At 41.6% G+C, this 142,700-nt stretch overlaps 6 protein-coding genes across 7 annotated transcripts; 4 read left to right on the forward strand and 2 right to left on the reverse strand.

The window, feature by feature from the left end:
* The first annotated feature begins 201 nt into the window (after positions 1–201).
* Positions 202–4,763, forward strand: metap1d (methionyl aminopeptidase type 1D, mitochondrial). Its single transcript, XM_022755203.1, has 10 exons — positions 202–246; positions 894–1,054; positions 1,988–2,137; positions 2,213–2,361; positions 2,687–2,729; positions 2,910–3,073; positions 3,198–3,295; positions 3,820–3,867; positions 3,950–4,028; positions 4,372–4,763. Exons 1-10 carry the CDS (start codon positions 207–209, stop codon positions 4,454–4,456), a joined length of 1,017 nt encoding a protein of 338 aa, XP_022610924.1. The 5' UTR covers positions 202–206; the 3' UTR covers positions 4,457–4,763.
* A 10,790-nt stretch (positions 4,764–15,553) lies between these two features.
* On the forward strand, positions 15,554–30,318 carry LOC111228974 (integrin alpha-6-like). Of its 2 annotated transcripts, XM_022755106.1 has the most exons (26): positions 15,554–15,786; positions 21,520–21,647; positions 21,784–21,863; positions 22,446–22,707; positions 22,795–22,926; positions 23,048–23,261; positions 23,362–23,555; positions 23,672–23,769; positions 24,047–24,174; positions 24,255–24,344; positions 24,455–24,516; positions 24,736–24,905; positions 24,999–25,139; positions 25,250–25,365; positions 25,516–25,672; positions 25,863–25,946; positions 26,050–26,129; positions 26,268–26,345; positions 26,442–26,544; positions 26,718–26,888; positions 27,093–27,191; positions 27,303–27,413; positions 28,076–28,171; positions 28,369–28,494; positions 28,746–28,829; positions 29,446–29,534. In XM_022755106.1, exons 1-25 carry the CDS (start codon positions 15,611–15,613, stop codon positions 28,812–28,814), a joined length of 3,165 nt encoding a protein of 1,054 aa, XP_022610827.1. In that variant the 5' UTR covers positions 15,554–15,610; the 3' UTR covers positions 28,815–28,829; positions 29,446–29,534. The 2 variants fall into 2 exon arrangements, with proteins under 2 accessions (XP_022610827.1, XP_022610826.1); XM_022755105.1 differs by lacking the exon at positions 28,746–28,829 and having other exon boundaries at positions 29,446–30,318.
* A 159-nt stretch (positions 30,319–30,477) lies between these two features.
* On the reverse strand, positions 30,478–40,454 carry LOC111228920 (neurabin-2-like). Its single transcript, XM_022755031.1, has 20 exons — positions 39,888–40,454; positions 38,715–39,683; positions 37,862–37,994; positions 37,338–37,458; positions 37,109–37,213; positions 36,446–36,536; positions 36,170–36,346; positions 35,837–35,890; positions 35,198–35,298; positions 34,866–34,994; positions 34,631–34,727; positions 34,475–34,544; positions 34,166–34,296; positions 33,852–34,081; positions 33,615–33,680; positions 33,008–33,119; positions 32,912–32,965; positions 32,531–32,629; positions 32,166–32,354; positions 30,478–31,073 (listed from the first exon to the last, which is right to left on the reverse strand). The coding sequence occupies exons 1-20, from the start codon at positions 40,452–40,454 to the stop codon at positions 30,825–30,827; spliced, it is 3,744 nt and encodes a 1,247-aa protein (XP_022610752.1). The 3' UTR covers positions 30,478–30,824.
* A 6,282-nt stretch (positions 40,455–46,736) lies between these two features.
* On the forward strand, positions 46,737–70,920 carry LOC111228847 (rap guanine nucleotide exchange factor 4-like). The gene is made up of 30 exons (XM_022754937.1): positions 46,737–46,835; positions 50,927–51,069; positions 52,607–52,695; positions 53,736–53,882; positions 58,162–58,234; positions 58,579–58,634; positions 59,602–59,708; positions 59,868–59,989; positions 60,506–60,689; positions 61,042–61,126; positions 61,981–62,041; positions 62,707–62,783; positions 63,301–63,447; positions 63,837–63,931; positions 64,118–64,203; positions 64,743–64,821; positions 65,672–65,822; positions 65,915–66,003; positions 66,116–66,143; positions 66,229–66,304; positions 66,967–67,113; positions 67,313–67,410; positions 67,728–67,853; positions 68,141–68,319; positions 68,483–68,573; positions 68,702–68,752; positions 69,076–69,163; positions 69,285–69,349; positions 69,484–69,538; positions 69,652–70,920. The coding sequence occupies exons 1-30, from the start codon at positions 46,768–46,770 to the stop codon at positions 69,777–69,779; spliced, it is 2,991 nt and encodes a 996-aa protein (XP_022610658.1). The 5' UTR covers positions 46,737–46,767; the 3' UTR covers positions 69,780–70,920.
* A 1,097-nt stretch (positions 70,921–72,017) lies between these two features.
* Positions 72,018–83,010, forward strand: LOC111228953 (mitogen-activated protein kinase kinase kinase 20-like). The gene is made up of 11 exons (XM_022755076.1): positions 72,018–72,365; positions 74,389–74,476; positions 75,818–75,919; positions 76,699–76,764; positions 76,919–76,947; positions 77,087–77,224; positions 77,422–77,508; positions 79,098–79,172; positions 79,297–79,403; positions 81,173–81,353; positions 81,474–83,010. The coding sequence occupies exons 1-11, from the start codon at positions 72,207–72,209 to the stop codon at positions 82,431–82,433; spliced, it is 1,992 nt and encodes a 663-aa protein (XP_022610797.1). The 5' UTR covers positions 72,018–72,206; the 3' UTR covers positions 82,434–83,010.
* Positions 83,011–83,162: 152 nt separating this feature from the next.
* On the reverse strand, positions 83,163–119,478 carry LOC111228921 (dynein heavy chain 11, axonemal-like). The gene is made up of 91 exons (XM_022755032.1): positions 119,179–119,478; positions 118,480–118,623; positions 118,052–118,242; positions 116,873–117,068; positions 116,490–116,589; positions 115,941–116,152; positions 115,621–115,854; positions 115,200–115,367; positions 114,547–114,663; positions 114,148–114,285; positions 113,790–113,914; positions 113,318–113,513; positions 112,373–112,477; positions 112,038–112,229; positions 111,537–111,737; positions 111,100–111,435; positions 110,876–110,953; positions 110,737–110,792; positions 110,460–110,580; positions 110,152–110,321; positions 109,797–110,019; positions 109,595–109,711; positions 109,276–109,362; positions 108,982–109,140; positions 108,766–108,849; positions 108,497–108,655; positions 108,102–108,224; positions 107,528–107,650; positions 107,028–107,252; positions 106,681–106,899; positions 106,295–106,462; positions 105,912–106,037; positions 105,717–105,824; positions 105,489–105,620; positions 105,253–105,413; positions 104,642–104,798; positions 104,396–104,541; positions 104,166–104,282; positions 103,943–104,081; positions 103,135–103,227; positions 102,789–102,983; positions 102,366–102,443; positions 100,834–100,966; positions 100,348–100,475; positions 100,080–100,228; positions 99,828–99,978; positions 99,514–99,645; positions 99,225–99,398; positions 98,928–99,132; positions 98,217–98,382; positions 97,696–97,798; positions 97,231–97,368; positions 96,964–97,065; positions 96,576–96,737; positions 96,233–96,316; positions 95,726–95,835; positions 95,390–95,552; positions 95,096–95,219; positions 94,405–94,547; positions 94,116–94,277; positions 93,835–93,894; positions 93,567–93,740; positions 93,334–93,480; positions 93,034–93,147; positions 92,654–92,797; positions 91,757–91,939; positions 91,289–91,390; positions 90,816–90,950; positions 90,427–90,600; positions 90,125–90,257; positions 89,892–89,994; positions 89,494–89,616; positions 89,173–89,377; positions 88,869–89,033; positions 88,524–88,664; positions 88,061–88,231; positions 87,867–87,989; positions 87,575–87,768; positions 87,190–87,338; positions 86,782–86,909; positions 86,385–86,522; positions 86,188–86,277; positions 85,917–86,108; positions 85,619–85,738; positions 85,244–85,303; positions 84,808–84,990; positions 84,391–84,573; positions 84,146–84,261; positions 83,781–83,893; positions 83,510–83,650; positions 83,163–83,410 (listed from the first exon to the last, which is right to left on the reverse strand). The coding sequence occupies exons 1-91, from the start codon at positions 119,476–119,478 to the stop codon at positions 83,163–83,165; spliced, it is 13,500 nt and encodes a 4,499-aa protein (XP_022610753.1).
* Positions 119,479–142,700: the final 23,222 nt, after the last annotated feature.

Raw genomic sequence — 142,700 nt, forward strand, 5'->3', positions numbered from 1 at the left:
AGAACATAAAACAACATAAAAGGAACATAAGAGTAAAAAAAACGTATCAAAATAAATCGATATCAAGACGACACGACTGAGGGAAAATAAAAAGATTGACTAAAAAATGAAATAAAAACTACAGGTTTACATTTTTTCAATTTGTGTGGTCGCTATGTGTCATGCGTCACGTGACTCCCGCACCACGTGACCACTAATAACAATCCATGGCGGCGCACAGTGCTGCAGGACTTGCGACGAGACAAGGTAGGCACTGAGCTAATACTGTTTCTATACCCAAGCAGCCGGGTCGTATTAGCAGCTGCTCGGACCACCCGAGTCCCTGTATAAAGTGACTAACATGACAGTAGTTTGAAAGTAATGGGTGAGGTTTTTTGTCAACTGATATCAGCATGCTAGGTGCAGCTACCTTACACTGAGAGGTGTCTCTATACATGAGGGGGGCAAAATGCTAGAACCTCAATACTGCAACCCTACTCTTAGCTTTATATTGTGTTGATGGTGGTTATATTTGCTAATTGTTCAGTTTATGCCAGATACACAATTTGTTTTATCAAAGAGGCCTGTTTGGTCTTCACTTTGCAAGACATTGAAAACACTGTTTAGTGTGTAAACGGTCACAGTGTGACTGACAGTTGGCCCTGTTACCCAAACTGTGCTCTTCTTGGTGGCAGCTTGTGCTTGAATGTATGTCCAAGCTGTCTTAAAAATCAGTGATCTTTGATGTAGCTCACAGAATACATCATATTTAAAAAAAAATACACATTGTTGTCAATCATTGTTGCACTGTTGACCAAGAAGAAAGAGCTGCCTCTGTACTGTTTATTCTTAGCAGAAATGCTTTGTAATAGAGAGCGCTCTCCGCTTCATTGTGTTGTTTTCCTTTTCTCCAGGACTGGGTGGTTTCCTGCAGAGAGTGTGTTGTCTAAGAAGTGGTGGTCTCCCAACAGCCCTACTGTGTCAGCAACATCGCTGCTTCTTCTGGAGGAAGTGGAAAAGTTCTCACAATGTAGTTCGTCCAGCTACAGTTAGGCCTGCCTATGCAGTACCCAAGGTACAGGACATAATGTTCCCATAATCCCACAGTCCTAAGAAGCATTCTGATTGGATAGGTCAGAATATAACAATTATATTCAAAAGTGACCTCGAGCTGGAAGTTTTACCTTACTTTTGTAATTGTTGAAACTGTATGTCTTTAACTGTGGAGAATTATAGTAATAGAGTCCTGCAAAAAATGATGCCTAGATTACTCAATGCAACAAAGGTGTAGCTGGAACCAAACCAATGGTGTTGTAGTTATATTATATAAAATATATATTATATATATTATATATATTATGAAACCTTTAAACTCTTTTGAAGCGGTACATGCTGATGTCTGTGTGAGAGTTGTCAGGCTGTAAAAATGAGATGCAGAAGGTGTGGAGGGTGCAATAGAATACAGTTAAGATCTGAAATATGCTTACATATGCATTCAGGCTGGATAAGCATTTTCAGTGAACTTCAGAATTATTAGTACTTTCCAGTAAACTGAAAATGAACACTGTGGTAAATTACGATGGCATTACAAACCGTCATTGGAAGAGATACGTATATTGATTTCTGTCACAGGTCCTCATCAAGTTAAATCTCCCCCATTATACCCATTATAATAATGCTTTTGTTGAAGGAAAACTTTCAAGCATTGTTGAGTGACTTCATTCTTCCAATTTTGACTGTTGCACTCAGTTGAGGGCTACACACTTAAAATTTCAGTCAGTATTAACCATAATATTGTATCAAATGGGCAAAAGATAAGGTAGAAAATAAACTGGCATGACCAGAGTCATTTGAATTGGTTGAAACTCCTTTCAGTGTTTGAATTTCATCCTTTTCTAATGTAGTTTTGGTGTCTATTGTTGAATAATTCAATAGTTTTGTATGGAACTGTGAAAATAATACGACCCAACCCTCACATCCCGTCCTTCCTGTACCTCCCTGACTGTAGCACATTGTGCGACCTGACTATGTAGCCACTGGACTGGTCCCAGAGTGGCCAGACTACATAGAGATCAAAAACCAAGAGCAGATCGAAGGCCTAGCCCGAGCATGTCAGTTAGCCAGACATGTACTTCTACTAGCTTCACACAGTCTGAAGGTAAGCACCTAATCACTACAAATATTGTTTGTGTTTCTGTGTCATGGAATAACAGTTATGACCTGTGACTTCCAGGTTGGTATGACAACAGATGAAATAGACTTCATTGTGCACCAGGAGACAATCAAACACAACGCCTACCCATCCCCTCTCAGATACGGGGGTTTCCCCAAGTCGGTCTGTACATCTGTCAACAACGTGGTCTGTCATGGCATACCTGACAGGTAAAAACATTCACTCTCAACATTTGGATGCTTTTTTCTCTTTACATTTATTTCTTTCCAAAATTAGATTCCAGCGCCAATGAGAAAGTAAACACAGCCACTGAGAAAATGATTTATTACATATGTTGAACGCATTCTACCCATATTTTAATGAATTTTGGTTTGTCAGATTTTTAGATGTTGGACTTTATATAGAAAGGTTGGTTGGTTGGTTGAGAAGTTGAGGTATTATGTTGATGTGCAGTATTGACTGTATTATAACGCAACAGTTGCAAGGGGTTCACTGTATTCATCATTCATCTTTTTATATGGCTGTTTCCTGCAGTCGGCAACTTCAAGATGGAGATATCATCAACATTGATGTAACTGTAAGTTGATGCCTTAGCAAAACACACACACACACACACACACACACACACACACACACACACACACACACACACACACACACACACACACACACACACACACACACACACAAATCCACCAACATACGACCAGTCAGAGCAACACTGGTCCCGTCACTGACATGTCCCTATTCCTGATAGGTGTATTTGGATGGTTACCATGGTGATACCTCAGAAACCTTCCTGATTGGCCAGGTGGATGAGGCTGGGCGGCGATTGGTGGAGACCGCCAGGCATTGCCGAGATGAGGCCATTGCTGCCTGCAAGCCGGGTGCACAGCTCGGTGTTATAGGAAATACTATTAGGTACACACACACAAAATATACACAGAATGAAAAGACACATAAAATATACAGTGTATGTACCATATAATCACATTAATTCATTTCTTTTTGACTACTATTGATAACTTTTTTGTACTGCTGGCAGTGAAATAGCCTGTGCCAGTGGCTTCCAAGTATGTCCTTATTTCATCGGACATGGAATAGGCTCCCACTTTCACTGCCATCCTGAGATCTGGCACCATGGTAAGTATTTTTCATTCTTTTCATTCTAAATCTCTAATGTTTTTCGTTGAGGTTTGCTCAAGTGTTCCAAGTCTGATTCACCAAACCCTCCTCTCCTCATAAACTTGCCTTTTGCCATCTGCTCATGGTCTATTTTAACTAATCACACACAAATCATTATATTTTTCTTGTCCATATTGAAAAAAATCATTAAAATATTTACAGTGTATGTTGAAAAAAGAGAGTGAGCCCATCCACTAATGGCAATTTAAAAAAAAGATAATTGGCATCAAGAGTATCTGGAGTCCAGATAGAGCTACTTTGAATTAAAAACATGCACCATAAATTAATGAACCATACCTTGCTAAAGAGATCTCAGAAGAGCTAGGATCAAGAAGTGTTGATTTACATACAAAGTCAGGACAAGGATATCAAGAACTGAAATGGGAAACTAAGGAGAAATATAGAAACAATAAAATTAATAGCTGAAATAAATTACTCATGTTGCCAAATGGTCTTTTTCATTCCATTATCTTCTTTTTCAGCTAATGACAATGACATGACCATGGATGAAGGGATGGCTTTCACAATAGGCGAGTTACATTTTATCATTTTTATGTGCATGTAAAGATGGCACTGTGTATGAGTGTGGAGCTGATGTTGTGTGTTTTGTAGAGCCCATACTGATGTGGGGGTCTCCAGAGTTCAGAATCCTGAAGGACAAGTGGACTGCGGTGTCTGCAGATGATAAAAGGTAGGTGGGGGACAAACAAAAATTTCTTGGCTGTGTGTTTGTAGCTGTCATGTAGCAAATCACTTTTAAATACTTTCCCAGCTGGTATGATTAGGGCATGTAAAAGCTATGGAAGCCTATAAAATGTGAATTAGTGAGCTTTAGACATACTGTTTGGCCTATTTTTTAAACTCTGCAAAGAGCCAGGCAAGTTGATTCCAGTCTTTATGCTAAGCTAAGCTAATTGCTGTGTACCTCCAGTTCCCTACCGGCACAAGAGACCACCAGCATTTCCCCAAATGTTGAACTTTTCCCTTAAAATCTTAAATGTGCATTGCATGTTTTCTAATTGACATTCATGCAGGTCGGCTCAGTTTGAACACACGGTGGTCATCACATCTGACGGGGTGGATATTCTCACCAAATTGCCAGAAGAGAGCAATCTGTGACCTGAAGGAAACTGCTGACCGCTACACCAGCTGTTAGAAATCTGTTTCTAACAGTTGATGTAAACTACCTTTTCTTACAAGACATTTTTACACCTCCCTGATCTTTTGTTAGCCCATTAGCACCTTACTGCTTTAACCTTTTTTAAAGACAGCACTTAAATGTGACCTGTGACAAGCAAGGGACAATTGTACTGTAATAGTTAAATGGGAGTCACATCAGAAGTCATGACTGCGGACCTATCCACCTAAGACTAATCACCAAGCAAACACTGTAAAACTTTTCAGATTTTCAAATAAAATGACATTTTACGACTCAATTAAACTGTCCTTAATTTTTTTTTATCATTATTTTACTCTTTTATTTGAATTAAATTTTTGCCTTAACTATCAAATTTAAAAATATTCAGTCTAAATTATGTTTGAATTATTTCAACATGTGTAATAGTTGCCTAACTTAAGAATGTAATCCTCTCTTCACCCCTCAAATTCCCAAAAACATTACATGGTGTTAGCTGCCGCCCTGAATACACACTCAGTGGGAGTTATGTTCATGTGGTCTTAAGACATTTTGGATATTTGGAACTCTGCCTCTTGGTTAAGTGGCAGACTGTAAAGTCAAGTATAGCCAGTAGATGGCAGCACATGCTTAATGAAATCGAACGTTGAGCATGTTGTAGTCAGCAAAGGCTTCACATCCTGCTATTCATTCACTCTGACGGGAAGCAGCCTACAATTTGTTTGTGGTGCATAACCATGAGAGAGCAAACAACTCTACGTCTCAGCATGTTTAAGTCTGTCTCTTGATGTCAAAGTCTGCACTCTTTCATTAATCTAAACCAGGTGCTGATGATTAATGGCCCGGGAGACTGGACAGCGTGACGTCTCACTATGAGAGATCGGTTCAATGTACACTTTAACAACAAACATGTTGAAGGTAAGACAGGTAGAGGCCAACAGTGCTGCTGAGTGCTGTAAATTCCAGGCATAACATATTTTTGTTGTTTTAACACTTTTCTCTCTACTGTCTATATCTTTTGTCTGCGGGTGGATTTAATAAAGAAAACTTATAAGAGCACATGACATCATTGAAAATCACACAGGGCTTTTAACCATTCTTCTCACATTTCTTACTATGAGTTAAGTGCAAATTACAGGTTTGTTGGGTTTCATAGAGGTTGGGTTGCAATCTGCAGTATGTGAGTGATTAAACGCTTCTCCTACTGACTTTATCAAATTCCAAAACAGTCTGTCATGCAAAAATACTGTGTGGATAAGTTTGATGTTATAATATTGATACTTTTCAATGTGGCTGTATCTGTATCTGAAGAGGGTATGCTGAAGTGAAGATGCTTCAGAGAAAAAAAACATAGGAGGAGAAATTGGATTTCAGCCTGCTGGAGGGTGTGTCTTCACTTCCTGCCAATGTACTCTGAGGGTGTGCATGTGTCGAAGCCTGTATGTTTGTCTGTGTGTGTCTGTGCTCTTGCCAGTGCCAGTTTGTGGGTGGGTCAGGATGGAGTAGACAAATAAAGGTGGGTCAGCTAATCTGGAGTCTGATCATGACCAGCCAGGAAATGATTCACATTTTTTAATTTTATTTGACGCAAGACAAATAATGATGAAGATTAAATAAATATACATTTATTCAGCTTTTATTAAACTTGAGGGACAAAATCTGAATTTAAAATGGTAAAGAGAGACATTGAACTGAAGTGCCCTTTCTTTATTGTAGCTTAGGTTAGTTATTGAAGCAACACAGCCCTTGCGAATCGATGTTAGTGCAGGATGGTGTGTGTATGTGTGTGTGTGTGGGTGAAGGAGTGTGAGCTTCCTGTGAATCAGGACAAATGTTGTGTAAACATATCTTAATGGCCTCCCACCAGCATATGATTCATTAACTTCATTTACATGCCATAAAATAAGAAAAAAAATATTCGGAGGTTTGCCAGCAGGAAGGAGAGAAAGTGACACACACAAGGCAGATATTAGGGGGAGTAGTGGTGGGTAAGAGGGTAGGATTTAGGGAGGAGCAGGGAGTGGCGGGGTGAGGTGTTGGATTGTGGTCATGAATTCTCTCTCTTGCCTCTCATTCTTTTCCTGCATGTTGGGACTCATTCCTGCTCTCTCTCCTGCCGCTCTGCAGTTCTCCTGTGACTCCTCGCCTCTTTATGTTAAGGATCCTCTATGGAATTCAGTCAGCGCAGTATCTTAAAATCTATTCCAGGGAAATCTGATGAAAAGCCAGGCCATGAGCCATGGGAGAACGTATTAGGTGTTTTGTGGTTCAAATAGTGCCATCATGTGGCCATTTATAAAGAACTCAGATTTTTTGCCCACCAAGGTTTTTCTGACAGTAATTTTTTTCCCTACAATGTTCATGTATTCTTCACCAGATTCACATTTGAATGAGCCCAAGAAGTGTTTTATTCAAATTTAGTGCAGCCTACTCTGTTGGATAATTGGTTGCTAAATTCTTGTACACATACATGCCTTAGTTTATACAAACTGCCAAAATTTGAATGAAATCTGACTCCATTTCAAGGATTATCATCAAAAATATCTTGTCTCTGTCAAAAACTGTCTTGCCTTCTGAAACTGAAACATTTTAACTACTACAAGTACGCAACATGCAATACTCATTTTTCCTGAATAATTTCATATAATAGTAGCCTAAATAATTTCAAAATGTCAATTCTTAATACACAATAAAATGTGCCAGAAATTGTGTTAGCATTCCTATGGAAGTCCAGTATTGATGTTAATTGATATTTTAACCTATCACTAGGCCCTGCAATGTATCGGTATGCAGTATCACAGTGTCCGGACATATTGCAACAACATAGATAGACAGATGGATGGATAGATACTTTATTTATCCCTTAGGGGAAATTCAGGATCTATCATCTATCGTCCATGTTCTAGTCCTGACCTAACGCAGCGTTAACTCTTCTTTCACCAAGCAATGACCAGATTGATACCAGCTTGCTAACAATGTGTTAAACTAACAAGATTGTAGCTGTCACTGGCAGCATGATGCTAAACCTATGACCATTCAGCCTAATGACAACTAGCATGCTAGGTAGTTAGATGCTAGGTTAACAGCTAAATAGCTGTTAGATGAATGGTTAGACTATATTATCATAAGATACTATGTACAGTATATCAAAACCTACTTTCACATTTTCCTTTCCTTATTATAGCTCTTATAACAACATGATTCGTTTAAATGGTTATAATGTAAGTCATGAGAAGTTCATCCTTGTACAGAGCCAAATATTTCCCAGCTTTATTCAGGCATTCTCCAAAATCAACCACCATCAGCCAATCTTGTCTATCATTGAGCATTTAAATGCACACGAGCTGCTCAACAATTTCTAAACATTTTCTACTTTTAAAGTCATCTAACATTGACCCAAGTATGGACCCAGTTTTGGACTGCTTTCAATTTAGTCTTCTAATTTTATCACCCAAACTACAGACATTACCCTCACACACACTTCTGTGGAATATTAAAGTTGAGGATACAGTCACATCATGTTCATTTCTGCATTATAAAGTCCTCATACGGCCCACCCATATGTGTGTGTGTGTGTGTGTGTGTGTTTTAACATAATTGCTGTCCACCATGTTAAGGTGGTCTAACTACTGGATAAATAGATTAATATGTTTCTCCCACAATCTTGCATTCCAGGTGAGCGTACCTACATCACTGCATGTGTGTGAGAGTGAACCAGTGATATATCGCACTTACCTGGGAACTTTACTGAGGAGCACCACAGGAATTCTTGGTTTCCTTGGTGACCCGTGGGACTGTGGCCTTAACAAAGTGATGTCTCATTTTCGGACTTGTGGAGGCAGATCTGTCTCACACACTCATGCCAAGATGGCATGTACTGAATCTGACTGAGTAACCCTCTCTGTGAAAACACCTGAGGGCCAAACAAAAACAGCTGAGATTGGTACTTGGAACTGAACATTCACTGTAGCGGGACATGTAGCTACAGGCTGTGGGGGTTTCTTCATCATGATACCATAGGAAAGTGGAAATAAAGAAAACAGCAGAGAGGTTGCTTTAAAAACGACTGCACTCTACATCATGTGAAACGGGAAGGGGTCACCAATTTCAGTTCATTTCTGACACGGGCATGAATGGCTGTACCAGATTTCCTGCCAACCTATCCAATGGTTGTCATGATATTCTGCACACAACCACAGGTGTGAACTTCACGTTGGCCCTGGAGGAAGAATCATGGGATCATCAAAGTCAGATTAAATCCCAGGGAACCATGAATGTGTGTAATTTAAAGTGTCCCAATCCATCGAAGAGTTGCTGAAATATTTCAGAAAACTCATCAGGATTTATCTTCTGGGCACCATGAGTGTCTGTACAAATTCTTATGGCAATATATTAAGTAGTTGTTGAGATATTTTGGTCTGAATCAGAGCAGTGGACTGACTGACTGACTGACCAAGCCAGGCTGCCAGCATGACTAAAATAAATTTGATCTTGTGCTGTATGAGAATATGATTGGACCCAGTGAGAGAAAATATGACAGATAATATGATACCAAAAATCACCTGGAACAGGTGACACTGATTACTGAAATCAATCCTTAATGAATCTATGAGGCTAAGCACTTTGATATGAGGGATGTTTTGGAGTCAAATTAGGCCACATAGAGTAGATGTTTGTCACAAGTTACAGTTAATCGGCAAGAATGCATGTGTGTGTGTGCTGGAGGAGGACTGTTGTAAACTTGAGTCACCAGACTGGTGCAGGGAGGGTTCCCTCCTGATTGACACTTAGAAGGTGGAAAACTTTCTCTGTTGACCTCCTAACTCCCTAACTGCAAGGAATGCCTTTTTAAACAGTGGAACTATTTTGGAGGAGTGATCTTTCAGATCACAGATAAGAATCCAAAGCTATCCACACATCCCTTGATTCCTGGGTGTATCTCTTTGGCTTCTGTGTTTCTCTTTGTTACTTCAACACCCTTCCTGTGCTTAAACAACCAACGTGGACTGACAAAGTAAGAGAAGGGGTGCGTTTTGTATGTGTGTATGTATGTGTGTGTATGTGTGTGTGTGTGTGTGCAAAGATGGTATGCATCGCCTGAGGCAGCTCTAAAAGGTCTCTGATAAATGGTGTCTTCTTCTGTCGTCTTCTCAGATTCAAACTCTCTCTCTCTCTCTCTCTCGCACACACACACACACACACACACACACACTCACTCACATAAACACACACTGGAGCTCACAGCACTGCACAATGCCCTCTGCGTGGAACCTGAGAAAAACCGGTTATACAAAAGCAATACCCTTTTAGCTGTGTGTATGGCCTGTGTGTGTGTGTGTGTGTGTGTGCAGGTCTCACTGAGAGGTGTGGAGAAATTTGGCTACAATCAGATAAGCTTGAAAAGAGAACAAGTGCTTTGGTTCTTTATTCCTGTGAAAAATTCCCCTATACTCATTTTCTTTGATCTATTTCAAAAGAGCCCACACAATGCCATAATACTGATATCATTGTTGATATTCAATGCACTACGATAAGATATATGTGATGTTTATATTAGTGTCCTGTGTTAATGAGTGTGTGTGTGTGTGTGCATTTACAGAATAGTGCAGTGGACAAAAACAGAGGGAAGGAAGTTCTCTCTGTGGAGCCAAAAGAAATGGTGGAACAGTGGAGGAATTTCTAAAACAATCCTCACAAGTTCAAAGGTCCCCGTCAGAATCCTCAAAATGGCATTAAAACAGAGCAACTCAGTGTGTGTGTGTGTGTGTGTGTGTGTGTGTGTGTGTGTGTGTGTGTGGATTCTGGATTTTTTTAAAATTAGATTCACTCTATTACTTCAAGAAATAACATTTTTTGTTGCTTTTGACTAAATATAGTTGAAGATTTTAATGATTAAGACAAATGCTGTACGACATGTGTAAAGCCCAAAACGTTCTAACAAGAGTAACAATAAGATTTTAAACAAAGAACAACGGAGGCTGATGGAAATGCAATTAGTTTTTTCAGGTATTTAATAACATATACAGTACTGAACACAGTACTAGGAATGTTTAGGGATCACTAAAGTCATAACAATTCATCTTGAGGGGAACAAAATCATTACCAATCATAGCAATTTATCCAATAGTTGTTGAGATTCCTACAGCCACACTGCTAGCATTGCTAAAATGGAAAAAAAAAATCAGTCAGAAATGAAGACGTAACAAAAAAAATAATATTCTGAGATTAAAAAAAAATGCATTAAAACAGGAACAAGCATTTTAGTCTCATAATCATTGATGGTTTGCAATCAGGTTGTTTCAGAACCTCCTTGTTTTGTCTTCCAGCTGCTACAGCTTCACATGTGGGAGCTACACAGTACAGTAACAGTCTTTTACTGTTCGCCACTGAGACATTTTACTGGAGCAATTTGGACTTAACGATCTTTCTCAAAGAATGGGGGAGAGTGATATTTACTACCCAGCCCATATTTTCTCAGCCAGTTGAGGGATTGTTCTGTCAACTTTTGCTATTATTGCCTGGTCAACTTTCACCAGATATATTTCACAGCTTTACTGCTGTCAGAGAGAGGATGATGTTGTTTGAAGCGGGAGTTGTGATGCAACTTCAGTGTTGCAGATACAAAGGGCTTAAGAAATAAAAATTCAAAAGACAATTTATCATTGAAGTGCACTGAGAGAAAAATAATAAAACAATTCAGTACATGTGACATTACTGGAATCAGACACCTTATCTAATCAGGGAGAGACAGTGACTCAAATGTTGTTATATAAGCTGAGATAAGCGTCTGTTAACAACCTGAATCTGTCAGGAAAAAACTGAACAGAATGAGAGTTGGTGTTAGCGTCTTTTTGAAGCACACCTGGACTCACTAACACTGGGTCCCCTCTTACAACTACTGCCATCTCATATTACATCCTCTGGCCAGGGATGGGATACACACACGCACACACACACACACACACACACACACACCAAACACCCCGCTCACTCAGGAGCTAAATTAACAAAAGGCAATTATCCCAAGGGTGTTACAGCCCCGCTGGACAAGAGAAGACATCAATTACTTCTTATTGACTGTAATCAATACACTCATCAAGATGGGTAGATGATCTGTTACAGCCTGCATTGTGTGTGAGTGTGTCTCCTTATGTTTTAACCATGAGAGTATAAGTTGCACTAAGACATAGGATCAATACTGTGAATATGAGACACCCATAGAGGAATGTAAATTAGACGTTTGTCCCCACAATGTCACTTGATTGCTAACTGATAGCTCCCTGCTTTCTTGTTTTTTTTTTTGTTTTTTTTTTACAGTTCATGACACACACAGCATCCTCCCCACCCTAACGCAGTATATATGGATATCTTGTAAAGTGAAGCTCCTCTGGAATGAAAGCATTAAAATCATGATTTTCCTGAGTATTACACTTTCACATGTTAAGAATGCATTAAAATGCATTAGACCAGGGCTTCTCTTTGTTTGATTTGTATTATCTCAACATCATTGTCATGTAGATCCCAGTTGTTTGACCTATATTTTGTCAACAACACATTGGTTTCGAATATGAGAAATATGATATTTTTCTGTCAACTCTTATCCTCAACACTTCCTTGACATTTTGGGAACGTTTGTTTCCTTTCTTCCTGACAGGTAGATGAGAAGAATGAGACCACTCTCATGTCCGCAGGGTACATGCTACAGCAAGTAGCCAGTGAACTTAGCTCTCAGACATTATACCAGTTATAAATTTTCTCACTTAAATCTAGGCAAGAAAGCGAAAACTATTCCTTTAATATATGCTACTGTACAACAAATATATTGAAACCCATAAGGCCTTGTAAAGAGCTCAGTCAGCAGCGCTCATTAATCTTCCTTCTGCACTGTGGTCAAAGTGATTCTAGGTTTTCAGCTGACCACTGGTTCATCGGTTTCTCTGATCTGCGTCACAATCAACCATAAACTCTAAGATGAACTGCTGTCAACACATTTACAGGTTTACATAAGCAGCAGTGCTGAGGGAGAGTGCAGTGCAGCTGTGAAACACCTTGGGTGTGGAGTTCAATACGATTGTGAAACTGATGCATGTGTGTGTGTGTGTGCGTGTGTGTATGAGTATCCCAAGGCTACGTGTTTCTACAGTGTCATAAACACACACCCTCACCACTCAGCTCGCTGTGCCACACCCTCAGGTGAGTGTGCGTTCCCCTCGGAGCTGTACCTTTAAGAACAAACACGGGGCTGTGGCTCGGGCGAGTCCAGGCGCTGCATTTTCGACATGCGTGTGTGTCAGAGAAAATAGCTTTTCACTGTTAGTCCTCTGATTTAGCACCGCAGGGAAGGGTTTTGCTCCTCTGGTGTCGTAACACAATATAGACGGATAGTTATAACTCAATTCTTAATTTTGTGTGGAGATAATTCAAATAATATACAGTGTGTGCATGAATAGATAATATTTTATCAGAAAAACTGATTAAAATCACTGAGCAGAGACTGTGATAATATGAATGAATGTGACATTTTAGATCATGATTCAGATTTAATCAGCAATGATTCACTGATAAAATGATCAGCCTATTCAGAAGATATGTACTGTATCTAACTGATCATTTATGACTGGGTCATTTGACAGTCTGTTCTCAAGTATCTAATCAGTATGTACCATATTTGTATTTATTCAGAGCCAGAAACTACTTGTTTACATTTCTTTAATTTGCAGTTAGTCCCTGATTCGTTCCTTAGTAACTATGCAGAATTTTGTGGTTAAGTGTCACCCTAAAATCATGACTGAACGTCAATACATTGACACTCAGCTGTAGCTGCAGTGGCCTCTCAATCTGTTTATGTGTGGACAAGATATGTGACCTTTATTTCCCTGGTGGATAGTAGAGGAGAAGAAGAAAAGGGGTGGGGGGGGGGTAATGATGTTGACAGGCTGTGGTGTCTGAGGTTAGATGAGTGGGACAAATAGTGTGAACACAATCACAGAATTAATTTTGGCTGTGATCAAAAGCAACAGTAGCCATGGAGAGATGGAAGTGAGTTGGTGAGACTGAGAAGTTAAACACCAGAGACAGAAGGAGAGCTGTGGAGGACGTAGCTTCACTGTGGTTTGTTGGTTTGTCAGCAGGGTTACACAAAAAGTACGGAACCCATTTGCACCGAACTTAATGGATGGATGGCACATTGGCCAGGGAAGAACCCATTAAATTTTGGGGCAGATCTGGATCATTTACTATGAATTTGAATTTTTCCTCTTAAATTTGGTGTATGTGGTTTGACATTGGCCTTGGCAGAAATTCTAGTGTTGGTACTGTGTCAATATCTTACTACACACACACACTTTATGCATGGAAGTTTACAGTGACAGAAATCCACAATCCAAGGGCATGCTAAGGTAACACACCTCATCTTACTTTACACACCGCTGTTCTTATCAGAACGATAGAGCTGATTCCTGTTTGTGACCTTTTGCAGACAGAGTAGTAAATCACTGGCGCTCCTTCTGCAGGCTGCAGCTCTCACCTAGAACTGGAACATTAGCCCAAACTAGACGGGACAAAAAAATACACAGATGCAAAAAGATAGTGAACAGGCGGATGGTCACATGATTTAGGGATGCCTCTACTTTCAAGAAAGTGATTTTTATAAGCTAGTGTAATATTATCAAAACATCTGCCCAGCATGTGACTGACCAGGACAAAAAAGAGGTTTTTGAATGTCTGATTGAGGTAGGCCTTTGTGGTCTTTAAATACATATCAAATGTACCTTATTTTTCCCACTTTTCCCATTTAATTAAAAAAACTTATACTTCACTGCTCTTTTTTGTGCATTCCTAAGTAACAAGTAATGTGGAATCACAGAGGTGATCCATGCTGGAGCTATTTCCAAAGCCTGTTCATGAAGACTTAAGTAGATAACAGACCTGTATAGGCACCACATTCTTCCCCTGCCCTTTTCCCTTTCTGCACTCCCCTCTTCCACCATTATTTGTGCCTTTTATACTGTATGTGGGCAGTTTCTTTCTCCCTCTCCCTTTCTGTCTGCCCTCTTTCTCTGTGTGCAGACAAAGCCTGCGTTGTCTGCTGAAATGCTGTGTTGCGAGGACAAGCTTTGGGTCAGTGTCTCATGGAATGCCTTGAAAACCATCTAGTGAGGGAGTTTGTTAATGTGCGGGACTGTGCCCAGTCCGATCTCTGGGCTCCTTCTGGCTCCATGACTCATCCAATGAGTCATTACAGAAGAGACAGGCCCTGCGGTGATAGCATGTAATGATCTGCGCAAGAATGCCTGAGGGATTGTAATTCTAAATTCTGACTAATTTCTAGCTTTGGATTTCTGGGCAATGGTTTGTACAGGCCAGCTACTGTACTGCAAACACAACAGTTGCTGTATCTTTCTATTTCTTCTTTTCCTTTAGTTCAGTCTCTAAGTGTCTTTATTCTCTCTTTCCATCCATCTCTCCCACTCTAGGTCATTGTGTTGCTGTTGTTGTCTGGACCAAACAGAGAGACTAACTACTGTCACTAAATGTTTCTCTCTCCCCTCTCTGCCAGCCTATTGTCTCATCTTCTCCTTGTTAACTGCAAGGATATTTCATGTCACAACACACAAGGAAACACAATTTATTATAAGAGCAAGAAACAAGTGTGCGGATTGCACTCTTATGTCACTTAGTCAATATTTCCCCTCTCATGGGCCTTAGGTTATGTTTTGTTTACTCTTGTTTCCAATTGAGTTTAACTGCAGCCTTTATTATAGTGTTCTACTTAGAGATCCTCTGCCAAAAGCTGCCAGTGTAGCCTCATGTACTAGTTTGGATTGCTGCAGCCTGAGGCATCATTGTTAGATTACATCTGCTGCAAAATAACAACAGACTAACAAGGTATTCATCGTTTCTTACTGAAATGTACTTGACAACATCAGCTAGATTTCCAGGCACTTTTGAGGTGTGGTGGGATAGTGTGTGTGTGTGTGTGTGTGTGTGTGTGCCAGGAGAGGCCTGTGGGAGGGGCAGCTGTAAGCAGAGTGGACAACATCCAACCCTCAAGCAGCCAGGCAGTTGCACTCTGCACCTCCTTCAGTGAGGACTCACCTTTCGGCAGTTTAAGGGAGTTTTACCTTTGATAGTTTGTTATGGAGGGCAGGATCACCTGTGGACTGTGGCTGCTCGTTCTCCTCTCGGGATGTGGGCGACTGTCGGCTTTCAACCTGGACACCGAGAATGTCCAGCAGAAGAGCGGGGATCCAGGCAGCCTGTTCGGCTTCTCTCTCGCTATGCACCGGCAGCTTGAGCCGGAGGATAAGAAAATGTAAGACCCAGAGTTTTGTTTTGAAGGGGGGCATGTTGGAGGCCATTTCTTCTGCCGTTACTTCTGTGTCGTCCGAGCCGTGGAGAAACGCTTTTAATGTCTTTAAAATAACTTCTGTAACCATGTAATTAAAATGTCACAGCGGTGCAGACGACTGAAGTTCATTTTTGGTTGTTAGAGAGGATAAATCCTCTTTGAACCCAGTTATGAGAACCGGTGAAGAAACCGTAGAAATACCACAAGAGTGCTAAATGCTATGTGAGCTCAGGTATGTCGCAGGTAGTTTCAAAGCAGTAACTTATTTTCACCAAATCTCAGCAACCCATTTAATTCAACCCCACAAAAGAATGTACTGTACCTTTGATACACCTGCTGCGAGTTTAACCCAAGGCCTACCCCTTGTTAATCTTTATTAAGTATTTCCTTCCAGGTTACTTATTTGTGAATTTTTACCGGACCACCATAGAAGCTTTTTGGTACACGGACACGAACAGGTGCGCGCGCACATGTTTCTCTTTTATTTTTTTGCGGATTTGGGTCTTAAGTGAGACCGAGCCTTGGCGTTTATGGCCAAAACATCTCCTTGAATCATTGTTGGCGTTTTTATGGGCATTGATTCAGAGGGTCTTGTCGGTCTGCATTAAGGCTAAATGCCATCAAGTGGTTTGAAATGCTTAAATATAAACTGAGCTGAGATCAGGGGATATTTTAAATTCTTAAATCTGGGAAGCAGTCTGACTTTGTAATAATGAACCAGCCAGAAATACGTGTTCGCCTATCGCTCAAATTGTTGTGTAACTCCATAATCACTGGTGTAGGAAGTAGCCTTTATCAGAATGTGCATCACCTTTTATGAACTCATCATATGTTTTGTATGTAAAATCAAAATAAAATGAAGTAAAATAAGTAAGAAATAGAGCTGTCAAATAAAAACAGGAGTAAAAAGCAAGATATTTCTCTCTGAACTATAGTGGAGTAGACGTATTGTGAATTGGAGTACTCAGGTGTACAAAAACCCCAGATGGTACAGTAGTCGAGTAAATGTACTTGGCTATACTCCACCACTGTCCATAAGATAGCACAAAATGCTACCTTGTAGATAATGTAATTTAAAGTATTTTACAGTACCAACAGGACAAACAGGTCCTGGTAATGATAAGTTGAGTTATGTTACTATTAAATGCCCTTTTATACAAAAACAATCAATACACAGACTTTTCTGTCTGGTAATTAGTCAAACAGATGAAACTGTACCCAAGTAGTTGTATTTGTCCAACTAAAGCCTAAAGGTCACCACGGTTTGTTTACTCTCTGTGAGATATTCTGGACTATGAAGGCTCAGAGCCACTAAGCATCCCCCTTCTTTAACCTTCTCCACAGAGGTTAATCACTGTTCTTAAACTTATGTACACATTTCTTCTGCAGCTGCTACACACACACACACACACACACACACACACACACACACACACACACAGTAGCAGTTTGTGTCCTAGTTTTAGGCTGTGTCCAAATGAAAGACACATGGTGATCAGCACGAGACCAAAGCTGCCACAAAGTCGTTCTGCTTCAGGTTGTAAAGTTAAATACATGAAAACACAGCACTGTTGAGTTCTGTGAACTGGAGAACAACAGATAGACTGTTGGTAATGTAGACTTAATCTGCAATTTAGTTTTTTTTTTTATAATTGATTAATTGTTTAAGTAAGTTTTAAGCAAAAATGCCAAACATTTGACTGTTCCAGCTTTTTAAATGTGAGGTTATGCTGGTTTTCTGTGTTTTATATGATTATGAGTTAACTGAATACCTCTGATCGGTCAAACAAAACAAGTCATTTTAATATGTTAACTTTGGCGCTGGGGGAATTGTGATGGGCATTTTTCACTAGTTTATGACATTTTATTGACCAAACTATTAACATATTAATCGATAATAAAACAAAATGTCTACTCTAACTCTCGCTGTTGTGAGATGTGATCTCAGACGGGATTTCAGTGGGTGTTTTTAAGATGATGCAGAGCTGTTTGCCCTCATCTGCTATCAAAATACAAAAATATTCCACATAGCTGAATAGTTTTTCAAACAAGTCTTTTTCAACAGAATCTTAAACAGATAAGATAAACTTCATCAGGAGCATGTGCGTGTTACATCATAATACAAGCTTGAATTTGTGTGTGCTTGTTTGAGCAGGAAGCCATGTTTGTTTGGCAAGTGATGGTGCTCATACTGCTGTTACAGAGGTGGAATGTGCTCTCACTGTGGACTGTGTATGCACATGCACTGATGTGATGCCTGTGGATGCGTGTGTGCGTGTGCGTGTGCGTGTGTGTGTGTGTGTGTGTGTATGTGTATGAGATGTTGTGTGTTGTAATGGTGCTGATGCATGCTGTGGCTGAGCACTGAGGCGTTGCCTTGTTGTCAGTCATTTGGAAGATTGTCAGAGACCTCACTGTGCCGCTTGATACATTCCTAACCTGAGGCAAAAAAAAGAGCGATAGATAGCTTGATAAATAGATAAATAGATACATTAGATTCCTTGTGCTGCTGGTGTTTTTCTTTTATTCCGAGAGTTCACGTATGTACATCGCAACAACGTGTGCTGAACAAAGTGTTAGCGTGTGTGTGCTTGTGCCCCCCCCCCATGTGTGTGTCCTAGCTGCTGGGTGTGCACTGTGAGTCACAATCCTTTGCCAGACATGCATTCCAACTTTTATTCAGACTTATGTCTTCTGCTGTTTTTCATGCCCTACAGGGATGAGTGCTGCATGTACCTGCAGGAGAGGGCAGGAGCTGATGGAATCATGTATATGCATGTGTCTATTTAGGTGTGTGTGTGTATGTGTATATGCGTGTGTATCTATGTGTTTAGCATTCCACGGTCAGTTATAATTGCTAGATGGAGCTGTCTGTATCAAAAAATCAAGAGGGAAAGTGCTAAATGCATAAGGAGAGTTTAGGGAAGTTCAAGAACTTGGATGGAGTGTGAGAAATGTGGGGGAGAAAATAAATTCATGTGTGTGTTCGTGTGTTTCTGGCTCTGAAGAAATGTAGCAAGAACAGTAAAGGATATCGACATGTTGTGAGAAAGAGTAAAGCAAGACAAGCTGACATGTTAAATACTAATGCCAAAAAAATGATAGAAGAGATAGGACTGCGAAGTTCAATACTGAAGTCAGCTTTGTGTGTATGTGTATATGGTTTGTGTATATGAGAGCCAGGCTCAGTCTCAGGTTAGTCAAGGTTATCCAACATCAAAGAGAGAGAGAGAGAGAAAGGAACTGCAGAAAAGAAAGAAGTGATGACTGAAAGAATGCTGAGAGGAGCATAAATCAGTTTTACATCTGGGTACCAAACATAAGCTGTTTTTCAACCAGCAGGCTCAAGCCTGGCAGACGGATGCAGAGAGAAGTTGGATAACACGTGACATGAACCTCTGGATCTGCAACCCATTTGGAGTTGAAGTTGATCGGGTGCCACTGGCTGTTGCTAAGCAACGGGCTGTGCCCTAACCGTCAGCCAGTTTTCTGCTAAAAAAACAACACACCTCTCTCGACGGGATACCTCTCTAATGGTCACTCTGCACGCCTGTGTGTCCAAGTGTCACTGCCAGTGTGTGTGTGTCTGGTTTTACGAGTCATTGCACACATGCCCCAAACATACACACACGCTCTCTCTCTGTTTGTCTTAGTGCTTCCTGTAGACTAAGCCTGTGTGTTTGGGGCTTCCTCTGCTGGTGGTGAATGATTAGATAAACGGCTGGGTCACTTGTCAATGGAGCAGCAGGTCACCCTTATCACAGTGATAGTCCATGACACATTATGTCAGCATTTCAGTTTATGGTGCCAAAAAGGAATCATGGGCGACAATAAAGACCACATGTGTCCTTTAGGATGTCTTAAGTCTTTTTGTGATTTGGATCATATGTTAGCAACTAGTGTAATTTTCTGCTGTTTATTACATATTCAATTCATCACTAACATAATCTTGATATAATGTGTTACTTTAGTATTACATCAATTTCGCTGTTTTTGAACTATTGTTGTATTTTCCTGAACGCACTGAACAAGACATTGTTCACTGCCACTGAATGAGTTTCCTAACGTGAATATGTAGGAGGAGGAACTATAGTATCCATTCATTCTTCTGTTAAACAGAGACCCCAAGACACAGTGACCCCTTTTCCCAGAGTCCATATGTCTCGGCAGAGCTCTTTCCGTCGATTCTCCGGACTTCCTCTGTCTTATAGAACAAGAGTGGAGATGTGCCCATCTGGGACTCACTGTTAGTCACAAATCCTTTCTTTGAAGAGCTGACTCATTCAAATCAGACTCATCTTTGATAGACAAGCACAGGCCCTAACAATTTCTCTTAGTGTGAAAACATGTTTTCGGTTTGGTGTGGCTGTGCGCGTAGAGGTGGAGAATTTACTCAAGACTATGTGGTATGAAGTGCTAAGAGGCATTCGCTCCCCTTGTTGTTTTAAAAAAAGACTGGATTGGAAACTAAATGGCTGGGATGAATTATAGTGTTCTGGTTTTTGAAGCAACACCAAACCGATCCAGTGGTTAAAATAGGATAAACAGTGTACACTTGTACATCAAGTAGAAACAGTGTGTCTCTATTGTGATGACTTCTCTAACTGCAGTTTATTGTAGTGAAGTTAAATCACATTTTCTTAAAGTTTCGTGCAAAACTCACATAAATTCATCTCCTAACGGCAGCATTAAGAGTCTCATATTTTTACATCAGATAAATAGATTTATTGCTCCTTTGCTAATCCCCATCATGCCTGCTGAAATCAATATTCATAATGATTTACGCTGTCTCAAAAAGTTAGCTTTATAGTTTGAAATCTCCCATGTGCAATCAGTGTTTGCGGTGCTGACTGTGGAGGTCTACCCCGAGAACATGCTGATCACATTAGGGCTTGGGCTCTTCACTCTGACTATATGTCTTTGTAAATTCCCTCCCAGATGGTGTGCGCATCTGAGAATGCTTTGTGTCTCAGCTAAAAATGGCTTCGCTTAATGTCATCTGGTGCAGACTAGTGTGCTGTGCAACATTAACTCTGAAGGTCAGGGGACAAACGAAGCAAATCAGAGAGAGAGAGATCCGGGAGCATACGTGGACCGAGTGTGTATTGAGAGAGTGTACGTGCCCAACTCTCCACTGTAAACCTCCACAAAGCATCAGTTTAAAGGGGGACATCCTTGACTTGTTTGATTTACTCTGTAGGAAACCCTGGGAGCTGGATGCCCATCGTCAAGGCTTGGGTGTGTCATTTGCCCTTGTCCTCGGTCCACAAAGGCGGCCTCTGTGTGTGTGTGTGTGTGTGTGTGTGTGTGTGTGTGTGTGTGTGTGTGTGTGTGTGTGTGTGTGTGTGTGTGTGTGTGTGTGGAGAGAGAGAGAGATAGAAAGCCTGGTTCAATCAACCCCAGCAGGCGTTTGAAAGGGGTCTTTGACTCGATCGGACCGTGAGGACATGGAACATCAGTTTGTTGGCGGATGTGTGTGTGTGTGTGTGAGATTGTGTGAATATGGCTGCCGTGTGACACAGTAGACTGGAATGTGTTATAACTTAATGTTCAAGTGGAAGAAATGCCAGAGCGCTTCTCGTTTTGAGTCCCAGATGACAGAGGAGTGTCACTGCTCAAACCTCTTTCACAGTGTGCATTTGATTGAGCTGCATATGAGTATTTGGCTTTAAGGATTCATGTGTGTGTCTGTTGCAGGTTGCTGGTTGGTGCCCCAAGAGCGAAAGCCTTACAAGGTCAAAAAGCTAAAGTGACAGGAGGACTCTACAACTGTGACATGAGCTCCAGCTCACCTGGCTGCAGCAGAGTTGACTTTGATAATGAAGGTGAGATATCTGCCATTAGCGCCTGTGCGTTTCCCTGAGATAGTTTTAGTTACTTTGGACACATTTCTTCCCAAAGATCTGAGCCTCAGTATCCTCTTTATCTCTATTTCTGTCCCTGCCTTCTGTCTCTGTGTAGAGGATTTAAAGAAAGAAAGCAAGGAGAACCAATGGATGGGAGTGATAGTCAACAGTCAGGGGCCAGGAGGCAAGATTGTGGTAAGACTGTTTGTCTTTGTGTCTGAGCACGAACAGCTTCAGCAGCATTTTACATTCAATGGAAGGGTGCAGCCATTAAAAAATTGTCTTGGATTTTAACAAGTCAGTTTTTTGTATGATTTATATGACAACAGAAATAGATTATTAGAACAGCAGCTAATGACTGTTTTGATTGTCGAGTCATCTGTTAAGCCTTTAAAATGTATGAATACACACATCACAATTTTAAAACCACTTTGAAACTACTGGACATTGACTAGGATTAAATAATACATTCCTGTTGGTTTAAAAGTGTCTGTGTGCAAAACTTCATATCAAAAGTGCAAAGTCCAAAGATATTGAAATTATAATGATGTAAAATAGAGAAAAGTGGAAAACTGTCACGTCTGAAGTTTTTCAGTTTGATAAAGGTGACATGTTTCTGTGTCTGTTTATGCTTATACTAGATGTTTATTCTTGTGAGTAGGTGTCTCTAGAAAAAGAGATCTCAGTGACATTATCTGTTCAAATAAAGGACAAAAAAAAACTGGTTAAAACATCTAAACGACTAATGGTCACTCATCACACTGTTTTCCCTGGTAGACCTGTGCCCATCGCTACCAGCGACGGAGCAATGTGAACACACCCATCGAGTCCCGTGACATTATCGGTCGCTGCTACGTGCTGAGTCAGAACTTGGTCATCGATCCCATCTCCAGCGAAGATGGCGGCGGCTGGCACTTCTGTGACGGCCTGCCCAGAGGCCACGAGATGTTCGGCTCCTGCCAGCAGGGCCTCTCTGCCACGTTCGACAAGGACTACCACTACCTCATCTTTGGGGCTCCTGGAGCATACAACTGGAAAGGTAGTCTAGTGTGTCTGTGTGCGTGTTTTATTACAAGCCAAATCTATTCCATCTTTCCTCGTCTTAATCGCTGCTCCTCTCTTTAAGGCGTGGTACGCTTAGAGCAAAAGAACGACACCCTCTTAGAGCTGGGCATCTATGACGACGGTCCTTTTGAGGCGGGAGATGAGAGAGAGAGGAACCCCGACCTGGTCCCTGCCCCTGCCAACAGCTACCTGGGTAAAATGCTCAGTCTTCACCTTGAATCCATTTGTTGATTTACGCAAAAGAAGCGTATTCAAATGCCTGTACCTCGCCATCCTGACTTTTAAGCAAGCATTCCTCAATCTCTTTCTCTCAGGCTTCTCTCTGGACTCGGGGAAGAGTTTGACTAAGAAGAACCAGCTGACGGTGGTGGCGGGAGCTCCTAGAGCGAACCACAGCGGGGCGGTGGTGCTGCTGAAGAGAGGCCCGGAGTCAAGCAACATCTTGCTGGAGGAGTACACCCTGGAAGGGGAGGGGCTGGCCTCGTCTTTCGGCTACGATCTGGCTGTGCTGGATCTCAATGGGGACGGGTGGGTGACGAAGGGTGATACATACTGACCTGTAACTTCTGCTTTGAAAAATGCTATTGTTACCTTATACTCACAAACCTGCGATGCTGCTGTTCGTTAGTTGGCAGGACATAGTGGTGGGAGCACCTCAGTACTTTGAGAAGGACGGAGAAATTGGTGGAGCCGTCTACGTCTACGTCAACAAGGCAGGAAACTGGAACAAAGTCAAACCAATCAGAATAGACGGAACTGAGGACTCCATGTTTGGCCTGGCTGTGGAAAACCTGGGAGACCTCAATTTGGATGGTTACCATGGTGAGGCTGCAGTGTTTGTACATATACTTATGTATCCTACTGTCGCCCCTCTGTGAATGAAATGTGTGTGCCTGTAAAACCACACTGTAAGTCACTGTTGTCCTTCTCTGTGACAGATTTTGCAGTGGGAGCTCCTTATGACAATGACGGTGCAGGGAAGGTTTACATCTACAGTGGATCAGCCACAGGACTCCACTCCACAAAACCTGCACAGGTATCTAATAAACTGGTTGAATAGCTGTCTTCACTTTTTCGACTATAACTCTGCTCCAGCATTTTGTTTTGTGAGGTAGGACGGCTGCCAGGCTGAGGAAAATACTTTGGTTTTAATATGTCTTGCTCTGATTATTGTTTGCATCCAAGAAAATAAAATCCTGTCAATAGCAAAAATAAATAAATAATCGGTTTCACCTTCATGCTCAAACCCTAAAAGTAAAAATGTAGGTTTATACTGTTGTGTCTAGCTTACAAATGTGTTTCTCTTGCTCTAGGTGCTGTCCGGCCAGACTTTAGGAGTGAATATGTTTGGCTACTCTTTGGCAGGCAACATGGACCTGGATGAGAACTCCTACCCAGACCTGGCCGTTGGATCGCTCTCCGACTCAGTCTTTGTCTACAAGTGAGTAAACTGCTGCATTAGTCAGATCACGTGTCTCTGATCATGTTTACTGAGATGCTCACTGAGTTTGATTCTCCCAGAACCCATCCTGTTGTTAACATCAAGAAAGAAATCACGTTCAGCCCGAAGGAGATCGACCTTACAAATAAGAACTGTGACAACACCTTCTGGTAAGTTTTGGCTGTGGTGTGGAAATATAGATTATTTTATTTATGGATATGTAGAACAAACTGTGCCAGTACTGTATCTGACTGTGGGTAAAACTGCACCGTGTCTCCAGCTTGAATATTGAGGCGTGCTTCACCTACACTGCCAACCCCAAGAGCTACTCTCCCAGACTGAGTAAGCTGACCCACACTTTTCTTTATTAAAACTATATTTAATCTTTATCATGTTTTCTCTTGTCATCATCAGAAAATACAGATTCAAAGTGAAGAAATAGAACTTTAATTGTTATGATACACAGTAATAAGGAGGTTAAAGTCTTGCACAATATTCTCTGTTTTCATCCGTCATTGTTTATACTTCTCCCTCTTGCGTCATTTCTTCTGTCCCATCTAGCGGTGGCGTACACCATCGAGGCGGATGCTGACCACAGGAAGAACGGTCTTATTCCCAGGGCGACCATCCGCAGCCCCTCCGGCTCTGAAAACAGCTTTGAATCCAAAGGAACCGTCACCATAAACACCAAAGGAGCGAAACAATGTGTTACACGTCAGCTTGTCATTAAGGTAGTGACCGTCTCTCTGGAAAATTTCTCCCTTCTCTTGATCAAAGTGCATCGTGGGTGGTTTGTAATGCGGCGTCATGTTGTCGGTCTACAGGAAAATATTCGAGACAAGCTGCATGGGATCCCTATCGATGTGTCCGTGGAGATCCAGGACGCCAAACGTAAACGCAGGCAGAGCTCAGCTCAACTGCCGCCTATCCTGGACACCAACGAGCCAGCGACGACTCGATCAGAGGTGTGTGTGCACGACACTCAGCGTATGCACTTATCGAAGGATACATGTTATTGACATGTAGTAGATGTTCCCATGATGTTCTCTGTGTGACCTTTCATTTGTGTTTGTAGGTGGATTTCCTGAAGGAGGGTTGTGGCAGCGACAATGTGTGCCGGAGCAACTTGCAAGTGAAGTACCGCTACGGCTACAGGAAAGCTGACAAAGAGACATTCATTCCATTAGGACTGTAAGAGGACACACACACACACACACACACACACACACACACACACACACACACACACATACACACACACACACACACACACACACACAAATCCTTTCATTTTCATTATATCTAATTTTTATAAATGTTCATAAATGTTTATCTATGAAGGGAGGATGGTGTGCCGGTGATCACGCTCAGCGAGCACAAGGACATCACCTTGGAGGTCACAGTAACCAATATCAATGGAGATGATGCACATGAAGCCTCTCTGATCGCCTCCTTCCCGCACTCCCTCACCTACTCTGCATACCGTGTTGCACCCAATGTGAGTCTCTTTTTCTCTGACGCTCCCCTCCTCTCTTTCTCTCTCTCAAACACACAGACACACACACACACACACACACACACACACACACACACACACACACACACACACACACACACANCACACACACACACACACACACACACACACACAGCAATTTGTGGTTCTGACTGGGACTTGTTGATTTCAGGAGCGGCAGGTAACCTGTGAAGCCAACAAAGACGGTTCTCAGGCTGATTGTGAGCTGGGAAACCCTTTCAAACGTGACTCAGTGGTGAGAGAAAATCACCTTTTGCTCCTGTTTAGCTCCGCTGCACACAAGCCTCTTTGTTAATACCTTTTTGAAATTGTGTATATCTGTGTGTTTGTGCATACAGACGACCTTCTACATTATTTTGGGTACAGCACACATCTCTCTCAACATTACTGAACTGGAGATTGATCTTCAGCTAAATACGTAAGTATAACTAAGCTTGTAATCCTGCAGCACAAACGGCTAAATAAGAAAGGTCACAGAGGTTGCGTGATACAAAGATAGATTTTTAAATGATGGTTGGTTCGATGGTTAACTTGTGTGTGACCTCTGATCCGGCAGGACAAGCAACCAGGATAAAATAGCTCCTGTCAAAGCAAAGGCAAAGGTGGCCATTGTGTTGCAGCTGTCTGTATCAGGGTAAGAAACACACACACACACACACACACACACACACACACACACACACACACACACACACACACACACAAACTAACTATGTTTCTGTCTGTACAGACAAGTCCAGCCATCTCAGGCCTACTTTTCAGGAGAGGTCAAAAGTGACACAGCCATGAAGAGTGAAAGTGAGGCTGGCACTGCCATCATTCACCAGTTCAGAGTGAGTACAGGAAATCCACTAGATCAGAAGTCTCCTTAGCACTCTTACAATTTATCTCTCTAATTCACAGATTTTTTTTTAAAATGTATCTAACATTCTGTATTTACTTGTGCTTTAGTTAGATAATTAATACTGTATCAGCTGAGGTGGGACACTCTTCCTGTCTCTGTTAGATAATCAACCTGGGAAAGCGCTTGACAGGCTTGGGCAATGCCACCCTCAACATCCATTGGCCAAAGGAGACAAACCAGGGCAAGTGGCTGCTCTACCTAATGAAGATCAGCTCCACAGGAGTGGAGCAGATAGCGTGCACTCCTGCAAAAGAGATCAACCAGCTTGGCCTGGTCAGTGAAGGCATCACATTAATGTGTGGTGGTCACACTACACACATGTGTACTTTTTTACTTGATGTTATTTTGAAATAGCAGCAGAGGCATGTGGTGGAAGAAGTAGACAATTTAAATTTTTTATATTTATATTGATTTAGACAAATAAAGAAGTTGAAGTAAATTTAATAGTTGAATGTACTTTTTCTTCTCTGCTTTAAGGAACCGAGTAAAACCAGGACAAGAAGAGCAGCAACAAACACCCAGGGAAATGATAAGGGCACCATTTCCTATTATAGTGACAAGAAAAAAGCATCTCTGGTAACACCACAGATCCTATTCTATTGTATTGTGTTATGTTGTATTTTATGTGCATTTGCAACCAGTATTACAGGACTCCAGTAGTAACTTTACTCCTTTCTTTGTTGACAGTCCTGTGACAGTGGGGCAAACTGTGTGATCATAAGGTGCCCCCTGCAGGGTCTGGACAGTAATGCAGTCATCACTGTCCACTCTCGCCTCTTTAACAGCACCTTCATCGAGGTAACAAAGTGCTTTTACTCAACTACTACTTCAGGATTTGAGATGGGTAGAAACTCTCTGGTATTGGCTGTAAAAATCAGGTTCACTGTCCTGACAAGAAAATGCTTTTTCACAAATGCTTTTTGATTAATAATATAAATTTTATATTTCAAATTAAAATTAGAATTATTCAAATGGGGTTTGATCTAAATTTTCTGACTATTTCTTTTTCCTATTGATTATTTTCAAAGTCTCAGTCTTGATGTTAAAGAAATTACATAATATAAATTGAAATTTTAACTTATTATTTATTAATATCTAATGTGCATGTAAATAATTTAAATTAAATATAATCAGTTCATAATAGAGCAGTACTACATTTGCACCAGACACCCTCCATATAAAATCAGCCATCATTGCCGTATATGATCATTAACATGTTCAGTTTAAAACAGTTTATAAATGAGGGTGCAGGCCTGTAGAGTTTTATGTATGAGCTTAACTCTGCTTTAGGTTAAATTAACAATTATTTAATTAAAATCACTCTCTTATCTTTGTAGGCTCTAGTTTATTTTTTTAATTAAAGGGACAAGTATCATTGCAGCAAATTAATGTGTTTTATTTTAGTGTTTTCTTTCTTTCTCACCATCTAAACTTGACATTCTCTTATTTTCTTTCTACAGGATTATTCCAAGGTACATTATGTGGAGATATCAGTGAAGGCCTCTCTACAGATTGATAGCGCAAGGAACACAGTGCTGGAAAAGGCTGAGTCACAGGTAATTAAACGCAACAGAAAGACACATGTGACTGTATCGCACCAACAACTGGAGATGATTATTTACTGGCCTTTCATGCTGATTCTCGTTGTAGTGCATGGGCACCAACACCTCAGCGGGTGTATGGTGAATAAAAGCGTAGTTGAGAGTCTGATCCTCTTAACCCTGATGTTCTGCCGCTGTGTTGTATTCCCCAGGTGAAACTGACGGTGTTCCCAGAGCGTCGTGCTGCTCAGCATGCAGGAGTCCCATGGTGGATCATCGTGCTGTCCATCCTGTTCGGGCTGCTGTTGTTGGCCCTCTTGGCTTTCCTTCTCTGGAAGGTAGGACTGAAGGACACAGGGCCAGGATGCACCCACTGCCCCAGCTACTGAAACACACACACACAGACACACACACACACACACACACACACACACACTGCACAGCTACATTCACATGATTTCAATTGAAAAAGCCTTTCATAAGATTTGAATTTTGGACACCTAATCTAGCCTGTATAGCATTTACAAAACAATTGAAGGAACACATTACAGCGATTACACACATTTTCTAACGATTTGCCTTTCCTCAGTGTGGAGTCTTTGGACAAAAGAATAAAGAGGACTCACCAGAAAAAGAGACACTGACGTCAAATGCATAAAAAAAGAGAGAGAGGGTAAAATTACCCGGCCTGCCATGAATGAGTGAAACTTCTTCTCTTGCTCCTTTTTGCTAAAAAAGCACTGCTTTCTGGTGTTATGCAGGAAGTGGGCAATTCTCACACTGTGACAGGAACGCTATTATCAAGACTTATTTCTGCAAGGAATTTTCAACTAAAAGATTTTCACACATGATTATATGTGTGGGTCATTACAGTTTACCTGCATGGCAAGGGGAGGTGGTGGCTGACGAGCAATGACTGCGTTATTGAATGTTCTGAGGAACTACACTGTGCGGGGGAGGGGGGGGGGGGGCGGCTCTGCATCTTTTTGATTCTCTCCTCCTCTATTTCAAGTTTCTTTTGTTGCTCTTGCACATGCAGTCACTTGGTCTGAAGGTTTCTGTCCCTCTCATTTTAAAAACTGGGGCAATAGAACATGTTCCCTTTCTTTAACAGGAGCGCAGATGGCTTTCTGCACCTCTTCATAGATTCACTGCATCTTGGCTCTTGCCTGTGAAAACAGACTGATGACAATAAAAGTCTCATCCACTCCCTTTGCTTTCTCCTACTTTCTTTAAATAGCCTTTTCTCAAACAGAATATTGACTTTATTTTCCCTGTCTTCTCTGCAGTGTGGCTTTTTCAAGCGTGCCAAATATGAAGACAAGGTTCCCAGTTACAATGCAGTTCGGATCAAACGGGAGGAGAGAGCGATAAACCCTGGAAATGGTAAATGGGAAAACCTGGAAAAGAAGCCGTGGATGACAACCTGGCATGACAACGAACATTATTCTTAACAGCCAATGAAATCTGACTCCACACAGATTCCTGTTGCTTACTGTTGAACTCCTAATTTCACAGATTTTTTTTTTTTTTTTTACTGCCCTGTCTTTGCACAGCCTGGACTGTAAATATCAAGGAACAAAGAAAATCTTTTGTAAACTTTTGTAGGATGAAATACTTGATTGAAACATTCTGATTCAGGGGCTGATTTGATCTTGGATGGTCTGTATGAATCACTGGAAGGAGAGTTGCAGTGTGGGAGATGGTCCTGCACAACTACTGTTTGTCTGAGCTTGTTTTGTACATTGACTGTGTTCACAGTGTTGACCGTGGGGAGGGAGGGTGGAAGTACGGGAGAGTTTCTAGATTTTTGTACATTTTTTTGAATGTTTTGCCGAATTGTTTGTATTTATTCTTCGTGAGGAGTACTGTGTTACGTGGTGTACAGGCCAAAGACTCATGCAATGCATCAACTAAAATGCATTTATTTTCCCCAGTTTACAAGTGCATTTTTCTAAAATATCATCTCCAGTGCAAATGCGTTAACTGGTGAACAATCGGCTTGTATTTCACACTCGAGGTGCCTCAGATTGTACATTAAAAGGAGGAACTGCAACTTATCCACATTTGAGAAATGCTTGGTTTGTAAACTTATTGTTGAGCTTCTGCAGAATTCACCTTCAATTCCCTGGCTCTAAAATAGGAACAAAGTGAGAGCGAACAAAGAGTTTTTTTGAATAAAGTTTTTTGTCATATCCATGTGTTCTGTGTCTTATTATTCAAGGCCAAGTTGAATGAGAGTTTAAGAGAACAGCAGGAAGTTTAAAGCATTATTTATTAATAGATAAAAAAGCATTTACAGCAAATACCTGAACGCGTAAAATCAGCACATTGTCAAATAATTTAGGAGGATAATTTAAAGTTCATGAAAGAAAAAAAAATGGAAAAAAAGGAAAACAGTCTCACACACTTGACATATACATAGACACATAATTGCTGTGAGTGTGAACTTTGGTGCTGGAGTCCTAGTCTGAAGATCTTTCAGTTAAAACCAACCAGTGATCTGTATACTAAATGATAATTATTAACGTGAAGAAGAGAGGATGTGTGCGACAGATCTATTTCTATTAGCTAAATAGAAATAGGTTCAAGTGTATTTGTGTGTGTATCAGACTGCAAACACATCCTCATGCTGGTGGTGCATCCGACGTCACCTTTGTCTTTCCCTTCATAAGAGTGACTCAGTTCTTACGGTTTTGCCGCTGCGTCTGACGTCTCTTACAGACTTCTCCTCCGTCGTCATCCTCGCTCTCTCTCTTCCTTCACCGTCTCTGTCCAAAACTGCATTCTTCTCTTTCTCCTTTTCTTCTTTCAGCCTGGTCTCTCCTTTCCTCTGTTCTTTCTCCTCTCTTTTCTTCATCTCCTTCAGTTTCTTCTTCAGGACAGAGCGGTCACTTTGACTGCACACACCCAGAGCCTGATGTTAAACAAAAGAAACACGTGTCGACAGATGTTTACAGGTTCAGGTTAATGATCCTTCAACGAGATCAGATTTTAATTTTTTAAATTTCACTGCAATTGATTAAATATAGCTACATCTGGCAGTGAAAGTGGTTTAAGCCCAATACAGAGGCAGTCTCACTGAGGTAGATACTTCCAGTTGCACACACTATTATCACATATGACGGTATTGCCATATACTGTAGTGTATGTTGACTGATAAGATATGTCTTAAGTTAGAAAGTGTGGACATTATATATTTTGTCCACCAGAGAGCACTGACCAGTGTGTTTTTTTAAACTGAAAAGTTGGCAACAATTCTGTTTTTTTGGGTTTAAGGGTTCCCAATGTTTGCTTATGTTACATTTTTAAGTCAAAAACTTCATCCGACATATCCTTATCAGACTTTTTAAACTCCTAAATACTGATATTCAAAAATACATTATCGGTAGGTATCGGTCTACATCTCATACCAATTGGTATTTCCAAACATTTTGAGCTTCAGTTCAGATTTGAATTAAACATAAAACTGAACAGATAAGAAAAAAGATTAGTGGAAAGAAACAGAATACACATACAAAAAGGGGCAACATATGGCAACATGTGATAAATAAAAAGTTGTATAAACAAGACAAATATAAATATGTATATTCACATGTACACACACACACACACACACACAGCAACGAAAAATGAAATGTAAGAATAAAGAAATGTAGGAGTTTATCCGCCTGGGATGGCAGGATTCATGAAAAATGGTATCCTCCTAAAACTGGCAGGTGACCCCTAGGAGTAGTTATTTCAAGAGTTTAAAAAATGTTAATATAAAACAAAGTGTAATCACATGGACTATTTGATATTCGTTAAATTAGAAAAAGTAAAACATGAAAACAACAGAGGTTCAGCCCAGTGCCTTTAACAGCTAATTAGTTATGGTCTTGAAGTTATAATATTTGAAATGTGTAAAATTTTCCTTTATAATTAATTTAATGTAACGCAATATATATATATAAAAAAAAAAATACAGAATCAGCACATCTGTGACTCCAACAAGATCATAACTGCTCACCTTGAGTTTCTCACTGTCCATGTTGAGCAGCTGTGTCCCATCCACTCCTCTGGCAGCGAACTCTGACGTGTATTGATCCATGTTCAAGGCGACTAACCACAGACAGACCTGCTGGTTGTTCCACTCCAAGACGGGTCGACTTTTCCACTGATTGTTGTTATTGGTGGGAACTGGGTCATCGTCCAACGTCTGACAGGACACCAGACATGGTGCCAGGAGGAGACAAGGAGAGAGAGAAATCAGAGGAAGCTGTAATTAAATTAGAGAGTAGCTCGGGAGAAAAGAAAAAAAAACGTAAGGCAAAGAGTGCTCCGTGGGGAAAGAAGCAAGGGAAAAGGAAATTAGGAGGGAAAGGATAGACTCACCTCGGTGGAGGAAAAGGTGAAAGTGTGAGAGTGTCCAGAGAGGGAGTGATCAGAGGCGTGACACACCATGCTGGAGCTGCCCACGGGAGAGCCAGCACTCTGGAACCAAGACAAAACAAACCTGGGCTCCCTACACACTCCACATCTGCTGCATGCTCACTCATGCATGTGTGTTTATTTTAAAAAGGATTTTTGTTTATATGTAGAGAAGAATCTCAATTAGAAGGTGGGTGGGTTGGGGGTGGGGGGGTGGGGGTGGGGTGGGTCATGCAGAGAAGCCTGAGAGTCTAATTTGTATACTTGTTACTTCAACTGCACGTTGCTTAGTCACCATGGAGCCATGTGCACATATTGTCTGCATACATGTCCAGCTTTTCTTACCTGATCTCTTCTGCCCGTGGTGGTCAGGTATGGCAAACTGCTGCTGGACACAGACCGAAGCCTCTCCCTGCCTCTCCCCCCCCCTTCCTCTCCTTTCTCCTTCCCTTTCTCTCCAAACCAGGGAAAGGGCAAGCAAGACGGCATGGAGGTGACTGAACCTGATGGAGAAACGCCAGTGTTCTCATCCACCAGGTCACCGCATGACCCCCTGGTAGAAAACAATGACTGTATTTTAATCAACACACAAATAAACCCAAGTGAAGTCAAACGCTTACATATGCTCAACACTCAACTTTTATTTTGTATTTTTTTGGGCTTTCAGGCTGAGTGGAGGGAAGTAGAGCATTCATATCATGGATGAAGCAGAAATACTTACTGCACTGTCGAGGTATATTCAGAAAATCTATTTCCGTCTGCCTTCACTGTACCGCCAAATAAACTTGTTTGTGATATTTCTGCTTTTTTTAAATTTCTGGCATTTTTGTGCATAAATTAAAATGTGCATAGAAACAGGTGACAAGGCGCTTGAATACCATCAGGAGCGGCAGTGTGCAACAGAAATAGATACAATAGTTTGGATCATCAGTTTTATTTATCTATCAAGTGACAAGTCAGGGAATTCAACATTAATAGCTTGTTTTTGTACAAGGTATACAACCATTTTGCTTAGTTTAGTTTTTGTGCATATGTGATGTTATCACACCTGTTGCTCGTGGACCTTCTGCTGTGTTTTTCACTTCTCCTTTTGCTGAGAGACTTGCGAAGGCCACTGAAAAAGAAAGTCAGGAAAAAGCAAGATGGCTGGTCAGTGTCCTTATTAAACCAGCCACTGTGGCAAAAAACCAGGGCTTTGCTATGGCTGAAAGGGAAGCTTTGAAACTGGGGAATACTTTATATTATAATCCCAAATTTTTAGGCATAAGAGACAGAGACGCTGCACCTGAAGTCTGGAAATTTCCTTTTGGATTTTCTGGAAGCTGAGGATTTGCATGGCGAAGGAGTGACAGTGTCAGTGATGTAGATGGGAGGGGTGAAGACGGAGCTGGTGGGAGGATGAGGACTGAGGGCTGAGAAGGAGGAGGTGCTGGACATGTCGCTTCTACTGCTCCTTTGTGCCAGTGTGGGAGCGGACAGTGGTTGGCTCTCGTGTGGTGTATGGACTTCAACTTCCTAAAAGCAACATGTGAGGACACGTGTAAGTTTAAGTTCCACCGTTTGAAACACAAAATTTCATCTTTCAGCTCCGTCTCTCACCTGTTTTCTAAAGCTCTCTCGGAGTTTGTCTCGAGATGGTGGATGGCGCTTGGATTTCTGGGCCAGCTGAGCTCTGGCTATATGAGCACTGGAGTCTAGACGTCCTGTATCAGGGACTGGAATAATCCAGTCTGGAAATAAGACAAACAATTTATTTTGCTTGGTAAAGACACACATTAACTTCAAGGTTTGAAAAAAAAAAAAAAAAAAAAAAAAAAGAAAAAAGAAAATATTACACAATTTTTTCCTTCACTGGAATGACATTCAACAAACAAACAAAACAGTACACTCAGTAACACAGCTACATACCTATGACTGAAGAGTCCACAGAGTGGTTCTTTCTTTCAGCTACAGGCTCTTTTCTCTCTAGCTGTGCTATCTGTGACAAATGATGTGAAACAATGACTACAGAGAAATGGCAGGCTAAGTAAAGTAAATCCACACAGGACTGAAGTCTCCTCTCACCTGGATTTGCAGCCTTTCAACAGTGTCTCTATGTTGCTTATCTCTCTCCTCCATTTCTCTCCTCAAATCCGCCTCCCTGTGCTCCCTCTCCTCATCCCTGAAACACATTTAAAACCTTTCATTCCAAACCTATAGGGGCAAAGACTGTCAAATTTATTCTTACTACACTTCTAGTAATTGAGGAGTAGTATAATTTTGTCAGAGAAATAACAGAATTGGCAGTCTTCATAAATACCTGCTCTGGTATTCTCTGACCAGTCTCTTGGCTTTGCTGTATTTGATCTCTAAGCTTTCCGATTGGCTCTGGGCATCAGCCAGTCGCTGGCTCACAACCCTGCACAGTGTCTGGGCCTCTTGCCAATACCTGATAAATAGAGGGAGGGTCTGTTAACACATTTTCAAAATTCACTCTCTTCATAATGTTCCTCAGCATGATTATCCTTCTGCCGGCTTTAAGCTCCCACCTGCTCTTTAATGGACTTTTAAATTTGGAATCTATCACATCAACCATTGCGGAATACACTACAGAAAAATGGAGATGAAACATAAGAGTCTGTAGCATCGTACTTCTCTAGTTTGTCAGCTTTCTCGTCTCCATCCTCTGCTCTCTGCTCCAGCTCAGCCCTCTGGTTCCCCCAACACACCCGCTGCTCCTTCCATGCCTTTAACTGGAAAACACAGCAAAAGATTATGTTTTTATGTATGCATGTCTACAACTCATGTCATATGCACAGGGGCAAGACAAGGGGTTCCAAAAAACCCCCCCAAAAAACAAAAACTTTTGTTATGTCACACACACACACACACACACACACCAAGAACTTTTCTTACAGTAAAGGAATCAGTTTACTTCTCCAATCCTCTTACTTCAAGCGTGTTGATACAACAAATGGAGTATTCACTGATCTAATGCAGTTGGATAGAAGAAAGGCAGATTTTTCAACTGAAAGGCTTTTTGCCAACCCAGTTATGTCACAGTCGTGATTACTTCAAGGCAAAGGCAGAAAAAGCAGGGCTGACGTGGAGAAGTGTTGGAACACAGCCCGTGTCCTAATAACTCCACACCGAGCCATCTCATACACAGTTAAATGGGTCACACTGTTCCAAATATGGATGCAAAAGGTAGCGTATTAAAGTGAGTACAGTTATTGGTTTGTGTGTGTGTGTGTGTGAGAGAGAGATCTCAATCTCAGCAGAGTGACCTACCTTTTCTCTAGCGTGGTGAAGTTGGGTCGTTCTGTTTCGTAGTTTTGACTGGAGCTATGGAGAATAAGGGCGGAAAGGAAATAGACATGGATCAGTTTAGTGTATTAAAATTCATGTGAAACAAGATGCACTTTTACTAGTTTTACATCATAAACAAGGGATAATTCCGACTACTACGTATTGATTTTCCAATATAAAACTAAGATGATATGAATGTAAATATAATTGCTTCGTCTTTGAGTCTAAAAACCTCTCAGTATCAAAAAAGTTTTTTTTATGCATTGTTTTAATGGATGTTAATTAATCAATTAATTCATGCTGAATGTAAAGTACCTGCTGGTATTTGAGGCAAAGCTGGTAGCTGTCCAGACTGGAAAGAACAGACACATCCTCCTCTTCATCTTCTTCTTCTTCGTCGTCGTCCTCCTCTTCTTCTTCTTCTTCAGCCACTGAACCCTTCTCTGACATGCTGCCATCATCATCATCCTCATCTCTGCTGGCTCTTTCTCTCTTCATATATAAACACAAACACACAGTAAACAGCGCAGCAAAACCATATGGTAAGGCTTAACAAGTCTGAAAGCTCCACTCTTCTTCAAGGAAACACACCTTTCTGGATGTTTTATCCATTTCCAGGCTCTCATTGATCAGTCGTGCCACCTCGCTCTCCACCCCCTCTTTCTCACGACCAATCAAAAACCTGCAGACAGAGAGGCAAATCAGTTACAGCTGTGAGCGATCGCCACATCCCATAACACACAAAACAGATTGTGTTGTGGGACAGGCTTTTTTCACACAGCAGACAAAGCAGCTAAAACACAGGTGTTACTAATAACATTAATTAAATCATGACGCTGTGACATGCACCAAGCAAGCAACTAAACAGAATTCACCCGTCGTTAACTTGAGTATTTACACCTGTGCGTTTTCTGCTGTGAAGAAACATCCATCCAGTTGTTGCAGTATTGTTGCTACAAGTTTTCTTGTTGCAAAACTTACTGTTTTGGCTTACTGTAGTACTTACTGTACTGGCTCTGCCACTGATTAACTGAAAAGGTTTTTTTAAGTGAAATTTTTAAAGCAACAGGCCAAAAATGAATTTTGATATCTTCTAAATCTCCTATGAGCAAGACAATATACTCACCCTTACTCCCAAGTAGAGAGTAATTAATGGAAATAGTGGGAAATACAAAATAGTACAAAAGAACGTTTGCTACATGCATAAAGACATTGCAAACCTTGTACTATAATAAACATTGCTCTGTAACTTACTTGACAAGGCCTGATGTATTCTTGAGGACTGTGGCTGCAAACAGCTGGGAGACTCCAACCAAACTCAACCCATCCACCTCCACTATCTGGTCATTCACCTGAATCCTGACACATATATACACACACATACATACACACACACAGACACACACACACAGACAAAAGACAATGTCACTTTATTGGAGCCATGCTGAGTCCTCAGTAAACAAGACTGATGCCAAAAATGCACCTTCCATCCTTCTGTGTTGCTCCTCCTTCAGTTACTGTCTTGACAAAGATTCCCAGTTTTTCCAGTCCCTGGTCAGCCCCTACACCCATTCCTATGATACTGATACCCAGACCATCGTCTCCTAGAGGGAAAAAACATCAAGAATTTGTCCTCAAATTAACAACATCAGTCAGCTGCTGCACCATACAGAAGCAACAAATCTGTAATGAAAAGGAAAACTCCTCACAGGAGAAACTTACTACTCGAAGTAAGGTGAGAATATCTCATAATTCTGTTTTTTTAAACCTACTATATGTCAGCCTTGTATTATTTTTCGACCAACTAAATTGTTTGGTTTTGGTTAAGAGGGTATGCTTTGAATAGTTGCAACAGTGCACACACAAATAGCTGTAGTGACATAACTGACTCAATTGACCTCTATGCATAAAAAGGTAGAAAAAATGTATAATCTTTTCTTTGTGGTTTCAGATGTTGGCCCTGAAATTCAAACGGCCACCAAAAGGACAACAGAGGGAGATACAAACCCTTTTCTATCTCCACTGGAAAGACGTCCATCCTGTCCACTCTCTTCTCCAGCTCATACTCGGCCGAGGCGGACACCGGGTCAATATCCTCATTGTGTCTGTCGTACTCTGCGTTGGAATAGGTGCTGTACACCTGACAGACAGCAAGCAGTCAATATACATTTAGAAAAAAAAAAAAAAAAAAAAAAAAAAGAAATCACTGGAACGGCCTCAGATTACAGCAACACTGATGTCAAATTCAGGCCTAGTGAAAATCTGTTTTATGCTCTGATGGCTCGTACACGTGTTCACCATGGAGCGAGACTGCAAGGAGAACCATCTGCAGCTATTGACACAACAAGACACTGTTTGTGTTGGCAAATCTGCCAGTGAGAGTGTGTGAGAATCAGAGTGACAACACTTGAGCAAACTGTACAAACAATTATAGGATTGTAAAAAATCTGTGCACACACACACACACACACAGACTTCCCGTGTATCAATTACTGACACTACACTGACCGCTGCTGCAGTAGTTAGTCATGACCTGAGTTACTCTGCTGCCGTATGCGTCCACAGGAATGTTTTCTGTACATTTATATCTAGGCAGCTCGGAGCTGAGAGCTGACAGAATGAAGCATGTGGGATCTTGCCTCTTCTCCTCCCTCTATGAATCAGAAAAATGGCTTTGGGCTAAAACTTCTCTTATATGGATTTAAGCTGCAGCTGAAAATGACAGTCACATAAATCTACAATAAAGAGCTTCCTTAAATGCACAGCTTTAGAGACAAGTGACCCTGCAGCTGTCAATAAAGTGAATAAAGAATGCTGAAAGCCAAAATGTGTATGAGTTTTTTCTTAAAGATTTCCTTACCTTGATTGGTGCTGAGGAGAATCTGACCTTTCTCGTTGCCGCCTCTGATGCATCCTCATCATCCTGATCGGGAACACCAGGAATTTCCTCATATTTCAATAAAAGCTGATTTTCTGCATGCAGTGACTGTCCAAAACCCTGGCTTGGTGATGTGGAATGCTCTGGATGACACTGGGATTCCTGATCATACAAAAAAGCCCTGTTCTCAATCCCACAGATTACTGCAGATCCTGTCTGGTCCTCTTTGACTCCTCCTATGTCACCTTTTCCATCACTACCTCCTCTGTACGCCACGTGCTTCACCTCCTCATTGGTGTGTTTAGACATTGTACCTTCTTCTCTCTCCCTTTTCTCTTCTTTCTCAGTTCTTTCCTGCTCTTGACTTTCTCTACATTCTTCCTCTCCACTTTCCCCTTTCCTCCTTCCCTCAACTTCCTTGTCAACATCCTCCTCTTGCATCATACCCCTCTCTTTCCTTCCAGCACTTTCTTTCACCCCTGCATCTGTCTTTTTCTCCCTGTCGTCCCCCTTTTCTGTTGACTTCCTAACAGCCCCTGCAACGAACTCTCTGTTCTGCTCCTCCCTTTGACCCTCCCATGGTTCATTCACCTGCTGATACTTGTCTCTTCCACTTTCTCCGTCATCTCCAGTCTCTCCTTTACACGGCATGCTGGTGGATAACTGCCTGTGGTGTTCTTCCGAGGGAGCGACTGGCCTACCTACTTCTCTTTCCAGCATATAAGATCCCGGTGTTGTTTCCATGCTTGATTCAAAAACATCATCCACAAGGGCCTCCACACTTTCTTCTACATTTTTGTTGATATACTTTTCCCCCTCATCCTTAATCCATTTTATGATCTCTTTTTGCTCCTTTTCTTCTTCATTCTCATCGCTTTCTGATGACTCTGTCTTTACGTCGACAAGTTCTGCTCTCAGTGGCTCCTCAGGGGTCAAGCTGAGGTCAGGAGGCTTTGGTGAGGAAATATTTACGAGAGGTAGGTTTATGGATTTGTCTTCATCAAAGTCACCCTCCTCCGTGTGCTTCCTTTTCTCACTTGCTTCTTCCTCTCTTTTCACCTGGTTGCCTCCTCCTCTCCCATCCTCTCCTTCTCCTTTCTCATCTGCCATCCCCTTGCTTCCCCTGCCAGTCACAGGTTTTGAAACTCCTCCAACCTCCATCACCTTGGTTTCAAACAACCTGCGGGTTACAGAGAACTTCTGAGCCAGAGCAGCTCTGTCAATATCCGTTATCTCATCTGATCTAGAAGGTTTATCTTGCAGAGAGGATTCAGGAGTAGAGATGCAGGCCACAGTGCTCACAACAGATGAGGAACTCATGACTGAATGTCTGGATCCAGAGAAAGGTGAAGTTTGGAGCTGCAGGCTAGGATTTTGGGGGGAAACGAGGGGTGTGACGCCAGGAGTCAGCGCTGGACCACCATCTTGTTTCAGCTGCTGGCTGTCCATTTGGAGGAAAATGTTGTCTCTGATCTTGGTCCCCCTCGTGCTTTGGACCCTCCCTCTGCTGCCTGTGCTGCTGTTGGTGCGGGACATCATGGGATCTGACATGCTGGATGGCAGCCTGTTTGGATGCACAGCAGAGCGCTGGGCAGCAGCAGCTTTGGTCCCTTGTTGTAAACTGGTCCCAGAGTCGAATGAACACTTAATGGCATGGAAGTCAGACTTGTAGGTTATCCTGTGAGGGGAGGCACTTCGGCCTTTGCTGTCCGTCCTCATCATTTGAGATCGGATGCTCTCTGGAGTGAGAAGAAAACTGTGAAGAGAAGTTTTCACAGCTAATGAAAGCACCTGGGCAAGTGTTGAGCAGGTAGATAATGTTTGAGGATTTGCTGGTACAGTGGGATGGTAGCTATAAGGCAAAAAATGTGCTGGATAATAGGGCTGGTGTTTTAAGAGGTTACTTCATTTGTTGGATGACAGCAGGTGACAAAGGCAGGCTCTTGGTCTGTAAACTTCATGGTGTTTAGGTAGCCTTCAGATATTTACACACTTTCCACATCAAAAGTATCCTGGAAATACAGTTTGAGAAGAAGAAAATGTTTGACCATTAGAACACTTTCATTGGGGTGAAATGGCACAATTCAGTCGGCATATAGTACAAATTACAGCCAGGACAAACTATCAAACTACAAAGCTATAAACACTGTCATTTAACCAGTAATTTGCAGATTGAGTACTCACTTAGCAATTGGAAGATCAGCTCAGCCAAAAATAAAAAAAACGTAGCCTGAATACGTCCTGTTTACCGTGTTACTCGACACAGGTATTTATGATTAACTTGTTTGCAACAGTGGCAATGAAGTACTCTGGTCGCTGCTTTCAATTGGTATCGGAAAATGAACTGACAGTAAATAACACAGGAACGTGGTAAATATATCTGGCGGAAATGCGCACTTTTTAAAATTAAATAATAGTTATTGTGAATAAGCTTCTTTTGTTGTAAAGTTTGTGTGTCAAACAAAGAACCAAAGATGATATTTGGAGTTTTTTTTTTTTATTTAGTGTGCCGTGCTAATTCTGGTAACTGAACCACAGTTTGATAGCTGGTGTGTTCTGTCTTTTCTTCATTGTAATACACGTAGTTTACAGCATATATACACCAAAACTAAGACACTAAAAAAAACAGATTCTGCGACACTAGCCTTGTGGCTAACTGTGCCAAAACTGATACAAAACTAAAGCGTAATGGGAAGAGCGGGAGTTTACGACAGCATGTGAAGGCAACAAATCTCACCAACTAAGTGGAGTGCGCGCGCAGTTTAAAGGTCGTTACAAACGTTGGCTCGCCCCGAGAGTTAAACAAACTGCAAACTACACGGGAAAATTAACTGGTAAATTTTAATGTTAGCTATTTTTCTCATAATATTCCCGACAGCTTCGTCTTACCGTAGCAGTGTTGAACGTTTGAAGTCAGCCGGTGCTGACGGCTCCCTCGCTGTGATAAATACAGACAGATGGCGACTCATGTCTCTAAATACTGTAACTGGATTATCCCGAGGTAATCCTGTGTAAACTACTCCAGTTAATGTGAAACACTGACGGTGAGCGGGTACCAACACTAGGGCGAGTTAGCCTACATTTGAAGGGCCAGTTCTTACACCTGTGCCTTGTAATGTATTTACCCACAGTAAGGAGTCTTAATAATTTTAATTACTGGTAATTTCAGCCTGTTACAGCTAGTAATGCCATTGTGTTAAATGAGCATTTGTAGTATGAGTGGAGGCTAATGTTGTGCCATTGATGCTAACTATCACAACAAATATTGCATTTATTTACTGCGTCTATTCATTATGGCCAGTAATTGACATTGTAGCATCAAAAACTGCACATATAGTCTAGTTGTATCTTACACTACTATCAAACATGCATGTCAATGCTACATCCACTTACCTTTACCTGTCTTTCAGCATCACTGCCAACATTGCCATCTGCTGTGAAAACCGATATCTCTGTGACAGAGGCTCTTCTGGAGTCAGAGGTAAGCTTTGTGTGAATATTCACCTGTGTGCATGATGCAGGTTAATGCAGTCAGCCAGATCTCCCACTATCTACCTGTGTATGTGTGAGGCAAACAAGAGCAGTGATGCAGCACCTGCTGATGTATGTGTGTGTGTGTGTGTGTGTGCCTACCTGTGTGTGTGTGTGATGCAAGTGGGTGAGTCGGTGCAGTACCTATGTCTGTCTGTGAAGCAGGCTTGTATGGCAGATGGACTGGACTGGACTGGACTGGACTGATCAGTGCAGAGCCGAAGAATGGTTCTGCTTGCTGTGACCTGGATCTGACAGGAGACCATTGTCCCAGGTGGCACTGGGACCTAGTTGATATAAATACTGGCCAATCACAAAAGCCTACTTCTGAATGAGGCTAACCAAGAGAGGGAGGGGAAGTAGGGAAAGTGAATTGAAGTAGAGATGGAAAATGAGGGAGTGATGTCAGGGTGGGTGGCAAAGTAAATTTAGAGAAGTAGAGGAGGCAAGAAAGTGAGGGAAGCAGAGTAGATGGAGACAAAGAATGAAGTGAGAAATTTAACCCAGATTTGTTGAGGCAGTGGAAATGTGAAAGACTCAGGAGGTGGCTGTCATAAGAATTGAGAGGTACAGGTGGAGAAAAAAAATTACAGGTATTATAGGTGCTGTGGAATAATGGCATACCCCTTCTGTTTAACCCAACTGTGGTATTTGTAATTGAAGGCAAGTAAGATAAGTTTGGAAATACAGGGATCTGTGTGTGCTGGCATAATCCTCAACTCCTATTTCTCTCACCAGCAGCAGGTCACCTTGACTTCTACAGAAGTTTTTGTTCCTCCCTCCTCAGGCACACATAGGGATTTTTCTTTCAATTTAGACACTATGACAGCTATGTCTACACACACGCACACACGCACACACACACACACATACTCACACACACACACAGTCAGTGTCCAGTGCCATTCTGTTTGAGTTTGTGGAGTTGAAGTGTATTTCAGGTGGAGGGATAGTGGGGTGGGGGTGCGGCAGGAATGAACCTGACAAATCTGTGTGCCTTTACACAAAACTATGAGACACAGATTTATGGGAAAACAGCACATTTTCCTTGCTGTCCTCATTTATTTTATTAACTTGACTGTATTGGCTGATTACTACAGATACTGTATAACTGTATCGGGTGTGTGTCAGTTGGTAAGTAACAAGAATGTTTGAGATTAGTGTCGTGAGATAGTTTGTCCACCAGAGAGCACTGACCACTTTATTTGTGTCTATCTTTGAACTGTAAAATACCCAACTCAGTGCATATCTTGGTCACTGTTCTTTCATAAAATAATTGAATCTAATATTTTACTTATGAATTTACAGCTGAATTATGTTCATGTTCATGTCAAAATTGAGCATCTGTGTGCCTTTGGTACTAATTACAATTTTAGCTTTAACTTTAATGAAAGGTTACTACATTAACACTGTTAATTTAAAGAGTCAAATGAGGGGGATAGGACAGATGCTGTCTTTAGACTGCGATACTGTCTGACAGCTGATGATATCAGCTCTGTGTGTGTGTGTGTGTGTGTGTGTGTGTGTGTGTGTGTGTCATGTAGGCTGCATTTGGCAGACAGTCATGCCCCATATGGTTATCTGTTCAGTCAACCATATTTTGAGTTCCCCAGCTCCACGAGGAAATTGCACTCAATCCCCTGAACATTTAACTGCAGACAGACAGACACACACACACACACACACACACACACACACACACACACTCTCTCGACCCATGGCTGGGATGAACAGACAAGTCAGCAGTTTAAATGAGCAAAGCACAATGTAGCAGTTCTGCAGCTCTGCACAGTTAGTTTATACGGTGCTGTGAGTAAGTCTGACGTGTCCCTTAAATGGTGTGTTGATGCATCTATGAATCCATAAACAATGACACTGCCACTTTGTGTCTAAATGTGTGTACTGCACATGTATTATTTTAACAACATCAGTAATGATGTAATCCTGTGCAGATTGATATGTAAAGCTTGGCATTACAGAGTCATTGATTCAATTCCTACCAGGGCCAAACATAATAAAAACTGATCTTCATAAAGCTGTGATGTGCTTTGAAAGAGGCTTATGCATAGATATTTTTGACCTGCAGAGGCTTCAGGTGCACACGCATATGCACTTGTTTAAAAGTTTTTGTCTTTTCAAGCCTTATGTTAAGTTAAACCATATTTTATTGCTCTGTCTTCATGAAATTTAGTGCCCTGGTGTTCTTTTTATGCTATTGTGATTTAGCTTTCACTTCTCCACATTTTTCAAAAAGAACATTTTAAAAATAGAACATTACCCTTTCTGAGACAGCTGGCAGTGACGCACACATACACTTCATTTATGGTGAAAACATGCCCAATCACCCCCCAGTATTACAGTCATGCGTGCTGAAGTGCCATTTCAAACAGATGCGGCAAGGCAAGTGCAAACATCCATACGCAGCGTCCACAGATTCAACAGGTGCATTTGCACATTTCACACATTGTAAGTGACCTTGTGCAGCAGAACTAACAGCTTTAACGATGTCAGTGTGCTGGATGAGCGGAAGAAAATGTGGTCCCAAGATGCTGTTTTAATTCTCCTCTCTCCATTATGTCTCATTTATCATGTTACAAACAATCCTTGCCCTCCTGTCTGTCTGTCTGTCCTGCCATGCTTTTCCTGAGCAAAATATGAACACAGAGTATGCCCAGATTCCTCTTATAACTGCTGCTCTCTCTGTTATTCTCTCCCTGTTTTATGGGACATAAGTCATAGTTTTAGGCAGGGCCGAATGCTTAAAACATCCCTGCTCCTCATCAACTGCTCCCTTTCCATCTCCCTCCCCTCCTCCCTTCGCTGCGGTGACAGACTGCATCCCTGCTGCTGCTGCCTCTCACATCACTTGGGTTGAAACAAGTTGCTGTTCATATACATGAATCCTTCAAGGCCACGGCAGCTGCATCTTGCAGTGGTCTTTATTTAGCTAGATCAAAGCCGCTGTATACAGAATCAATGTTCATATACAGCTTGTGTATGCCATGCTGCCTTATAAAGACAGTGTAATAATGACACTGCACAGATTTGGTTGCTTTTCTTCTTTCTCATCACAAGACCTTTAACCAAATCCCATTTTTCATTATGATACTTTGAATATCAAGATGGTCATACAGCACTGGGTCTTGTATAGTATATTTTGTAGGAGGTAAGGAGGTATATAGGTATATTATAGGAGAAGAGGAGATCATACATCTGGAACTTTGGTCATTATAATATTGTGATATTGTGTTAAATCTTGGCTTTTTCTTATACGTTAATCTGCAAACATTAACTAACATTGTTTTTATGTAACTAGTTAGATTGTTCCTGTTGTTGTTACTCTTCCAAATGGTTAAATTGCATACCACTTAATGCCCACAGTCCTATTCCTGGGGGACCATTTGCTGCATATCATATCCCTTAAATACAGGCAAGATGCCAAAAAATAATATTTAAAAAAAAAAGAGTGGATAGGAACTGGATAGAATTGGGCGTGTCGTTGTGGTGGACTGTTGTGATGGACTGTTGTGATGGACTGGACTGGTTTTTACCATAAGGTTCAGGGAGTAAAAATATGCTGTAAAGTGTGAGCAAGGTCATTATTTTCAATTAAATTTTGACCCCAAATATCCATTGCTGACGATGATGTGCATCCGATACACCTTTTTCACAGCAGACATTTTGACTTGCTATAGCAGGCAAAAAGCACTGACGATGACTCTTGACTCTGGTGTACTCAAGTGTCCCACTGAGCCATCACAATATGACAGTGAGGCAGCACACCAAGACCCTGAAACATTGAAGCTGCGATTTATAATGATTTGTACCTGTGGCTGTGACACGTCAAAATGTGTTCTGTGAAAAAGACCACTGGCATTTTGGCACATTAATAAGACACTTCACCAGCAGCTGAACAAATCAGAAAGCGGTTCAGGCTGACCAGAGAGGGGAGCACACTCCCCACCCCTGTTCACTCCACTGTTATAAAATTTCTTTTTTTTTTTAAAGCCCCATAGTGTCACCCCCAAAATATGGGCATGTCAGAGGTACATTAATGAAGTATCTGATATATTATATTTTGTAAGTTGCCTGCCTCGGCTGTTGTTGTTGATTGTTGGACACCACAGTAATACTAACAGTAATATTCATTCAAGGTACACTGCAACTACATGTTGTTGTATTCTTTCCTAATGAGTTGGCCAAAGTTAGTAAAATGTGAAGTAATTATCTGAAGCATGTACTGCAGTGTGTTTGTCTGTGAGCCCTCCAGCTGCCCTCAAAATGCCCAATGAGGCAGACTCACACTAGTCATCTGCACATGCCTTGATGAAGGCAACAGCAACAGCAGCAGCAGCAGCAGCAGCCGCAGCCGCCTGTTGTTGTGTTGGCAGCTCGAAGCAGAGGGGCGGGGAGGGGGCGCAGTCGGAGCTCACGTTCATTAACGACCACCGACAACCGGGAAGGGAAGCCTCCTCCGGTAGCATCACACACACGGCCGGGGAAGATGGTCGCGGTGCAGACGTCCCCCAATTCGTCTCCGTCTGCGGAGTGGATCTGCTGTCTGGATAAAAGGTGGGTGAATCCACTCCACGATGCACCTCCACGCCGCGCATCCACACACGGCAACGACCGTACGTGTTTTCTCAGCCCTCTTTCATTCATTCGCGTCAACGTGATTAATCGGAACCGGCGATCGCTGCTTGTGCAATGTGCGAGTGTGCAATATTAGCGTGATACGCCTTGTTTGTAGCACATTATAGGTTACTGTCGTTATCAGTGAATATATGCCCCTCATCGCGTGATTGTAAAGGCTGTAGGGCATAACAATATACACCCTCGTTTTTAAATTCCTGTTTTTGTATCTCCTCGGTCAAAAAGGCGTTGGTGGCTTCGAGGTTCACTGGGATGTCTCTGCACTGCATGGGCTGTGGTAGATGGCTCAGTAGACGCACATGGTTTGTCTGTCTGCCTATATCAAATAGCTTTACGTTTTCAAAATACTACTGAGGGGTATATGTGAGTGATTTCTTGAAAGATAAGGATTAGGGGCATTGTTTTCCCATTTTTGCGTAAGTGCTGCATGTGAGGCTGTGTCTGTCTGCTCTGAACAGAACAGGTTAGAATAACTGAACTGACAATTTACAGTATGTTTATTATCAACTCTCATCCTCATTTCAGAAGCTGCTGTAAGGTTTAACTGGTTTGGTCCATACCGTCCCTGTCTAGTGACATAAAGGTCCTATGCTGCCAGCATACTGGGCTGAAAAAGCCCAGTATGCAAGGGAGAGGGCTTTAATAAATAAACATGATGAAAGGCCACCTGTACACTAATTACTGTAGCTGAGTAGATGATATGCCTTACACCTAAAAACAACAAAGATATATAAGACATGCACCCCACAGCTCATACACCCACACATACTGTACACACCTCACTATGACACATCCCCACGTTACCATTGGCAACCTGAAGCTACCATCTTGTCTTCTCATCCTCACCTGTAATAAGATTGGATGTATGATCTGAGTACAGTGTGCAGTCATATTCACTTTGCTGTCATAAAAGACTTCATTGCATTAAAATGAACATTTTGCCAGTTAATTTAGTAAAAAAAAATGTTTTTGTTAAATTATATTTGTCAGGTTTAGTTAAGTGTGAATTGTTGTTTATTTTCTAAATACGGAAAATTCCATAATATAATATAAAATCATTGTGAGAGGGGTGTGACCCTTATAGAGCTAAAATGCTGACAAATCTGGTGTTTAGGATGAAAACATCCAGCAAACAGAAAGCTACGATTCTGTATAGCTTAAACTAAATGCAGCCCATAAGCAGTAGTAGGTGGGTGTCAGTAAGGGCTGGCTGAGTCAACAGAGTAGACTGGACAGGATCTTGTTGTAGAGCACTGAGTGCTCCTCAGCTATGCACCTCTTACTCAATCAATATCCAGCTCAGTGTGTGTGTGTGTGTGTGTGTGTGTGTGTTTGGGACCTTTCATCTAGAGTATCTGTTGATGTGAGCAAGTGAAGAGTGAGAGGCGGGGAGGGGGAGTAAGGACAAGGGAGTATAGGCAGAGGTTAAGATGTGACTGTCTCTAATATATCTGTGCAAAGACATTTATTGCCAGTGAGTGTGAAGTATGTGAGATAAGATCTGATTTGTTTTGTTGAGTGTAGCTCCAGACTGGTAATGGACGGTCCAGTCAACACACACAGCACCGGTCCAGATATCATTTGAGGCTTAATGTCCCTTTATGGCAGGAAAATAGACGCATGCATCATTGTGGGATACACTATCAGATGACATAGTAAACAATTAATCAGGTTAATGATTAAACAGGTTAAACGTATTCTCTCCTACACAGAACGTGTAGGTTAATTTGTAAATATGTCAAGCCTGAATGAGTAATTTGATGAGTAATTTTTAAATAAGTAAATCGTAGTCTGAGCTGTGTGTGGTGATTTAATATTCAGTGTTTCTAACAGGATCTCAGGTCGTTGGTGGTGATACAGATGGGTGCTGTGTACACACAATTCAAGAGTCACTGCTACAGTAACGTATTAATCTGCCAGCTCATGAAATCTGTTTGTGTTGAGGCTGTCTGACATCTTGGATAGCTGCCACAAATCAACCTATGATTTATTTGTCTGGAAACACCAAATTTTTCCAGATGGATGTTTCTTCAAACAAGCTGCAGAACCTTCTGGTGTCTCTCAATTTTCTCCTCATTGTGTCGTGTGTGTGTGTGTGTCTGTGTGTGTCTGTGTGTCTTTGTGTCTGTGTGTCTGTGTGTGTGTGTGTGTGTGTTAGTCATAATTTGTGGTTGAAAGCTGAGATCTTTGCTGACATGGACAGTGGGGGTGGGGGGGCTGAGGAAGGAGAAGTCAAGGAGGAGAGAAAAGGGAAATAGAGGGAGGGTGAGTGAGGTAAGGTGAACAGCTCTCAGGTCACATCCGTTGCACACCAATGGGCGAGGCAGATTCCTCTGGACAGGCAGGGAGCGAGCAAGCACAGGACATCAAAAGAGAAAGAACAACAAAACAAGGATTTAACCAGGGGATTATAAATGACAGATCTTAACAGTTTCATTGTAGACGAATAGGTGAAGGGTGATGCTGGTATTACCAACTCAACCCTGAAGAGTTAACCTCTCTGTCTCTCCCTATTGTAGTGTGTGGGAGTCCACCTGTCTAAACCATTAACCCAGCCTACACTGGGATATGATGCCCTGCTGGAGCACCGAGGGCCAATACGCAGCCAGTAGGTGGATGATGGGAGGATGAGTCAGAGACAAAACAAGGGAGAAAAAGATAGAGAGACAAAGAAAAACCTGTCTGTAATCACCCAGAGCTCGTAGCAGATGTTGTGGGACTGTAAGATGTGTTGTGCAGTGTAGCCCTTTAGGCGTAGTCTGTGTTTATCTGGGAGTATCGTCCCTGCTACTGAGGGCAATCTACTGCTCGGGGACACAAATATATGTGTGTTTATCCCTATATGTACATGTGCGTGTGGGTAAAGAGGCAGTCATTGCTCGCTGTGAGCTTGGAAAGCAGAAATAAAAGGATAATAATAATGGGAGGGTGAGGGTGTGTTAGTGGTGGGACTTAATGGATGGAGGGAAATGTGGTTTGTGCCAGTAATGGAGAGGAGAAAATGGGTAGCTTAAAAAAGAAGAGGGGTCATTTTTTCTTTTCCATCTTGCCTGTTGTGTTCCTGAGAGGAACAGGCAAGTCTTGAGAGAGGAGAGGAAAAAAATGGATGTGATAAGATTAGAGAAATGTTTAGTGGAGGCAGACAAAGAAGAGAGCTGGGAGTGAGGGAAAAGGAAGGAGCTGAAGGAGGAGAGGGGATAGACAGCCTCCCGTCTGTGAAGGAAGAAGCCCACGGTGCATTAGCTATTCTGTATGAACACACACATACACACACGTGCAAGGATGAGTCACTAGGAGAGGGAGTTTAAGTGAATGAATGGGGCTAACTACAGTGTGTGTTACTCTGAGACGTTTTGGCTCTGTAGTTTTTCATCACCACATCGCAGAGAAGAATGTTTAAGCTCTTAGATCAAACTTCAAACTGTGTGTGTGTGTGTGTGTGTGTGTGTCTGTCTGTCTGTCTGTCTGTCTGTCTGTCTGTGTAGATGTCTAACAGTGACGTGCATGTGTGTGTGCTCAGATTTAAGCGTATTAGAAATAGCAGCAGTACAAATGAGATCTTGCATCAACACCCTGTGGGGGGTCTGAGCCGAGCGAAGTAACGCCTGCAGCTCTCCACTGTTATCAGCAGACAAAAAATGAAAAATGAAGCAGCGTGCTCACACACACACACACACACACACACACACACACACACACACACACAAATGCATACATAACACTAAAACAATAGTGCTGTCTTTAAATTTAGAGGACAACACCACTGATTTTTCAGGGTTTAGTCCATTAACTAGTGATTACAAACATTTAACATCACTGCTAACCAATTTCAAAAGCACATTGTAGGTTTTTGATCGATTTCCTACCCTTCAGGCAGCTATGGGCTTGCATGAGATGGATAATCCATCACAGTGAGCAAGTTACATCATGCAGTTAATCATTTTGCAACACCACTGATATGCTTATTTAACACCTAATGCAAGATCTAATGGTGGGTCTTCTCTGCACAGGCCCTCGGAGCGCTCAGGAGAGGATGTGGACATTATTCTGACCAGACTGAGAGAGGTGAAAGCCTTTCAGAGGTTCCCATCTCCGCTTTTACTGCAGATCTGTGCCTGTGCCTTCTATGAATGCCTGGAGAAAGGCATCACCTGTACGTACACACACACACACACACACACACACACACACACACACACACACACACATGCTATAGCTGGATTATAAAATAATGCTGTTTTGCAGAGACTGGCTCTCTATGGGAAAGCACAGTAAAGTATTCATCATACGGTATACAGAATTATACTGTTCTATTAAGTCATTATACTGTATGACAGTCAGGCTATAGAAGATCTTTGTTGTCTTCTTAAGACTGTTTGAAGTATGATGGATGGGAATGCAAAGTACTGTGACCATTTTAATTCAAATCATGCAAATGTTATTTTAACTCTTCACAGGATATAATTGTTTTTGCATAAGACCACTCTCTTTAAGAAACCTTTTTAGAGCTTCAACTAATGATTATGTCATTATCATGTAATTTGTCCATTATTTTCTTGATTAGTAGTTTTGTCTATAAATCCTCAATAAATAGTGAAACATTTTTCCAAACCCAAAGATACTCACTCTACACTGAAGTATAAAAGGGAGAAATGCAACAAATCTTCACATTTGAGAACCAGGAACCAGCAAATATCTTGCATTTTTACTTGGTAAATAACCTGTCATGATCAATTTACTGGTCATTTCAGCTTTAAAGGGCTAGTGTGTAGCATTTAGTCAGGCCTATTAGAAATGCAATATAATATTCATAATTAGATTTCTATTAGTGTATAGTGTTTTCATTAGCTTAGAATGAGCTCTTCACATCTAAATAAGGAGCTGGTCCTCTCCCATGGAGCACAACACATTGCACTGCCATGTTTCTACAGTAGCACAGAATGGACAAACCAAACACTGGCTCTAGAGAGGGCCTTTCATTGCATTTTTATGTTACTTTAAGGCCACCGCTTGGAAAAGGAGGGGTGAGGTGAAGGGTTAAAATCAGAACGTTACAATATGCAACCTCACTGCTAGATAACACTAAGTCCTACACACAGGTGCTTTAAAGCATGTATTTTTTTCTTTATTTTATTTTAATTTATAGCAGGCATGTCTTTCCCTTTCTATTAAGGATGTAAAATTAAAAGTTTTTTTTTATCATAATGCAGTTTCTACCATTTCTTACAAAAACACACATTTATGACATGATTGTTTTATGTTTCTGACCATCTGTATCTAACTAAGCGAGTTTTTGATCAAGTTTTTGTTTTAATTTCCATTTTGAATAAATAGATGAATAGATAATCTTAATTGTCCCAGAGGGAGTTTTGTCTTTCCAGCCTGTATATATTCCACATAGCAATACTGTACATGAAATATACACTTGTCACATCTATGCATACACACTCATGCCCCTGCCTGTATCCTAGCCTGTATTTATAAGCTGACATGATTGACTGTGACATTGCAGCAGAGCACGCGCCAAGAAGAAACATTTAAGTTTGAAATAGAGAAATGCTGGTGATATATTGGGGAATAGTCATATGAGTTTTTATGAATGAATCAATCTGGTAATAGTAATAAAAATGTGTACTACATACTATGCACTGAATGTATTTTTACATGCTGTTACTCTACTGTTTCTGCAGTGTTTCGACAGGGAGACATAGGCACCAGCTGGTATGCTGTTCTCTCTGGTTCCCTGGATGTCAAAGTGTCAGAAACAGCCAACCACCAGGTAACATCAAGTTCAAATTCATGCAATTAAGTTCACATGAAACTTTCTCATTCTCAGTTGTCCCGCTGTGTATCTGCTTTGGGTTTTTCCTGTAAATCATTTGAATCACCAATGAATGAATTAATGAATGAATCTTCATGCATTAGCACTACTGGGTGCATTTGTTACTTTCCCCTCTATTTTTGTTAAGATGTACTATTTGTTATGGCTGCCATTTTCCTATTGCCTCTCATACAGTTTCTGTCCTAACCTTCACTGTCAAGATCCAGGCTGCTCTACAAGTGCTCCTCATGTTAGAGAGCTGGTCCTGCATGACTCTCTTCAGTGCTGACATTGTTCTGCTACATTAGCTTGTGTCTCCCTGCTTAAATATGCCAGAGCAAAGCTGCCACAGCACAGAAAACAAGTCCACTGAGGATTGTGTTTTCCGCTACACTTTATACCCTTTATTCGAGAGTGTGGAAAATAGGGTTATACTGTACATATAGAGGAGAAGAATGACATGTGGGAGAAGAGAGAGGGAGGATTTATTTCTCAGTGAAAGACAGAGATAAGAAGCCCCTCCATTGTGAAGCGTCCTCTTCATGTATGTAGCCCTAAAGTGCCATTGGTGGCCTAGTTTCTGTGGCTATATTTGAAATGTCAGTTTGGACAGCTGGAAAGGTTTGCATAGCATGCGGAGTATTTGTCTAAATAAGTGGACAGCGTGAGTATATGTGTGTGCACATGTGGATGTGCATTTGCTTGTCTCTAGCCTCTCCAATATCTACCACCTAGAGATATTTTCCTTACAGGAGACTCTGTTTACCAGGCCCTCGTATTTTAATTTATTTGCATTAATTACCACATATTATTCTGTCTGCTCTCTATGTTTGTCCATGTTCATAAATAAAACCTTATACATATTGCTGGTTATTACTGCTGTGGGGTATCACAGTGTCGTGTTTCTCGATACTGCTAAAAAAACTGCATCATTATAACTGACTATTACTCCTCTGTGACAGCAGCAGTTTAAACAGATATATTTTGTTTATGTGCAGGATGCAGTCACGATCTGTTCACTGGGGATTGGGACAGCGTTTGGAGAGTCTATCCTGGACAACACGCCACGCCATGCTACCATTGTCAGCAGAGAGACCAGCGAGCTGCTCCGCATCGAACAGAGGGAGTTTAAAAGCCTCTGGGAGGTGAGAGACAGAGAAAGAGTGTTAAAAACTGTTTGTATCTGTGAGTATGAACTTGAACTTCACGATTCAGCATGAACTCTCTCTGTCTTGGTAGCGCACCAAAAGGTTTCCATCTGGGGAAGAGCTTCCCCATTGACACTGAAATTTTCAGACTACCTTATATTGTAATTGTGCTTTTAACCACAAGAGGGCTGTCCACCATAACAGTGCCTTTTGTTCCACCTATTAGATACACACCTCAGGTGACACTCTACAGTGAGTTATTTAAAGCACAGAGACAGAGAGAGTGAGAGAGAAAGACAGAGAGAGAGAGTGTGAGAGAGAGGGAGAGAGAGAGAGGAGAGTGTATATACAATACATGCCTGTGTGTGCTTGTGTGCAGTACTGAATTTCTATTGTTTTCAGAGCCTCATGTGACTGCAGGATTTACAGTACAAGAGATAATGCACCAAACCAATGCACCAAGCTGCATACATGTAATATTTTGATATTTTAGTGCAGGCAGTGAGATAAGAGAATCTAAACATGATAAGTGCAGGGATTTCCTTAAGCTGGCGTAGATGACTTAATCTGCTTGAGTAAATATAGTATTTATTTATATAAATATGCAGAAATGTGTGATGTGTCTTAGTGAAAAAATGTTGATCTCATGGCAGATATTCTGATATGTTACTGCAGGAAAGGCACAGGTGTAATCAATCACTTTCCTTTGCAGTAATTAACGTCATTACTTACACCTGTTCTTTTCCTGCTACGACAAGTCAAAAGACATAAGAACACATTTATTGTCAAAACGAGTTTGAGGAGGACATGTCCCAACTGGTGCCCACTCAGTGCTTATGAAACAAAGGACAGTCATACACTGGAGGCATTTCAATGGGTAAGAATATTTATATCCCTACATAATATTGGTACATTACAGATATAGCTTAACACATTAAAACAAAAGAAGGAAAAAATAATACTGTTGTAATGAATGGCTTAGATGATGCATGTCCAGAATACAAAAATTCCCAAATATGTCATGTCAACAGCTCAGATATAGCAAACAGATAACTGCATGATACAAGACTCCTGGTACAATGAATAAGTGCTCAGTAACATGGCTTTGGCCTGAGGACTGGCATCGTCTTTGGGAGTTGGCATCATAGTAGCTGCCTCTCTGTGGGCCTCCTTGTTGAGGTTACTCTCTCAATGCACTGGGTCCCACTCAGAGAGGAAGTCCTGGCAGAGCGGTAGGTCGGTTTACTGTGGCTTCACAGTCAGTACCCAAAGGCCACAGGTGTCTACCCTAAACTTGTTTTACTGTTTGTCTTTAGTTTTTTCACATATACATTATTACTGTCATACTTATTATAATATTTATAGTTACCTCTACCAAGGAGGTTATGTTTTCACTTGTTGATTTATCAGCATGATTGTACAGAAAGTACTGAACCGATTTGCACCAAACTTGGTGGAGGGATGGGGCATTGGCCAGGGAAGAACCCATAAAATTTTGGTTTGGATCTGGTTGAAGGGGCTGATCCAGGAATTTTTTTTATCACTTTCCTTAACAAGGTGAGATAGGGAATTTTTTGACACCTTCACCAATTTCTCAGGAAATAATGTATGTGTCTTGGTGTCAAAAATCAGACATGACCTTGTACAATTTGGTTCAGAGCCAGATAATAATCTTGATCTGACAGAAATGATTGTCTGGCCTTGGCGTAGGTAATGGTAATGTTATTATATGTAATGTATTATGTCAGAATTTCTATCGGACATTTTGTTTCTAATTGTAGGGAAACAGTTGTTTGTTCACACTGAGTTTAGAGGTCAGGCTCAAAGTAAAGAGTAATTTTGTGTGTCTTGCTTAAGGACTCTTATGAACCCTTGAATCTTGAATCCACCTCAAAGACTTTCATTAACTTAAGCACATCATTGACTTCAAAGCAGTCAGACGGCTGAAGTGAAGGCTTTTATTTTTATTACCTAACGTGAAAGGTTGTTTTTCTTCAGTAATGAAATGGTGCGTTTGTGGCTTTTTACTGTTTGATGACTATTAATAGATAAATTTTCATTGGTATAAGTAAATTATAAATTGAATCATGCAGCATTTTGCACATAATAAAGGTTTTGGTTCCATGCATTATCCATGGTTTATAAATGTTTAGAACTCACTGCTGATAATTACAATGGCATAACAATATTAGACAATTATAAGATATATATTTTTTAAATAGTTATTATGCATTAAAAATGTGAGTACTGTTTTTCATGTTTACAATTCCTCTCTGTTTAAAAGAGTACTTCAGAAATAAATGCTGCTTTGACAGCTTTACTGCTCTGTGTCTGTACAAAACACATTTATCTATTCATTGTTGCGATTTATGAGAATAATAATGTCCTCTTTAGTATTATTATTACGAAAACGTGATACCTCCATTTTATGTAACGGGAGAATGTAAAAGCTAGATAAGGCAATAATTGGGTATTAGAGCGTGTGTGCTATCTTATTATTGGGCTTGTAGTGTTTTGTTTGTGAACTAAGTGCACTCAGTCTCCCTCTCTGCTGTCTATTTTAGGACAGTAGACATAAAGCAGAAAACATAGCCCGAGGTTGTTCTCTTTTGAATCTTATTCAGCTCATAGTAAAAGGATCTTTGTGTTTTATGTTTGTGTGTCTGTGTGTGCATGTACGCATGGGCTAATTTGTGTGCATGTGCTTGTGTATGGTGAGGACTAGAAAGCTTCGAGATGAATGCAGTCATGTGTTTGATGAAAGGATGAAAGAAAAAAAAAAGCGCTGCTCCATAATTTTAACACCAAGTGAAAGTGAGATGAATAAATGGGACGTGAATGTAAAACAGCTTGTTGTTCCTGACAGATGTGTGTAAATACACAGTGTATCAAACCGCTGACGGTTGCACAGCTCTGGACTATGTCCGGCTGTTATTGTAAGTCTTTCCCACTTTCTTTCTCTTTCCTTATTTACTCTTCTTACCCTTTGACCAGCTCTACATTTCTCGTGCCCACTTCCTCTCTCCTCTACGGGCCATGTTGTGTCTTTTGCCAGCCTCCTTCCTTTCCTCGCTCCCTCCCTCTCCATCCTCATCCTCACGACTCCTTTCTTTCCCTCCTCTGGTTGCTCTCTCTGCCTCTCCCTCCCTCTTTCTCTTCCTCTGCTAGAGTAGCTCAGTCATACAGAGACTGAGATCACCGTGGTAACCTGTAAGGGGAAAGTGGTCTGGTTCTTGGCTCGATCACAGTGAGCGAGTGAGTGAGGGAGAGTGGGAGACAGAGAAAGACACTGAGGCAACTGTGTGAGAGGAAGAGAGAGCGAAAGGAAGTGAGCAGCTTGTTTTGAGCAGGATGCTATCCGGTGGCATGTGTGTGAGTTGTAAAGGAGCAGAGGGCAGCTCTTTGGGATTTCAATCCCTCCAGCTTTAGGCAGCTGAGTGTGTTACCCCAGGTGAGTAGTCTGTAGTGTGCATGTGGGCAAGATAGACTTTCACTGTAATTTTTCATGTTATTTCTTTTTGTTGTTTTGTTGTTTTTTTTTTCACAAAACTTCCAGAGATTGTTTTGTAATGTTTGTCTTTAATATTGGGATCAGGTAAATAATTTGATTGTCTTTTACATAGAAAGGTGGTGTTTGTGTCTTTAGATCAAACAGATGCTCTCTCTGTCTCTCTCTGTAAGAGTGTGTCTGTGTTTATGTCTGTCTATGTGTGTGTGTGTGTGTGTGTGTGTGTGTGTGTGTGTGTGTGTGTGTGTGTGTGTGTGTGTGTGTGTGTGTGTGTGTGTGTGTATGTGTGTGTGTGTGTGTGTGTGTGTGTGTGTGTGTGTGTGTGTTCCTGTCCTCAGAAGGCACATTCAGGCTCATAATTGCCTGCTGTGTGATTTCCAGTGTCTCTGCTATAGAAATGCAAAAACACTTTGTTTTTAACAGCTGTAAGAATAGCATCTGTACACATTTAACAACCTCAACTGCTCTCATTAACCCTGGTGTGTGTGTGTGTGTGTGTGTGTGTGTGTGTGTGTGTGTGTGTGTGTGTGTGTGTGTTATATAATGTTAGTTGTTCTGCATGTAAATGATCTTGGTTGTACAAAGGGCTTTGTTTTGAGGCACTTGCAGTGTGTGTGTTTCAGAGTAACACTGTGTGTGTGTTGAAATGTAAGGAGTTTGATGTTTAATAGATGATGTATTATAAAAGGTGCATCATAACAGTAGAGGTGTAAATGTTTTCAAGTCTGACGCTGAGTCTGATGTGTGCATGCACGTTTTGTCTTGTAGAAGTATCGTCAGAGCCTAGCTGGACTGTTGGCCCCTCCTTATGGAGCAATGGAGAGTGGATCCAACAATGACAGTGAGTAGATACACACACACACACACACACACACACACACACACACACACACACCAGAATGAAATAACTGTCAATGTTGCTAAAACAGTTAATTAGAGGTCAGGAAAAAACAAGTATAATGTATTATAATAAGTTATTATAACAACTTTAAAACTTTTTTTTTTTTTTTTTTTTTTTTCCCTTTTTTTTTTTTGTTTCCCATCTGTTTATCAGGACTTCTTGTGCAATAGAGCGTGTTTTAGCATTTAGCATCTAAGCTACATAATGTGTTTTAATGTTTTGTGAATCCGCCCTCTGTAGACATCTTTAAATTGACCAGGCTGATGACAGTTTTTCCTCCTCAGGACTCACAGACAAAGACAACATGAACTCCGACTCGGCCAACAAAGCTCACAACAAGGTAAACACTCACTCCAGTTTGAACCTAAAGGTTTGTCTTGGATTTGCATAGGAAGTAAAAAAAAAAAAAAGAGAGACAACATCACAACTTGATCCTTTTAAATAAACTTGTTTCAGAGAACTGTGCCCTTCCTGACAGTACACAAAGCATAAATGAACTAAACTCACAACCAGTATACTGTTATATAATATACAGCATCGTCTCCAGCAGTCTTGGATTCCTCTGTGTCCTCACTACTTGTGTCAGAATATCTATGTGGACATGGAATTTAAGGTTGAGCAAAAACGCATGTTTCAGTCTCATAGAGAGGAGATCAGTTATTTTAATGTGTGTTGTAGTTCATATTTGAAACCAAAAGGTACGTGAGTCTTTACAGAAAACATCCTCTTTGTTGTGAACAGTGTAGTAAGAACATGGTGAACCAGGCCACAGTGTCATAACATCCAGCACTGCTGCAATCTTTCATGTTTGTGAATGAACCAGAATGCCAGAATGGATTTTGGAGGTGTGTGTGTGTTCTGTGAAGAGACAAGTGACGACTCACAGCTGTGATCCTCTGTAGTCATGCTAATGCAAGCTAATTCATGCACATAGAAGAAAGATCCCATCTGCTCAATTAGCATGCCTTTCTTTGTTGTTTTCATTAGCAGCTGTGTGCGTGCATGCGTGCGTGTGTGCGTACACATCTGCCATTTTCCTCTCTGTCTGAGATGCAGGTGTGATCTGTGCAGGATGTATTTGCTTGTCTGCGCTGTGTTTTGACGCAGTTTTACTGGTACTGTATGAAGGATGAACCACAATCTAAAATGCACATATGCTCACATATGTCACTTCTTGTAAATGTGGTTTCAGATTGGTATTAACCTACTCTTAACTTTGTCCATATAAATGTTGCAGCATAGGGTAAGCAAAAATATGGCTTGTCTTGTATCACAATCAACATCCGTGCCACTCTGGTGTTCGATAGATCCCCTCAGAGAAGCTGCAGAGAGCAGGGAAGGTTCTCCGCAATGCCATTCTGTCCAGAGCCCCACACATGATTCGAGACAGGAAGTACCACCTCAAGACATACAGGTAGGAGCATGGTTGTATAAAATCCAACTGTGTGTATTTGTACTGAATTATGAACACGCAGCAGCTTTGGGAATATTCCTGGGATGATAAAGATATGGGGGCTATTTTTAATGTTTCCGCATTTGCTATTCGAACAATGTATTTTTGTGTGTATTGCAGACAATGCTGTGTAGGCACAGAGCTGGTTGACTGGCTGGTGCTGCAGAGTGCGTGTGTGCTCACGCGGTCCCATGCTGTTGGGATGTGGCAGGCACTACTAGAAGAAGGGGTACTAAACCACGGTAACTAAAACCATAGCTGTCTCTATTACTTTATCTTCATAGTGCATTTTGTTAAGTTTAGTTCCTCATGACATACTGTAGTCAATCCTTAAAACTCTATACAAAACAGGTAGAAAGTTAATGTTTTCATGTTGTCCTTTTTTTAATTTGTATTTTGCTCAATGCATAAATTAGAATTTATTGCTATTGCAAGTGCAAAATAGAGGCTGAATTCTGTAGACAAATTTTAGACTAAAAGCAAAGTTTCACTGGTTGACTCTGAGTTGGAGTGTGGGTTTTTAATCTTAACATAATTCACAGTGAGAGAGTCAGTATGAATACCAGAGTGAAAATTAATTAGAAGTTTTGAAGCACAAACATAAAATATAGATGTGGTCTTGATCTCAGATTCTTACACTTCAAAGATGATGTCTGAAATTATGTTTTCAGATAAAAAAACATCTCTGATTGCATGTTTGTGCATTTAAATGTTTACACTTGTGTCTTTTGACCTGTATGTGCTTGTCTGCTCTTCAGTGGACCAAGAGCTGGGTTTCCAGGACAAGTACCTCTTCTACCGTTTTCTTGATGATGAGGAAGAGGACACACCGTTGCCTAGTGAGGAAGAGAAGAGGGAGAGTGAGGAAGAGCTGCCAGAGACCATCCTCTTCCTCGCTCAGATTGGACCTGATGCACTGTTGCGCATGATCCTCAGGAAATCGTCAGTCACTCAATAGTATTACTCACATCACACTGGCAACACATTACAGTTCTTTATATATAATACTTTGAATTAAATCATGAAAGTTCATCTCACCATTCCCCCTTCCTGCCACATTTATACATCATTTATAGCTCTATATTTTTTATTTATGCCAGACAGTTGGCATATTGAACCAAATGTCATCCAAAACCAACAGTAACATACAATATATAATAATAATATGACCAAATCATCTATACTCTCTACTTTTAAAACAACATTCCCTAACCCTAACCATTCTGACTAACGTGTGTGTGTGTGTGTGTGTGTGTGTGTGTGTGTGTGTGTGTGTGTGTGTGTGTGTGTGTAGGCCTGGTCAGAGGACAGGGGATGACCTAGAGATCATCTACGATGAGCTCCTTCACATCAAGGCCTTAGCTCACCTCTCCAACACTGTGAGTCAGACGGTCTACTTCTCATTTAAAGGGACAGTACAGACTTTTCACAGTACAGGCTGTTAATTCGCCAGAACCACTTGCTACAGACTTTTTGTGTTTAAGACTAGAGGGAGACGTTGTTGTCACTGTCAGCAACCCTCCCACCCGTGTAATGGGACACACTGTTACACACAATCTGCTCTGTGTTGGCAAGCGTTCACCGTGTGGAGGAGGTCTTAAGTCTGTACCGGCTCCAAAAGTGTTTTTGTTTTTGCTTGCATATTCTATACAGAGCATTTCCCTGCCAGAATAAATATTACGTATACAACTACTAGATGCAGTCACATTATTATACTACTATAAGTTACATGAAGCACATTTCAAGAGTCGACAGTTTCCCACCCAAAGGGCTTAAATCACATTATTTTTAACCAGTTTTTAGTCCCACTAACAAAGCTGCTTTCAATCAATTTGATAACTTTCTTATTATTACTTACATACAACAAAACATTATTTTGTCATTCCAAGATCGTGCAATCTGCTAAAAATGTAAAATTGTGTGTGTGTATATATAAAAATAACAGTAAAGGTTATTTGCAAATTTCAGCAAGGTAAGGTAATTCAGCAAGTGTATGCTGTTTCATACTCTGTGAACATACTGTAGAAACAGACATAGAGATGCAAAGATACTGTATATCTTCAAGGGCAGAAATAATGTAACTTATCCTCATGATGGACTGTGAGGACTCCCGGGTCACTTTGAATAATCCTGAAAAACCCTGATCTGTGCATTTTCCTGTTCCCACACATATTTCTGCAGTGCAGCAAAATCCAATACGACCTTAGTTTGGAAACTGTATTCTGTTTTGCAGGTGAAGAGGGAACTGGCAAGCGTTGTGATCTTCGAGTCACATGCAAAAGCTGGAACCGTGTGTGAGTTTTCACTTTGTCCTAAAATACATTTTTGTTTGTGTACATATTTTGCATCTGATCTGCACCCTGGTTTTCAGGGAAAACATCTGTACATGAATTGATAGAGAAGTGCCACTGTTCCAGGAATATAAAAACTGTGTTCATAAAACATTCTGGGCATGTCTTAGTACTGCCAAAAAATATTGATGTCTTTATTTGATGCCTTGTGGTAGTGTATGCACATGTTTTCTGATGCATAGGCTAAAAACCAAAAACAATCTTAGGAATAAAGAATGCTATGATGACAATTAGTGAATTACTATTTTACTGAAGAAAACATTTTGTTTCTCAGGCAAATTCTGCAGGTATAATGACTGAATGAATGTCTTTATTTTATGATTTCCAAGTGTATCTGTAGACATTTATTTGTTATGGACACGATATCCAGTGATATCCTTAGGAATTATAAGTCACACTGAATGTAAAAATATGTGTATCATGTCTGTGTGTGTAGATTAGACTGAGTTATAACTACAAGGACTACGAATTTTGACACGACACACGCCTCACGTCTCTCCCTTCACACCCCCCTCCTATAGAGGAAGACCTCTGAAAACCTCTGGTTTACAGATTGAGCATTTTAGTCATGAATGTGGGGTAATATGTGTTTGTTCTTTACCTTCCAGTGTTCAACCAAGGAGAGGAGGGCACATCATGGTACATCATCCAGAAGGGCTCCGTCAATGTGGTTATCTATGGCAAGGTGTGTGCATACATGCTTGAATGCCTTCATCCACCTACATACTTATGTTTTCTTTGTTTGACACATGAGCATTGTTGTAGTTTTCTGCTTCATTTGATGATATTTCATGTGTATGCACTGGATTAACATGCGTAGCTCATCATGTCTGTGTGGAGCAGACCAGCAGGCTTGGAAACACCAGCAGTGGAGTTTGGCAAAGTCTGCTCAGCTCACCGTGAATCATCACTATGATTAAATGGCTTAAGGGATTGTACGCATACACAAATTCACACCACACAGCCACTGTAGAGGCAGATGTACTGTACACGCTCATGTGTGCATCTGCACATTTATCACGCGTACATACAGAAATGCTCTATGCACACATACAGGCATGCACGTGATCCATCCTAGTCCTGAATGCTCCTGCTTCTCTCTGATTTTTCTTTAGGGTTTAAGGACTAATAAACTCTGTCTGTGTCTGTGCTTCTATGTACCTTGCTATGTCTTTGCATACGTGTGTGTGTGTGTGTCTTAGGGTGTGGTGTGTACACTCCATGAGGGTGATGACTTTGGGAAGTTGGCCCTGGTTACAGATTCACCTCGTGCTGCCTCCATTGTCCTGAGAGAGGACAACTGTCACTTCCTTCGTGTAGACAAGGAAGACTTCAACAGGATACTCAGGGTAGGTGGACAAGAGCTGGACATTTATCCTGAGTCTGATGGGTAATTACATTAGAATCAAATTATTCCCTTTGTTCCAAACTGTTCTAAATACTGTTATTAGCAATATATATTCACAAAGTCACCGCTGAGTCTACATTCTTTAACCAATAAGTCAAAGGTTAGATGCATTGCATTGAACACCACCTTAAGGAAAAGGAAAAATATATATAGATCCATTCATTCATGCTGTCTGAGGCATTATACTGCACTGTGTGCCCGGTAATGCCGTCTCACAGTGATGTTTGTCTCCCTCCTCTGGCATATGAGCTGTATTGCATTTTAAATGTCGTATTGTATCTTCTTATTCCACACACAGTGATAACTGTATTGTGGATTTTGTACATGCAGGATGTGGAAGCCAACACAGTGCGTTTGAAAGAACATGAACAAGCTGTGCTGGTGTTAGAAAAGAGTCCTCGCACCTCCACCCTGGGAAGCATCAAGTATGTGTGTGTGTTTGGGTGCACATATCTACACACATTTCCAACAAATGTTCATTAAGACATAGCTAGGAGTAGACAAAAAAAGCAAAAAAAACAAAAAAATTCCTAATTTCTCTCTCTGTCTTGTGTAAAAGTGGATATGTGTTTTTATTAATGCAACACTTTGCATCCTCTCACCTTCTGAAGGTACACTGTGATATCAGGAACACCAGAGAAGATTCTTGAGCACTTCCTGGAGACCATGAGGATGGACATACATCATAGTGAACCAGGTAGCCAGAGAAAACTATGAAACGAAGGCCAGCAGACCTAAACTGGAAAGATGATGGCTGAGATTATTGTGTGTCATATACTGCATTTTAAAAGTGTATTGAGAGCTAATCATATTGTATAAACGTGTAAACAAAAATGAATTCATTAGTATTTTTCCTCTAAAACAGCACATCTCTGTTGAGCCTACATTATTCATTGATATTTATTCAGTGATACTATGTTGTATGGTATGTACCATGGATTTATGTAATAAAATGTCCCTTTTACCTCAAGTTTTAAATTCACAATCTGAAAGGTTGGGCATACTGAGTTTACATAGGTTTCCTCTTAACTCATCCCTTAGTTAAAACCCAAAACACAGATCATTGTGTCAGATTACCATACCAGGGACCAGACAGCTAAGCAAGATGAATGGGTTAATGATGAATGGTATTTTCACAACCTTCTGAGCCTCCTGATTCTATTGCACTTCATTTCCTCCCTTTCCCTTCTGACCATCTTCCCTCTTGCCCTCTCTATTTTTCTTCTCATCTGTTAGACCCAGCAGTGGATGATTTTGTCCTCATGCACTGTGTCTTCATGCCCAACAGCCAGATGTGCCCTCTACTCATGGCACAATATCCTTTCTGCCTTTACTCTGTCTCGCTCTCTCTGCCTTGGTATGGACTCAGTATTTCCTTTTATTTTTAATTCATACTTTCTGTGATACGCATTTAACCAGATGCACCTACAAATTTCTAACAGTAGCCAGCATGTTATGTTGACAACGTGTCCAATGTTTGCTGCATACTATATCAGTGCTACTGACAGCATCTTGGATTGTGCAACTTACAGTTCTGCTTAGGGAAGCGCTGAAGCAGCAGTTGACCATCCAGCACTAATGAACTGCTGACTGACTGCTCACCTCTTCACACCATAGTATGAAGTTGTAATCCCAGCTGAGAAGGTCTTTTCTTGTTGTCTTAGTCATTGTAGTGCAAGTGTTCAGCGACTTGTTTTACCACTGCTGCACTGATGATTATACATAATAAACAGTCCCCTTGTGTGGAACCTGGATGTGGTGAAGAGGCTTAATTATGGCCTTGAGTCGATTCTCCACAAGTATCAGTTCTATTTTCAGTAAAGCGTTTAGTTCTCGTCATGTGTTCCCTGATCAAGTTGTATGACAGTTGAATGAGCTTGGGGAGCTACGCTGCAAATAAAAAATGTGCTTGAATTGTGCTGTGATAGGTTTAAACACAACTATATCTCTATCTAATTTTGTTTGAGAACCTAACCTGTATCTTAAACTGCATAAAAATATGGATTTGGCCGCCATGCTGATTCGTTGAGATGCATGCTGTGGTTGAAAGGTTTTGAGCCCCGGATGAGCAGCTGACACACTGGATCTCTCTGTGTTTACAATCTCAGAAACATGAGATCTATTTATTTATTGATCTTTGTATTTATCTTTAACCTTGTGTGCACCTACCATGCGGCATCTCCGCCTGGCTCTGAACAGGAGAGGTTGGAGTATGCGCTCAACAGTAAGAGGAGGGCCCTCATTCTGGCCCTGCGCTGGGCCAACGCACACACATACCTGCTACAAGAGGAGCCTGCTGCAGTCTCGTTCCTGGAGGTAAACATGAGCAAGCTTTCAAATGCAGTAAATTACTCACACCGATCCTGTGCATGGTCTGAGTGCAGTTCTTCCTCTCTGTCTCTCTGCAGGAGTTGTATGGAAGTTTATCAAATGATTCTCGGATGCTGAGAGCTCTGAAGGACTTGGTTCCTGACCTTGAGAAAATCGTCAAATTACAGTATGTTTCTCAGCCCCTACACATTAAACTTTCTCTTGATGTTTAATGCCCAAACCCAACCCAATTTATTTATTGAATAATTTTTTGTTGCTACACTTTTTTCACTTTGTAGTTCAGAAGAAGCCAAGTCAACAAAAAAGGTATGCCCAGACTACAGTTTTTATAAAATGTTGGCTGCATCATTGTGATGTGGACACTGACACATTGCCCCATGTCATTTAACAGAAAAGCCTAATACGACAGTTCAGCAACGGAGAGGAAAGGCTGCAAAAAAAACAGCCCATTAGGAATCAGGATGACAGTAAGTTTGTGTGTGTGTTTGTGTGTGTGTCTGCTAGTGGCAGAACTTCCCAACATAAATGTTTGCCAGATTGCCATTAAGTTTTAATGAGGGTATTCATGGTCCTGGGGAGATGAATTCTAACATTACAGTCATCCCCTGACCTCTTCTGTAAAGCCACCATCACACCAGAACCAGGATTCATAGTTTTACACCAGAAACAACTAATGGGCAAGGTTGTCATGACATTTTCTGAGTAAAAGTATGTAAAATCTGAAATCCTGAGTACAATGAATTTTCCTGCCATTCATGTGTGTGCAGCAGCTGACTAGTGTCTGGTATGACTCATAGGTTATGGTGCACAAAGCTGGGAGCAGGAGTAACTATTTTGGTATAGACACTGGGTGAGCAGCTTTTATTGCAAGGAATAGGCTCCCATATTTGGATTCATACATCCATGACAATGAAAAGCAAGATCTTCAGTACGATGCTTGTTGTATCCAACTGTTTTTTGGGTGTAATAACCATCACAACCTTTAAGGCTGCTAGTCGGGCTGTAGACTTTACACCGTGTTTTGCTAGTTGTGGACAAATGCATCTTCATCTTGGACATTTTATTCATCACAGATCAGATGTGGCCACATACATATTGTATTTCAGTCTTATTTTTGCATTGTTTCTAGTCCTACTGAAGGTGTACTGCAGTGATCACACATACACAACTATCCGGATCGCTGTGTCAGCGTCAGGAAGAGAAGTGATCGGCGCTGTGGCTGATAAACTTGGCACCACGGACGAGCTCCTGTTGGTCCACCTCAGCGCCGCCGGTGGTAAGAAGACAGTTTCGTTTTAGATGGGAAAGACATGTTCAACTGTGACGTCACCAACAGACAGATGATCTGTAATTTCAGTGGCTTCAGTAGATGAATAGAACCTCAAACAACTGGTGCATATTTTCCCAGTGTCTTTAAGTTAGTGTTGGGACGTATCTGGGTGGTACAGCTCAACTATTCTCTCTATGTGTTTCAGAAAAACAAATGTTGAAGCCTAATGACGTCTCAGTATTTTCTACTTTGGGCATCAACGGGCGATTATTTGCCTGTCCTCGAGACCAGCTCAACAGTCTGGTAAATGTTTCCCATGTTTACTTTGAATATGTTTTTATTAATCTGTTTCACAGTACTAAGGGTAATATTTGAGCAACGGTTAAGAATATATAGGAATATATACATACAGTGACAAATTTTTTACTTTAACTTAAAGTATATTGGATATTGAACCTACAAACCAAAAACAAGAAACCAAGAGTGCTGAATATAATACTTGTCTTGAGTTGTAATACATCTTTGGCCAAAACTACATGTGTAAATTGTGTGTGAACCTGTGAATACTCACTATTTATATTCTTTTATGTGCTTGCACATTTGTGGGTTGTGTGTCTCAGACTCCTCTTCCAGAGCAGGAGGGCCCCTCTGCAGGCTCCATGTCAACGTTTGAGCTGATGAGCTCTAAGGATCTGGCTTACCAAATGACCATGTTTGACTGGGAGCTCTTCAGCTGTGTACATGAGGTATCGCACAGACACACTAGAAACAACCTCAGGCCATTACAGTGTTGTGTAGGGCCTAATTTTACACACAAAAAACAATCTCATAGTCAGATAACTGTGTCGGTCCATACATATGTAACATTTTACTGCAAGTTGGCTTTTTACAGGCCTTCTCCTGTACTGGTGCAGCATTATTGTTCTTAACAAAAACCCTGCAGGACAAATGCTTAATAGATGCATGGTGGCAGGACCTGTCCATTGGATTAACTCTAAACCTGCTGCTCCTGTTTCCTCCCTCTTCTCCCCAGCACGAGCTGCTCTACCACACATTCGGCCGGCAGAGCTTCAGAAGAACCACGGCTAATTTGGATTTATTCCTACGGAGATTCAACCAGGTTCAACTGTGGGTTGTCACTGAAGTCTGCCTCTGCGGACAGCTCAGCAAGAGAGTCCAGCTCCTCAAGAAGTTCATCAAGATAGCTGCACAGTGAGTAGGACCTGCTGGTCCTTCACACACTTCATACTGTATACACATTGTTTTGTACACATGCACTGAGATGAAGAATTTCTTATATACAGTAAGGTTGACTTTAGTTGCATTCACTTTATTTCTTGCTTGTGTGTGTGTGTGTGTGTGTACTTGTCTGTAGCTGTCGAGAGTTTAAGAACCTGAATTCATTCTTTGCCATCATCATGGGGATGAGCAACCCTGCTGTCAGCAGACTGAGCCAGACGTGGGAGGTAAACATCTTCTTCGAAAAACCAATTAATCTGAGTCTAGATCTTCAGGGAACCTTGTTTGTATTCTGCTGTTGCTAAAGTACTACATTCATGTCTCCTGTCACTGAGATCTTATCTGTTTTTGGCAGAAACTCCCCACAAAGTTTAAGAAGTTCTATGCCGAGTTTGAGAGCATGATGGTAAGCTGCATTTTGAAATCTTTCAAAACACATTTAAAGTGGCTTTTGATTATATCTTTATGGGTCAGCTGTCGTCTCAGAGAAAAAGAGATACTTTGAGTACCAGAAATGAAGTTCCATTCATCACAATTATACTGGGTTGGCAGCAGAAATCTCAGTGACATACCTAAAAACCTGGGTGAATAAACGCAGAACTAATAGCTAACTAAATGGCTATATATCACTAGTGTTAATCAAGAAAAGTAAATAGTGTTTTTAATAATAAGGGTGAGCCAACATTTGAATGTATTAGATATTAACTCTATTAATTCTTCTGATGACAGGACCCATCCAGAAACCACCGGTCCTACCGACTCACTGTTACCAAACTGGAACCACCAATCATCCCCTTCATGCCCCTCCTTCTCAAAGGTATGACTCACTGTGGAGAATGTCTACATGTCTTTATGGGAGCACACCAGTTGCTGTATCATATAGGAATTCATTATGAGACACAGCTACCATTAAATTTAATAAATGTTTTTTTTTTCAGATATGACATTCACACATGAGGGCAACAAGACATTTATTGACAATATGGTCAATTTTGAGAAAATGGTGAGTTTCTGATAACAATGAAAAGGCAAATTATTTATTTATTTATTTAGCTTAAGTTATATGCCAATTTTTAACAGTGTTATCATCTTCCTCACTCATGCGTGACTAATATGTTAATCTCTTTATTTCATTAGCGTATTATAGCTAACACGATTCGGCAAGTGAGACATTGTAGAAGCCAGCCTTTCAGTAAGTGGCATGTTATTGATCAGTGCACCTACATTACATTTGTCTGCTGTCTTTGCAAATATTCTTTCTAATGATGCGTTCTCTTATCCCGTCCTTTTCTCTTACTGCGTTAGATCCCGACATATGCCAACCAAACAAAAACCAAGCAGAGGTACGGGGTTACGTTAGGAAGCTCTGTGTGATTGACAACCAGAGGGCGCTGACGCAGCTCTCCTACAGGCTGGAGCCTCGGCGGACATGAGTTCCAAATCTTCCACCACCATCGCCTTGTCTGTGACGTTAGCATAAAACAAACAAACAACAAACAAAACACACAAATTACCTGGATAAAATAACTCAACACACGTGGACATTCAGTAGCAAATCACAACAGTCAACGACTTTAGCACTATAATGGACTCTTATGGATCAAGGACTTATACTGTGCCATTAAAAGCCTCTTCTTCCTGGACAGACAAACTGTTCAGCTGCTCCTGTCGCTGTGTCTCAGCCCCCAGACTGATGGTTTATACCATACTAGCTATTACTGTTTGGGACCTGTTAGATAGAACTGTAATGTATAGAACTTGAATCAATATCCTGCATGACTGAACTTCATAGGCTCTGTGTTCTATACAGTGGATTTCTATCGAAGTGTCCTGTAATGTTGTGCTACCCCAAAATAAGCCCTAGTTTACAATATATTACTGTATCTGCCTGTAAAGCAAATCTTACTCTCCTGACGGTCCTACTCATAGACGGAAAACACACAAACTGTAGTGAAATCTAGATTCCTCATTTTCCCTATTGAATATACGGATGAATATGAAATCTGAGAGTACTTATTTATTTCATAATCTACAAGTATGTCAAAGTCTTTGAGAATCTTTAGGATTTGATGTCCTTTAGGTGAATATCAGTGTCCCTTAACTAGTCAGACACTTTCAAAACTACTTAACAGAGCATTAGTTGAATTAAAGCCCTAATGGTATTACAGTGTTCAAATTTGTCACTATACTATTGCGTTTTATTTTTGCATTGGAGGAAAACTCCTGAAGAATATAAATCATTCTAGATGATGAAGTTGCTTGGTCGGATCTGTTCTGAGGTCAGCTGTATAACCAAATTGTACTCCCTTGATTTGGAAGCACTGATTGTGGGTATGGAGTCTAAAAGCAACTTCTACTTAGAGAGGAAGTCTTGTCATCTCCCAGTTGTGTTCAGTCCCTGTAGTTTTATTTTTGTATATGTGGGTGTAGACTTTTTGAGTGTGTTCTTGACAAATGTCATTCATTTTCCTTTTGATCTCAGGAGCTTTTGATGTGATGGTGTGTGTCGAGAACTGCCGTGAGGCTGGCTTCCCCCAGAGCAGCCTGTAACTGTACTGTATGTGTAGTCTGCCTTGTAAATAAAAAATAGCTAATTTAACAGTGCTAATGCTCTGATCACGTTCTTCAGAGTTGCTGTAAGTGTCTTTTATCTCTGTCAAAAGTATTTTTGCTCCTTTTAGCTTTTGATTTTTGCAAGTCATCCAATTAATTTTGTATATTCACGTCTCTCCTCATCGGACAGGGCCTCTGGTTGACAAAGACAGGCTAGCTACATAATGACCTCTTCATAGTGCCATCCATCCAGTGGTCAGACTCTCAAGAGAATCAAAATCATCAGTTTATTACATCCATTACTTTTGTCCTCTGAGGTGTAATAATTCATTACAGCTTCTCGGAGCTACCAGTAAGTCCCCAGCCTTTTAGTGATGCTTTATTTATTCAGTGAATCACTAAGTTCTGCTTTTGCACTTGATTACTGTCAACAACTGAGAATTGTAACTAACTTCCCCGAGCTGATCTCACCTGTCCCCACACAGTGATGTCAGTGCGGCTATCTTGCTTGATGATGTCACTGGGTCATTCCTGTCTGGTTGAGTAACACGCTGTCCCCGCCTGGCTTCTCGGGTGAGTGTGTGTGTTTTTAGCTGCTGAGTGTGTGAGAGATGGACTTGGGTATCTGTGACTGTCAACCTTGTTGCTAACTGATTTACTGTGTCTGACACGCTATAGGCTGGAGTTGTATATCTCTGTCTATCTGTGTGTGTGTGTGTGTGTGTGTGTGTGTGTGTGTGTGTGTGTGTGTGTGTGTGTGTGTGTGTGGTGTATGGAGATCTTTATATAGCCACAGTTATCCAGGAAGGAGGAATGCCCTGGATGCCAGTGACCATATTTGAACAGTGTGTCTGCTACAGGCTGACTGCACACACTGACTGCAAACTGTAATTTACACACACTCAAACATTCACCTCCCCTTCATCTTCACACTCTGCGTGTGTCTGATCTGTATTGCAGTTACACTGGATCACCACTATCAGGCAATGTAATACCTTGTCTAGGAGTGACAGCGGGGCTTCGACTTTTCCTGACTCACGGGGAGCAAACTTCTCTCTCTCTCTCTCTTTCCAGCACTTTCTAGTTTCTTCTCTCTGACAATCTCTTCTGCCGACTGACAACATCCACTCCGACCCTGTGGAGGAAACTACCCCGCCTCTCCTTATTTCTTATCCTTCACTTGGTCCTCGCTGATCCGTGAATTGTATATACTTTTGGGGAAGCAGTTGGTGCTTAAGCGTGCACGCTTTTTGAGCTCCGCGTGTGTGTGTGTGTGTGTGTGTGTTGTGTGCGCGAGTCAGTATGCCATGTCGTCCCCTGGCTCGTCGTTTGTGCAGATAAAGCATGAGGACCTGCTTTTCTATGAGAACTGTGGAGGAGGCAGTTTCGGGAGCGTCTACAGAGCCCTCTGGATATCCCAGGACAAGGAAGTGGCTGTGAAGAAGCTTCTGAAGATTGACAAAGAGGTAAGAGGGAAGACACACACACACACACACACGCACGCACGCACACACACCGAGCAATCATAACACTTGTGCGGCAGAGTCACACACAAAATTAAACATCCAAATCTGCTGTCAGTTATAGCCTCTCCTCTGTGGCATATCGCTGCTCCAAACTTCAACATGAATCAGTGTCCACTCATTTCCCAGATTCTCTAGATTGAACTCAAAGCCCCCTCCCCTCCCTCCCACTCTCCCTCCCTCCTCCTCCTCCCATGTTGTCTGCCGTTGAACATGTGTTTATCTTAAACATACTTCGGTGTGTCCCCCTCCTCCCCACACTCTTTTGTGCATGGAGTAGTTTTATTTATGCCAGCACTCCCCTGTTCCTCCCATTGTATGTCAGGGCGAGGTGTGTGGTCATTAAGGGGCTGTAATGCCCTGCGGTCCAGCCCGGGTGGATCTCCATGAGTATGACCCCGATGGTAATCCAAACATAACTTCCCTCCATGTTATTAATACTGCTGTGGTGGAGGTTCACAATGCAGCGTCAGGAGATTAGGGCGACCTGTGGGTGAATCGGGCACGGTGTTACTGTTGTGGCAACAGGTTTTAAACAATGCAACGAAAAGTGTTCAGAAATTACAAAGACAATCAAAGGTTATGAATTTAATACACTGTCACACATGATCTGGCTACATGAAACTAGCGTTTGATTTCTTCTTTGACTTACTTCTCTCACACTCACTTTCTCACACCCACACACAAACACATGCAGGGTGGGCAGACACTGTAAAACTGTGTGTGCAGTTGGAGTGTAAATACAAATTGATGGATCATGGGCTGAGCTGCAGCTTAGTGGATTCTTCATGAATGTTTTCCTGCAACACTTCTTGTGAAATGGAGCTGCTTTTGAACATTAAAATCATATTTCAACCGATCTTTGATGTCTGCACAAACACTATACTAACTCACACTGTGGCGGCAGAAGGATTGAAATCATTCATACTTCAGTAAAAATAGAAACACCACACTATGATAATTACACTACTGCAAGTAAAAATCCTGCATTCAAATTGACTTCAGTAAAGGTAAAGAAGTATTTGTAAGAAAATGTACCTAAAGTATAATAAGTAAAAGTACTCATTATGCAGAATGACCTGTGTTATATTATTGGATTTTTACTATTAATAATCTATTACAGTAAAGTGTTTGTGGAGGTGGAGTTAATTTCACATACTGTAGTTTAATCTGTGAAAAAGCCTCATTTTATAAACGGATATGTTTTTTTTTTTATGTAAAGTCTTAATCTGAAAAGTAACTAGTACATAGCCAGATATAAAATAAATAGTGGATTAAGAAGTTTAATATATCCCTGCAATGTAGTGGAGCAGAAGTATAAAGTGGCTTAAAATGGAAAATACAAAATAAACCTTAAAATAGTACTTCAGTATTTGAGTAACTGTACCTAAATGTTACTTTCCATCACTGTATTCACAAATGTAACATTACCTGTGCAATTGCACACACACACACACACACACAGTGTTTGTACACACTGATAACCTCACATGTGGAAAAAATAATGGGAATGAAATAGAAAGCTAAATGGCTCTTTGGAAGAAAAACTAGTTATTCTGATAATATTGTGGTGTTCGATTGCAGTTTTTTTGTGATTTCATAAAATTTATGGTTAGTTATTGTGTTGCTTGGCAACAGTTACATATTCCACATATGCAGAGGTTATGACCTATATGTCAGTTGAGATTAATAGCATGTTTGTCACACCAGTGTGAAAGGTCTTTGTTTGGAGACTCAACCTGTGGTATGACAGAGGTTCAGACATCCCGGAGACACTGAGAGGCTTTAGTTTAAACGTAAGTCAAAAGCTCTAGCTTTTAGGTTTTACATCCTATCAGGGATGATTATTTTCTTCTTCTTCTTTTCATGTTTCCTCGCCAGTGCCAGATATTGCAAAAATGAAGTAGGCTGCTAATGAAGCTGTTCATATCCCTCTTGTTTTTCTTTTCCTCGTCTCCTCGTCCAGGCTGAGATTCTCAGTGTCCTGAGCCATAAGAACATCATTCAGTTTTATGGAGCCGTGCTGGAATCTCCCAACTATGGCATTGTCACAGGTCAGACCCCGTGTGTGTGTGTGTGTGTGTGTGTGTGTGTGTGTGTGTGTGTGTGTGTGTGTGTGTGTGTGTGTGTGTGTGTGTGTGTGTGTGTGTGTGTGTGTGTGTGTTGTGTGGTGTAGTGTGTGTGTGTGATCCATATATCCTTTCAAATGTCTTCACAAGAACATAAAACCTAAAAGTGTGGTTGTTTAATACCTACATTCATTCAGATAAAGGTCACCTTTTGAAGAAGTGCTCTACCATTGAAGATATGTATTATTATCCTTGGGGTTAAGGTCTGATGGAAACAAGTAACATTAGGTCGGGTCAGTGTTTGAGGTGAGGCGAGGCATAAAAGGGTTAAGGCCAGAGCAGGTTATTCTCTCATATAAATCTACACAAGTGTGTGTGTATATCAATTTTATTAGTTTGTATTTGATCCTGGACGTGCCACTTACGGACACGTTAGCACATGCTCTGATGGCCCACCAGTGTTTATGTGTGTGTTTTGAAGTATCGGTGTGTACTCTGCGCGCTGGTTCTTGCTGTGTTTCCTGGCAGGACATTTGTAACTGAGACCAGCATGTTTGGATGTGGTTGTAATCCCGATGGGGTCATATGGTTAAGATAAAGCACCGACACCACCACTGAAAACTTGTCCAGCAATAATTCTCGCTGCAGCAGAGCGTTACCAAGTATAACAATTACTAAAAATAAGAAAGTACAGTAAGGCATACATGAGAGAATTGGTTCAGGAGAGAGATTTTAGTCCTAGTGAATTTGCAAATGGTAATATTTAGTCATTTAAAAGACAGATTTTTCCATTTTCTACCCACCAGGCTGCACAGACCTTTCACTGGACACTATCCTCTGTCTTCCACGTGTCGCTTTGAATTGTCGACATTACAGGAAAATGGGAAAGGTTGAAAGTTCAGAGATAATCTGGATTAGACAGTCAGGGTGTGAAGGTTGTGAACTTTTCCACTGATTCGAACTGACTCCTCTGTGTTTAGGTATGTGTAGTGTGTAGCACTTAACTATGTCTGATGTTTCTCACACATTGTAATATTTTTAGGTAGACTACAACTGCATTAATAACTGCATAATAAAAGCTGATATTTATTCTCACAGCAGCTAGTGTTAAAAGGTTTTAAAGATCAAACTCAAACATATATGATTAATTGTCGTCTACTTTTCTGCTCATGGCCACATTGTATAGAATATGTAGCTGTGTACAGGTCCACATGATTTCTCTTTTATACCTGTTGTCTTATAGTGACCATTGCTTGTGTGTGTGTGTGTGTGTGTGTGTGTGTGTGTGTGTGTGTGTGTGTGTGTGTGTGTGTGTGTGTGTCACAGAATATGCTAGTGCAGGGTCTCTGTACGAGTACCTTTCCAGTGAGCAGAGTGAGGAGATGGACATGGAGCAGATCATGACATGGGCCATACAGATAGCTAAAGGTACAACTGAGGAAATACTAATAAACTGTGTGTCAGGGTTTTATCATGAAGTCTTAAGAGTCAAGCTCCTCAGAGCCACGATCACTGATACAATCCTGTGTTCTGTTTTACTTTACTCATCATGCACCAGATGCAAATGCTTTTTATTTGCCTTTTAATCCACATCTCCAACTTGTGTATGTTCACCACCAACAAGCTTCTTCCATTTAACAGGCAAAGTAATTGGATAAAACAAAAAACACACAAAACACCATTAAAAAAAAAACATAGTTCTTAGATTTTTAACCACCACAAAGTTAAAAAAAATAAAAGTTGCAAATGACACCTTTGCTGGTGACTCCAGTGATAAATGATGGTGGTGAATTGAGGAGAAAGATTTACATTTTCACATGTTCCCTGTGATTAATTTTAAGGTAATTGAACATTAATAATTTGCGCAGAGTATCAGTAAGTATCGACTGTATTTGATGGACAAAAAGCATCTCACCACCTAACTTCAGATGAGCCTGTTCATATTTAATCTGTTGAGGACAGCCCTTTGTATTTTACCCTTTTTATTCATTTCATTTGTTTTTAAATGTTGTTTTTAAGCCTAAAATTTTGAATCCAAGTTCAGTGTGAACCTAAAGCTGATCCCCAAAATGTGCAAATTTCATATTTTACAATGAAATTGCAGCCAAACCTACATGTTAGTAGGAAATTTCACCAAAACCAATCACTAAATAAGTATTAAAAGGTTGTCGTTTTTTGGCACTTATTAAAGGATGTCTTTCTTTCAGGGATGCATTACCTCCACGCAGAAGCTCCAGTCAAAGTCATTCACAGAGACCTCAAGTCACGGAACGGTAATCACCTTCTGATTCGTTCCTCAAACTCTCAGCTTCTTTTTCTCTTGCACATCTAAACACGAGTTCTCTTTGCCATTTGACTGCTAGCTATAGTATGAAACCATATAACGTCACACAGATTTGACTGATTTCTCTGTTCTCTCTTGTACAGTGGTGATGACAGCAGACAAAGTGCTGAAGGTTTGTAACACTGATCTTGTGATCTATGGACAAACACATACTGTATTAGTACATTAGTTTCACCCTGTTCAGGCACACAGCTTTTTGTTTTGCCTCATTGTTCTCTCTCTGTTTTTCTCTCACTCTGTTGGGATTTCAGATTTGTGATTTTGGGGCATCTAAGTTCCTCTCCCACACCACCCACATGACGGTGGTGGGCACTTTCCCCTGGATGGCTCCTGAAGTCATTCAGAGCCTGCCTGTGTCTGAGACCTGCGACACCTACTCCTATGGGGTGGTGAGTTGGTAGTACTGTACAAATATAAGTATTGTAAGGCCAGAAATCAAACTTGTCTATTCAGACACTATCAGAACTATTCAAGAAAGCTATAGAAAACAAATGAGACCCAAATATACTGTATTTGGAGCAACCAGCAGCACATCAAAGCATTCATGTCTGTCTGAATGAGCCAGCACAGTCTCTTCTGTGGCCAGGTGCTATGGGAGATGCTGACTCGGGAGGTTCCTTTCAAAGGCTTCGAAGGGCTGCAGGTTGCATGGCTGGTGGTGGAAAAACAAGAGGTAACAGACACAAACACACACACACACACACACACACACACTCACACTCTCTCACACACACACACACACACACACACACACACACACACACACACACACACACACACACACACACACACACACAACACACACACACACACACACACACACGTGAGCACACCTTTTTGAACACTCTCTAAGCATGTAGACCCACCAGAGTTTGAGAAGGCTGGAGGAACAATGCGATGCTCTCATGGTTTCCACTGTGAGCTGGTGAGGCTGAAGCTGGGTATTTTTAGGCCTGATGTCAGTTCTCTGCTCTTGTAAGGCCTGGATACACAGCAGTGGAGCTCGGCCAGACACCCCCCCCCCCCCCCCCCCCCCCCCCCTCGGCTAAAGCCTTTACGAGAGAGAGACAGACAGACAGACAGACAGACAGACAGAGAGAGTGGGGGGTGGGGGGTGAGGGATAGAAGAAAGACTGCAGCGATGGGAGGGTTGATTCAAGAGGTTTATGGGTGGTGGGGGATGATGGTTACACAGTGTATGTGTTTCAGTTATTGACGTGCCTGAATCCACTTCAACAGCCACACACACACACACACACACACACACACACACACACACTGGGGGCCAACAAACAACTCGGAGAACATGATTCCTGCGTAGCTGTTGGCTAATCTCCAAATACTCTCCCTAAATAACTCACTCTCTCTCTCTCTCTTTCGCTTTCCCAGTCTCCCTCTGATTTTCCCCTCCACTGCTATACCTCTTCCTGACCCTCTAACTTGCCCTCTCTCCACTCCACAGTCGGTGATATTTTAGGATTAATCCCCACAGAAAACTGTTTCCATTTGCTGCACAGTACTATGGAGCTGTCTGGGCTCATTCAGAGCTCTGGTGATGCCAGGGGATCTTTAATGTGGGAACATTATCTCAGTGGCATGGTGCTGCAGTTTACAATGTTACAGAAAGATAAACACGGACCCAGACACTTTTATATTTTCCTATTTTATGCCAAACAATTTCACTAGAGTGCACATTTTAAATTAAACACATGGTTGAACTTAACTACAATGTAAATCTATAAACACACAAAATAATCTGTTAAGAGTCCCCCTGTCTCATTATGTGCCTGGGTGATGGGTTTCCACATAAAAACACAATCTTTTCTGACAGAGACCAGTTATGGTTATTTTATATTGGGCACTTTTTCTCTGTGCTTTTATCAGTGGTTTGAAGTGGGTGAAGTGGGGTCTAGTAAGGTGATATTGAGTTTTAGCAATAATTGATTCAAAATGAGACAACAGTTATTGAGGTTATTTTATTCATTGTCTTTTCTTTCAGTTTTTGAGTGTGATAATGGCATGCCACTGTGCCGTACAGGCTCACAGAGCAGCAAGCATGGCTTTAGGCTCATAGTCTTGTTTTACCTTTGACTGTTACTAATTAACTCATGAATATTTAATGTTTCAAAGAAACACTTTCAGTTTTCAGGGGCTTTACGTTGCTTTTTAGTAGGTTATGAAAAAAAAAATAAGGTGGCCGGATATGACATCTGTAAAAAGTAACGGCTTCTGCTTCTTGTGTTTGTGTGTCTGCATATCTAGAGGCTGACCATCCCCACCAGCTGTCCAGCAAGTTTTGCTGAGCTGATGAGAAAATGCTGGCAAGCAGACCCAAAGGTAAACTAAGGACGGATACGATGATCTCATTGAAAATTATATTATGCTTCACTTGTATGCTTTTAAAGATAATAAAAATAGGTACAACAGGTTGTTATTTTGGTTTGTTTGCATGCATCTACAGGAGCGTCCACAGTTTAAGCAGGTGCTGGTAACCCTGGAGACGATGTCTAACGACAGCAGACTACCGGACCAGTGTAACTCTTTCCTACATAACAAGGACCAGTGGAGGTACACACACACACACACACACACACACACACACACACACACACGGTTTTGTAGACATCCAAAAGAGAGCAGTGATTGTATCTGCACTGTGTCTGAGTATGAGGTGTCATCTGTAATTTGTATACAGTAAAGTCTTGGTCTTTTGTTTGAATGACAAATGCAGTCTGTAGTTTACTGTACTCCAAATAAAGCTCAATATGTATGCACACAAATTAATACACACACACACACACACACACACACACACACACACAAACATCTCTGTGCACTCATAAGCTCAGGAGAGAAGTTGAATGTGTGACCCTGTACTCTACTTCAGTCTATAATAAGCTCTCTGGAAAGTGTCCATGGAAGAGATTCCTCTACTCCTCCACTCTGCCCTCGCTCCACCATGGGGGGAAAGACAGAGTGGGGGGTGGGGAGGTGGAGTAAGAGGGAGAGGTGGTGGAGAAATCAAGTTTGAACTGAAGAGGAGGAGAAGTTCAGGGAGGAACAGAAATGTATTGGTTGCATGTGAAATCTAAAACACTGAGGATAAAGGGAAACAAGAGTGGACAAATGACACGGGTGAGACAGGGGAAGGAAGGAGGGAGAGAGAAGGAGAGAGGGATGGGGGATGGAGCAGAGGAGAGAAGGTGCGAGATTCTGTGCATATTTAACATGAGTACAGCGAGGCAATCAATTCTGAGTGAAGTTTTGGGTACGGGTGGAAAAACTTGGACAAGAAGGGAGGAGGAGAGGAGGGAGGAGGGAAAGTGAGGGGGGTGAAGGGGCGGGATGAATGAATAGGGAGGTATGGCAGTAACACAGGAAGAGGTATGGCTGTGCGTCAGATCTCTTGTCTATATTTAGTTGCTGTGAGAGCTGATTGTGTTTGTGAATGCAGGTTCACAGACACACTCACTAACTGCCACAGTGACCTCTTGTGGTAGCAGACAGTACTGCAGTGAAATATTTTCACTGATGACACGTTGACAACTTTTTGCGGAAACAATATTGTATTCTGCAGGAATAGTAAACTCATTGCGTCAGAGTAATGACATTATTAATTTTATTGCCTTGTAACGTTGCCACGGTGTGTCAGAGCTGGAGCTTTTGCTTTTGGCCAAGTAAGTGAAGTCATAATTGGTAACTTTCCAACTCCAATCCACATTACATAGAAAATCTTTTTAATGTTTTGAATATGCAGTTTGTCCATAATGAAAGTCACAAAATCAAATGTCTTCAGAAAAATTGCACAAATTAAATTAAAATGAATTGTGGATGCTGATGAGACAGTTTTTCCCTTAATACTACATAATTAATATTAATCAAAATAAATTGTGATTGGTTGAAACAGTGTAAATGGATGAAAGGTCGTATTTTAATTGATGTCTGTGCAGTTGTTGTATAATTTTCTGTCAGTATAGAAGGGACTGGTATATTGATTTCTTAAGTATACTATCAATCATTAGTATTTAGTGTATTGTATTTACTTACTATGTAAGTTTTGTACACAAACACTAAAGCAAACCTTGGGCATATCGGTAATGACTGATCTTAAGATTGTCTTTGAAAAGAGTAGTTCATTTGATATTGATAAATTTTAACAATATTTATGTACCTCTGAAACATTATCAGTTATAGTTTCCTTGGTCTGAGGAACTTTTTGAAACTGAATCCGTCATTTGTTATTTATTTGTGGGTGTGGTAAAATTGCTGTTAAAACTAGGCCACAACAGATCACTGATATTCTGTCCACGGATCTGCTCTATGTGCAAATACTACAGGTGTGAAATTGAGTCGACCCTGGAGCGGCTTCGGAAGCTGGAGAGGGAACTTTACTCCAAAGAGAAGGAGCTGGAGGAGAGGGAGAGGAGGCTCAAACTGTGGGAGGAGAGGCTGATGGAGAGGTCCAACATGACTCCCAGTCCGACCTCCCTTCTCATGGAGCGCTCAAACATCTCACCAGTAAGTAAATGTGGAACTAAGTGAATGTAAATCTGTTCAGACAGCTGAAAGCAAAATCATCTTATACCTTATTATGACCTTGGCCCTCCTCTTCCTCCCTTCTCTCTCTGACTTTAACAGTTCTTCAGTTCTGGTTCTTTCTTCCGCTCGCACTCTCAGGACTCCAACAGTACAGGGGTTAGCAGTGCTGGTGTCAGCTGTCTCCTCCGCACCCTCAGCAACGGAGACACGGAGAGGGGGAGCAGTGCGGTGCTTGAGAGGGGGATGGGGTCGCTCGACAGCGGGAGGCTACACGCAATGCTCCGAGGTTTGCAGGGGAGGTTCGGAGAGGAGGACGAGGAGGAGGAAGGAAGCGTGGAGGAGAAAGGCTGGGGCCAGAGGGAGAGAGATGATAGTGGGAGTATGGAGGGAGGAAGAGTGCAGGTGACGCTCCGGAGCTTCCCAGGTGGTGTAGTGGAGAGGGAGGAGAGGACATGGGAAGAAGGGGACAGGGAGAGAGGAGGCATGCAGCGGAGCAGGGTGACGACCATAGTGCGCGGATACTCAGGTGGGTTTGGAGAGGCAGAAGGGGAAAGGGAGAAGGAGGGAGGATGGGAGATAGAAAAACTCGGGGACAGGCTCAATGAGAGAGGAATGGAGGGAGGGATTGAAGGAGGGCGGCTCCCGACCATGTTCAAGGGTCTCCATGGGAGTTTGGGGGGCTTGGGGGACATGCTGTCCTTAGACATGGATGACATGGGGGAGATGGAGAGACTAGGTGACATGGACATGGACATGAACATGGGTGACCTGGGAGTGAAAGTGGTAGGCCATGGAGCCAGGAGTGAGCTAGGGGTCAGGGGTCGCAGGAGTGACGTGGGGGTCGTTGTCCAGGGAGTCAGAGGTGACGTCAGCGAGGCCATCAGCCAAAAGATTAGAGGTGAGGTAGGGGTCATCGGCCACTCGGGGGTGCAAGTGAGCATGCGGGCTTCGTCCAATCAGAACTCTGTGAAGAGCTGCAGTGTGCGGCATGGAACCAAGATCAACATGGCTACTGCAGCCATGGACATGATGGAGCTCGACTGGTCTGACAGTGACTAGAAAACACATTAGCACCCACACCCACCCACACACACACACTGACACACACACACACGCACAGAAAACACACAGAGGCCAAACTAGAAAGATTTTGACTTGTTAGCACATACAGTATCTGAGCTACAGTATGTGCATTAGAATCTCCAGTTGAAAAAGAGCTGGTATACACACATTTCTTTTGTTAATTTTTTTTATTGAATGGATGAATACTACACCCATGTGTACTGTGAAGTAGGAAGGAGCAAAAAGACAATTCGAGGTTGTCTTGTTATGCTGACAGAATGATTTCACCTGTGTAATTTAATGTGCTATTAAAACTGCTGCATAACATACTGTAAGAGGTACAAGTGTTACAAAATAACACACTTGAATGCCGCTCTAATGAGGCAGCACTGTCAGATTTTTTTTTTCTTTTTTTTTTTTCTTCCTGCTTATAGGGTATCTTGTTAGTTTGTAGATTTGATTTGTTCAAAACAAGCTTTGACTTTTATCAGTTCTAACTGTGACCTAGTGCGTGAATTTTTGGCATTTATCTCTGTATATTTTATCATTTTTCAATAAAAAGAAAAGAAACTTTCTGAAACATTCTGTTCCTGTGACTTTGCTCTAAGTAAGTTTAAAAAGGGACATAAAACTCTCCTTATTAACACATGGTACAAATCTACCTTGTTTAATAAGAGAAATTCCCCTCAACCTCTAAATCCTGAGTCCTGACCTCTAAACTCTGTCTCACACACTGAGCAGAAGAGCCACTCCAGCCAGAACCCACTTGGCCGGCCGCTCCCTGGTTTTCAGGCTGAAAGTCCACACATAAGTGGGTCCTCTGATCTTGGTCTTGTAGAGCGGACACTCGTAGATATTCCTGGTCTCCTGGCGGTCATTGGGCACAGCTCGGACTGAGATGACAGGCATGGAAGGGGTCAGTTCCTTTAGACGAGCCTCAGTGATGACGCCAGCCTGAGTGTCCCATCTTCCACCTGTGGAAGGACATGGGTTTAGAGGGGGGAAACAAAACGGGAGAGGATTCTCCATGCTGCCCCACAATAGAGAGGAAATGAAAGACAGTGTTTGTCTACCTTCCATGTAAAGTCCATACACGTATGCACCCTCCCTGGCCGGCTGGTTGAACTCTTCCTTGAACTTCTTGGTCACATCTACTGTCAGGTTCACTTTATCCAGGGGCCACTCGTTCTTACGCGCCAGAGACTGCATCACCGCTGAAAAACATATACATTTACATTTACATACAAGTATTACTTGTATTATATATGTACTTAAATACTAAATATAAGTATTACTACATGGATGTCTTATCTTGCTTATCTGTATGCACAAATGTGTGGTTACCGGTGAGAAAGGACTGTGGGTTGAAAAGTCCAGACAGCCAGACGACGCTGGGCAGAGACAGGTCCTGAGTCCAGCTGTCCAGCTCTTTACAACGCTGCAACACGTCATTATACCTGAGACACACACACACACACACACACACACACAGAATGAGAGAGAAATATTTAGATCAAAGCGTTTGCTACATGTATTAGTATACATGATAGTGCCTAAAGTATCTCAAATAGTAAATGCATTATTTTGGAAATTGGAAAAATTGGAATTACTATGCATTGGGCACTATGCAGTTAAATACAGTTCCTTATACACAAAATATATAACTCATTTAGATATGCAAACACACACACACACACACACACACACACCATATAACCAGGCTGTAGGTGGAGGGGTAAGCCAGCTTGGTCCAGGTGTCAGGGACATTGTCAAAGAACAAGGCCGTCTGCAGCTTCTCCATCTCAGAGGAGATGGCCAGTTCACCCTATGACAGACATTAATTCACAGAGATTATGGTTTGAGTTTCATAGAATCCCTGATGGAGAGGATAATGGGAGTTATGTGAGATGCAAAACTATATATATACACATACACTGTATAAATAAAAGCATACCTTGAGACCTAGGTCAAGCTCCTTTAGTGAGCGTCGTATCTCAGAGATGAGCGTGTTCATACGCTCACACTCCTGGAAGCAGACCAGGATGAACGGGGAGCGCTCAGCTGTCTTGGAGGTGATGTCGGACATATTGTACTCTTCTGGTAGCTTTTCCAGCACCTCATCTAAAATATTTTTCACCTGAAGGTAGGTGGAGTGAGTAAAAGAAAGAGCATAGGAAGAGAATTTGCCATTGTTGATGTGCTCCTCTCCACCTTGTTTCTTTGTATAAACAGATTAAATAGTTAAATAGGAGTTAATAAATGTGTCAGTATGTTTGCTAAATTTAGGAGAGGGTCCGAGTTCTTTTATATATAAGAAAAAAAACGAATCCCTTAAAGAAATAACTGATCTTAGAGGCTGATCTATATCTACCTTCTCCTCCAGCGTCTGTGAGGCTCCCTCCCCCATCACAGCATCAGGAGACTGCAGCTCCAGCAGAGTGTGAAAAAGGTTATCTGACGTCACCGTCAGGAACTCAATTTCTGCGTTGGGGTGCAGCCCATAATGCACTGGGCTCTCGTGGGGCAGCATCTCATCAATGAAATCATGGTAGCCCTGGAGATGTGTGGGAAGAAAGTCATTTGGTACTTTTATTAGATATATATATATATAGGTATATTTAATGTGTGCATTGCCCTTGTGGGACTTGAACTTTGAACCTTTATTTATCCAGGTACAGCTGAAAGGAACTCTCTAATATTTCTGTGATTACTTGTTTTATATACACACAAAGGACACACCACTTAAATGTTTAACAAGGTGTAACTATGAAGGTTAAACTTTTTCAAACTGTATTTTTTCCAGCTACCTGATAGTCCAGGTTGGAGGGGACGACAAACCCGGGAGCCAAAGCAAGCTTACGATCAAACTGGGAAGCAGAACAACAGAAAGAAGATTTTTTTATCCTCAGATCAGAACACAGTACAAAACATAAAACTGTCCGAACCCAGACAGCCAAATTAACTCGGTCCAAATCTGGCACGTCTGGTTGCCAGACACTCTTTAGTTTGCAGCACAACCGCTACTAACTGCTAGTGGCCATATTTGCACCAGAGCCAGTTTACATTAGGTCCTCTTGTGCTAGAACACAGCCGCCGTGTGTGCTGCCAAACTCTAATGACTACCCGTGGACGATTACATTCTTGTTCATCTCTCTTTGTCTCATTCAAGTACATGTACAAACCTGGTTGGGCTGCATGTATTCTTCCAGGTATGTTCTGCAGAGGCGTCTGTCCCAGTCATCAGTGATGTGTCCTCCATACATGATCTCCCCAAACAGATACCTCAGGTCCTCCCATGGCACCTTCATCATCATAATCATTACGAAAATCACTGCCAATGCAATCACCATCATAATCATCCACATCATGCTGTAGCAAACTGTAAAACTGCTCACTACACACCCAGAACGCTCTTACATGCACTTCTCTCCCAGTCAGCCAGTCACGCACCATCTCATCCACTCAGACGACACACCCCACCTGTGCATTGGCCTCCAGGTAGTTGTAGAGGACGTTTACGGATATCGTCAGGTCGCCGGTGTTGAAGGGATACTTTCTGTTCCAACCCTGAGGACCGAACTTCCTCCTCTCTGCCACGCAGGCATGGAAATAACACAGAGAGAAGAGGATGGTCTTAAACTCCTGCTCGCGACTGCACTGGTCCAGGATGTCCTAGAGAGGGGCCAATAAATCAATAAATCAATAAAAACATATAGGCAATGTTAACACAAAGCAGACAGCGGAAGCTCACCTGGTCAAAGTTATCCAGAGCAGCGTGCAAATTGGCATGCATGCCCGTGGGAGGCTCATTGGTGATCTTGATAGCGTTTTCCAGAATGCCCTGAGTAAAACATGTAAGATTTACACCTGCATTTAGCGCCACTACTAAAGTGCAGAACTGTAATCAACACACTCATCACGCCTATGTGTATGATACACTATCTCTACCTGTGGGATAATGTGCTCCTGAGGTGTTGGAGCTGGCTGCGCGCTCATAAACACTCTGTAGTCGGGATGACTCTCTTCACAGCAGCGCTCCAGGAGCTTCTCAAGTGAACCCAGCCAGCGACCAACGAGGTGGATGTTCTGCAAGGAAATGGATTTGGAAACCCATAATCAAGACTGAATATAGTATATACAGCATGCACAGAAAATCACAGAGTGATACAGCCAATTGCATTTATGAGACATTAAGGCATTTATAGATATTTTTGATTTGATTCATAAACTGTAAACTAAGCACATTTTACATATTTAAGATTCATAATTCATAACTGAAGGTGTTCTGTTATGTGTTCTGTCCATCCGGACGTTCAAAGGAAACCCATCTTTCTGGCATCCAGACCTGTAATATAACCCAGTGGCCCTCCTTGGCAGCCTTCTCCATGGCAACCTCTGCCACAGCTTCTTGGCCCTGCCCCAAGGACACATTGTGAAGCTTCCCAAGGTCGATAGTGAAACCCAGCTTCCTTCCTGAGAACACACAGGGCTGAATTTTTTATATGTTGACACAGACTAAAAAACTAACCTTCAGAAAAGAATAGCCTGTTGTTGTTGTTGTTGTTATACTTCCAGTAAAAACATGCTACGTTACTTTTTCCATGTGTTCTTCTAAATGGTAAAACACAAGCATTTCTTTATTAACATTTTTACAGCGCTACTGTCACTGCACTGTATAGCAACGACCATTGTATATATGACTATGTATTTGTGTGCAGTCTGTGTGTGTTTGCAGAGACTTTGCGGACGGTACCCAGAGATTCCACGTCTTTAAGTGGGTCCACTCCAGGAGAGAGGATGAAGAACACAGGTGAGGCTGGACCACTTTCTCGGAAGGACTTTGCAAATTCTGTCTTTCGGCCCTCTGTATACTTAACACCAAGCTTCTCCTCCACAAAGTTCCTAGAGAATGTCAACAAAAATAAAAAGTGATAGAAAAGTGGATAAGGACCTAAATGCCTACGCTGTTAGATGCAGCTATAAACAAATTACAAAGTTTTGAGAGCCCTTTATCCATTGTTGGTGGGAAAAATAGACATTAGCCAGCATTATGCAAATATCTTATGAATAACACAGGAGGATTCAATGTATAAGAAGTAACATAAGTAACACAAGTAAAATAAGAAAATCCTCTGCACCTGAGAGCATAGGTCATACGGTCGGGTCTCAGTGCTCTCATCATGATGAGTTTCTGCAGGGAGCTTTTGCCTTTCCACTCCTGAGGAAACTTCTCCTTCTCCGGACACTCCGACTCCACCATCTTCTTCCAGCGCTTAGGAGAGCCTTCGATGTCCCGGTCCAGACCACGAAACTCATCAGTGAAACTCATCACCTGAGCAAAGCCGAGGAACAGCAGGTGGTGATTTATGCTGTCATTTATTCCTGTGAGCCAACAAAAATAACAGTGTGTGTGTGTGTGTGTGTTTGCACCTTGATAGCGCTCCACGCTGAGTTGGACAGAAAGTCGAGGGGGCTGATGTAGTTGTGATCAATGTTAAAACGTAGCAGGAAGTCTAGCTCTCGCACATCTATCTCTTTACTCATCAGGAGCAACTGAAAGTGGGAGAACACAGTTAGGGACAAAACACACACTCTCTCTAACACTGACACACACACACTCGCACCTGGAAGGCTAGCTGTGCAGTGAAGGTGAGCTTGTCTCTCTCAAATAGTCCCCTGCTGATGTAGTTGAAGGTGGAGTAGGTAACACGGTCTATAAGGGTGTTTACTCTGCTCTTCACGTCCTCACAGGCCTCCGCCATCTCAACCGCTTTGTGGAAAACCACGTTGAAGGCCTGGGAACAAGGGATGGATTTGGGGGAAATGTTTGTTTTCGTTTAATAAATAGTTGATTAGCATCACTGCATGAACACAGCATCACAGATTTCTTGTTAAGTTGTATGTTTTTCATCACTGGTTACGCAGAGTCCACTGCATGTGATCTTCACGAGGTATTTAGTGGCATTACAGTGAGAAATTGTATCGATGTGTTTAAACTGTAGAATCAATATGAGCATCGGCTTCTTTCTAATCCACATTGTCAGTTTCGGGACTGTGAGTCAGTTCTCAGCCTTTCCCTCTGGTTACCTTGAGGCTGAACTGGTACATGGGGTTTATCTTGTTGAGATCGTTCATGATGAAGTAGAGAAGAGAAGCTCTGACAGCGACAGGGCGATAGTGTTCTCTGGCTTCATTTATCTTCACCTCGTTAACTTTAGCTTCCAGGACCTGAGAACGAGGGATGAAAAGGACGCAGAAGAGTGAATGAAAAGAGATGGAAGAAATAAAAGGTTGAGCACAGGAGGAGATGTGGAGGGAATATGTTTGGAGTTTAAAAGATGAACTTACTGTGATACTCAATCCATGTTTGTAACAAACAAGAACACACGTACTATAAACTCCAGCCCCCCCCCCCCCCCCCCCACCCGTTACCTTCATCTCAATCTCAGCAGCAGTGTGCTTGGTGGTCTCGAGCTTCTCCACCAGCACGTTGTCACCCAGGAAGTTGCTCTCTGCAGCAGACAACCTGGTCAGCAGCTCGTCCTCCAGAAGCTTCAGCTCAATCTTAAACATGTTCTGCTGTTTGGTCAGTTCGCTCTGCAGATTGAACCAAAACCAAAAAACTATTACTTTTAGTCATCACTGCCATTATTATATAGTTAATCACTGATATAAAAGTTGTAAGAAAGATGAACCAATTGGCCGTATAATGAAGGGAAATAAGACCCTTATTTACCTTGAGGTGCTCGAGGTCAGGTCTCTCCTGATTCACCACCTGGGCCAGGAGCTGGTCCTCCAGTCCATCCCTGGTCACAGTAAAATTAATGAGGGTGGTTTGGGCTTGAATCTCTGGCTTGTAGTGAGGATTGGCCAGTTTAGTGTGCAGGATCAGTCTGAAGCCTGGGTGGAAGAAACACTCCTTGTCCCCGACCTTTATACAACTGTGAGAGGGAGTGAGAGAGAAGAAACAGCCAAGAACAGAAAAGAGAGGAGCACGTGGTTGTTTTGTACAGTTGTATGTCGCGCACAGACGCTCACGTGTGTGTCCGTGTGTTACCTGCCCTTCTTGATTGTGTGCCGTCCCAGCAGAGGGTCGATAACGGGGTCGATGGTCTCCTCGAGGTTCTCGATGAGGACAGTGTCGCCCGCCACTACAGCCTGTTCTATCACATCTACATAACTGGAACATTTAAATATTAATACATGAAAACGAAAAAGTAACACTTACACGAATTATGTCACCTCCCCCACATAGAGAAAATAATAGCACTGCTGAAGAACGAGAGTGGCAGACAAACGCTGACGCCAATAGATATGTTGTGATAGATGCTGTGCTGCCAAGCAAACTTAAACCCTTCAGTAAAAGTAAAAGCTTTCCCCTCCTTTGTGGAGGTCCATGTCGAAAGTCTTCATGACCACCTGAGGATGTTCGAAGTGGAACGAGAAAACACTCACCCTCTCTGCCCGAGGCTGACGACCTTGAGGCTGTTGCCATAGCGACTCTTGATCCACTTGATGCCCTGCAGCTGAGGGTCAATGAGGAGAGGCCAGCGCTCACCTGAAGCAATGCGCACATGACCCACACATGGAGATTCATCCGTATAGGAAAGAAAACCTCGCTCTGCACTGTTTGTCTGACTTTCATCACCATGGTGATGCGATGTAGTTGATTTAATGCCGCTACTCACAGTTTGTGAGGATGGTCGCATTCTGAGTGGACATTTTGTCTCCAGGTAAGCCCTCGTTGTTCCACTGGGCCACCATTGCGTCATCGGTCAGCATTGACACTGGATCCAAGCCGTCTGTCATGGGGATGGGCATCTGATGGAGAGACGATATGGAGACATTAGCAAAGTAAGAACTTATGGTTATACCGACAGGAAGGAAAGAGGGACAGAAGATTATCACAACAAATCTTAAAATAGACCTCAGAAGTAAGACATTTTTTAAATTTTTGGTAGAATGTGTTCACTGTTTTGTAGATTGTGACCTTCTGGCTGCGCAGAAACGGCATCCAGAGATTGTCCAGCAGCTCTCTCCTGTACTTCTTGGAGAAAGAGCCGGCATAAGAGATGAACGCTGCAGTGAGGAGGACATCCCCACACAGCGTTTCCTCCTGTTCATGGTACTGAGCCACTGAGTGGGCCCAACGCACATTCTCACTCTGAAACACACACACACACACACACACACACACACACACACACACAGACAGTGAGCACGTACTATTTGCCCAAATACTTCAAAACTACAGGCAAAGCATGAAAGATAGAAGTATAGAAATATAGTACAACACACTGCACAATATAAAACATCAAAAATCAACTTTCACAAATCAGAAATATCTCCGGATCTCCTCGTGGTCGCTGCTGTGCCCACCTCAAGCCCTTTGACCAGCCGATTGGCCAGTTCTATTGTCTTGTTGGTGCGGTTGACCTCTTCCTGAAAGCGCATTTTCTCTGACGTGGCTGTCTCAAATGCTGTTGTCAGAGTTTCCAGGCTACTGTCCAGCTCCTGAGAAACAGAGGAACAAAGGAAGGGCCCAAAAAAAAAACAAAACAAAAAAAAAAAAAAAAAAACAGTAGCTTTAAAGCACATATGAACCTCTGTCTGGGCGTTGGAAGGGATTCAACTACTAGTGCTTGAAGGTGCTATTAAAGCACTTCCAGCAGGAATTAGTTGGAGAGAAACGGCTGCAGGAGAAGTGTATGGTGGTGTGGCCTGTAAAAGTCACTATAGCAAGTAGTTGGATTATACAGAGTCAGTAGGAGCTTTGTGAAGAAAAAAGAAAGAACGAAAACAATGAATTTATGACAAAGAAAAACGAGGAGAGAAAGGAACATAGGGCTTACAGCGAGTTTCTTTCTGATGGCTTCCAATTTCTCAGCAGCCTCGGCCAGATCAGCGTTGGCCTGAGACAAACACATCCTCTTCATCTCTACCTCACATAACACCTGGTGATACAACAAACACACACACACACACACACACACACACACACACACTTATTTCTGAGAGGGTGTTACAGTATAACCTGTTATCATGACTGGCATCAACATTAGAACTAAATAACCTACAAGATATTAAACAAAAAACAAAAAAGATAAAAAAAACATTATACATACACTTAAACACTTAAACTCCTACAATAAAGACAGCGGAGAAGAGAGTTGTACTTACAAAAATCTATCCAGGGCAGCACAATAGTTTGGGAAACAAGAGAAAACAACCTGTCAAACAACCAGAACGCATCGCTGTACAGTGAACAACATCACACAGTGCGGCTCAGCTCGGGTGGCAGCTGGTGTGGATGCGAGTACCTCATGGAAGCGTATGATGTTGATCACCCAGGCACAGAGCCCCGCAGCAGCCGAGGATTTCTGTCGTACAAACTCGGGGTTGAACTCTGGGTCACTGAGGTAGTCGTCTCTGACACACTTCACTGTGACCTCGGGGATGTGCTCTTTGTCAAAGTTCACCAGAGCCTGCAGGAAGTCATCCACCTGGACGCACGCATTTGTGTGCAGGGGTGAGTGTGTGTGTGTGTGTGTGTGTGTGTGTGTGTGTGTGTGTGTGTGTGTGTGTGTGTGGATTAAATGAAATGGTGTCATTTCACAGTCTCTCTCTATACATAATATGTTCACAGGGTTTTTGGATCAAAATCACAAGTGTGAATAGAGAAGTGGGATAAAATAAAAAGCTACACATCTTATTGGCAATCGACTCTTATAACACAGTGTTTCCTAAAATCTAATTTTCAGTTTTACACATGACTTTCTTTAATTAGGAAAGTGTCTTGTTTTACTTTGTAATCTGGGCTGTGTGGATCAAGAAAGAAGCAGCACAAAGAACATAAAATATAGAGGCTATAAAACCTGTCACAAAAACTAATGAAGACTAATACTAGTAATAATAGGTAAATTTGAAAAGAGAAATCAGGGACTGTGTAAAGCGGATTTTTCAATTGTTAAAATACCATCAGTCAATACACCATTAGAAGATAAATGAAAACACAATAAACATAAATATTAACTTCCCGGTCGTGTTGACAGCTGGGGCAAGAGATGAGGCATAAAAACAGCTGCAGCAGTTGTGTTAGATGTGAAACAATGTTATTTCAGCAGTTCGGGGGAATTTATTTGTGATGGACTCTTTGGCTTTGTGGTAGAAAGCCATTAATCTGAGAAACACTACAAGGTGTCAGGGTAAAATATCACCTTGCTCATAACCATCTTGGAAGCCTTCCAGCTGCGGTCTTTGGGGATTCGGCCTTGGGGAGCCAGAAGCACCAGAACAGCTGCAGAGACGTTGGTGACGATAGCTGGAGGGTTGGGGAACGTCCTCAGCTCTGTCAAGTTCAACTGGATGAGACACACACACACACACACACACACACACACACACACACGGATTCATTTAGGGGGGGCTGCTGGAATGGAGACAACCTTGTAACACCTTTGTCTTTGTTTATTTGCACTGCTCGCGATTAGCACATATAAAAAAAAGACTGAATGAAATCAAACACATCAAATCAAATTAATCAATTGTGGTTAAAGGTTTCATGTCTCCGTGTTTATGTGTGTAGAAAATGTTTTACCCTGTTTAATGTATTGAGGGCTGCATTAGCTGCCTGCAGGGCGGGTTCAGCCTTGGCCAGGTCCTCCTCAGTCTCCTGCTGCTGTTTGGTCACTTTAGCTTGAATTGCTGCCACCTGAAGAATTAAAGAAAAGAAAAACAGTCATGTACGGATGGATTGTCGCAGATTTGGCTTATTTCTCTCCCATGTAATTACTCCTCTTCCCTCTCTCCTTGGAGCTCTCTAAAAATCTTAATAATACAGTGCTTCTTGTCTATTCTTTTGCTTCTTCAGAGGCCCTAGAATCACACACATTCTTACCCTTTGCTCCTCAGCATCAGCCACAGCCCTCTCTTGGTTCAGCTTGTCCGTCTGCTGTCCGATCTTAGCGATGAGAGCTTCGATGTCTGTGTTCCTCTGCCACAGCTCCACCTCCTGCACCGCTAGCTTGGCTTTCAAATCTTCCACCTGAAAAAAAAAAAAAAAGTGAGAGCAAGTTGGTAGGATAACTAACTTTGGCATGAATTCAGGCGGCACAGTGAACGTTATCTGACCTGTGTGGCGGTAGACTGCAGTTTCTGTAGACCATTCTCTAATCGTTCCATCTTCTGGGTCAGCTCTGTGCGCTTTTTCCCCAGCAGATTTCCGTACAGCTTCATAAACTCCAGGAAGCTCTTTGGGGTGGTGTAGTTGAAGTGCTTCTCATTCTGCTGGTACTTGACACTCACCTGGATGGTGCAGTTATAAAGCAAGAGACCGAGAGACGATGTCAGAGAAGATGTCATGGTTGGTTATCACCCATGGTGCTTTGCAGTAACTCACCTCATTGACGCTGGTGTGGGCGTGAGAGATGAACTCACAGATTGATGCCCTCACATTCGGCTGCAACGGATGAAAACGCACAAAGATTTATGAATTTAACACACTGGCAGCCATTTGCTAAAGTAAGCACATTTTGCTAATACCACTGACAAATCTGATAATATTTCACTTTTGCCATGCAATTGCTTGCTCAAGTTTCTACTCTTAAAACACCAAAAGAGAAGAAGAAGCGGTTGATAGGTGAAAGAAGGTGAATGAATACTAGCTGAATGTGTTGTTACCTCCAGGCCAGGGATCTTCTCTATGAAAGTAGAGCTGACAGACTGCAGGGCATGCTGAGGCCAGGGGTGGAACCAGTCTATTGCTGTGCAATTCACCAGAGCTGGAAACTTTCGCGCACGTGTCCGCAAAGTGAATCCGACCGGAGAGAAACACAAGACGACCTGGAGGACAGAGAGGATGACGGCAGACTTATTTCACAATTGATAATGTGGTAAAATGTGTCACATTATATTTTGATGCCATATCTTAAATGCTTTTTAATATAACATAATAAATGATGTTTCAGACCTTGAGCTGTCTTCGTATCCTCTCAATAAAGAAGCTCCAGCAGTTGTCTCTGGTATCTATGAGTCCCAGTCCTCTGAGCTCAACGCGGATGGATGTCACAATAATATCCACTTCTTCATCACTAAACAGGTCTGGAATATCCCCTGAATAACACAAACAATAAAGACTCAGAGTATGTATTTCTTCCTATTTATATAACGCCACAGCTTCTCCCAATACAGTTGCTGATGGCATTTAATGCCATTTTATCCCAATTATTTTTCTTGCAGACATTGTGCTGTATTTTAGCTGCAAACATTCAAAATGTCATTCATTCATAACACACTATTTTTGGACAGAACGTGTAAAAAATATAAATTTTATTTAAATCAGATTCATATACCATCCCATTAATGGAATATAATATAAGTCAGTGCTAGAGTTTGGCTAGGTCTGTTGTTTCACCAGCCAGTCTGTGTGAAATGTGCCTTCTCTGCTAGAGACAGAAAATAAATTTGGCTGATGAAATTTTCACTCTGTCGACTGTTAACTGAATGTATGCTCTGAGAGGCTTTGACACTATAAATTCACACGTAAAAGAAGGAAGTTGGCTCATTATTCAGGTTTGACAATAAGAGCTTTTACACACTAAAGCAGAAATTATTTGCTTATCAAAGGAGAAGACACTCATCCCAGGCCGGGGCAGCCAAACCTGAGGCCAGCATATCGTTGATGAGCACCAGGAAGCGTTCATCTGGAATCTGGGCGTCTGTGTGAAGGAACACTGTCCCAATGTTCTTCACCCCCACCTTTATATACAAGGCTGCTATATCACTCTGGACAGGAGGTGACAAAGGATACGTTAATATGTCACTTAATAAATCGAGTGAAAGTAGGAAATAGAAAGAAAGAACAATGCCACAGTTATATTGAGGGTTATTATGTAATTTTGCTTCTGTCACGCTTCTGTGTGTGTGTGTGTGTGTGTGTGTTAATGCATATTTACTTTCAGGTCATTGATGCCATAGCCTTTACGCAGTGTGATCTGGAAAACCTCCAGCATGCTGAGGAAGGCGGCCAGCCGACACAGACTCTGCTTCCCGCTCCCCCCAACCCCCACCAGCAGGGCGTTACCATAGGGGGCTTCCAGGATACGACTGATACGACACCTGAACACAAACAGCAGAATTAACAGCGTGAGTGTGTGTGTGTGTGTGGTCTGTGGTTTATGTTTGTGCTCATCTGTGTAAATTCACCCTTGTACATGTTAACATATGTTTGACTGCAGCTTGCGTACACGTGTGTGTGTGTGTGTGTGTGTGTGTGTGTGTGTGTGTCTTACACATGCTGGATAGCTTCTTCAAACAGCACCAGGTCCATGACAGCGTGCAGCTCATTATAATGCTCCAGAGCATCAGCCAGTGTCTTCTGGAGTTTCTCCCAGTCTGAAGCCTGACACGATGGCCAAATAAACAAATTTGAAATGAAATTGATTCTCTTGTCACTATGTGGTTACTTCCAGATATGTAATGAAATTAAGTTCTTATCAAGACTTGAGTCGATTAACTTTCAATTCAAACCCCATAAAGAAATGAAAGGTAATTAGTTTGCTAATGACAGTGCATTCCTCCTCATTTATTTCCTGACAGATTAGACATGACAGCCGCATTCGTGCCATAAGCTCTCCAAATATTTCAGCTACAGATTAACCACATACTAAATTGATTTAAGTCAAAAACAATTAAATTCACCCATTTTCATTACCACAGTTATTAAAAAATAAATGGACGCTCGAAAGGAGCAACACAAAATCCAAACCGGAACACCTCTGACAAGCTTGTGTGTGTACCTGGTGATAGCGAGGCTCTCCCACTCCCTGGGCAAAGTGACAGTACACCAAAGGCTGGTGGATAAAGATGGACTCATCTATTCCCTGGAAAAAAAATTGTCAGAAAGAGATATAAAAAAAGCAGGAAAATGCTGAACCTACGACAGGCCAGTTTATTTTAATTTATACAGTGTGACACTGTATGACAAGCTCTATAAATTGCTTAGAAACATAATTTTTTTATGTTCTTGGATCTGCCACGCAGGTTGAAGTGTTGATTGTAAAAGGATGTTTATTGCCTAATATTGTACATTTTTGAACATTTTAAAGATTAAGATGCTACTGTATGGTCCTTGTTTCTTGCCTCAAAATATCTCTTGCCGGTGTCCAGCAGGATTTTATTGAAGAGCTCCACATCTTTTTCTTCCATCAGTTTGTCGGAGTAAACCCTGGAGCTCTCATGGAGCCACAGGTGAACCAGGTCCATGGGGTAACGGATACATTCTGGCAGGGCAAACAGGATGCCCTACACACCAGGTCAGGAGTAAATACCATGTGATGAGATTACAGACACTTAACATTGACATTTATTTCCCACATTACCATCAAAACAAAATGGGAAAATGTAGTTTGATAGCTGAGGTCAGTATATCATTTATTGCTAAAAAAAAACTTAATTATTACACCAATAATTTCACTTAGTGTAGTTTTGTGACGTATATATGCATTTTGAATGACTGTGCATGTGTGACCTGGAAGATGTTGGAGAGGTCTCGCAGGTTGAAGATGTAGTGGAAGCGTATGGCTGTAGGGAGGAAGTTCTGACTGATTTTCTGGTGCAGACAAATAGCTGCCTGGATGGATAGATGATAGAAATGGTTGTATAGATATCGGCACAGACAATATTTCTGGGCAACGTCATGCCTGTATTGGTTGATAAAATGACAGACCAGTGTTGGCGTGCATATAGGCTCAACGAGTGTCATCAGGTTTTTAATGCACTGATACTGAAGATGCACCTGTATGAGAGTTCCCACTGAGCGAGAGACGCCGTAGCTGAAGCCTCCCTGAAGGAAGTGAGCTGACAGGATGCTGGAGAAGATGGTGGCCAATGCATCAGCACTGGGGAAATGTACCGCGAACACTGAGAAATGCCTCTGGAATGGAAACAGGGAGATTTAAGAATTATTTACCATCAGGAGTCTGGCTCAAAATCAATTTTACTTTCTGAACTGCCTCTGAAATCTGACTTTAATGAGCTCAATTATTGTTTTTATTGGTTTCTTTTGTTTATCATTTCTGTGCATAAAGTGTGCCTTTCACAACTGATTTTGTTCATTCTTTGTTTATATTCATTAGGGTAAATATATTTCCTAACAATGTTTAAAAAGCTAGACAAGTTACTATTATGATGAAAGTCATGCTCCTAGTATTTTGGTTCTATACTATGTACTGTATGTACCTGTGTGCATTCAAGTCTGTACCTGTAGTCTGGGGTTGATAGAGAAGCTCCCAGCTGTTGGGTTCATACAGGTAATATACTGGCAGTTATGTATTTCCTTCAGTACCAGTCGTTGTCTGTCATACCTGAAAAGTTTCACTTTATTTAGATTCCACCTAGCCATCACATTCTGTACAATCTCTATCTACCGTACAGTACACAGCGTTTCCCCTCGGTTGGTGTGGGTGGAGAAGCTTTTACTCCGCTTAACCTAACGACTTGTCAACCTGTCTCTCCTCTGCTCTGCTCTGTGTGTGTGTGTGTGTGTGAAACACACGGTGAAACAGAAAGCAGAGGAGAGGAGAGACACGCCACCGTAAATGACAGCAAAACGCAGTAGAGACTCACACTGGGCTGAAATGAAACAAGTGCACATAAATGAGGTAAATAACATAAACAAAATATTTTATCCATGTACTGATTTTCTTTGTTTCTTGGGTGTACATTTCAGCAGCATGTAGGCTTTGAACATGAGTGTGTCCATAATGTGTGTCTCAGTCTTACCAATGGTTGTAGTCAAGGTGCTGGCGTATGAGTGTGTGCGGCTGGACGGTCCCATAAACGTCCACCTCAGGCATGTTGAGGTCGTCTATGAAGTAGATGAGTCTCTTAGCCGTAGGAGGAGCAAATTTACGACCAGCTTTCTTCTCCAGGGGTTTCTCTAGGACACCTGACGTCCGTGTAATGAATAAGACGGTTCATGAAAGGGAGAGAAAATTACTCACTTAACACAGAAGATGTGTAAATCGCAGAGGAGTGACTCTCAGTTCAGCATCAGGAAAATAAACTTAAAAATACACGGATAAATCATCGAGTCAGAGCTTGTACTGTAGTGACTGCTGTGAAATTTAACAACTATTAATAGGCAAATGCAGTGAACCACTAAAAGGAGACGTAATATATTGTGACACATAGTACACCCAGAGTCAAAATCTTCTTTGTAGCGGGGATATTCACACAGTATATACAGTAGTACATTTAGTATAGAAAAAAGATTTTAAACAGGGCAAGGGCATCTGAAAAAAGGAGATCTAGTATTCTATTTAAACAAGAACATCATGTCCTTCCTCAGAAATAATTCAGCAGAAACAGCGGTAACAATTCGGACGTTAATAGACAAAGTCAAGAGATAAAATTATTTAGCTTTTCTTCTCTTGCACTTTTTGTGAGAACTGAGATCCCAGAAATATTTGTTCTCATTCCTGTGATTCTTACGCTGCAGCATGGCTGATGTGGTGTAATAGTTGAAGGGGACTTTAGCCACCATGTAGTCTTCCTTCAGCTTGGCGACTTTATCAGACACCAGGATGGTCTTGCCCACTCCAGCGTTGCCCACTAACATGATAGGTTTGCCTCTCTGGAGCAGCAGGTCCATGAAGTAGGTCAGACAAATAGTTTCCGGGGTGTGGACCAGCACCGTCTGAAACAGATACACATGACTTGACTTGTCCATTTACTTGAGTGTAAATATAATGCAAAGTAATTCTGTTCGTACACACCCTTTGTACACACCTGTAATGGTACATCAGGTTCCAGCTCAAATGGCACCATCTTCTCGCTCCAGGGGGTAAACTTTTTAGTCTCAGAGTCTATGAAATAGTCAAAGACGGTGCCCTGGGAGGGAAACTTCACTGCCCGCATCTCTTTAGACCACCAGCGGCTGAATTCGGCGCGATAGTCGTTCAGCTGAAACGGGTGTTTTGGAAAACGAATAACATGAATTTACTAATTGTAAGCAAAGTAAAATGATAGTAATACAAAAAGTTCTAGTTCTTCCAGCAAACATTCAGTTAGTACGCACATGATCCTGGAAGAGAGCCCCGCCAAAGGCCCAGACACAGGCGAACACAAAGTAGATTTCATAGAGTTCTCGGGGAGAGTCGGCTGGAGTGTTGTCCTTTGTCAGCAGGCAGTCCAACAAGGAACACAGCGTCTGATTGAGCAAAACATAGAAACGCAATAATCGATTAGACAAGATATAGTAACACATTTTTTGACAATATACAAAAACACAACATAGAAATTCAACAACTGGTTGAGTAACACAGAGAAAGCAGGATGCCACTAATTAAGACTCTTCGCCTGATACAAAACGAGCATGCTCTGTGTCCTCACCTGCACCATGCTGTTCTCTGGTATGGGAGTGATAGTTTTCAGGTTGCATCGCACTTGTTCCAGGCAGTATGGCACGTACTTATCAAAGAGAATGGTGAGGTTGGCTCGTTCTGATTGGGCCTGTCGGGTGTCTATCCAGCTTGTCACATAACTGAGAGCAGAATAAAGACATCACTGACAGCACAGCAAAATACAAATTCAGAAGAAATAGAAGTCGGGGATTTTAAATGTGCATTTGTGTGTGTGTCTCACGAGCTCCAGCCAAGGTCCTGTGGGTTGACAAAGAGTATTCCTGCTCTGGACACAGTAGCTGGAGTAGCAGCCCTCAGATGACAGATCTCAAACAGCAGACGCATGGAGGAGGACAAACTGATCCTCTCATTACTGGCAAGAGTCAGTACCTGGAGAGAGGAGAGTACTTATTATTGTTTGGGCTTTGGGTTGGTTGATGTAAAACTGAAATATCAGCATTAGAAGAACGGAAACAGGAAAATATCAAAGAGCAAAGCTGTACTTTCACCTTGTTGTCATCCATAACTGTGTTGAGAGACTCAATCCACATGGGGTCAATATCTCCATCCAGAACAATCCATTTGGGTCCATCATGGCCCACTGAGGTCAGCTCCCTCATGGTAGAGGAGAACAGACCTAATGTAAAGGGGAGAGTAAAACATCAATTTGAATTTTTTTTTTAGATTTGTGCTGGTACCAGACCATAACTGGGGCAAAAATGTCACAAACTATCATTTAATGTTGTACTGAAACAAACTCATGTAATGGAATCATAGTCAAATTATTCCATATCTAAACCATTCAAAGGAGAGCTAACTCTGAACCAGAAAAAGTACTTTAAGAAATTCTAATTAATTCTGAGAAGAGGCTTGGGAATAAATTATGGTCCTAGCACCAAAATAATTCCTGCTTGACAGTGACCTAAAATTTGGAGGAAACACTGGTTCCCTTGATCATCACTTATTTATTATTAAATTCCTTGTATAAGCCTCACCATCTTTCCACTCTCTGGTAGCAGGGTGCAGGTATCCAAACAACTCATCTGTGGTCACGGCTTTAGGGTTGATATCGTTCCATACAGGCTTCATCTTCATGTTTGCATAGGTTCTATGGAGAGTCTTCAGGATCTGATGAATAAACATACTGTAAATCTATGACACGATGAGCACATAAGAATACTCAAGACCAAAGACTAGCAATAGTGGATTTGTTCGACACCTCTTCTATACAATAAATCAAAGATCTATGTAACCAAGAGAAGTTGAATCAGCAATGAATAAAAATAAATAAATCTCTATGTTAATGCTGAGAAAATCATACAGATCCACCTGGAATAAACAGTCATTAAATATTGCACATGTATATGCTTAAAACAGTTTAATTGGTGAGAAAAAAAGTGTTTTGTTGACAAGTTTGACAAACAGCCGACAAATCAAGTTCAGTTTCACTTTAGCCAATCAGAAGCTTCGGCCCGCCTCCCGGCTGTCCACTGATTGGTTACGTTAGTAAGGACGCCATTGTTAGCTCAACCCTAATGAGAGTAATGCGTATTTTGTGGTAGGAGTGGTAAGAAATTCGGTTAAGCAATGGAGTAACTCACTTAAAGTTAATGTTGTGCTTACATGTGTTGAGTCATACTTTATTGTAACCATATAAAATCACAGAGTAGATAAAAACAGAGAACACTGTTGCGTTCCTGTCCGCGCACTGAGACCAGATGCCATTTTCCAAGCTAATGTGCTAATTCATTGCACTGGTGAGTTGAATCAGCTGCTAGTTTGTAGTTAACTGGAGAAAAAACGTCCGTTAGCCGGGATGCTAATTTTCGCTATGTTAAACTCAATTGACTTATGTTAGAAACGTTAGTGATAAAACTCCACTAGCTTAGATGCTAACGAGCGCTATGTAAAATCCCATTTGACTATGCTAAAACGTAGTCACTTAAATTTAAAGATGTAAATTTAAGTGGGGTTAAGAAATATTGCTGATTAGCAGATATGTTCTGGCACACTGGTGTGTTAAAGAGACTGTTCTTTAACTGTCTTTAACTGTTAACTGTTTAAATTTTGATGCTTTTTTTCACTATTTGTGTTAGTTGCTACAGCAGAGCTGCTGATTAAGATGTGTGCTAGTGAATCCCTCCTTCAGCATGTCTTTCAGTGCACAGATTTCAGAACATTTTAATTGTAACTTGAATTTACCTGCTTTTTACTTGCTTGCCGTTCAATATAAGCAGTCAAACTCTACAACCATGTCCTGTGTCTCTTTTTCACTATTATCCCTATTATCTTGACTCCAATCGTTTCTTATACTGTACTTAGTGCTAAGACATACCGGTTACATCTAGTTTCAAACTGAAAATGTATGTGCTTTGTATGTGAAGACAATGGTTATAAGCCAACTCCCATATAAAGTGGCATTAAAAATAAATAGACAAATACTATTTTGCATGGCATCAATCAAACCACATGAAAACACAAACAATGTATGTGCTTTCATGAATACAGTAGTTATACAGAAGTTAACCTGGCTCTTTCCAGTTCCTGGTCCGCCAACTACAAACACAGAGTGCCTGACAGCCAACAGCTCCTCCAGCTGGGTCACCTGGAGACACAAAAACACAGCATCATATTGATTTCTGATCATATAAATACTATTAATCACACATTTACATTTCATCCTGATAATTCACTGAGCTAAACTATAATTCTCAAGTATAAATTACTTTTGAACATTGATGAACTGTGCCTGTGAAGTTTATTCATCATAGTTCAATTTTATATACAGTATGTACCTTGGCCTCTGATCCTAAGAATACCTTTTTTTCCCCTAACTATTCTTTTTTGCAGCAAAAAGACATCCTGGTGCAGCCGTTAAAAAAAGAGGAATTTTAATTTTGCACAGAGGAGCACTTCCATTTCAATTTAATGTTCAAACAATGAGACACACCTTAAGTATGAAATTCTCCTCAGGCTGCAGGCGCAGTTCACTGACTGACTGGCGAACAGCGTTCTCCAGCTCAGGGTCTCTCTTCCTGGGCACATCCAGCTGAGGAAACAGGTCACTGATCAGCCCCAGGAATATGGGCACATCACTGGTCACTATCTTAGGCAGGTTGAAGTCCCTGAGTGCCCGCATTAGCACCTGGGAAGAAAATGATTGTTTCCATGTAGTAAAGAAATGCACTTATAAACAACAAGCCACATGATTGCACACAATTGGTCTTATATCCACTAGATATGATATGATTTAGTGTGAATGACTGCAAACATCAGAGATGAAGATTGATGCATACTTGCTCCTCAGGCCTGCTACGTTCCTCTCTTTTTAGAGATCCTGCCACAACGAGGACTGACTTGATGGCTCTTAAACCCCAATCATAATGATCCTGACAGATAAAGGAATAAAGGTATGTAAGTCATCAAACAAGAATGATAATACATAACATCTTTCATAAAATTGTTTTAGTCATGTATTTCAATACTGTTGAAGAGGCTTATTGAAAGTCTAAGAGGCCTATATTAATTGTGCAATTACAAGGATCAGCACATAGAGTAATTACCCTGAAAATTATACTGAAAATTAAAAATGTGAAAGAATGAATGAACCTTATTCAAGAGCGCCTGCTATTTTTCTTCATATACTGTATATCCACCGTGATATACACAAAAGGGTTAATTAAAGTGAAATATAAATAAAAAAGATGTAGTGATTAATCATCCTGTCATCCAGTCACACGGTGAGCATCTAATGAATGGGCAAACCACATATCAAAGTCAGGAAAATATGTCATAGCACCACTTAGTAAATTTCTTTGCAGTACAATAAAAATAGAGCCAAAAGTTGAATTAATGTCTAGAAATATGGTATCACATATGTTTTAAATTCAAAGTTAAAAGCAGAAGTCTCTGCTGATTGCTGTAAAGATGTTGTTTGCTTAATTCAACCAGAGACCTGAGCTCACATGATAATCCAAATGAGACTTCTTCTCTTTGCATTTACATCCACCCTAGATTTTTAGATTGTCTATACTCATCCTAAAAGAGCCCAGAGCGTAATCATTGTAGTGTCTGTGTCTTGACAAATCAGTTTTATGTACGTACCTGCTTGGAGAGCAGCTCTTTACAAAGAGTGTAGAGGCTGATGAATTTGCGTGCCAGCAGACGAGCGTCTATGAAGCCTTCTGCCACCAACATGATCTCACAGATTAGCTCAAAGTCTGGGATCACCATGGCACAGGGCCTGAAAAGTCAGCAAATCATTTTTGTTTTTAATCAGCCACCTTTAACATAAGTTAATTATCTCCTCAATCTCTCTGTATCCGACCTGAATAAAGCCTTGAGGTTCTCCGGGAGCTCAGCCCTGCCAGCATAACCAGGGTTCAGAGTGATAAAGATTCCCACTGTTGGCTTCAGCTCAATCTCCTCTCCCAGGAAGTGGAACCTATATACGCACAGGACCAGGTACAGTTTACAAAATGGGTGCATAGAAATCATAGACCGGATTAACAGAAAAAAGGGTGAATAACTTTATGGATAGTTTACAATGCAATCTACCTTTGCTTCTTGTTGCGTACAGCATCCTGTATAGTTTTGACCTGTACAGCTACCACAGACAGCACTTCCACTGAGATCCTGTTAAATTCATCAAAGCATCCCCAAACACCTGTCTGAGCTAGACCCTTATAAATGTTACCTATGGACTGAAGAAATGTGATAGAGAGAGAGTAAGGGTGGAATCAATAAATCAAGTAATTGTGACAACATGGACACTACGGAGAACATCTGCACAGTCCATGCTACCTTATAGTCCATCTGCTCTGAGCAGTTGAAAACATACACCATGATGCCCAGGGATCGTCCAAGGTCCTTAGTAGTCTCAGTCTTACCAGTTCCAGCCGGGCCTGAGGGGGCACCACTCATAGTCAGATGGAGGGACTGGGTCAGGGTTATGTAACACCTAACGGAAGAAAGATTGAGGTATAAAACATATTTAACCAATGCAATAACTTTGGATTCAGTGGACCTGTGTATTTGTAAACAGTGTGGTATAAAAGAAACGCTGTAATGTGTGTGTATTTATTGGTGAATGATATAGAATGTTGACACATACATGACTTTGGTGATTGTATTTTTTTGCAGTTATTTGATCGCAGGATGTTGACAAAGCAGTCGTGTCTGTCATTACACTCACATTTTCACCTGCTTTAAACCACTAAACATCTTCAAGTGTTTATTGTGACCCTAATTGTTGCTGTTGAGGAAGAGGAGTCTGTTACTATTGTCTGTCTTCACTCTCACCAAAGAAAGGTCATATGCCACCTCTCTCTTTAAAGGACACATCTTTAATAATGTGTACAATCCGTCTGCATGTACAGTATATCGGTAGCATATTGTGCTATGTTTATGTGTACCTGTCCGTGAGTGGAGTGATGACCAGTCTGTTGGTGTTCCCCAGGTATTCATAGCTGAACTGGAACTGGGCGTCGCAGATGTTTATGTAACAGTGTCTGGTTTCATCATCCCAGCGATGGCGTAACTGGGACAGCCAAGCAAATGCCTGTCCTGTTGTCACCTAAGGGACATGTAAAGTAACACCAACAGGTAGGTCTAATTGTTTGCATAAAACTAGGTCTAATACTGGCTTTACCTTCTGAGTTATGAGATTGGCGACCACGTCTCGAGCGTGGACATCAATTGTACAGACAGTCATAATTTTCTGTCTGTCTCCTGGAGTTAAATCTCCGAGCAACATGTGGATAAGCAAGTTCAGCTGTGTGATCTAGAAAACCAGAATTCAGCAAACATCACTGAATAAATCAAGAAGTATGTTCAACCATCAGCGTAACAATATCTTGTTCCAGTGTGTTAGTACTACCTGTTTTCTGTTGTAGTCTTTGAGAGCTGTCTCAAATCCCTCCTCCACCCTCTCGAAGGCAATGCCCACATCTGTGGCCCACCACACCTGACTGCCAGTCAACCCTACCTATAAATGGTAAGGAAAAAAAGATGCCGATCGTTTCCACTTTTGTAAAGTTAAAGTGGTAATTCTTCTGATCATACATAATCACACCTGTGCAGGGTAATCAAAGAGCCACTGGTCTCGTGGTTTGTCTTCATAGGCAGCTACGGCCTCCTGGATCTCCTTCTGAACAGTACAGCGCATGGTGCTCTCCAAGGCACTTAGCCAACACTCTGCCTGAAGACAGACACAAAATGTCAAAAAAGTAAATAAAAATAAATGTAGAATCCCATGATATAAAATGCTCGGAAAAAGCATGAAAATGATCGCACATGGCAAATGTATACACATAAGATTGTATACTTACTGTACATATTATGTCAATACAGAGAAAGTTGTTTATTATAGCTCTACCATAGTGATGTGATAGTTGAATACAGTGATAACTGTAATTGTACCTACACACACGGAAATCAAACTTTGTTGTTCAGTACCTGTCCTTCACAGACACACGGCTCAGAGAAGGGAACATACTCTCCCTCTCGGCTGTACATCCCTATAGCAACTGCCTCCTCATCCTCCTCCCCTCCTCCATTTCTGTCTGAGTCCTTGAAGCGAAGATCTGCTATGTTGTCAAACAGCTTCAGCAAGTGTCTGGTCACCTAGAAATCACACACACAAACACACCGACTATGGCTCCATTTCTAACCCTTAGAAATGTTAACTGTAATCTCGTGACTGGAAGAAGACAATGAAAAAAAATTAAAAAAACAAGAATCAATGTTCTTCACTCCATAATGCTAAGACACAGTTTAAGAAAATATTGAACTGATAACTCTGGCTATCTCTCAGAAAACATAATTCAATTGTAATCTATCACCTGTTTGGGCTGTGTCCCCTTGGAGACAATCTCCAGCAGGTCTGAGGCAGAGACAAAGTAAAATCTAGGGAACGTGAGCCTCTTGGTCTCCAGGTATTCGGCCAGGGCCTTCTCACACACAGACAGCCTCTGCTGCAAAGTCTCCAGGTTCTCCAGGAAGCTGGGCTGGTTGGTCACCTCAACCACATTACTGTTCTGCACCACCTCCGTCATCAAGCCCTGTGAGAGAAGAGGCAATGAAAAAGAAGAAAAAAATGCAAAGGAGATACAATGTAATGGTACGGTGAGATAGATGCACTGTTTATAAAGTTGACAAAGGCCCTCGCTCTACCATGTGGATGTGTTACCTGGAAGTCAGTATGGATTCCCTGGAAGCGCTCTGCGTCATTGGCCAGCTGGCAGCGGATGTCGTGGCTGTTTGTGAAGATGCTGTTAAGGTGGGCCCAGGTCCTCTGGACAGACATCCAGGAGGAGATGACCAGGTCAGCCACCATCAGCTTCTTCTGCCATCCACTCACCTCTGCCTGGAAGTACTCTACATATTTACTCATCAGGATGTTCTGCAGCTGCACCTGAACAGAAATAAAACAGGTGCTTTACACAGTGGTCTCTAAGAAGCCTCTCTGGTGCACTGTTCTAGATATAAAATGAGAAATATTTTGTATTTCCCATTCACTATTTTTACCATTTTGGTTTTGTTCGGCGAGTCAGTGTGACACCAATAACCCCAAACCCAATGTTTCGCACCAAAACTATATAATGAAACATCATAATATATATATTGAACAACTGAAGGAAAGTCATATATCACATGCTGTGGAGAAGCAGTACCGTAACACCCACTCACCTGGTTGTCCTCCAGTGTCTCTATCAGATTCTCATCTGCCTTGAGCAGAGGGGTGCCTGTGCTGGTGTGAGTCTCATATGACAACGACATAAAACTCCATGTCTGGGTTATCTCTGCCAAAACCTAAGCAAAAGTATAAAATGTTTCTTTTCAAAATGTGACGTCTGACATTTGAAGCATCTTATTATTAAAAGTTTATTAAAAGTTTATTGTTTGTCTCATATCTGTGCCATGATCTCTGATTTGTGGTCTTTTGTACTTTAAATCAGCTACAGGTGAATTGAACCTTGGGTATCACTTAAATCTTATTAACTCTTTATTTAAGAATATGGTTGAATTTAAAATTAATGGTCAAAGATATTTGGACAGTGGTGTAGGTTCCCTTTTTTTGTTAAGATTAGAAACAATTTCTCAAATGTGCATCCATGTGAAATGATGTCTCTCAGTGACTTTGAACTATTACATGAGTGACTATAACACACTCAATAAGGAACTGTCTGTTGTGTTTAATAGTCTTGACCCTACAACATCAATATACATCCTAATATACTATTACAAGTTGGTCTCTTTCTACCTTCTCTATGGCCATTTCTTTCACAGCCTTGTCCACTATGTTTTTGACCTCATCCTCCACACGGTGAAGGTGCAATTCCAAGAGGTCCCCCAGGGTGGTGCCCTCCCCCATTACAAACCTGACCTGAGGGCCAAAAAAAAAAAACAAGGCAACCATGAGTGTGATTAGATTTCAGATCTGGATAATTGGGTTCACTGAACTGTGCTGGTCATTAAAGGCCTGGAGGAGTCTGCAGGATAGTTGAATGAAGGCACAGTACATGAAGACTAGATTAAAGAAGAAGAGAGCTCAACTCAATAGAATGGCAAATGCACAGTGCAGAACGTGATCAATGATGAAACGTTATTGAATCAGATGCTATGAGACACTGTGAAGCAGCAGAGATAGTCTCATACCCCAGTGGTGTTCATAAGCTGTTGCCAGTGTCTTTCTCTAACTGCAGAGTTTTGCAGCTCGTTGACGGCTCTCAGAGAGGTCAACAAGTTCTTCACGGTTGACTCCAGACCCATGTAGACATCCCACACCCGCACCTCCTTATCCAGCATCTTCATCTCCTTCAATGTGTGATGGAGATAGTCATTAATTATGGAAGGATTTAACAGTTTTTCTTAATCCTACCCAAAATGTAAGATTGTGTCTGTCTGTCCGTGGAAGCTTGCCATACTTTGGCAAATCGTCTGAGCTCCATGTCCATCTGCTCAACATTGATCTCCTTCCATGGAGTCTTGGTCCAATCCTCTATACTGGTCTGGCATGTAGAGGAGAATGGAAATATTTAATCTGTGATTCTCTAATGAATTTTACAGAGAAAAAGGAAATGAGAGCAGAGAGCAGTCAAAGGCTGGGCCAACCTTTTTTTATTGTGATAATAACTGTGTACCTTGACAAAGATGACCATGTCCCAGACCGCTTTGACGAGTATGATGTCGGAGCGACACTGACGAAGCTGCTTGTAGTCCGGGAAACTGACCTCAAACAGATCAGCCGTGTCCTGCAGCTTCTTCATTTCCGCTTCCATCACTGCTACAGCTCGATTAGACTGGAGACAAGGACATTTTGAAATGCTGCACATTACAATTTGATTAAAAACAATGGAATTTATCTATTTAATCATCTACTGCAAGGAATGACCTTTTAATTTTGAATGGGTAATCATGCACACTTCTCATCTCACCTTATCAATTAATCTATATGGCTCCTCCACACTGATCTTAAAGATAGTTTCAGTACGAAACTGTTCTCTGAACTCAAGCTGTTTCACCTAAAACATGGAGGCAAAGCAGGACATTTGAGTTTTCAAAGAAGCTGCAGGTTTTATGTATATCTGTTTCCAGCTCTTCATCTGTGACTGTCCGCACTGGGGGGGGGGGCGGCGTACGGTCAGTCATATATAATGTAGGACAGAAAGTGAGAAGGTTTAAATGTCAGATATTGAGCTCTTTGTTAGGGGCTGCCACACACTGACATCCTACCCCGCTCACACACAGCCTCACCTCAAACCGGACACATTTCCTGCGTATAACTGAAACTTCGTTTGACTGTAGAGGCGCCACTTCATGTTTGACTGTGAAGGCAATTTTCCTCAGACTCTTCCACTTCTCTGGCAGCTCCTGTGTGAAGAACGTTACTTACTGACAAAAGCACAGATTCTGCTAGTATCCATGGAAATGTGTATATCTGTACAATGGCACACACTTCTAGCTGTGTGTAGACGCTCTCAGGCAGTTGCTGTCCGTATGTCTTGAGGAGTTCAGCAGTGGACTTGAGAGGTTTGAAGTGCTGCTCATTGCTGATCTGTCTGTCTCGTATGGCCATCAGGTGTCCCATGATGTCCACAAGACCTGCATAGTCGCCATCTGACACCTTGTTACAGAGACCGTGGGCTGTGTCCTGGACAAAAGAGGATAATTCCCTCACGCTGCGGGATAGAGGGGAAGGAGGATGATGTTAGGTTTCGCAGTGGAGAGGAATCTTAAAAGATTTTAAATCCATTTAGAGTGATAAATGGTGTTTTTACATTCATCTGTCCTTGTGTGTGCTTGTGTCTCACCTCTGGTTCACATGGTTCAGCAGGTGCTCCTTGAACATCCAGCTCCACCGCTTGATGACATTCATCAGTGTGTGTTTGAAGGGTCTGATGTCGAGCTGCAGCCAGCCATAAAACACCCTCCTGTCCTCCATCTTGCTCACTCGTACATACAGGGACTCAAACAGGTTAATCTGGAATGACGAATGATATGACAACTCAGAGAACTCGGCCAAAGAGAAAAGAAAGAGACTGTGGTTGCTCTGACCGGATCTGTGAAAAACGCTAAATGGTGGTTAAATGCAGGAATATTAAAGGCTGGCGAAGCACACCTGCTCTTTGAAGTTATCCAGGGTGGGTGGGTTCTTTTTCAGTTCATAGTCGGCATACAGCTCGGCCTCTTCTGTACTTAAAACATGGCCATAAAGCAGAAACTGCCTCATGAATTCAGACCTGTGAAATGTTAAAAAAAAAAAAAAAAGAGAAAAAGAAAAAGAATAACAAGGCTTTGCTTTTCTCTCAAAATTTTATTTATCGTATTTCAAGTAATGAGAATTATAATTAAGACATTTGTAAAATTACAGAGAACAACAGGAAACCACATCTGACCTGTCATCAGTCCAGAGGTAGCTGTAGCTGGCAAATGATCCCTGGTATTCCCTGACCTGAAAGTCATCAATCTTTACATTTAAAAGACTGTGAGCATAATAAATGGGCCTTTAGGTGTGGACAGAAACCAAACACTTACCTTAGCGATAGCTGAACGTGCCCGTGAGCGGATGACATGGCACATCGCTGACAAATCATCCATTTCATTTATGTCACACTACAAGATGAGCAGACAAGATGGCGTGACATAGCAGTGTTAAAGATGTCTGTGTCAGCAGGCAAATATATTTCTGTATGTGTGTGCAGTACACATATGTATGCATGCATACTGTGTATAAGCCTATAATCTAATCTGTACAGCACCTGATAGTTTTCCAGTTGTTTATGATTTGCCACCCTGGGAATGAAGGACGCCATGTTTGTGATGTTGGCCACCATCTTATCCACAATATCATAGAAGTTACCGCTGTTGCTGAAGTCGAATGAGGGGTCAAAGGTCATCTCATTGCTGTTGAGTACCAGCTGGACCTCAAACAGTGGTGTAATGCGCTGGGCTGCATCTGTGTTGTCCATGAGGTACTGCAGGGAGCACCTCACCGCACTGGAGAAACCTGCCAAGATCATCCGATCCACATGGTCCGTGTAGGCCTGCCACTTGCTGCTGTTCAGGTCTGTCACGCCGAGCAGAGACTGGTTCTCCTGGAGCACAGTGGAAAAGTGATGTGTTAGAGGGATTTAAGGGGGATGTAAACGTCTACAATATGTGAACAAGTCCTTCTCGCTGAGGCGTGTCAATATACCTGCAGAAGTTTGTGTATCTGCTCCCCTGTGCTGGCGATGAGAGCATGCTGTTTGGAAACACTCTCCTCGATGTCAGAGAAGATGAGGAGAGCAGAACCATGGCTCTTTCTGGTGATGAAGGCCCGGTGGCTGAATTTACCCATAAGGGCCTGGATAGCCTCTACATTAGCTTTGCTCTTCTTGACACGACTAGAGATGCTCTGGTGATGGCAAAAGAGAACACCTATTACAGCCAGTAATTACCCTTTGATGAACAGCTCCATGTTGCTTTTTGTTTTAGTTTTGTTGAGAGTTTTTTCTATAACTGAGCAAAGCTTGGAGCACACGAGGAGAATGCTATTAAACTCACTATAAAATGAACCACAAGTCTTTTTTACATTTCAACTAGAAATACAACTGAGACCAGCCTTATATATAGCAGAATAGTGTCAACATGTGTACTGAAAATACTCACTCACTAGCATTAACATTATATACTGTAGATAAGAAATGTTCAGTACCTTAACCAGGTCTCGTGTGCTCTGAATGTAGTCCCATAGGTCATCCTGAGCCCAGGTAAGCTCCTGGAGAGCCGGATCAAGCTGTCGTTTTGTCCCGTCCATCTCGTCTTTCACCAATCCCAGCTCTACAGCCAGGATGGTACTTTGGAGCTGGTTGTACCACTGGGTCACCAAGGTCAGTGTCTGCGTGTACTACATGGTACAAAGTGTATCAGATGTTTTTGACATATAATAGATCAACAAACAATTCACTGTTGCTGTCTCCGCAGCTCATACATGAACAATCAGTCGTCAAACACAATGCCCAATGCGACATTAGGAGCTTTGCTACCCACCATGTAGAGTCTCTCCCGTTTGGAGTAGAGATGGAGAGCTGCTTTAGGAATGTTTTGGTTCTTCAACATACCCAGATACTTCACCTCCCTTAGCACTGATGTCAACTGGGGAGAGCGATGAGGAGAAAATGCAATCAACAATTTGATGAATCGAAAGTTCAAGTGTTTTTTTCCCCTTTTACCTCCACAGGAATAAATCTGCAGATCAGGACCACAAACTGCAGATCTCATTTAGACTTATGAATAGTTGAGTGGTAGATACATAAAGGCCAATCATTGTTTTAACTATGGGCACATATACATGATGTGGTATGTTAGAAGAAATGTGAACAGTACATCAGATAAGTTGTTTATCCTTGGATAAGAGTGCTTGATTTTGACATTACTGGTTAAACATATTCATTGCTGCTGTGCTTTTCGGGAAACACAACAACTTGTTTCTCTGATTTTATGTTGATTATGTTTTATGATTTTCTTCATCTGTTCACACACTGTGGTTGTTGCTGCTACTGCAAAATAGTTCCTCTGTTTCAAAGTAAACCACTAATTCTGGTAATTTGAGGCACAACAACTGGATGTTGGGAAAAGAAAATGAATCAGTGAAGCCTTTACTAAATTCATGAAATCATGAATTTAATTCAGGCTAAATAGGTAATGTGTTGTAGTAATCAGTGACATGTTGCAGCAGAAATATACATATATGTAAAGGATTTTGCTTATTTATGATGTTAACTCAACTTACCAAGTTTGATAACAGAAGGATTTGTACAATGTTTCATTGTAGTTCACGGTTTGCATTATCCTTTATCTTATATGTGAGCAGGTACGACTTTAAAAGCATTTCTGCATCAATTCAACACCAGAAAAGCACACTACATTTAAAAATTTAACTCTGATTAATATGTTTAATATATGTATTGGTGATTGCATCTTTTTTATGCTTACAGCAGGACTGAAGTTGACCTGGAACAGGCCTGTGTCAGTGTCCAGTGTGAGCAGTGGTTCCTTCAGGTGGGTTTCACAGATTTCCTCCAAGCCCTCAGTCCACTCTGAGAACAGCTCCTCGTCATGCTGGTCCAGAACCTCCAGAACATGCTCACACTTCCGGAGGACATCGTCCGCTTCAGCACACCCCAGAGGCCTGGAAGTAAGCGATGCAAGGAAGGATCTTGTTTGTACATTAGCTTGTATGCATTGACATTCTTGCAGTACGTATGCTAGAATTTTATTCCAAAATAAGATTAACACTGTTTTCAAAGATCTGATACCTCCTGTACTAAATACTGAAATCAAAAGTGAGTGCAGTATCAGAGTTATGAACTGAGGGAACATCTCGCAAATATTAACTTTCAAAATCAAGTATTGAAGAGTTTAGATTTAGACTGTGTGTGTGTGTGTGTGTACAATCGGTCCGTACATATGGGCCAGCTGGCAAAGGTTACTCCTGTTGGTCAGGATGCGAGTCCGAAGCTCCTGTGACCGTTTGAGGTTGCCGGCCACTGATGGCATATTTTTCCCCAGGACTGCACAGCCTGACCGCATCTGAAAAACAAAGACTTAATTAATTTGGTTCAGGTTGAGTCACATTCGTATCAGATGTTTAGTTAATTGTGTGATGCTAGTGTCATAATAAGCTGTTAGGGACTTTCCTGTTACTGTTGGTAACTGGCTGTAGTTTGATCATATGGTGTATTTTTATATATTCTGAAGTAAGTGTGTCAATACTCAAATTTCTATGACAGATGGAATGATTATCGCTGTTCCACCTCTCTTACCCCATCTCTGTGTTGATCAAGTATAAACTGACAGTGGTCTATTTCCTGGTTGAACATGGTCAACAACATGTTGTAGTTAGGAGAAAACAGCTGGTGGATCCTGGGTCTTTCAAGCAGGGTGCCGAAAATCTTTAACAACTAGATGGGACAAAAACAGTTTTAAGACAATGTACAGAAGACACAGTATGATGCCCAAAAGTATCTGCATTACTTTGGAGATCACATGACCTTTAATAGAAAACACCAACAAGTTGAAATTAATGAATAAAATGCTTCTCAGCTGATATAAATGTGATAAATGTTCTTCATGTGCTCCCTCGATGTTCCTTGATTGCCTTAAAGTACAGTGTATTTATAAAGAGTGGGATTGTAGGAGGAGTTCAGGTGTAACAGACTTACCTTAAAGGTGGTTTTCAGGTTTTTGGAGTGCTGGAAAGCCAGATTGAGGACAGTCCCAAGCCTCTGGTCAAAATCTCTGTTCTGCTCCATAAAGTGCCTGTAGTGACGCACAAAATCCTAGACAAAGGATGGCATTAGACAGCATATTGTGGATATTTCCAGTCCCTTCTCTGATTATAAAGCTTTGATCCATTTTTATTATTTGGCTATTTTTATTTCATAATATTTTAAGTGCAGTACTTCAAGTTCCCCTTAGCCCAGTTGATCAGCAGTTGCTGAAATAACACACTTGCAAAAATATATATTTTAACACAGATCAATTTCTGATTGAGTTCCAGTTTAGATTGGCTGAGTCACACTGGAAGATGTTGTAAAATAGCTGTAAAATATCTAGTAAATTAAATATTGATGCACTGACAAATAATGACTGCTGTCACTGGTTCTTGTGTGTTGCTTAGCAACTACTTTGCTTTGCTACTTTTCAATTACTCTACTGCTGGGCAGAAAAATAACATCTAATTGTTATTTTTTATTATTTGGCTGTGACTTTCAATTCCACTTATAAATGGCTGTGAATCACAGCCCTTTGGGGCTTATTCATCAAATAGCAGTATGATGTCAAACACAACTGCAACACTCTCATGAAGCCTCACATCATTAGTATAGTCCAAGGGATCATATTTGCTCTCCCTGAGGGCCCGCCAGCGGTCATGAAACTCCTCGCTCATGCTGAAGACCATCTCGCTGAGGACTTTCCCTCTGGATCCACCAAGTTCAATCTTCTCCAGCTTCAGAAAGTCCAACGCTGTAGCAAAAAGTTCCTATAGATGAGAGAAGCAAACAGCCACTAATGAGGGTGATTGGATGGGGGTAAAGGTAGTTAAAAACACTTTATGTGAGGTGGCAGTTTTTCTATTCACAACAATAAATCAAAAATATACATTTAAATTAATATACAACGGTTTCATTGATGTAAACTGTGTGTTAAAAAGAAAATTTGTTGTTATTGAGACCAAGATAAAATGTACAGCCAGGAAACCAACTACACAGAGCTATGCTTGTAAACGCATGCACCTCGATCATGAGCAGCCTTTCCATGATGCGGTCTGAACGCTGGAACACAAGTGTAGCTGGAAAGTCCCACAGCTTGATGGTTTGACTGTGTCTGTAGTACTTAGGGATCCGCTGACGGTGAGCATGAAACAACTGCTTGAAGGTGCGCAGAACTGAGATGGTTATCTGGACTCTCTCCACCCCCTCCTCAAGCTCCATCTTAAACAGTTCCTCTGGGATAAGGTAGGCAAAGGCCTGAGGACAAACACAATCATTTCGATGAACAATTTTTTAATTTCTCTTCATTTCTTTCACAGAAGCATAGAGATGCATCACTGTACCTTTTCAATGATCAGGTTACAGAACTCCTGCAGGAGGACCACCATGCGCTGTGGAGTGCAGTAGTACTGGGAACGGCTCCAGATGAGACAGAGTGTGTGGAAGAGAGGAGGCAGCAGAGCGTCTACGCAAGGGAAACTCCTCTCTTCTAAGCTGCTGATCAGTCTCCTCAGAGGGCGTAGATACAAATCTATGTCCTCTGCTTCCAGTACAGCTATAATTATCACATACAGATGTACTAATTTATAACATGGCCCTAATAGGGAGGTAATGCAACAGTACTGAAATCATACAGTAAACTAATAGCTGTGTTCTTAAATAGACAATTTCTAGCAAAAGCAGCAATGTGATTGTCATGTAAATGAGCATGATGATACAAAAAAGTGAAGTAAAGCTGCATTAGAGTGTAAATTAGAAATTCAGAACTAGTGAAAATGAAGAAAAAAAACAAACTTTTGCATTTAAAGAATGATTTTTTTTCCTAAGTAAAACAAAATAAGAAATGAGAAAATTAATTAATTTGCACTGATAAATGAGTAATTCTGATCTACCCTCGTTGACTTTGAGGCAGACATCCTTAAAGGATGAGTAGTAACTGCTTTTGACTCTTCTCAGGATCTCCATGATCTGGTCCACTTTAGGGCTCTGGATCTGAAAACAAAGACATCATAGTAGGATGTATATCACCTGGGCTGATGTGGAAAGATAAATATTCCATTAGTGTGACAGATTTAGTATGTCATTCAACACATTTGGGGTCTGCTGATATTAAGCAATTCAGTGCTCTCAGGCAAAGGGTGGACCCAAAAACTAGTCTTCAAGAATAACAATACCTAATATGACATAAAAACACCTTTAATCTGAGAACTGCTGTTTCGGTTTATATATTGAAGTGATTGCACCCCTGCCAGCCTCCACAGAACCCGTCTCATACTTGCGAGTTGATGCCCTGCAGGTTTTCTCTCTGAGTGGTCCAAAACTGGAGCTCCACGTTGGGGCCTGGGTGGTCTCCACGGAGCAGCACCATGCCAGAGTCTTTCTTCAGGATATTCCATATCTGTCCGGACCACTGAACTATCAGAGTTTCTATAGAGTATAACAAGCCACGGTCCAGTGGCCAACCAGTGGGGCTGAGGGAGACAGAGAGGGGGACAATCAGTGTGGGTAAAAATGGCAATATGGACTGTGGAATATGAATGTGGAGTCAGTCAACCAAAAACATAACTATGTTGTTTTAGGTAGTTGTAAATATGTTCATTAGTTTGACAGATGCTTTTATAAAAGCTACAAGAGAAACTTACAAAGCACCAACACCAACAGAGCTAACAATAGCGCAACTATTTAGTCAAACCCTGCAGGTCAACTGACAACACTTGAGGAATAACAGAGCTATTAATCCTCAAAGGCTTTCTATATACTCTACTACTCGTCTACTCTATATACTCTGGCTAACTGTAATTTAAATAGGCTGTCTGCTGCAAAATAAAAAAATTTGCTCGATTTCCCAAGTTGTGACTACTATGACTCTTATGGCCTTTGGAAATGGCGTTTGACTTTGCTTGTTTTGAACAACACTTGAAATTTCATTAAATATGAAGAAACACAATACGAATAGATTAATGTAGATCATTTTAACTGCTAATAAAAAGTTTAGTTCTGTGTTTTTCTTAAATAATTGTTTATCATTTCTAATTATTATTATTTTTTTGTTTTGTTACTGGGTCATAGGGTCATACAAAGAAAGCGGGCAGTCGTCATTTCCGGCTACAAGTTCACAGAAGTTCAGAGCAGTGTCGAGTCTTTACATCGGTAGAGCATTTAATGAATGTGGAGATGCGGTGTGGGTTTCCTAAAGCTTTTTAACTAGCGACAAAGACTAGCATGTCTTTCATTGTTAATCTACGATATGATAACGGCCATTTAAATACGGACAAGTGTTCGGCTTAACGCACACCGTTTCTAGCGTCAGAATGTGCAATGAAACTACAAATTAAGGTTGGCAATTATTCGGCTATCAACCTAACATTTCTGTACTGGACATCTTATTCTGTTACTTGCTAACTAGACGAAGCACACGCACACACATGCGGACCACACATGAATACACACTGACCTGAGGGCAATGTCCTGAGGCCGTGCCCTCTCTACACACAGCGGCAGGGGAAGCAGTGTTCGCCCCTCAGCGCGGCCTCTCAGAGTCACCACCCTACTCCTCAGCTTCTCCAGGTGTCTGTGGATGTCATCAGACACCACCCGCGGCCAGTCTTCATGGTTCAGACCATTGGACAGCACACACACCAGCACCTGTGCATGCAGTGGTCACACAAGCTGTTTTCAAGGTAACTGTGGACACACACACACACTCACACACACTCACACACACTCGCAATGCATTCTACCTTTGTTACGCCATGCCAATCTCTAGATTGTAAAACCCATGAGTTCCATCATGTACACAGACACAATGCCACCTGCATCTCTGTGTGAGTTGGGACACCTGTACGCTCTCTCTCTCACACACATACACACACACTAGCCCACCTCTGAGATGACAACAGGAAGGTGCTCCATGGGATATCCAGGCACCTCTCCTAACCGGAGCTGGTGTCTGAATCCTTGCCGGGTGATTCTCTTTACGCCCTTCTTTAGCACACACAGCAACTTGGTCTTCCAAGGTGGGGACATCTTCACAGATGCAAAAACAGTAGGAATGCTTTCAACAGCATTGAAAGCACCAGAAATAAGTAGTGACTTATTTCAAAGAATGTGTATGTTAGATGGGGTGGAGATGGCAAGCCCAGGAGAGAGACTTACAGTATATGCCTGCATGTCAGCTTATTGCCATGTTTAGCAGCTCAGCTCATTTGCAGTATGTAATTGTGAATGCATAAGAGTGTGAGAAATTTTGCTGATATGTTTTTTTTTTTTTTTTTTAATGTGTCCTCCTAGACAAACAGATATTTAAATTTGCCTCAACCACTCTGCACGTCTCTTTACCTCAGGGATATTTGTATACATAATTTTTAACATACAATGCATACAGGGAACAACAGATGAACTATTCTATTAAATATTTACTCAAGGCTATCACCATAATTGAATTTGCCTACAAAATTGACTTTAGATGATGGGGAGATGAAAAAGAAAATTACACTTTTATGAAGATAGGTGCCTGAACTTTCTAGACACTCACCATGTGTCTGTGTGTATTTATCACTGGGTGTGTATTGTTTTTCTTACCTGAGCATCCCCTGCGTGCAGTGTCCCACCAGGTCCAGTGAAGAGCAGCAGCCTGTTGGTCCAGATGTGGTCCAAGTAATCCAGCAGAATCTTCTGGTTCTCCTCTGCTCCGATGAAGCGGTTCCACTTATCCGTTTTCACTCGCAGCACACAGAAGGCCTGCTCCCGAAGGAAGTCCACCCTCTCATCTGACAACATCACCCCAGCTTTGAGAGAGGGCTCCTGGGGTATACGGACTCCTCCGGTGCCTCCGCTGCCTAAACCACCACTGTTACTGCTGCTGCCGGTGGACTCAGCCATGAAGACTCAGCTGGCAGGAAGCAGAAATACAGGCCACTAGTACTTTACTCAGTGTGTAGGGGATGTGAAACCAGAAAAGAGAATCACACAGAGTGCGACAAAAGGTACAAACTCACCTCAGTCCTTCTTGTCAAGCTCAGAAGCTACAAATAGACATTTCCCGAAACGTAACACTGACAAACTCTTTCTGTCGTCTCGACTTTATGTTTCCTCTCTCTTCTGCAGCTCTGTGGGATATCAGCTGGAAAACTGATACACACCTTGATGGACACGTTAACCTATCACTGTGACAATGCAGTGTGGTCTCACTTCATTATCCTGCACGGCACAGGCTATTTGTGTAGCCTGCGGGGCCTGCAACCCTATCCTGTAACCTGAGCCTTCAGAGGAGACCTTACTGCAGTGACCCCTCTGGGACAGGTAAGGATATTACACCTATAATACACTTAAAAGGTTTTCAGGGATATGGCATGGGTCAAAGATGTGTTGTTTGGTAACGAATAGTGTAATTTGAGAAATTACAGATTGCTGTATGTGTCAGATGACAGAACATCTCGGTTCAGATTTTTAAAAATGTAATGCTGAGAAGAGAAAAAAGACTTTCAAGTCAAATTCATCCAGATAGATGAGTGCTGTGTGATTAGTCTATGCAGTGTGTATCATCACCACACGGGGGCAGTGTGGTACAGTGTTTTTGACAGCATTCTGCAACTGTAATCCAAAGTGACCCTAGCCATGACATCCTATTACACATGTTATGCCATTTATGTGAAAACATGGAAAAATGGGACATTTCTCTAACTGTGTTACTTAAAATACCACAGCAATGATTACCCTTTCAAAGATCCTGCACATTCTGACTTTAACCTTAATACATGGATGTAATCATATCCCAATTTAAACTGGGCTGACTGGAGAGGACAGAGCTTTTCTAGGATAACTGACATTTGAGTGTAATGCTAACCTAACGGTCATACATTTGATCCACATATACTGCAGCGCTGTGTAATGCCTGCAAGTACATAAAATAAGCATCCTTTCACTAGACAGCTTGTCAAAACCAAGTGATTTAACACCTGTAAAATGTCCTCGTCTCTATTATTCCTACAAAGTGTGTAAATGCAGTTTAAATGCTGCCATTACATTATACAACATTCCCTTGTTCATTCAGCCACTGTGCTTTCTGTAATCACTCCCCTTTTGACTTAATGTTCACTTTTAAATGTGCATACAATTGATGGAAGTGAGTTTTCAGTCAACATGACGTATAAATACTTAATGGATGTAAATGACCTTTGGAGGTTTATGGCTTTATTTTTAACATAAGTGCTCAGCATTAATCTACAGTGAATATTTCCATTGTTCACAACACTGGCAAATACCGGCCAATAATCCATGGCAGTTCTCCAAGGGAATTTGTCCTTTCTGAAATCTGTAATTCCATGCCTCGCTCTGTTTGCATAAGCGAATGCATGTGTGTAGGTTTTGTGTGTGTTTGCATATGTGCTCTTCACACATTAATTTAGCGTATGTGTGTCAGGCAGCTCGATTGAATGTCCTTTATATGATATGTGAAGGTGCAGTTTTTGTTGGTCATAATGTACATATATGTGTGTGTGTGTGTGTGTATTTCTGTTATTACGTGCCAACAAAAGTGTGTGATTGAATGCGTGGGGTTTATGTGCGTATGGCTGTCTGGAGCCCAAGGCTTGTGGAGGGCGTCCCTTGGGTGTTTCCACACACACTGTATCTAAGCCCATTTGAGCCTGCTGACAGCAGGAGCATGACTGCCCATCTCTCCGACCTCAGGCCCAATGTCAGCTCTGCTCTGCAGGGATGGAGGGATGTAGGCCAGAAAAAGAGATCTTAGGACAACAGGGTGACAAGAGGAGCAGGAGAGGGAGCCAATGGAGAGGCAACAGGGGGGGGGGGGGGGGGGGGGGGGGGGGGGGGGGGGGGGGGGGGGGGGGGGGGGGGGGGGGGGGGGTGCCGAGGTGGAGAATGAGGAGGGGCGGCGAGCTTACAGAATACAAATGAGAAAGAGAATAGAGTGATGAAGGAGCAGAAGAGCAACAGCAGAATAGAGACTTGGCCGGCTACTGGTGATAAATATTCAAGTGTAGTTCTGAACAGAGTCATTGCCGAGTAATGTAAACATGAGGAGTAAGAGGACAAATGGAAAAACTTATCCTCAGGCGATATTTAAACTCCCAGCTCTTGATGTAACTGAAATATCACCTGTAAGTGAATGTAATATTCTGCCCCAGTGTAGCAAAGCACAAGCTAAACTCTTTTTTTAATCTCTCAGCAATATACTTTAACCTGAAGCATCTCCCTCATTTCTTTTCTTCTCCTCTGTTTCTCCACTTCTCGTCCTCACTTTCTCCATTTGCTGTTGCCATGACTACGTATTGCTTGCCGATCAGGCTGCTGCTCTTGAGTCCAGAGCTTCAGCCTGGCTCGCTCTCTGTCTCTCTCCTCAACCGCTCCTCTACTCCTCTCCTCATCACCCTTTCCCCTGTCCTCAGTCAGGGGAGGAAATGACATGTAGATGAGCTTGAGGTCTCTGTATCTTTCAACCGTGCATGCACACACACACACATACACACACACATGCACGCCATGATGACCATCATCTCCTCAGGCACTGGATGTCTCGAACATGTCCGCACTTTGGTACTACTAGCCGTGGCCTTTTTCATTTTGTCTTGTAGTCTCTGGGGAGAAACCACAGATTCATGTATTTCTGAAGGAGATGGACTCAGGGGAGGCAGAGAAATGGATGGAAAAGAAGGATGAAGTAAGAAGAGAACTGCACAGAGAAAAATGTCACCAGGGAAAGAGAGAAATTGAGACAGTGACAAAGATGGCAAATGCACACACACTGTCACAAACACACATACACTCACACACACATATAATGATCATTTCAAAGCTTCCCTCCTGTTGCTGGCTGACTTCCCATGAAACCCTACCATGGCTGGCAATTGCCGTGTGTGTGTGTGTGTGTGTCTGTGTGTGTCTGTGTGTATGTGTGTGTCCAGATGGTGCTGACCAGCCATCCCTCCCAGGGTAGATGAAGTAAATGGAGCGATTACAGTAATGACCGACACACACATCTGTCTCATACCTCTGCATGGCTGCCAGCTCTTTTGGACACACACATACAGACATGCACATGCACATGCAAAAGCAATATTGGCTGATCTGTGGAGTTGGTTAGAGCAAGCTCACACCATTTTAATGTGTATTTTATGCTAATGTATTGTACAACTTTGTAGTTTGATATTTTACTTTGGGAACTATATATGTGAAAATGTAAGCACTTAGTTGACGCCTTAGTTACCTTACAGTGAGAGTCAGTTTGGATGAAATGTGACCCCTCTTGTCAAGGTTACCAAGCTGAATCCCTCTCAGTCCTTCAATCTAACCCTCTGTTACTATTCCTCTGTCTGTCTCTTCATCCCCACAACCCTCTGCAACTTTCCCCCTCTCCCATTCATCACACCAATCTTGTCCAACTTCAAAATTGCCTTCCATCTTTTCTGTTTCTATGTCTTTGGTGTTTTTCTCCAACTAGAAATGAGTCAAGAAAGGGGGACAATTCGGACAAGCCACCAGGGGCAGGCAGTCTCTTTGTAGTTAGGAGAAAAGGCAGAGTGTCACCAGCAAGCTCTTCCTTATCAGACCTCTCCTTTGTTCTGCAAAGGTCTTTCTCCTCTGTCTGGACTCAGTGATATTTGAGAGGCAGGTCTGTATACACAGGAAGGGGTTAGAGAGCATGGCCAGTCTCCCAGGATGTGTGTGTATTTAAGTCCTGAGCTTGCTCTCTTCTGAGTATATCAAATGTGTGCGGGTGCACACGTGCATGTTTGTGCCTTCTAGTTGAGGGGACCCCAGCAACTTGTGTTGAGAAACGCTGAGTCCATGCTGACCACTTCCAGGATATTGTTCACTAAGTAGCACTCTGTGTAAGAGAACACCCTTATTTCACTGGCAAAGTACTGCAGTGTCCCCTCCAAAATCTGCAGATACAGTGTTTTCTGTTTATAAAAAAAAAGGCCAGCATTGTTCTGTGCTGTGGTAGACACAGGTAGTTTCCTCTTACAGCAAGTTCACCTGGGCGTGCTCTCAGGAGCCTCATTAAGCTTTGCTGAGACAAAGAGATGCACTGGAATTTAAAGTTAGGCACACAACCCTCCCTGTATGAGCGGGGGGGGGGGGGGGGGGGCTGAGTTGGTTTACAGTCATGCTTAAATCCTCTAGATGGGGCTGTTTCTCTATCAGGCTCCAGAGAAACTCCCCTGGATGATCTAATTCAAAATTTCTCCCATGCCTCATCCGTCCTCTTGTTGCTCATGTATAGCCATATAAAGCTCTGGGGAGATGTGTATTATATGTGCTCCTTGTCAATAGCTGAATTGGATTTGACATAACTCCACTGCAGGTGTATAGTAAACATATTGCTATAGGTATTCACACAGATACTACTACACACAAACCAATAGAAACATGTTTGCACAGATTCAGACTCTCACACTGAATGTTCCCTTGGTCTTTGATATAGAGAGAAAGTATTGTTTCTATTGATTTATCATCATCTGCTCACCTCAGAGATATTAAGACCATAAAACAATAAAGCAGGAGTGAAATGCACCTGGGTAACCTCTGCGCAAATTATACATACCCCATTGTCTCCTGTGGTGGATAGCATCACTTCGTTTGCTTAACTTTTATGATAGGTGACAAAAGTAAATCTCTTAAGCAGAGCTGTGTCACGTCAAAGACATTTCCCTTCCTTTAGAAGATCCTCCACCATGTGATTAGATAAAGAGTAATACCATACTATACCCTATATCTTTTTCATGCTCAGTGGTTTAGCCAAATGAGGTGAAAGCAGCCGAGCTTTTCCACGGTTCCATTAAAATATATGCGAGAACAAATCAGAGAATTGACACGCTAACTGTACCCACATCCTTGGTCTGATTGGCTGCCAGTGCTTGGCCATTACATGTGAAGACGTGCTAATGAAGGTAGACAGAGGGGAAATGATAGACTGAGGTTTCACACTGATGAATAAAATCGTAGGGCACAGAGACTGATTGTCTGTCATTTTGGTGCCATTCATTCGCAATTATTGCAGTGGCCGGCAATTAGTTTAATGTTGCATATAGGTTAACTGTGGTGCTGTCCGATGTCCTTGTTAGTAGAGAGATGCTTGATATTCCATTGTTATTGTATGGAAAGTGGGCAGATTTGGACTGAAATGCTTTGGGAAACTCTGAGTAATTGTTAGTTGAGTGCAGAGTTCAGGCCACAGGCAAGGTTGGCTGGTCATGAGGACAGGGCTTCAAGCTGCCCTCCACACATTTATCAGGTGTGTGTGTGTGTGTGTAGTGTGCTGCAGGGACTACTTGGATGCTGTCAGATTTTTTTTTTTTTTTTTTATGTGATGCTTGACTACCAAAGAGGGAATTCTCTCAGCTGCAGAACAAAATCTTGCTCAAGGACACTTCAGCAGACTGAATGCTTGTTGTAGCAGCACAGGCCAGAATCCCTTCTGGGTGAAAGATGGTCTTTCTGTTCACTAGACCAACTTGTTAATCACACTTTTATACACAGCAGAGCTACAGGAATGGCAATTCTGTTGGTCGGTTTTGCCAGTCAGTCCACTAGTTTGGATTGACATGAACAGTGGATGAATCCTAATGACTTTGGTGATCCCTTGACTTTTCTTCTAGTTCACTCATGTAGCTGACGTCTGTGGTTTTGAGTGAAATATTGGATGGATTGCTATAAATCCCCTCACTTTTCATCTTGGCATCATCAAGTCAAAATTTCATTTTTCTCTGTACTTTGGTTTATGACCAAATGCCTGAAACTAATGACATTAGTCAGTATAGTTTGTGTTAAATGCTAATTAGCAAATCTAAGCATACCAGCACACTAAATTGAGATGGTGAACATGGTTGAGCCTGAAATAAATGGTAAACATCAGCATCTTTCCGTTGTCATTGTGAGCATGTTATGCTGTCATATCACACTTACTCCAGCAATTAGCTTAAAGCACTGCTGTGCCTAAGTACAACCTCATAGATCCGCTAGCTAGAATGTCTACAGGCTCTTAGTCTACATCAGAGTTTGGTGGCGAGGAAAGAGCCTGGTGATAAAATATGTGAATTCTAAGACTATTAATGCAGCTAGAAAGATGGAAATTGAGATGATGCATAAAAACACGCGCACACACAAACAAACAGATTAGTCATTGATCCGGGTTAAGCCTTGATCTCTGGTTGAGAGCATGCCATGGCTGATCGATAACTTTAATTCAGCCTCGAGAGTGTGCTTGCACGATTCTGTCTCCCACAACTCTCACTCCTCTACAGTTGTCAACCACACGCACACACACCCAGTCATATTCTCTCTTTTCTCAAACCCTCGCTGACAGAATTAAACGCACACACACATACACAGCAACCTGATTAGGTGAACCACAGGGGTTAGGCCTAATGACAAACAAACTCAGCGTGTGCACAAACACCTCAGCTTCTCAGATGAAATATAGATTTTCCTCTGTCCCAAAAGCTGATGGGTATTAGGTGAAGACATGTGTGTGTATGTGAGTGAGAGTGCGCATGTATGCTTTTGTGTGTGTGTGTATGTGTAATCTTGTTCTCCAGATTGTTTTGTATGGAAAGAGGAGGCACCAGGGAAAAGCATGTAAGTGATTGGATGCTGCTTTGTTACTGTTAAAGACCCTCTCTCCAGGGAAATAGTGGGTTAAATAACTATGGGTTTTTGTGCTTGTGTGTGTGTGTATGTGCTGGAAGGTGTGTTTGGTGTGTTAGATTAACAGGACTACCATCGTATCCCAAGGGAAATGCTTTGGTATTGTTTTTACTTGTTTTTACTGATGGCATGTCGACTGAGATTACTCAAAATGTGCCTAATGAGTGTGTGTCTATACCAATAGGACAGGATTAACAGGATTGATATACGTATGTTTGTTTTTATGTGTATGTGCGTGTGTTTATGTGCGCGTATGTGTGCGTCTACCTCATACTTTGTTATGAATCAATATAAACCTTTATTGCCCCCAGGAGAATTGGCTTTGCACAGGGGGCCCTTGAAAACATTGCATACACATACTGAACCGGACATATTGTATATTGGCATGAATGTATAAGTGTAAAAACTCAGCTTTGATTACACATTAAACTTATATTCATTTTGGAACAGAAATACATAAGTTAATTCCATAAGTGGTAATGTAGGAAAAGCAGTTTGTTACCTTCATTACATTTTGATTTACAAAGCCAAATCACACTGTAAATAAAATACCGACGACATAATGCTACTTGGATTCAGCAGCGAGTAAACAAAAACCAGCTGCTACTCAAGAAAGAGAAAGAATACTTCAAAAGTTTCAAGGCCCAGTGCCTCAAGAAAGAGAGAATTGTCTCTGGATGCTACAGTTTGCCTCAGCTCTACGGAGCATTTTAGTGTCTTTCAGCTCATTGTTTTGCTTCTTTTTTTTTTTTTTTTTTTTTTTTTTTTTTTTTTTTTTTTTTTACAGCCCACAGCTTTACTGTTTTAATTCATTTTCACCACTGTTGTCAACTACATTTCCTTCTGTGGCGAGCTGCTATTAACAGCAAAAATGCTCTGATAAACCCACTATACACTCTTCCATACAAACATGACTCCAAGTGAATGCCAATGTCACTGTGGGTTTGCTGGACGTATATAGTAAATAGGAAGCTATTTCTTGGCACATTTACCATATTTGATTTATAGGGTGATAATATATGAATGCTGTGTTTACACTGTGTTGTGCTGCCCCTAGGTGGCCAGCAAGATCAATTAATATGCACAGAGGTATTCCCCGGGGTCAAACAATCACACACATACACAATAAACACATACCTCAGTCAAACACACAAGAGTTAGAGTAGAGAATATGGTATAGCTGTTCCTTCATGTCTACTGACACCAAACAAAATGTTGTGAAGCTGAGGATAACTCATAGACTGTAAATTAAAATGGACATAACCTCCATGATGTCACCTATAGGTTGCTGAAGAGCGGTTTTAAAGCTTGGAGTGGGCTGCTCTGCCGTCACCATCTTGGCAGTGCCTGACTCTGCCTAACTCCCGGCTAATCGAAAAATAGACAAAGGTGTGGAGCTGAGATTTTGGTGCATCCCGGTTTGTGAAAAGCATATGCTCGCCCACCTGTCACTCAAAGCAGTACACTCTCAGAACGGGTGAGTTGTATAAAAATGAACCCCCCTCCCCCACATTTGCCACAAACGGGAAAATTAGCCGTTGAGAAAAAAATGTTTACTTCTGCTGTAAAGTTAGTCATTTTAACATGAGTCTGTGGAGATTGACACTCTTTTGGAGCCAGCGTCAAGCATCCATTCGAATAACTGCAGTTTTTGGCACTTCCCTGTTGGCTTCATTTTTCAGCCCTGGAGGTTGCCTCTTGCCTCAAACATAACATCTTATGTCTGTTGGATTATTGAAGATCTCTGTCTTTCTCACAGTGTATGTAAGTCATCAAAAATATGTAAAGCACAATATGATTTCCCTCTCAATCATTGACTTTATGATGTCTTTCATGTTATTTCATCCCGATTTCATCTGAAATTCATCAGTTAACATTTAAACTGCCCAAATGATTGTATCATCAAAACCACGACTATTTTGGAAGCAAAGAGATTAAGATGACTCGTAACTTTAATTATAATCCATAATCGGCTTTACTTTCATGCCAGAAATCATTTTGTAGTAGTCTGTCAGTTTTTTTATTTTGGAATGAAACTCTCAAAATTGTTCCAAACCCTTCGATATCAGTGTTGCGAGGTGTGTAATATCTTGTAAGTATGTGTGTAACTGTGTGCTTGTGTTTGAATGTGCTCAGCTCACTGTAGGTTAAGCTAAGTGGCTGTCTGGCACAGGCATCTTTGATTATCTTTATTTATCCCTCCCACCCACTGTTTCTCTGCTCCCTCTCTCTCTTTCTCTCTCTCTCACTCACACACACACACACACGCACACACACACACATACACTACCCTCCTGCTAAAAAGCTAATCTTTTTGTGCTAATGAAAGGTATTGGGTTTCCTAACAGGCTTTTAAAGGAAGGTGATGGATTGAGGGATAGATGGATAGAGGGAGGGGAGACGGGACACGAGGAGGGGAAAGAAGTGAGAGGGAGGTGAGGTGTCAATAAGCACATCAACCTGATCCCTTTCAGACTGCGAGGTGTGCATATGCTGCTAATGTATGCATTCGTGCACGTACACACATGCAGCCACACGAGCCTTTAGTTGCCCATAAATCTCTGGGCAAAGCATAAAAGCAGGTCTTTTGGTGCCAATAAGCTGAGAGATGGATTGCTGGAGATGTCTCCACCTTGACCAGTGCTGTGATAAATGCCTGAGGGTGTGTATGCATGCACTTCAATGTATTACATCAGTTGGGAGCTGTAGGCCTGTGCAGATTGGTGCAGAACCACTGTTATTTTGTTGTAGAGAGGAATTCATTATGTGTTGCGTGCAACACATGAACACATTTGCGGGAAGAAAAATCTTACTTTAGGACAAACCATAACTGCATACAAAGCAGTTAAATGTGTTAATTAGCATTGAGCTGTGCACTGTAATTGATGGGATGTTGGGCCAGATTCAAAGATGCGTGAGAGTAATCTTAATCATACAAAGAATAAACAAAATAAAATAAATTTTGTCTTACTGTCCACAGTGTTAAATCATTCCCTGGCCCCTTATATCTCAATTTTCCTCTGTCTTCCACCTCATCTCTGTCTCCAGGTGAAACAGTCATGGGGTGTCCTGGGGATCACGAGCCCCTGCTCTTTTCCCTATTCTAATAAAGCTGATAATCATTTGTTTCCCAATCACATTAGCATGCCAGTAATGAGAGGGGTAAGTCAACCATTAGAATATGATCCATAATTCATTGTTGACTCTCGTTCATTACCCCATCCTCACTCCGATGAATGTTTAATAAGTGTGTGTGCGTGTGTGTGTGTGTGTGTGTGTGCGCTTGTGTGCTTGTGTGACTGCATCTCTGTTTGTCATCTGGGCCACAGAGTAGTGTCAGGCTCCGATGGATTGTTTGTGCTGATGGAAATTTACATGATGGACTCTGTCATCTACCTTTTTTCATATGCATTACGTAACTTAAGAATGACGCAAGCGACAACTTTAATTGGAAATATATGCAAGGGTGCATTACTGTGCATCTGTTTAGGTGTGTGTGTGTGTGTCTCTCTCTCTCTCTCTGTCTCTCGCTTTCTGTCTCTGTCTCTCTGGTGAGTGAAGCAGACAGCTGTTATCAGTCGCTGACAGAATCCTCCCATCAACCCCCTCCTTCTGCTGTCAATCACGGCACATTGTCACCAAGTTGCTATTTAAATAGTCCTTTCTCCTCTGTTTACTCAAGAAATATGTGTGCGTGTGTGCGTGTGCGCGTGTGTGTGTGTGTACACGGGTGATTAATGTAAAAGCCCTGCCCTTGTATCTCTCCTCTCCTCTCCTTTCCTCTCCTCTCCTCTCCTCTCCTTTCCTCTCCTTTCCTTTCCTCTCCTCTCCTCCTCTCCTCTCCTCTCCTCTCCTCTCCTCTCCTCTCTCCAGAAAAAGACAGACACTGTAGGTTGATTAATACACAAGAATTCCCCAAACACCTTTATCAGGTTCCCTACACCACAAAATTACTCCCCAATAAATAAATAGTTGTTAAAACCAGCTGGAACATCATTAATGTCCGGCTCAGAGCCAGAGGAAAGTTGCTTCAACTTGTGTGTGTGTATGTGTGTTTGTGTGTGTATATGTGTCTTTTGGCAGCCTCCTAATGAGATGCCTGTGTTTCCCTCCATTAGTAGTTTATTAGATAGCATGGGTCGCTGAGGTTTGTAAAATACAGTAAGCTTAATTTAGCACATTTGGCACTACAGGGGCATAGGGGACTTAAGGGAGTATCAAGGGCATGGACAACTGGCGTAGCTTGGGATGTAAATTAGTGTTGCCACCAATAATAGGTAAGCTGTTGAGCACAGCCATCATGCACTTCAACAAAGCATTTACTTATTAAACTGCCTTAGAGGTGCTGATGACTGTGAATATAATTATGTGTAACCAGGATTTGAACCACCTGACAAATGCTACTTAATTTTTTTGCTGCAGCTTTGAAGGGGGGGGGGGTAATCTGCTTTTCTTTTATTCTTGGCTCAGGTCAGTACAGTGGCGCTGCACTTCCCACAGATCGCTTTGCAAACAAACAACACAGACATGTATTTCTCCTTGTATATCCTGTGAATGGGGCAGACTTTGCGTAGGTGGTACTCTTTTATTTACAAACCACTTGGGTTACTGTTGAAAATGTGCAAAATTATTCACTTTCTTAGAGGCAGAACAGTGCTCCAAGACACAGACCTACCTGACACTGGATGTTTCAAACAGCCAATGAAACAAAGGCTTTGATGAATTGGATAAAGGTTGTACTGCTATATTGTTGTGTTATTTAGAGAAACACAACAGCAAAGTGGATACTTATTCATTTGAATTTGATGTATGTTGCAGTTTCTACTGTGTAACCTATTTATATAATGTATGTTTATTTTTTTTCATAGTCCCTGGTAAAAAGAAAACCAACAGCTTTTATATATCTTGACCTAGTGCATTACTGACTATAGAACAGATGAACCTGTGCTGATGTGCAGCACCACAGAAAACATTCAGTGTCTTTCAGTTAAGTATGAAGGAGAAAATATACAAAGGGATTTTTTTACAAAGGACAATTTATTGTTAATGTTCTGTGGGTGAAGGAAAGATACACCTAGCTTTCTTTGTTCATATGACCTCTCTCTCTCTCTCTCTCTCACACACACACACACACACACACACACACACACACACACACACACAAAACATCATTTATAGCTAGCTGCTAAGTGACAGATAGACCCATTTTCTCCACCGTTCATGTAACCTTTTCTGTCTGGGGTTATCAAAGGTCACTCCGTCAGGCCTGATTTACTGTAGGAGCACAGTGCTCTCTCTCTGTCTCTCTCTCTCTCTCTCTCTGTCTCTCTCTCTCTCTCTCTCTCTCTCCTTTGTGACTCCCTCCTCCACTTTACATTAGTCTCTCTTTCTCTATCTTTAGCCTCTTTCAAGCATGCACTGTATGTAATTCATAAAAGCTCTGTCAATTTAATATGCCGGTGTCAAGTTTGAGTTAGTCAGCCGAGTCAGCCTAATCAGGACTTGGTAACATTTCTCCAACATTTTCTACACATGCTCAATTGAAGGCACAGAAGTCACATTGCTTACAAAGTTGTGGACAAGATTACAACGCACCTTATCATAGACAGTATGTATGACATTATTATCCACACGAGCAGTGTGGCTCTAGGGCAAGTTTCTCTGTGTTGTTTTGGTAGGTCGATCCACCAAACTGAAATATTTCAACAACCACTGGATGGATATGCCAGGATGTGTCCTAATGACTGTGGTGATCCGCTGACTTTTTCTGTGGCACCAATACGAGGTTGACATTTGGAGCGTCTTAACAAATGTCTCAACAACTATTAGATGGACTGCCGCGCAATTTGGTACAAACATTAATTTCCACCTCAGGAAGTATAGTAATTAAGTTTGGTGAGCCCATAACTTTTTCTTCTAGCACCATGATCAGGTCATTTTAATTTCTACTTTGATTTATGACAAAATTAATGTCAAACTGATGACATCCCCCTATCAGCTTCAGCTTTCTTTTGTGTTAAGTGCTAAATGTTAGTATGCTTACATGCTAAGCTAAGGTGGTAAACATGGTACCTGCAGCATGTTAACATTGTCATTGTGGGTATGTTAGCGTGCTGTTTTATCGTCATGGAACTTTTCCACACCAAAGACCTGTGTGACATCCAGAAGGCCACAACTTTACCAGATAGATGAACCCACATTATAGATTCCAGGCCAAACAGGAGCTTCAGTTTCACTTTGACTTTAAACAATCATTTGATTATTTGTCCTGAACTCATCCTACTTTCCTCTCTTCCTTTTCCTCCTCCCGTCATTATTTCCCTCTAATTGTCACTCCTCTTTTATTCTCTTAAATATTATTCTTCCTGCCATTTCCTCCTGTTCTTTCCCTCCCCTCTCTACCATGTGCAGATCTTGGTTTTTTCAAAGGAGAGGATGACAATATATATTCTTTTTTTTATTTTTGACAGTATTTCGACAGGGAGAATGATGGGTACGACGCCACTCACTATAAAGAGCAGAGGAGGCAGAGAGGGGCAGGATTTCAAACCAAGCCCTTTTATAATTTAATAGTTGTGTTAGTGAAGTGTGAGCTGGTTTGATGAATGCCACTGCGACACAAAAACACAATTGACACGTCATTGTGTCCATAATGAGAAGAATAACACTTGAGCTGAAAGAAGTGCAAAGCTTGTTCATGCATGAGGCTTTACAATGCTTTCTGTCACACATCATGTCTGAATATGAAGATAAAAAGGTGGGCATCAGGCTGGAGAGTGGGAGAACCACAATGTAAAGACATTTGTCTGCGTGAGGAAGAAAGAGAATGGTAGTTATGTCTTGTCGTGTGAAGCTGCTGTATTGTATCCTCAAATCTGGTTGAGAGGCGTCCTGGATGTGAAGGGAGGACAGGAGTACTGTAAAGAATTCGTGATCAGTGTCAGTGAGCGCAGATCTGCACAAAGTCACTCACTCTGGGATTAGGAAACTGAGAAATAAAGATGACGTCTGAGTGAACCCATAAAACAAAGAGTGTGTGTGTGTGTGTCAGATAGAGAAAGATGAATCAAACTGTGGTTTTGTTTGATCTAAACACCTTTTGCTTTTGACAAAGCTATAACAGTATATCTGTTTTAAGTGACCTCATCTCATGTTGATGGAGAGCTGTTTGCACTCTGGGAGAATGGAGAGAAGTTAGATGGGGTAGATGGAGAGGAATAAATTTAGCATTACTCATCCTTTGATGCCTTCGACTCTCCATCTCTGGGTTGCATTGCCTTCTCTGATGTCATGCTTCTTTGCATCTCATCTGCATCCATTCACGTCCCATTTGTCTCTTTTGACTCCTCTCTCAGGTTTGCAGGCGTCCCGTGTCCTTGGATTTTCTTTTTTATTACCTCATTTCATCATATTTCCTCTCTCGCTCTTCCTCCCTCTTCTTTCTGTGTTTTCCTCTCCTTTGTGAGATTGTTATTGCAGATCCGTCACAAGGTGTGGCTGAGGCCTCGAGAGCTTTAATCTCCCTAATTAACTCAGTGCCTCATTCTCTACCATAATGTGTGTTTGTGAGAGGAACATATTACTTTCTTTATTTTGGATATGCGTCAGCAGTGTCACATTAAAACGCTTTGCCCGGGCTTTATTGGGAAACCAGTGTTCACTTACCATATTGATTCAGCAGTTGAATCTTGACACACCACGCCTGGCGCTTTTTTTTTTTTTAATAATGTATTGTAACGTCTAGGCAGTCTCCATTGTGGCTGTGTCGGACACCGCCGGTGTATGTGTGTGGGCGTGCGTGCGTGCTGTAGTGTGTGTGACTGTGTGCATGACTGTCAGGAGCTAAGTGCTTTGAAGTTCATCATGCTGTGTGGCGTTTGGAGAGAACAATACGCGTGTATTAGACTCTCTTGTTAAGCCTTCCTGGGAACAAACAAAGGCAACAATAGAGCACTTGTTGAGTCTTTTTCTCCCTTGCAGCTCTAACACAGTTACATAAAATTCCACACTGCTCTTTTCGTAGGATATTGATGGACTGTGTGTCTTTTTTTCCTTTTTTTTTCTTTTTTTTTTTATGAGAGCAGCTCTGCGTGAATGTGTTGGTGTTTGTTTGCTGGTGTGTGTACGTATGGGTGCTCTGGATTTAACCCCTGTTGTTCATTAAAGGGGGATGCATGTGACATTTATAAAGAGCTTAACTTCTTAACAAGCAGCTACACTCAGACTCTCTGCCTCATGAATTATTATTCCTTATGGATCGAAGGAAGTCTGTGAAAAAGCAATACAGCAGAAACGCCGTATTACACCATTTAGACTTGATACATTTACGCCTAATCTATGAGACTGTTTAATGTGAGACCTGTCCCATAAATAACTATCAATACTTCTGTTCATTGCAATTATTATTACTGAGAGTGTTTCTTGTCAGCAGGCTACCTTTGCCAAAGCAATCTACGAGGCAGAAAAGGACAATCTGTCACTCTGCGTTACAGCTCAGCCTCCTGAGATTCAGTGAAACGAGCACAGTGTCCTAAAATGCAAATATGCACTTCATCCCCCCCAAAAAAATAGAGAGAATACTCTTTCCCCTCCTTGAAAGTATTACATGAAGGAGACACATCTGTAAACAGGCTGCAGTTTGACATTGAAACAATGCTAGGGGAAGTTTGGGTTGTGGTGTTGAAATAGCGGATGGTCACAAACAATCAAGTCCTACACAAAACTAAAATAGATGTCTTACCATAATGACAGTTTTAGCTGTTGCTGTCATTTACTGTATTTTTGAGTTTTAAACAAAAAGTTTTTTTAGACTGTGCTGAACTGTTAGGGGTATGGTATGTTTCAGACAAAGTGCTTGTTGGATTGTCTCATGTTGTCTAAAATCTGCTCACTGAAACCTCAAGTCTCCATTGGAATCTCAGTGAAATGTTGGTGCATTCAACATATTGATTAAAGCATGAAGGGCATTGTCTATTGGTCAATGCAAGTGGGCTAGGGTGTATAATTTACAGCCCAGTCTTAATCTGGTTACATTTAGCCATGAATACACTTCCAGCCGGCTGCACACAGGAGTAGCTTTAATCAACATCATTTACTAAAAATAGATTCTCAAACTGTTTGTTGTCATCATTACAATCAGGTGCAGGTACAATAATTTGCAGCTTTCCCAGGGTTGCACAGCAGTTGTTACAATCAGTCATTGAGTATTTAAACAGTTTACCTACCTCAGATTCACCGTTATTTAAAACTGAATGTGACCAGTGCAACCTACTGTAACTTGGGACCATGAGAAAGTCAACCTAGCTTCCCTCAGATCAGACTAATAGCAGCTGGACCTGTGCCCTTTTCAAATGAAATCTTGTAGACTCTACAGTATTTCTCTTGTTTCATTTCTTATTTTGCCGGAGACTAAACTGCTCTTAGCTACAGAGCTGACATTTTTGGAAAGGTGACTCAAAAGAACCTGAATTGATTCAATGCGGCTGGACAGCCTGAAAGAATTGAGTTAGTTAAAAGAATCAGCCCTCCCAGCACTTAGACACTCACTCACACACAGACTCACACAGAAACACACACAGACTCACACACAAACCACTCTGAGCACAGTCCTAAAGGTGCACGGATAAAAGATGTAAGACGTTTCCTGCATATCTAATGTAGAAATAATGTTAAAATATGAAGGTCTCCAGGGGAGGCTGTGTCTCATATTAAAGGCTTTATGTTGTGGGAGATAGAACTTTTTTGTTGTTCAGTCTACCTATTTTATGATACCTTATCAATAACATCACTTAAGAATTTGGTGAGTTTAAACATGCCATATGTCACTGTTACATCATCTGTTATGGGTCAAAGCAAATATGATTCTGCCCTGAGAGCGGTCAATGGAGGAATTAATGATCATTTAGGATGGACATTAAATATCGTCCCATGTCTGAGCAGGAGATACAAACAGAGATGTGTCCCACGAAGCCTGAGGTGACTTCACCCATTTCATCTCACATTTACACTGATGCTTCAAGGGTAATCTCCATGCCAACCCCTCTCTGTCTGTCTCTGCGTTTCTATTTTTCTCTCAGGCTCTCTCTCCTCCTCCCTTCTCTCTGTTCCTGCCTCAGATCAATGGGCTGGATGACTAGAGTAAATCTTAATGGTCAGGGTGTGTGTGACAAAGTTTAGATGTTTGTGTGTTTGTGTATGTGTGTGTGTGTCTCTAGTGCAGGTGAAGTATTGCTCACTCAGCACTGTCCTGCCCCTTGGGCACCACCACACGCCTGCCTGCCTGCCTCCTGTCCAGCCACAATCAATTTCACAGTCCCACACACCCACACACATAGTCACTCGCAAGAATACGCACACAGACGTATACAGATACACAAACACAGAAAGACAACTGTTTTTGGGAAATCTGGTTATAAGATCATAGAAAACTATTTTAACCTATGAAAACAATCTGTTAGAAAGGACTAAAATTGCAGGTTTCTGACTGATTTGATCAACTGCGGTCGGATAATGTTATTTGAACCGTTTCAACTAGAAGTTTTAACTTGAAATGAATACAGTTGTACATACTGTATTTACATTGAATTACTCCTACAGCAAAGTGTGAGATTATTCTATAAGCGCAGGGTGATCACATGATTAATCATATCCATAAAAAGAGACCCTACATCTTTTTATTTATTTTTAAAAAATCCTTACAAGTTGCTGTTAGTGAGGTTAAACGCATATATGATTTTAATTTCAAAGATTAGAAGACTATAATAGATTTATGATATGTAACTCTATAAATTGGGATTAAATGATATAAAATGACTGAAAACAGAAAATAACTTCTGCTGCTGGTACATCAGAAGGAAACAGATGTTAAGGAGCAAAAGTTGTTAAAACCGTTGATTCTCCTTTTCTTATTATAAGAGCTCTATTAAGACCAATTTAGTTTTGAACTGTGCGTGTTGTAGATGTTTTTGGAAGGATCTATTCGCTTTTGTAATGATGTGTTTAATGTTTTGATGGTTATTCCAGCAGGATGTTAACACTGCAGACCTTTCCATGAAGCTAGAACTATTACCATGAAAAGTTTGTGGTTACTCAGTTTGGAAAGTACAGCCAACTCTAGGAAGAGTCCTGGTGTTTCCAAACTTCTCCCATTTCACAATTATTTAGTTAACTGTGCTCCTGGGAGCGCTCACAACTTTAGTAATGTTTTTATACCCTACTGATAGTTGCTTCGACTTCCCTGGTTTGGTTTTTGTCCTGGATTGTGGGATCTTATATAGACAGATGTGTGCCCTCCTAAACTGTGCCAATCAGTTCAGATGGACTCCAATGAAAGCAAACAGGATGCATCCGACCACAACTGAGAGTGCCACAAAGGGTTTGAATGCTTCTGTAAATGCGATTTCAGTTTTTGATTTTTCATGAATTTGCAAAAATTTCCAAAAACATATTTTTACATTGATGGGTAAAAATGACAATTATATCCATTAAAAAGTGAAGCCACTGTATCATATCAGTGCCATTTTAGCAAAGCTCTAAGATGACTAACACATTAGATTTCATCTTATTCTTTGTATTCTTTTGGCCCTGTGGATCCCTTCTGACTTCAAGTGTGAAAATGAGCAATCTTGCATTGAAAGTGACAAGTGTTAGAGTCGGGGTCATGATACACAGTCAGGTTTCAGCAAACACTGATGAATTCCTCAGTTAACATTTGATTTCTAGTGTTTGCTCAAGAGAGTGTGCGAGTGTGTGCGGCGAGCCAGCTGCAGCGTGATTACCACATTTCATGTTTCCTGCCCGTAATTGTAGACTGTGTCTGTGCATATCTATATTGGTCTGTGAGTGCACTCAGCGTGGGCCCTCGCTCCAATCAGTCTATGATTTCAGCGTAGACAGATCTTCGTCACATGTAAGTGAAAAAGAGCCTGATGAACTGTAAATCTGCCTCATCCTCAGGAAGAGAGAAGTAGAGAGGGAGAGACCCCACTGTGCTTATATGGCATGGGCCAGGTGGTGTGAGTGAGTGCAAAGTGAGATGAGTCGAAAGGCGGTGTGTGTATGTGTGTATGAGGTGGGGTGGGGGCGACATTCAGCAGGCACCTGGAGCTGACAGGCTCTCATTGAGACTGCGATCCAATTCAGATTCAGCCCCCCTATGCTGCTTTTGAAGGGCCTTGTGACAGCTCATTCCCTCTCTCCTCTCCTCTCCTCTCCTCTCCTCTCCTCTCCTCTCCTCTCCTCTTCTCCTCTCCTCTCCTCTATGGGGGTCCCATCATTACCTGCTGATTACAGAGCTGTCATTCCTTGCATCTGACAAGCTTGCTGATTGGCATGCGTGTGTGTGTGTGTGTGTGTGTGTGTGTGTGTGTGTGTGTGTGTGTGTGTGTGTGTGTGTGTGTGTGTTTTGAATTTTTATGTGTGTGTATGTGCGTGTATGTGTGTGTGTGCATGCGCTTTTGTGCTCATGTGGTTTGCTCATGCCCATGTGCGTAGCCCTTCCTGCGTGCATGCTTTCTTGACTCTTATGCATGTGTGTTGGCGGCATCTGTGTGGGCACCTGTGCGTGCGTGGAAGTGTATGGATGCACCTAGGCCTTGCTCTGATTATGATTGCAGTGTGAATGAGTGCTGGTGCTCTGGAAGAGGAGGGGAAAGAAGAGTGAAAGTGAAGCGTTTGTTCTTGAAAGCAACCTCTGGGAGAAGCAGCGTGACTGAACACTTGCACTGTGATGTCTGGTTTTTCTGTTTATACATGTCTTTCACACCAGTATTGCATAATGAATTATAAATAGACTGTTTTGCTGTTTAATTACTGTACATGTGTTGTTCATGCAGCATGAAGCATGTTGATTTTGACAGATTTCCACCAACTGATTGTCAAAATTGTTTCACTTGTCACTTGTAATGCAGACGTGCGTTACAACACACTGCAGAGTAGACTTTAGAAATCATTTATAATTATTATTGTTGAATACTCACAGGGACTCTACTATACTTGTGTAGATATGACTTATTAGTGAATGAATAGTAACAGAGAGATGTAAATGGCGTACAGCAAGTGGAGATACAAAGGTTGAATGTAAATGCAGTATCTGGGTCTGCACACATACCCAGGTCGGTAATGTGTGTCACAGCAAGGTCATTAAAAAGTACCAGTGAAGGGAAGTGGCCTGATTGGCTGTTTGACCTTTAAAGGGTAATTGCCACTTTTAAAAACTAATAAAGAGTCTGAGATTCTGAAAGGAAGCCAAACCCATTTTACTGGAAACAATAACCCCAAACAATAAAAGTATGTTTCTCCATAAAAACATGGAGCGAGTTATTGGGAAATGGCTCTTAAAAGGAAATCAAAGTGAAAACTGCAGACTTTTTTTTTATTCCTCTCTGTGTCCCCTTACCTTTAGCTCATATAAAGTCAACCTCCTGGATGCTGAAATCTGCACTATTCTTATTAATAGCAGGGGTTGCTGCATTTTGTAAAAGTTAACCCTTTCATGCTTTACGCTGTCTTAAAAAGACTCTGTCTTCAAAGCCTAATATCCAATTTTTCTGTCTTCTAAAAAGGGAATGGGAGATTTAAGTAAAAAACTTTATGACAGCTTTACTGGCTCCAAGTTAAAAGGTGCCCTCTATTCAGCTAGCATGAAAGACTGACTTTGAACAGCAGCATTTTGGAATATAGATAGTTTTCACCACCCAGACCATTGTTGCTTCAAAGCCTCCTGAGTTCCTCTTTGGCTGTCCAGCCTTAGAAATGGTTCCTTGTAAAAGAGGAATAAAAATGGAACGATATGAGATTGGAACCAGGGATGATGACGGCCCGAAACCAGGAGTCCAAATGAGACATGGGAAAGGGAGACAGGAAGAGAAGACGGAGAAAGAAATGAATGATGTACGCTAGAGAACTTGAGGGCACTGAACTGCAGAAGACCGTAGAGTCTTGGAGAGACGACACAAAAAAGAGGACAACCTGAAAGCACAAAAAAGCTAAGAAGATGCAGACAGGTGAGAAGACACCGGAGCAGACAGGATAATAGTTGAATTGTCGAGCTTCGGTGAGCAAGGACAGATAAGGTCAAAAGAAAGCTGAGAGGGTTTAAGAATAAGATCAAAATGTCCACATCAAAATTTAAACCATCTAAAACTATAGACGTTCATGCAGGAGAGAAACCAGACCGCTGAATCTGTGGCTTTTACAGAGTGCTGGGTGACAGTACGATCTCCATGGCTGGTGAATGTGCCAGTGCAATAATTACCACTTAAGTGCTTCTCCTTAAATGTGCCCATGACAAACATCATCACCACTGACACTACCATCACCAGAGTGTGTAGCAGGCATCCTGTGGTGGTGATTCAACATCATTAGTGAACATGACTGGCTGAGGGCATTAGAGATGCAACATTACACCACACCATGCCGGGTACTAATGACCTGGAAAACTAGATACCATCTCTTCACTTGCCATCCTTCACTCACCGAATTCTGTGGAAAAACCTGGCCGGTAAAAAAAAAAAAAGAAAAAAAAAAGACAGGAGCGAGAAGTGCTTTGTAGAGATGTTCAGCGGTTTTTGCATTTATATGTGTGTGTGCACAAGTGCTTGAAACACATAGAAAAGAATAAAAAGGCAGAAAACATTACTAATACTTTGGTAGTAAAGTAATCATTGGATGCATTCAGTCTTCAGCTTTTTCATCTGGCTGTATGTTTGCTCTAAGCCCACATTTCGTTATCTCATCCATCCTCCTCAATCGTAATCCATCACACACAGGTAGTCTCCCACTGAGGCTTTGTGTGCAATAGGAAGAGTTAGCTTGCTATCTGCTAGCGCTATCTTTAAAGTTGCTCCTCCCCTCCACTAGATGCAACCTCTGTGAAATAGGGGAGATGGTGGAAAATCCCATTTTCAAAAAGACATCACAGCAAGGGCTCACTTATCTGTGAGGACCGATACGGCAAAGGCATTCGAGTGTTCGTGTTCGTGCGCTTGTGTGAGTGCGTCTGGCTGAGTTTGAGAGTACTTTATAATATTCAAATGCGCCAACCCGCACCAAAGACGACTCGCCCGTGTTTGCATGAGTGCGTGCGCGCGCCTGTGTGCTCGAGCGCATGCATGTGTGCACAGGAGCATGCCTTAGGAGCCCACAGTAAGCACTCCCACATCAAGGCTATCATCATCTCACCTCCTGCTATTATCACCACTTCTGACAGCCCACTCCCAGCTAAATTAATTTCCCCCTCATTCCAAATGTTCAGCCTCCCTCCCTCCTTCAGATCGCTCCCTCCTGCCATCACCACCCTGACCAAAGCATTTCTCTGGCATTTGTCCTCATCTTCTTCCCTCTTTTTTGTTCCTTTTTTTTCCCCCTCTGTGTCTGACAATGCAAGGAAAAGCCAGTTTTCTACTCAATTTTTTTTTTTCATTTATACCTCCTGAGAGGTTACTGTGCCTCGCTGAGATGTGTCTGTTGGTCTCTCTGGATGAGGGGAACGTCCAGCAGCTACTGTTAGACTCTGGATACAGAGTTAAAAAGAAAAAGAAAAAAGAAGCAGGAATAGAGAGAAAGATTGGAAGGGAAGCGGTGATTGTTTGGGAACCATTTGGTTGTACTGGCTTTGCAGAAACCCATTTGCACATCATTTCCATTATAAAGCATTAGACAAAGACATGGATGGTGACTACGCGGTGGCTCGAGCTTCTTTAATTTACGTTTCTTTGGAATAGCTTTTCATTTCTGTCACATGCCTTTTCCAGTCACTTATGACTCTTACACATGTGATTCTTAAATAAAAATTAAGTCAGACACGGCTACGAAATGGTATCCAGCTCAGACAATTAGATGCACCATCTGCCTCGTCTTCCACCAGTCCCCTGTGTGACAGAAGTAAATACCAGCCAAGTTACTTAAGCAAATGCCACCGACCCACTGGTTTGTATTTGGACTGATCGGCTGAATAATAATAAGGTTTAATTTGCTAGTATGTTCATGTGAAGAAAGACTCCATCATTAGGTAATGTTTGACGAGAAGGGTGGAGGGAATCGTATGCTTGATTAAGCTGGGCCATATGCTCCAGTCACAGCAGAGGACCCAAAAAACTACCAAAACACATCAACAGCCCTGAATCACAATGAAGATGCGCTCATTTGCCTTCTGCTCACAGTGAATCCACTGGACCACAAGAGGTCTGTCACCTCTCTTTCCCTCTATATGTGGGCTCTATTTTTGCACTAGCACCTAGTGCAAGCAAAATAACATTTTCCTGAGGTGGAGCAACGCTTGTCTTTCTTTGTGTTCTTTTCATATTTTGGTGACTCATCTGTTATGCACCAAATTGGGAGAAGAAACAGCGTAAGGCGTTTGCTAGACGCTCACTGCAGTTCTTTTGTCGGGGGTTGACCAAGATTTGTGCAAACCACCGCATGCCCGCTTGGAG

This window comes from Seriola dumerili, unplaced genomic scaffold (genome assembly GCF_002260705.1).
Source record: "Seriola dumerili isolate Sdu_G_001 unplaced genomic scaffold, Sdu_1.0 BDQW01000226.1, whole genome shotgun sequence".
Lineage (NCBI taxonomy): Eukaryota > Metazoa > Chordata > Actinopteri > Carangiformes > Carangidae > Seriola > Seriola dumerili.

What these genes read in the sequence shown, in the direction of transcription:
- metap1d (XM_022755203.1), top strand. Translation starts at nt 207, where the DNA reads ATGGCGGCGCACAGTGCTGCAGGACTTGCGACGAGACAAG. An exon ending in TAGCTTCACACAGTCTGAAG is followed by an intron (nt 2,138 to 2,212) that starts GTAAGCACCTAA and finishes TGTGACTTCCAG; the next exon opens with GTTGGTATGACAACAGATGA. An exon ending in GTGTCTGCAGATGATAAAAG is followed by an intron (nt 4,029 to 4,371) that starts GTAGGTGGGGGA and finishes ACATTCATGCAG; the next exon opens with GTCGGCTCAGTTTGAACACA.
- LOC111228974 (XM_022755105.1), top strand. Translation starts at nt 15,611, where the DNA reads ATGGAGGGCAGGATCACCTGTGGACTGTGGCTGCTCGTTCTCCTCTCG. An exon ending in TTGCAGCTGTCTGTATCAGG is followed by an intron (nt 26,346 to 26,441) that starts GTAAGAAACACA and finishes CTGTCTGTACAG; the next exon opens with ACAAGTCCAGCCATCTCAGG. An exon ending in TGGAAAAGGCTGAGTCACAG is followed by an intron (nt 28,172 to 28,368) that starts GTAATTAAACGC and finishes TGTATTCCCCAG; the next exon opens with GTGAAACTGACGGTGTTCCC.
- LOC111228920 (XM_022755031.1), bottom strand. Translation starts at nt 40,454, where the DNA reads ATGATGAGGACGGACAGCAAAGGCCGAAGTGCCTCCCCTCACAGGATA. An exon ending in TGGATAAAACATCCAGAAAG is followed by an intron (nt 36,347 to 36,445) that starts GTGTGTTTCCTT and finishes TTATATATGAAG; the next exon opens with AGAGAAAGAGCCAGCAGAGA. An exon ending in TCACCTTTTCCTCCACCGAG is followed by an intron (nt 32,355 to 32,530) that starts GTGAGTCTATCC and finishes GTGTCCTGTCAG; the next exon opens with ACGTTGGACGATGACCCAGT.
- LOC111228847 (XM_022754937.1), top strand. Translation starts at nt 46,768, where the DNA reads ATGGTCGCGGTGCAGACGTCCCCCAATTCGTCTCCGTCTGCGGAGTGG. An exon ending in GAGTGGATCCAACAATGACA is followed by an intron (nt 58,235 to 58,578) that starts GTGAGTAGATAC and finishes TTTCCTCCTCAG; the next exon opens with GACTCACAGACAAAGACAAC. An exon ending in CTGCAGTCTCGTTCCTGGAG is followed by an intron (nt 65,823 to 65,914) that starts GTAAACATGAGC and finishes GTCTCTCTGCAG; the next exon opens with GAGTTGTATGGAAGTTTATC.
- LOC111228953 (XM_022755076.1), top strand. Translation starts at nt 72,207, where the DNA reads ATGTCGTCCCCTGGCTCGTCGTTTGTGCAGATAAAGCATGAGGACCTG. An exon ending in AGACCTCAAGTCACGGAACG is followed by an intron (nt 76,765 to 76,918) that starts GTAATCACCTTC and finishes TCTCTTGTACAG; the next exon opens with TGGTGATGACAGCAGACAAA. An exon ending in GCTGGCAAGCAGACCCAAAG is followed by an intron (nt 79,173 to 79,296) that starts GTAAACTAAGGA and finishes ATGCATCTACAG; the next exon opens with GAGCGTCCACAGTTTAAGCA.
- LOC111228921 (XM_022755032.1), bottom strand. Translation starts at nt 119,478, where the DNA reads ATGGCTGAGTCCACCGGCAGCAGCAGTAACAGTGGTGGTTTAGGCAGC. An exon ending in CAGAGCAGATGGACTATAAG is followed by an intron (nt 104,542 to 104,641) that starts GTAGCATGGACT and finishes ACATTTCTTCAG; the next exon opens with TCCATAGGTAACATTTATAA. An exon ending in GAGAGCCTCGCTATCACCAG is followed by an intron (nt 95,836 to 96,232) that starts GTACACACACAA and finishes CCATCGTGTCAG; the next exon opens with GCTTCAGACTGGGAGAAACT.